This window comes from Lissotriton helveticus, chromosome 7 (assembly GCF_964261635.1).
Source record: "Lissotriton helveticus chromosome 7, aLisHel1.1, whole genome shotgun sequence".
Classification (NCBI taxonomy): domain Eukaryota; kingdom Metazoa; phylum Chordata; class Amphibia; order Caudata; family Salamandridae; genus Lissotriton; species Lissotriton helveticus.
In genome coordinates, this window is record NC_136068.1 from 1,504,072,514 (window position 1) to 1,504,216,692 (window position 144,179).

Below are 144,179 nucleotides of genomic sequence, written 5' to 3' on the forward strand. Positions count from 1 at the left end.
TTCTGTAAAGTTAAAATATGTCTTACATATTGAAGAATGAGTGGATGTAGAAGTGTCTGAACAAAGGATTTAGTAGGTGCATGACTGACTGTATGAGTGAGTGATTAAATGTGTCTCACTGAGTGCATGGGTTAGTGACTAAACTGTCTTAATTTGTGCATCATTATGTCTGTTGTTCTGTAAACTGCTGCATGTGTTGATCAGTAGCTATATGATTAACTATATGGGTTATTGATTGGTTGCCCAAGTATTTGTATGGGAGACTGAGAGTGTGTATGGGTGGCTGGGAGGTGTATGACTCTCTGCATAGATGTATGGGTTCAAAAGTGCATGTGGAAACAGCTGTATGGGCGGTTGACTGTGTGCATGACTGTATTGGTGAGTGAATAGATATCTCAGTGCTACATGTCAAAGTAAGTACATATGTAAAATACAGTACATGTGAGAGTTGACATATATAAATAACTGTGCATAAGAGCCAGTGAATGTGTGAGTGGCTGTATGGATCATTGTGAACTTGTATCCAGGATTGTATAAGTGAGTAAATATGTTTTAGTATATGTTTGAATAAGTAAGGTGTGTTTAACTGTATAGTTAAGGAAATGGAGGTGTGATTGATTGTTTGCATGACTGACTAGGTGTGTGTGTAACTTCATGGATGAGTGACAATCTGCGAGTCTGTGTTTACACTGAGTGTATCTAAGGTTATATTAGAGTCTGAAGAGGTTCATCGTATTATCACATGAATGATGTCATCAGTGATGTGATCAGTAATGTCAAATGAGATGTCATCAGTGATGTCATCAGTGATGTCATTTGAGATGTCATCAGTGATGTCATCAGTGATGTCATTTGAGATGTCATCAGTGATGTCATCAGTGATGTCATTTGAGATGTCATCAGTGATGTGATCAGTAATGTCAAATGAGATGTCATCAGTGATGTCATCAGTGATGTCATTTGAGATGTCATCAGTGATGTCATCAGTGATGTCATTTGAGATGTCATCAGTGATGTCATCAGTGATGTCATTTGAGATGTCATCAGTGATGTCATCAGTGATGTCATTTGAGATGTCATCAGTGATGTCATCAGTGATGTCACTGACCATGTCATGAATGATGTAATATGTGACATGATCAGCAGTGGATTGCGGGTGCGCGATATATAGTTAGTACAACTAACTATATATGGAATTTCAATGGTTTTGTGTGAGTAAAATAAGGTTTTTTAAATGCTAATTCCTAACTATATATGGTGTATAACCTATGGTTTTTTCAGTGAATTTTCAAGGTTTTGTAAATGCTAATTCCTAACTATATATGGTCTATAACCTATGGTTTTTTCAGTGAATTTCATTGGTTTTTTAAAAGCTAATATCTATAGCTGTAAAATGTATTCTTCTTTAAATCCAAAAATATATTTTATATGTTTATTAATAATTTTTTTTAAATATTTTTTTTGTTTCGCTCCCGGTCCGCGAACTGGGAAGCTTCCCGTTAGCTCAATTTGATGCCGCGACCCGGTCCGCGAACCGGTAAGAAATCAACATAGTGACGGTATCGCGTTGCCGCGTAATGCGTCTTATGACGTACTGCGTTAGCGCACCCGGAAGTGCCCCGGGGCGCGGACCGAGGCGCGAAACGCAGCTCCCCGGAAGCGATCCGCGGCGCGTCGCGAAAGCGCGACGTATCGCGTTGCCGCGTAATGCGTCTTGTGACGTACCGCGTTAGCGCACCCGGAAGTGTCCCGGGGCGCGGACCGAGGCGCGAAGCTCAGCGACCCGGAAGCTAACCGGGGCGCGTTCCGCAGCGCGTAACATGAGCGTGAGAGGTCATGTGACTTGTTAATAAAACTTTTCATTGGTTCATTTCACTTTTGGTTTCATAATGATGTAAGGCTAGGTCAGGTGACCTAAAAATAACACTTTTCATTGGTTGAGAAGTATTGTTTTTCCCAAATGATGAAAACCCCTCCTTCTTTCCTCACTCTGACTTTCATCATTGTGAGAGGAAGACCTTCATTACTATATCAGAAATGGCTTCAGTAGTTGCTTCAGCTGGTGGACCCCCACCACCACCTCCACCTCCTCATGGGAAGAGAGGACCACCTCCCCAGGTGATGACCAACACTGAGGAGGAAGAGGAAGAAATGGATGAAGAGGAGGGAGAAGAACCACAGTTCTTAGAAGAGGTGCCCCGGGTTTCACATAAGAAAGCCAGTTTCATCTGGCAGTTTTATTCGATCCCTCCTGGCCAAAAAAAAGTCAATGCGAGGTATGTCACCTGCCTCATCTGTAAAGAAAAATTATCCAGAGGGACGGATAAGAAATATAGTTACGGAAATCATACAATGCACAGGCACATGACAAGGAAGCATCCACTCAATTATAGCCGGGCGGAAATACGGGATTTGCAGGAAAATCCAAGATCAACTCCTGTGGCCAGATCAAGAATACCCATTTCATTGACACCAGCAGAGGCACGGGAAACTGTGCCAAATATACAAGAAAATTTTGGCCACATGATACACTCTTGTATGCACTGTCGTGCGTTGTTAGCATGTGGCAACATGAGCATAAATGCTATAAACCTGGCGTATGAACACCATAATTGCCCTAACCGCCCCCAGTAATTTTTTTTTTGCTCCTGTTGAGCCCTTTTCAATGCCTGTTTTTTGTTGTTTCCCCCCCCAAAAAAAACCAAAAAAAATATAAAATCGTTCAAAAAATACAAAAAAAACAAAAAATGTTCAAAAAATAAAAAGAAAATATAAAACAACAAAAATATTAAAAAAAAGTTCTTTTCAGAACTACCTTCCCTTTCAAAAAAAATTGCTAGAATGTTTAGCACTCTGGCAAGCTCTATTTCTTTTGGTTCGCTTCCCGGTTAGCTTCCCGGTACGCGGACCGGGAGCTAACCCAAAATTTTTTTTTTTTAAAAAAAGAGTAAGTATAAGGAAAGTAAACAGAGAGTGATGTTAAAAGAAAGACAGCTATAGGGAGTAAAGAAGAGATACTGTTTAATAGATCTATTTACCGAAGAAAAGACGGAAGAGGGTATAATTGTGAAAAACAAAATAGATAACGAAGTGAAAGAAAAAAAAAGAGAGTATAACATTAACAAAGAAGAGTTTCTTGGAGAATGTGAGTGAATGTTCAAAATAAGATTAAAACATGAGGAATAACAGAGAGAAAAAATAGAAAACAGAAAACAAAAAATAACAGAAAAAGATTAATTGAAACAGCAAAGAAATGTAAGTAACATAGAGCCATATCATCAACATAGGCAATAAAAGTTTTGCAGCTTTTATTGGCAGAAATGTGTCGCTAAAGCTGCTTTTGCGGCAGAAAACTGCCGCTAAAACCACTTTTGCACCAGTTTTCTGCCAATAAAAAGAGCAATAATTTTATTGGCTGTGTTCATAATATGCCCCTTAGTGTGCTTCAACTACACAGAGAAAGCATTATGAACAAGTAGTGATAGAGTGATCAGTCAAAGACACTAAGAGTAATAGAGACGGAGTGAGTGAACAAGAGTGAGGAACTATGAGAAGAGAGGGACTGAGAAAAAGAGTGGAAGGAGTTGAGTAAGTAGGTAATAGAGAAAGGAATGAGGAAAGTAGCAAAGGCAGGAAACTGAGGGTTAAAGAAATGAAGCAGTGGAACTAATAGAAGTTAAATGTGATAGAAATGTAATGAAAAGAGTACAAAACATTTACCTTATAATTGTCGTTAAATTACTCACTTTTTGTTTTTATACTTTCAATCTGTGAAAGAGAGAACAAACATTTGAAAAATATTAAAACATGTATTTAAAAATTACAAAAGACAAGGGAAAAGATTGAAGGACAAACAGTTTTTCAACAACTTTGACACTTACAGAAGCTTCTGCTTCTCCAGGCCCCCTACACAGTCCTAAAGATATACATTTTAAACTAACAGTATCTTGATGCAGATGAAGTGAGGCCTATCTTAAAACATGGTGCATCTTTTGCACTGCTGTTGTCTCAGAAAAGTGTCGCAAGACACTAAAATTTTAAATGATTACTTCAGGATGCCAATAAGATGTGTCCTATCCAGAGGTTTGTTTGAGGTGAGGCCTACTCAGGGTTGCAGATGAAATTTCGAGTTGTTGAAGAGAACAGAGGACATAATACATGTGAAGGTCTACCAATGAAGTGAGTCATGTCCACTGCACTCTTGAACAAAGTCCAAACCTCCTATGTTTCCCTGGACAGACCTAAACTTGATCTGCACAATGTGATTCATAATGATAGGAAACACAGGTGATGTAAATGAAATACGTGCAATTTATTTTGCTCATTTCACAATCACATCACTTGTGTTTCCTTTGCTTAGGTATCTCATTGTGCAGATGTAGTCCAGCATATGAAAGAATACGCAGAAGTGCAGCACTGCATGCAACAACTTTGACACTTACAGAAGCCTCACCTTCTCCATGCCTCCTACACAGTTCTACATATACATCATAAATGCAAACAGTACAGAATTAATTATACATGTTAAATGGTTTATTTTTGCTGTTCTCAGAATGTATCAAAATTCACTAAAAACAGTGACTTGAAGGTATTCATCATATAACAGCGGGGAAAAAAAAACACAATCAAAATGATTGTGTTTAAAAAACCCATACAACATAACAAATCAGAATTCAGAACTCCTTAAAGTTAACTTACTTTCCATGACGTCAAAGGATGTCCTATGAACAGCTTACACTCTGTTGTGCTGTTATTACTTTCAGCCCGCCACTTTCTGAAAGAAAATCTCCATCGTTTTTAAAAACATGTTACATGCAATAAATGACTTCTTGCTCTCTACCACAAGTTTCCACAAGGCCAAATCTTGTCAGACCCATTTATAACTCTTGGATTTCTTGTAAGCCAATCCCGTCATTTGGCATTTCCGCAACTTTCAGAATTAAAATGTTGAAGATCATTTTCACAATCCTGGAATAGTAATATCTTCCCCTTCTTGCTCAGTCATGTTCTACATTTCCTATGACACTGATACTGCTTACTATGAAGCAGACTTACACTACCTCTATGACTACTACAATTATTTAATTCTCTACATCACTTTTAATCACAAAGCAATGTAAAACAGTAGACAGCATTGCAGACTTACATTCCCTCTACTTTATGTTTTGATTGGCTGCTTCAATTAGCTTATAAAAAGAAATAGTTTTTCTGAACTCATTCAAAGTGCACTTATTTCTCCATGACGTCCAGTCTTATGGTTAGAAGTTATGTCTCTGAACTACACTTATCCTCAAGGCCAAATTGTGTAGGAGCCATTAGAACTTCTTGAAATTCCACAGAGCACATCCCGAGATTATTTCCCTAAAATTTTGGTTTTAAAAACACCAGGTAAGAGTTTTTAAGGTCATACGGCAATTTATTTTTGAAAATTAAAACAGAATCGTTGCAGAATAACCAGCCATTTCTAGACTTTAAATAAGCTGTGTAATGTCCTGATGTTATTGAAGGACCGTCATGATATATAATTGCTGCAGTTACAAAAGTCCTTCCTGATATTGACAACTGCGAAGCTACAAAATTTTTAATTAAAGTTGTCAATTTTGTTCCATCAGGCCTACATCGTTGGAACATTAAAATGACATACTGGCCATATGTTCGTATAAATAATGTGGACATCATTTCAGATTTACATTGGCTACACTCCATGTTGTGATCAGCTGCTTTTACTAGCTTATTAAAGGAGACTGATTTACTGTCTGGCAAAGTTAAATATATAAATCTTTCTGAGTCTACACTAGTAGTACTTGATACCATACAGTTCTCACAGTCATGCTGCCATTGATAAGAAAGCCCAAACAGCTGATCTACATCTACACCTTCAGCATGTAATACATCAAGCATATACATTAAAAACTCCTGACAATCTTGCTGAATATTTTGAGAGAATTGTGTTTGGCCTGAACATCTGTCTAACAGATTTCGAATTTCAGACACACTTTCTATGTTTGTTCTATCAGTGCTACATTTCTCTAACACAGAATTTAACAAACTGCAAAATGTTTGATCAGAATTGACCACAATCTCTTCTTTTACATTTTCTAGAGAAAACAAAACATTAACCACTACATTAGCATAGCAGTTGACACCAGAACTGTTTTCAAACTGAAAACCAACAACATCTTCAACAGAATCCTTTTTGTTTCTGCTTGTAATTTTAGGTTCATTGACTTTTTGTCTTTTTGCTACAACCTCCCCAGTATTGGTCACATTTCTTCGTTTCCGGCCTACCACACGTTTCTCAAACAAAGGATACTGAGGCAAATGTGGCGCATACTCTCTTCTTAACCTATTGTATTCCTTAACACAATCTAGATCCGCACAAATGTTTGTGACATCACACTCAATCAAGTACAATCCCGATAAAGTTCTAACTCGTGACAATGCCACATATGCCATACCCTCCTTGAACACAGAACTGCCAATATTCACCAATGCACTGTCTACACTTAAACCTTGCGATTTATGGATTGTCACCGCATATGCCAAGCAAACAGGAAACTGCTTACGGCGAACATATAAGTCTTTTACAAGCAAAAATCTAGCAGAACAACGACCAATTAGCTGTACTTCCTCAATGCCATCAATTTTAATTTTTAAAAATTCAATTCCATGTCTATTTCTGTATTTCACAAAATCAACAACATTACCCATTGATCCATTTACCAGACCTCTTTCAACATGTAAATTCCTTCTTAAAATTATACGGCAGTTCAAGCACACATTCAGAGTCTTTTCAAAACCTGCAGTTTTAGATATACTCTTCTCTAATGAATCCAATTTTGTTTTCAGATTCTCAGACAAAATAATTGTTGATCCCATATGCTCTACTCTGTCAATAGCTTCCAGTTTCACAATCTCTTGCTTTTCTAAATGCAACATTTTGTTGTTGAATTTGGCACATTCTGCAAGAGTTGGCATCAAACATATTCCAGATTTCTTCTCAGTAATTTTCTGAAAAATATTCTCAGGCACAACATCTTGTTCTGGATATAAATTTGACAGTAATCGTGCATGTAAAGCTTCTTTCCCATGCTCGGTCACTTTTCCAATTCTAACATCTTGTAGAATAGTCTTGTAAACTTCATCCTTCGCCTGACGCATATTTTCATGCAGTTCAGCATAATTGAAGTTTAACCATATATTGACGTTGCCAATGCTCCCTAGGCACTTCCTGGTATCTTCATGCGTGAGCATTTTGAACACAGGTTGCCCTTTCACTGGTGTCAGCTGCAAAAGATCTCCGAAAACAATGATGTGTTTGCCACCAAATAACACATCATACTCTGTTTTGAGAACTTTTTGCATTCTCAAATGCACAAAGGCAAGCATGACATTGGAAACCATGCTTACTTCGTCAATGATAAGAAGTTTCATTTTCCTCAAGATTCTTGAAACTTCAAAACAAGCATCTCCAGATAGCTTGTGATATTGTAATTTGTTGTCATGCTCCACTGGCAGCATCAGTAAACGATGTAAAGTAATCCCTTTAATGTTATGTGCTGCCAGTCCAGTTGGAGCGGTGACAACACAAGACAGCGATGACTCTGTCCTTTCCTGCAAATAGCATGAAATTGCTTTAATGAGGAAACTTTTTCCAGTTCCCGCTTCTCCACTCACGTACAGTCGGACAGGCTTCAACGATGTACATGAGCACTCTTTCTTGTCATGACTTAATCCATGATCAATTTGCATGGTAACTTCGTCATATATTTTCCTCTGCTCAACGTTGAGTTGTCTTTCCAACTCTTCTAAGTTAACCGCATCCTCCTGAGCATGTGCCATGGCTCTTTCCACTTCATTCATGGCAGTGGCAGCTTCATTTTCGATAACAGGTCCTCCTAGTGGATCCTGACTCAATGAACCAGAACTCTGACTGTCCTGAGAACTGTCTCTGGCAATCTCGGCTGCAATCGTTGCTTCCTGCTCAATTTCCGCATTCAACATTTCTACATATTTGGGAAAAGCAGGACATTCTATGGTCTCCTTGGCGGCATTGAAAGAGTCTTCGTAACAGAGGAAATCTCCAAGCAGTTCCTCTTCTGCACGCCAAGGCTTGAAAAGTTGCAAAAGTGCTAAATAGAAAAACTCCTTTTTTTCAGGAGATTCGCCACTCAATTTTCGATGGTTTACCAAGTGGCATTTTCTTTGCTTGACCAGACATCCCTCACTTCCTATTACAGCATGCACTCCTTTCTCAGTATCTTCTTTGATATTCCTCTTGAATATGTAATTTTGAAGAACCTCATACAGACAAACATTGTCGAGGTGACTGCTTCTATTTGGATAATATGTATCCAACATGTTGGTCTTCAAAATGTCGGTACTGTTTGGCTCCTTTTCCGCCAAATACTCAATTTCCCGCACAGGTTTGAGAACTCGATTACGCGTTGCAGCAAGACCAAGACTCGCCCAAACGATACTCCTGGACTTGGCATAGAGACTTGCTGAAGACAACCGGTCAGAGCATTCGTAAGCTCCAATTTCTCGATGCGACAACATCTTCAGACTGAAACTGTACAACTTCTTGCTGAGGCTCTTTTCATGGGAAATGTCCTCCCACATATCCTTCAATTCTGTCTTCTCTTTTTTGGTGATGTAAGACGTCACATACCGAGCCACAGCCATACAGTTATCAGCCACAAACTGTATATCCATGTTAGCATTCCACATGGACAAAATCACCGGGTTGTAGTCGTTGATGTACTTGGACTCTTCGTTCCTCTTCAAATTGTATGTGTTTTTAGGTGATTTCTTCATGACATTGTGTCGCAGCGAAGACATCAAACTGTTTACTCTTCCTTTAGAAATCACCGGTCGTGGAAAGCCGAAACGACATTTAGTGTAGAACTTGTCCTTGTTTCGGAATTTACGACGGCAGTACTTTCCACATCGATGGCTTTGGAAACGCAGAACTTTTTCTCTTAGGCTTTTCTTCTCCTCTGCGTTTGGAACAGCACACGTAGAATACTGTTGGATGAAACTCATCACTGAGTCTTCTGGATCCATTCCAAATTTAGGTGCATCCTTGATCCACAGCAACATATGTATATGAGGAGCACCTCTTGCTTGGTACTCCTTTCTCCAGAAGAAATCCAACACCTCTCCAAGAGGTGGATTCTTCTTATTCATGATGAAAGACATCATAGCTTCAAATCTATGATTGAAGTACCTACATACATTGACTGGATCCAAAGAGCACAGTTCTCCGGGTGTCTTGAATTCGATGTTATCTACGTTAGCATTTGCCTCTCGTAGAAATTCAAGTAAGTCTTCCCAGCCATACTCGGCACAGCTCAGAGTGAGGAACCATGTGGGAGTACCTAAGTTCCTCAGCATACATTTTAAATCACCATGACGACGGTACCAGTACTCATTAGTACCACGCTGACACGCCATGAGATTAATCAGGTGAGAATCCAAAATACTGTCTTGGACATTGACTTTATCCATAAAGTCACTTGCCGAGATGTTTTGCATGTGTATACCACTTTTCAAGATGTGGTTCACTGCATATGACAGTCCAGACAGATCGCTTTCAAACAGGAGATGAAACAAATAAGGAATGCATTGTCGAAACCTAGCATCTCCTGCATACAATCGCAAAGTCCGGTATTCAGAAGCAGGAATTTGATGAGGTCGCTCATCATATCTTCCTCCCTGACCTGTTGGAAAAAGCTGTGGGAAACACCGAGCTTCCAAACTTTCCTCCCAAACACTAATGGGACTCCCTTTCGCTTGTTTCATTTGAAACAACTCAATAGCATTCCCCATGACTTCCTTGGAATGCAAAGGATGAACACTATAATGTTCATATATTTCTTCACTAGTACAGGGTTCTACTTTCTCAATTTGACCAGCACACAAATCGCTGTCCTCTTCCTCACTTACTTCCTCTTCTGCAATATCTACATTTTTATAGTATTTATTATATTTTTTCAAATACAATGTTGCCCTTTTGACTTTCCTAACATCTACTAAATCTTGCCATATTTTCTTATTCTTTGTCGGAACCCCATTAACTAAGATAACAAGAGGTTCCTCTTCCACTTTTTCTACTCCAATTGTGTTAATGTTTTTCTTCAAATCTAGAGGCAAATAAACAACTCTTCCCTTTAATCCTCTCTGTAAATCTGATGGAGGCAATTTCCCTGTCTTTGGCTCCATTCTTACAATAGCCTGAAAGGGATGGATACTTTGAATCAAAATAGATTCATAAGTATTTAAATCCTTCAATTCAGAAGGAATCTCAACCAATTCCAGATTATTATGAACTGCTCTAGCAGGCATCTGGTTTTGATTTAATTTGCAACAACAATAAGTACACACACGTTGATCCAATCCCAAATCAAAACAATTTTCTACCATCAAGTATGTTGCGAAATCCTTCCATTCACTATTATTTTCCCTTTCACTTTTTGCATATAAATCCACTAACTTAGTCTGATTCTTATAATAAGTGCGTCGACAACACACACAAGTGAAATTAGGCCTCTCACTTGATTTCACCTGAAACGTCGCAATTTCCTTCTGAAAATTATCTGTACTGGAAACCTGTACACTATCTTCCACATTACCCTCTTCTTCTTGGTCAATTTCAACATTCTCCTCTTTACTTCCAAAGTAACAAAACTCAATTTCTTCACATATATTCTTCACATCTATTTCAGAACCATGCAAAAGAGCAGCGCATTATTGTTTAAGCATAATTGCTGGACTCTTAGCATAATACAACATTCTAACTAATTTCCTCACTTTATTATGATGCACTGCTAGCATCCTGAAATGATGAAAAACACTCTGGCATACTCTCCTGGAAAGACAAGCCAGTGAATGACCATGCAAACCTGTCACTTCTCTCACTCTGCAAGGATCTAATTCTTGCAACAACCTTATTTTCTGCTTCAAACTTTTCTTATTAAATGACCGTACAAAATCACAAAGCAAATTGATGGAATCCTGTCGCACACTACAAATACTACTACACTTCCAGGTGTAGACAGGACCCTTAGCACGTCTTCCTAAAACCTCATTACCTAACACCTCTTCTGTCTCTGTTGTCACAAGTTTTTCTTTTTCAACTGGACAACCATCTTTCACTTCATAAGCACGACCACTGGTGTCAACTGCATGCACCAAATCATTATCCTGGAAATAACTCTCCTCATTAAAAAATGCCTCACAGCTTGAACTATGCATCCATTCTCCAGAAAAAACTTCACAAAAATTACTACGATTAACTATTCTCTTCCATCTACTATTTCTTTTGAAATCATAAATTGCCTTGTTTAGCTTCCTAATTCTATTGATTATCAAAATAAATAACTTACGTTTAATTTCAAATGCCTGATCAATAACTTTCTCAACTTTTTTTTTTCTCTTATAAAAAACCACTTTCTGTTGACCTTTCTTAATATTTTTTAACAAATTGCCAATTATCCTGTTGCGGAACATTCGTTTACGAATGTCCCTAAACTGTTGTTTCCTTCTACTATCATGCACAGAGTTATCTCTTGCTCTAGCAGTAACATTTTTGATTGGCCTTTCCTTTCCATTTGAATTGGTTCTCTTTTTCTGGACTGAAACATTTTCTGTAGTAATATTTTTTTTACTACACATATTTCTTATGAAATATTTTGTGCTCTTACCCGGTGCTTTCTTCGTGACTTGACAAATCTTTTTGTTAGAGGACTGCTGCTTATTTTGTTTCACCTGCTGTCTTTGACGTTTTGCAGCCTTTCTCTGTCTTTCTATTGTTGGCATGGTGAAATCTTGAAATGATCTGCAGTTGAATCTGTGGTAAAATATAATAAAAAATGTTATTAACCACTATTACCAAACAGTAAATCAATAACAGTGATCAAAAACTTAACACACTACTTGACATTTTAAATAGAAGATTTTTTAGTCCTTGGCAAATTTACAATACAGAAATAGCAGAAAAGAAATGACATTTATATTTATGTTACCTGTGCTATTTTATATGTGAATCTGATCTAATTTTATGAGCATATTTTAATATTTTATTGAAGACACTACACATAACCTGTTTTTGAAGGTGTCTTTATTTTTAAATTAAACGGTTTACATTTTTACTTTTTTTTTATTATAAATTTTAAAAATAAATGTTTATAGTTCCATAGGCTCAAGCAGGTCAGCTTCCCACCCTATGTCATATAATTCGGACAAATCTGCATCCTCATCACGCTCTTCTTCATCCTCAGGATTTAAATCATCCAAGGGATCAACATCCACTGATGTTTCAATTACGAGTTCAATGATGAGGTCAAAATCAACTGATTGCAGATTGTCGCTCATGTTGATGTTGTCTTTATCTTTAAAGAAAGATAACAACAATGAGATGTTGCAGAGTAAGAGACAAATCTCAGAGATTATAATAGTAAAATTGTTTAACAAGAGTAATATTTTGCAGCTATTATTTAGCCATGTCCAGCAATGCTGAGCAGGTGAAGACTATGTCTAATTTTTCAGTGAACAGGACTCATCTCTTCTTAACCTTGGATAAGCCTCACCGACTCTGTGTCCCCTGCACATACTTAAATGTAAAGGGGCAGATTTATGTTAAATGGCACATCCCCAGGCATGCACCAGTTAATGTGCACCGCTGCTCTGCCACCCATGGTGTGCCGTATTTACAATCAGATAGGAGAAAGCTGCGTCAAAACCCTGCGCCTGCTTTAAGCAGGCATAGGTCTTGACGCAACATTGTGGAGATGGGGCACCCCTGAGCCTTGCTTGAGCTGCATCGCACTTGCGATACAACTCCAGCAATCACTACCTTTACAGCACAGATACGTCACGCATCTGTGCCATTTTTGCCCCATGATGCCCCGCATTGTAAATGCAGCACACCATGGGTGGCGGAACAGCGGCGCAGGATGACTGACACATCCCTGGTGATGCACCAGTCATCATAAATCTATCCCTAAGCTTCTTATCTTGTTACAAATGAACCGCCATATGTACCATCAAACTATTTTGCATTTCCTAAATAGCAAATTTTAAGGGATAAATAGCAATTCTTTACCATTCCTAATTTGCAATGAGCAAATTGCTAATTGCAAGTTACCCATTCATTTCCATGGGCTAGGAGGCTCATAGGAATGAAGGTTTAATTTGCGATTAGCAATTTGCTCATCACAAATTAGGAATTTTTCCAAGGGTGCAGGGGTGTCTCAAAAACACCCTGCTGCACCCCTGAAAAAGAAATTTGGGGGCATATGGCACACATACATGCCCTAAGGGCATGTGTTGGCGTCATATGGGACCTTTTGTTTTTGGGAAAAAAAGCTTTTTGAAAAGAATTCACAAATTACCACCAACTAGAAGTTGGTGGTAGTTTCCAAATCCTTAATGTCATTTTTTACATATTTTTTGTTTGATACATTGCATTTAAGTAATCGCAAAATTTGCAAATCCTTCAGTGCAATCGCAAAATAAGGAATAGCAAATTTTGCTACTCCTTATTTTGCATCAAACTTGTTTGATACATACCATTTGTCTAATTAACATTCGCAAAGGCCGAAATTCGCAGAATTTTGATCTTTGCGAATGCTAATTAGCTTGATACATATGGCCCCAAGTGAGGCCTGTCTTGCAACATGGTGCATCTTTTGCATCACTGCTGCATCGGTTTCATGTGGTACGTTTTTTTTACACCATGACATATCTGCCTAAATGCATCAATTTGTAATTTTGTCGCCTCATAGCAAATCTTTTGCACCGCCGCTGCATCATAAAAGTGACGCACAGTGGCACAAAAGAGGCATACACCTATCATAAATCTGTCCCTAGCATTTTAAATGATTAATCCAGGATGACGATAAGGTGTGGCCTATCCAAAGGTTTGTTTAAGGTGAGGCCTACTCAGGATTGCAGATTAAAGTTACGCTTGATGAAGAATACAGAGGAGATAATACATGTAAAGGCCTACCAATGAAGTAAGTAATGTGCACTTTATTTCGCCAGTCATCATAAATGTATCCCTAAGCTTCTTATCTTGTTACAGATGAACCACCATATGTACCATCAAACTATTTTGCATTTCCTAAATAGCAAATTTTAAGGAATAAATAGCAATTCTTTACCATGCCTAATTTGCAATGAGCAAATTGCTAATTGCAAATTACCCATTCATTTCCATGGGCTAGGAGGCTCATAGGAATGAAGGTGCAATTTGCGATTAGCAATTAGCTCATCACAAATTAGGAATTTTTTCAAGGGTGCAGGGGTATCTCAAGAACACCCTGCTGCACCCCTGAAAAAGAAATTTGGGGGCATATTGCGCACATACATGCCCTAAGGACATGTATTGGCGTCATATGGCACCTTTTGTTTTTTGGAAAAAAATGCTTTTTGAAAAGAATTTGCAAATTACCACAAACTAGAAGTTGGTGGTAGTTTCCAAATCCTTAATGTTATTTTTTACATATTTTTTGTTCGATACATTGCATTTAAGTAATCGCAAAATTTGCAAATCCTTCAGTGCAATCACAAAATAAAGAATAGCAAATTTTGAATTAAGGACATTTTAAGTAATTTCCACATGTGCAGTGTTTTCAAATTATGATTTGAAAATCGTTTTTGGGGAAAAGGAATGGTTTGCAAATTTATGACAAGGACATAATGGTGTATGCTTCTCTATAAGGCATTTCAGTGTCTCTGATGTCATTTTTCCCATATTACATTATAAGACCTTTCCCCATGGAGCACATTCCTTGTAAATATGCTCCCACCTGTGCATGGTGAATTTAGATTTTGAATGTTTGTGTTACATAGCCATGTTAAAAGTGATACAAACATGCTGCAAAGGCAATTAAAAAATCCTACCGAGAGACAAGATGGCGGCCGCTCCGGACTGTTTAGAATGTTGACAGACACCGGAGAACCAATCAGCTTCGCTACGCGAAGTTCCGGTACGCGCCCCGGTCCGCGAACCGGGGCGCTGCCCGGTCCGCTGTTACAGATATATATCTTTTTTTAAACGTTAATTTCTCAAAATCCACTGGAGCACATATATTGAGACCTACAAAAGGCACATCGGGCTACCAGTCCCTACAATTTTGCCAAGTTTCGTGCAAATCCATTCAGCCGTTCGGGCTAAAAGTGAGGCCAACCGCCCTATGGAAAACTCAATGTTAAAAACACGTTTTGGGACCCCCCTTTTTTCTCGGCCCCCCCTTGACGAACCCCCCCCAAATCTTCAGGGGCTGCTCAGAAACAAAATGTTCCATTTTCCAGAAAATTTCAGCCAATTCCGTCCACAAACGCCAAAGTTATTAGACATAGAATTTTCAAAAATCCCATAGAGAAAAAATCCTAACTATATATACCTACTGGCGACCGCCAGTAGGTAATTACCTACTGGCAGTCGCCAGTAGGTATATATAGTTAGGATTTTTTTTAATAGGGATTTCGGAAAATTCTATGTTGAGTAACTTTGGCGTTGATGGAGGGAATTGGCTGAAAATTTCAGGAAAATGGCACATTTTGTTTCTAAGCGTCCCCAGAGAGTTTGGGGGGGTTTCGCCAAGTGGGGGCCGAGAAAAAAAGGGGGGTCCCAAAGTGTGTTTTTAACATTGAGTTTTCCATAGGGCGGTGGACTCACTTTTAGCTCGAACGGCTGAATGGATTTCCACAAAACATGGCAAAATTGTAGGGACTGGTAGCCCGATGTGCCTTTGCTATGTCTCAAGATATATGCTCCAGTGGTTTTTACGAAAATTAACTTTGAAAAATATATATTGGGCTACATTGGGCTATATATATGTTAGAGCCCAAATGTAGCCCAATGTAGCCCAATGTAGCCCAAAGATGGCCACCAGAGACAAAAAAAACCAAATGTAGCCCAAATATCAGCCAGATGTAGCTCAACTATAGCCCAGTGACAGAATGTCCCAGAGTGTTCTAAAGAACAACTAGAGCGCTAACAGTCTTACTTATGACAAAAGTATGGCACACCTGAAGTCATCTTGATTGGAATAAAGTGTTAACACTTAAAACATTTAATTTGCAAAGGAACAAAATGAGGGGGTTCATTTTGCCATAGAAATTATGATTAGTGCTGAAGAAAGAAAAATTAGGGCACATTTTGAGTGACTTCTCAAATCCTCTTATATTTCATTAAAAAAATTCTGATATGCAGTCTCCCAAGATGGCCACCAGAGACAAAAGAGCCCAAATGTAGCCCAAATATCAGCCAGATGTAGCCCAACTATAGCCCAATGACAGAATGTCCCAGAGTGTTCTAAAGAACAACTAGAACGCTAACAGTCTTACTTATGACAAAAGTATGGCACACCTGAAGTCATCTTGATTGGAATAAAGTGGTAACACTTAATACATTTAATTTGAAAAGGAACAAAATGAGGGGTTTCATTTTGACATAGAAATGTTATATATATATATATATATATATATATATATATATATATATATTACCTACTGGCAGTCGCCAGTAGGTATATATAGTTAGGATTTTTTTGAATAGGGATTTCTGAAAATTCTATGTTGAGTAACTTTGGCGTTGATGGACGGAATTGGCTGAAATTTTCAGGAAAATGGCACATTTTGTTTCTGAGCGTCCCCTGAAAGTTTGGGGAGGGAGTTTCGCCAAGCGGGGGCCGAGAAAAAAGGGGGGTCCCAAAACGTGTTTTTAACATTGAGTTTTGCATAGGGCGGTTGGACTCACTTTTAGCTCGAACGGCTGAATGGATTTCCACAAAACTTGGCAAAATTGTAGGGACTGGTAGCCCGATGTGCCTTTGCTATGTCTCAAGATATATGCTCCAGTGGTTTTTACGAAAATTAACTTTGAAAAATATATATTGGGCTACATTGGGCTATATATATGTTACAGCCCAAATGTAGCCCAATGTAGCCCAATGTAGCCCAAAGATGGCCACCAGAGACAAAAAAAAACAAATGTAGCCCAAATATCAGCCAGATGTAGCCCAACTATAGCCCAGTGACAGAATGTCCTAGAGTGTTCTAAAGAACAACTAGAGCGCTAACAGTCTAACTTATGACAAAAGTATGGCACACCTGAAGTCATCTTGATTGTAATAAAGTGTTAACACTTAAAACATTTAATTTGCAAAGGAACAAAATGAGGGGGTTCATTTTGCCATAGAAATTATGATTAGTGCTGAAGAAAGAAAAATTAGGGCACATTTTGAGTGACTTCTCAAATCCTCTTATATTTCATTAAAAAAATTCTGATATGCAGTTTCCCAAGATGGCCACCAGAGACAAAAGAGCCCAAATGTAGCCCAAATATCAGCCAGATGTAGCCCAACTATAGCCCAATGACAGAATGTCCCAGAGTGTTCTAAAGAACAACTAGAACGCTAACAGTCTTACTTATGACAAAAGTATGGCACACCTGAAGTCATCTTGATTGGAATAAAGTGGTAACACTTAATACATTTAATTTGAAAAGGAACAAAATGAGGGGTTTCATTTCGCCATAGAAATGTTATATATATATATATTATCTACTGGCAGTCGCCAGTAGGTATATATAGTTAGGATTTTTTTGAATAGGGATTTCTGAAAATTCTATGTTGAATAACTTTGGCGTTGATGGACGGAATTGGCTGAAATTTTCAGGAAAATGGCACATTTTGTTTCTGAACGTCCCCTGAAAGTTTGGGGGGGTTTCGTCAAGCGGGGGCCGAGACAAAAAGGGGGTCCCAAAACGTGTTTTTAACATTGAGTTTTGCATAGGGCGGTTGGACTCACTTTTAGCTCGAACGGCTGAATGGATTTCCACAAAACGTGGCAAAATTGTAGGGACTGGTAGCCCGATGTGCCTTTGCTATGTCTCAAGATATATGCTCCAGTGGTTTTTACGAAAATTAACTTTGAAAAATATATATTGGGCTACATTGGGCTATATATATGTTAGAGCCCAAATGTAGCCCAATGTAGCCCAATGTAGCCCAAAGATGGCCACCAGAGACAAAAAAAAACAAATGTAGCCAAAATATCAGCCAGATGTAGCCCAACTATAGCCCAGGGTACAGAATGTCCCAGAGTGTTCTAAAGAACAACTAGAGCGCTAACAGTTTTACTTATGACAAAAGTATGGCACACCTGAAGTCATCTTGATTGGAATAAAGTGTTAACACTTAAAACATTTAATTTGCAAAGGAACAAAATGAGGGGGTTCATTTTGCCATAGAAATTATGATTAGTGCTGAAGAAAGAAAAATTAGGGCACATTTTGAGTGACTTCTCAAATCCTCTTATATTTCATTAAAAAAATTCTGATATGCAGTCTCCCAAGATGGCCACCAGAGACAAAAGAGCCCAAATGTAGCCCAAATATCAGCCAGATGTAGCCCAACTATAGCCCAATGACAGAATGTCCCAGAGTGTTCTAAAGAACAACTAGAACGCTAACAGTCTTACTTATGACAAAAGTATGGCACACCTGAAGTCATCTTGATTGGAATAAAGTGGTAACACTTAATACATTTAATTTGAAAAGGAACAAAATGAGGGGTTTCATTTTGCCATAGAAATGTTATATATATATATATATATATATATATATATATATATATATTACCTACTGGCAGTCGCCAGTAGGTATATATAGTTAGGATTTTTTTGAATAGGGATTTCTGAAAATTCTATGTTGAGTAACTTTTTTTTTTTCTTTATTTTTAAAAAAAAAAATTTTTTGTCCTCATATATGCCACCAGTTAATGACTGCTCTTTAGTAGGCGCTCTTCAAGCCACTGTCACAAACTGTCCTTTCCAGCCCTCGTGTTTGTGGATAGCTGTAGAAGATTGCCCAGAGGAATGGTCGTTACCCGTTCAACTTCCTTTCGGATTGGTACTTGCTGCTAAGGAAGGACAGGACCACTTACCTCTGGCATAATCATTGGACTATTGTTACTTTTCGATCCAGGCATTCATTGCTGACCACAACCTGACAGCTTTATCACCCCCACATAAAATATCAAATTTACTCACCGCGACGATGTATTTAAGACACTCTGCAAATTTCGGGGGGGATACAGACTTCCATGCTTTGCAGATCTCTCTTCTAGCAATGGTCATTACATAGAAAATAAACTGTGACAAATTACTGTTAAACACATAATCAGGCAATAGGCCGAAGAAAACCAATCTGGGTGTACATTGAATTGGGACCGACAGTACCTCTTCTAAGAATTTACACAATTGTTCCCAAAAATTAGCTATGTTAGGACATTCAAGAAACATATGAATGTCATTTGCGCTCATTAGGTTACACCTAGGGCAAAAATATTGCGCCCCAGAGATCCTAGAGAGTTTCGCTGGGGTCCAATATACTCTGTGCAATGTGTATAAGTGATTTCTTCTTAGATTAGAAGGTTTGATTATCTTTTGGGATAATGAGAAAGAATCAATCCATAATTTCTCTACATCCTCGGCTATCTGAACTGTAGAGGGGTCCCATGTTTTTGCAATCTCTATTTCCAAATTGTCTTTATTATTCAATAATATATTATACCATTGTGCCGTTTCCCTTTTCATTTCTCTAGGCTTACTAAATAGTTCTAGGAACGGTTCCTCATCATTTATATCCCAATTTTGACTTCCCCACCAGGCCGATAGTTGATAAAACTTAAACCTCGTTAACGTCCCTCCAGTTATGCCCTCTAGAAATTCCCACTTTAAAGCTTTCGATTCATCACATAAGTCCCCCCATTTCAGGAGACCTGCTCTTTTTAAGGGAAGAGCCAATTGGTCCATTAAACATTCAGGGGTGCCTGGTGAGTCCCAAATTGGGGAGTATTGGTGGTAATATTGAATACACAGCAACCTACACATCTGCGACAAAATAGTATAAAGCAGCCTTTCGAACTTTCAGCCTGACTTTTTTGAAAAAAATTTTGTCACCAAATTTAAACAGAAAATAATCAGTACCAAACGGGAGATCCTGCAGCATAGCCTGGAATAGTAAACTATTTGAAGTAAAATCCAATTTATTAGCTAGTATCCTAAAGTTTTTAAGCTGGAAAGCATAACAGTAAAATAATAAGTCGGGGAGAGCTAAACCACCTAATTTTAATCCTCTCCTTAGCTTCTTCCAAGCTATCCTTGGAGATTTTGTTGCCCAAATAAATGACCCTATTCTACCTTGCAAATTAAGAATATCTTTTCTACTGAAAACTAAGGGAATAGAATTAAACAAAAACGTAACCTTGGGAAGAATGATCATTTTAACAAGATTCACTCTGCCATAGATGTTTAAAGGCAGAGTGTTCCACCTAGACAGAAGTTTTTTAATCTCCTTTATCACTGTTTCCCAGCTAACCTTCGGAGTGTCATCTATATTCTGGGTTAAATAAATACCTAAATATCTCATCTTACATTTGGCTTCTGGAATGGGGAGTAAGTTATTCCAACACATTACCTCGGTTTTCTCCTTGTTAATAGTATAACCTGAGACCGAGCCAAAACTCTCCGCGAGCATAAATAACCTAGGAATTGCTACAAGGGGGTTTGAGGTATACATCAGAAGATCGTCTGCATAATGTGCTGTCCTAATTGATAATTCCCCAATTTTAAACAAAGAAATAATAGAATCATGCCTTAAAGAACAGACAAAAGGTTCAATGTAGACATCAAACAGCAGTGGAGACAAGGGGCATCCTTGCCTTGTTCCTCTACCAACACTGAACCATTCTGACAATCCTCCGTTAACCAGAATCTTGGCCCTGGGACCTCTAAATAAAGACACCACACTTTTGATATAAATTTCAGGAAAGCCAAATTTCTTCATCGTTGACCATAAATATTTCCAGCTTACTTGGTCAAAGGCTTTCGCGGCATCTATTGCGACTATGGCCAATGGTTTTTTATTTTGAACTGCATAGTCGATAGCTCCGATTGCCTGAAATGTGAGTTCATTTAATTGTCTGCCCGGGATAAATCCGCGTTGGTCCGGATGTATAATGGATTTGATCACCTTAGCGAGCCTGTTTGCCAGGATACCTGAATAAACTTTTAAGTCCGAGTTCAGAAAGGATATGGGTCGGTATGATTCTATCCTTTGTGGGTCTTTGTTCGGCTTCGCAATTAATGAAATGGTTGCGTCCAGCCAAGAAGACGGGATTTGCTGACCATGAATGAAGATTTCATTGAAAAGTTTAAGCATTGGAGCAATAAATTCATCCAAATTATCCTTATAGATTTCTGTTGGGAGCCCATCCGGACCTGCAGCTTTCTTTCTTGCCATTTTCTCGACTTGAGATCTGATTTCCCCCTCGGTAATTTCTTTTCCTAAAAAAGATATTTCTTCGTTGCTCAAACAAGTTAAATTTATCAGAATGTCTAGGTTTTCTATATCCTCCGATGAAATATTTACTTTTTCACGATAAAGATCTTCATAGAAAGATCTGGCCTCCTCTTTAATATCTTCATCCTCAGATAGGACAGCGCCAGTTCCTCGTTGTATTAGAGTTTTAATGCTGTTTCTGGACCTGTCAGATCTGGCTTTCCAGGCAAGTAATGATCCACATTTCTCCCCATATTCAAAATTACGCAACTTGCTTACCTCCCACTTATCTATTAGTATTTTTTCAGAGCATAGTCTATGTTGAATTTGTAGGTCATCTAATTCTTTTTCCAACCTCGATATTTCAGTTCGATCATTAGAGATGGCATGGAGAAGTTGCTGCTCTTTTATTTTAATTAAGTTGAGATTGTCTACTTCTTTTTCTTTAATTAGCTTTCTATTCAAGGCCATTTGAGAACCGTATATACCTCTTAAAAAAGATTTAAGAGCGTCCCATATGATCCGGTTCGGGGCTGAATCATTATTAAATAGGAAAAACTCTCCTATACTTTTCTTAGTGCTAGTGTTGAAATCTGCTTTTAGTAAAATAGTCCTGTCCAAAGTCCACCTGTATTCTGATGGGTTCCTTTTTTGCATGCTAATGCACAACTTAACCACGGAGTGGTCTGATAATCCATTCGGAATATATGCAATAGAATGTATATCTGATAACATCGCTCTATCAAGCAAAAAATAATCTATCCTGGAGAACTGGTGGTTTTTTTTGCTGTAGAACGAATACTCTCTCTGGGAGCCATGTTTGATTCTCCAGACATCGCACAGCGCATACTCCTTAATAATATTATGTAGCATACAAGTCGATTTTTTTGGGCAGTTGTATCTAGCCTTTGAAGTGCGGTCTAGATCTGCATCCAGTAACAAGTTAAAGTCTCCCCCTAGCACTATAGGGATAGAAAATTGTAATAAATAGCTTGCTAGTTTATGAAGGAAACATGGATTATCTTCATTTGGGCCATAATAAACCCCACATAAAAGTTTAACAGTGCCCACTGATACCACTACCGCCAACCACCGCCCTGACTGATCTGTAGCCCAATCATGGACAACTATTCCTTTATTGGCACAAATAATGATTGCCACCCCTCTCGTAGTACCCGATTGTTTTGAGCAAAACATTTCCTGAACCCACTTGTGTTTTGTAAAGATATCTCTACATTTATTTGCTTCCAAGTGAGTCTCCTGTAGAAGAATTAATGATGCTCCAGAATTTTCTAAGAAGTGAGAAACGTTGAATTGTTTCTTATAACTCCCTAATCCATTCACATTCCAAGAGAGGATTATAGTTTGGCTAGCTTGAGTCATACTCTGATTTTAAGTTTTGAATGTGGCTAATAGCAAAACGTAGTACCTTATAAGAATAATAATTATTAACAAAAGTAAAAAGCTTTTTTATGGTGCATGAGGACATTTTTTTTTTTTTTTTTACCCCTTCCCCTGGAACACCCACCCACCCACCCTGTGGGGAACCCTTCCCTCCTGATTGGCGAAAATACGCCCTAGGAGGCCCTGTTCCCTGATTGCCCTACTCTAAAAATAAAGAAAAGCATATGTACGGGTCTCATTCCCCTATCTTACCTGTTTATTTCGTGCAAACTCTAAAAAAAAAAAAAAAAAAATCTTAACTAAATATGTGTAGTGGAAACATTATATATATATATATTTTTTTTTTTCCTGCACTCCATTGCAAACATACTCTACCCTCCGCTAAATGGTAGATTTTGGGGAATGGAACATCTAGACCGTCTCTAATTATGCTATTCCTCTTGAGCCTTCATTCTATCAAGAACAGCATCTACTTCCTCTGGAAATTGGCACGTGTACATTTTATTGTTCCACATAATTTTGAGAAGTGCTGGAAATTTCATCTGTACATTTGCCCCCATGGAGCGTAATTCTGGCATTCTAGACCCTAACTCCCACTGCCTTTGAGCAGTTTTGCCGCCTATATCAGATCTAATATGATATGGATTAGCTCGAAAGTGTAGGGAAGTGCGTGATAAACATCTGTTCAGGATCAGTTCTTTCCCACTGTATGTTTGGAAGTATACCAAAATCTTCCTGGGGGCCTTCCTGTCTGGGTGCAGCCTATATGGTTCTCTATGTACCCTCTGAATTTCTGCTTCTAGGTCAATATCCGGACGGTCCTTGAGAATATCTTCACGTAATAATCTGCAAACAAAACCTTTTATGTCCTCCACCTCGGCCCCTTCCGGAATTTTTAGAATCCTCAAATTGTTCCGGCGAGATTGGGTTTCCAATCTCTCTAGATCCATAGACAGAGATCGATTCTGGGCCTTCAAAGCTGTTATATCTTTCGAATTGATGTTTGAGGCCTCTGAGAGTGTTGAAACCTTCCCTTCCAGCGTACTAGTTCTAATACTGATACCATCAATTTTTGCCTCTAGTAGATCAAATCTATCATGCAGACGCTGTTGATTTTTTTCGGAAGTCTCAAATCTGCTTAGTAAATCTCCTCTTAAAGACTGCAGTAGAGATCCAAGGCTTTCACTGCCTCCACAAGCCCCTTCTTCCTCGATGTGGAGAGGTTGGGATTCAGCATCCTGCGTAATACTTTCCGGCTGCTCACTTTCATGACTTAGTTCTTGATTAATGGTCCTTGGAAAACTAACTGAAGGTTGTGCAGTTTCATCGATTACCTTGGTTATGGAGACTGCTTCAACTGTTATTACTGACATGTCAGCTGACTCCAAACCCCCATATTTATTACTCAAGGGGAAAGAAGCTAAAAGCGGGGAAACTGCTACCTGAGTCAGATTATTTAAACTCTGCTCCCTTCCACCCCCTCCATCCATTCCGGTGCTGTCCGACTTGGATGACAGTGCATGCTCCATTATCTTAAAATAACTCTTGAGTGACGGGTACCTCTAGGGAGATTAAATTTGGATTGTTTTAAGTCTTTAGTCTTACCCCTCTTCGCTCCCCCTTTTCTGCTTTGTTTGCCAGGTGAAATTGGCTCTGGACCCTTACTACTAGCCTCGACCAAATCAGCAGTGTTTAGGACCCCCTTTATCTTAAGCTCCCTTCGAGAGCGAAGCTGGTATCTATTTTTGGTAGCACTCTTTTGTTCGCTAATAGTTATTCCCAACTTGGGAGGCTGTATAGGTACATTCACTGGAATGAGCCCTTTCGCTGTGTCCCTCTTCCTGGAGGGGCTTACGTTTCCCAAAGTAAATTGCGGTGTTGCAGGAGTACCCCTATCTGCATCCATACAAACTGTGGAATCCCAACAAGATACGGACACAGGGAAGTATGAGTAGTACTCTCGGCTTACAACCCCTGTTAACCGATACCATAGGGCTGCTCTCGTGCGGAGCCCGATATTATTAGAGCTTACCCTGGGTTTTACACGGACTGCAGTCTGCTCTGCCTGGGGTCGTATAATGCTACCACTGCATCCATTCTTGGTACGCTGAAGTCCTGCTCCTGATGTCGGCAGTAACGCTTCACCAGAGACCCGATACAGCTGGCCGGTAACCGGCTCCCTGGCGTACCGCCGTTCACGAGTCCAATCGTGCTGTTCTCTCATCCGACCTGCCAAGTGGTCCGCGTAGGTCCTAGAGCCCTCTCCTTTCGTCTCAATGCTCACTGCTTCACGCTCGTGGTTTCGGCGTTCTGCCTCTCCGTAATCACTCTCGGTCCATAAGCGTGGGGAAAAAGGTAAGAGGGAGAACTAAGTTGCCGTACATCCGAGAAGGAAAACAAAGTACGACTTCTCACTCACCTATACAACCAGCATGATCCACTATATGATCCACTGTAAATCCGCTTGAAAAGTAGAGGGGAAGAGACCCATAGAGACTCGAACTAGGGCTTCAGGATCAGAGCCTCGCAACAGCCGCTAGCCTGCCGCCGCCATGTTCCCCCCCTCGAATCTCCTTTATGTTGAGTAACTTTGGCGTTGATGGACGGAATTGGCTGAAATTTTCAGGAAAATGGCACATTTTGTTTCTGAGCGTCCCCTGAAAGTTTGGAGGGGGGGGGGTTTCGCCAAGCGGGGGCCGAGAAAAAAGGGGGGGTCCCAAAACATGTTTTTAACATTGAGTTTTCCATAGGGCGGTTGGACTCACTTTTAGCTCGAACGGCTGAATGGATTTCCACAAAACATGGCAAAATTGTAGGGACTGGTAGCCCGATGTGCCTTTGCTATGTCTCAAGATATATGCTTCAGGGGATTTTTACGAAAATTAACTTTGAAAAATATATATTGGGCTACATTGGGCTATATATATGTTAGAGCCCAAATGTAGCCCAATGTAGCCCAATGTAGCCCAATGTAGCCCAAAGATGGCCACCAGAGACAAAAAAAAAAACAAATGTAGCCCAAATATCAGCCAGATGTAGCCCAACTATAGCCCGGTGACAGAATGTCCCAGAGTGTTCTAAAGAACAACTAGAGCGCTAACAGTCTTACTTATGACAAAGGTATGGCACACCTGAAGTCATCTTGATTGGAATAAAGTGGTAACACTTAATACATTTAATTTGAAAAGGAACAAAATGAGGGGTTTCATTTTGCCATAGAAATGTTATATATATATATATATATATATATATATATATATATATATATTACCTACTGGCAGTCGCCAGTAGGTATATATAGTTAGGATTTTTTTTTAATAGGGATTTCTGAAAATTCTATGTTGAGTAACTTTGGCGTTGATGGACGGAATTGGCTGAAATTTTCAGGAAAATGTCACATTTTGTTTCTGAGCGTCCCCTTAAAGTTTGGGGGGGGTTTCGCCAAGCAGGGCTGAGAAAAAAGGGGGGTCCCAAAACGTGTTTTTAACATTGAGTTTTCCATAGGGCAGTTGGACTCACTTTTAGCTCGAGCGGCTGAATGGATTTCCACAAAACATGGCAAAATTGTAGGGACTGGTAGCCCGATGTGCCTTTGCTATGTCTCAAGATATATACTCCAGTGGTTTTTACGAAAATTAAGTTTGAAAAATATATATTGGGCTACATTGGGCTATATATATGTTAGAGCCCAAATGTAGCCCAATGTAGCCCAAAGATGGCCACCAGAGACAAAAGAGCCCAAATGTAGCCCAAATATCAGCCAGATGTAGCCCAACTATAGCCCAATGACAGAATGTCCCAGAGTGTTCTAAAGAACAACTAGAACGCTAACAGTCTTACTTATGACAAAAGTATGGCACACCTGAAGTCATCTTGATTGGAATAAAGTGGTAACACTTAATACATTTAATTTGAAAAGGAACAAAATGAGGGGTTTCATTTTGCCATAGAAATGTTATATATATATATATATATATATATATATATATATATTACCTACTGGCAGTCGCCAGTAGGTATATATAGTTAGGATTTTTTTGAATAGGGATTTCTGAAAATTCTATGTTGAGTAACTTTGGCGTTGATGGACGGAATTGGCTGACATTTTCAGGAAAATTGCACATTTTGTTCCTGAGCGTCCCCTGAAAGTTTGGGGGGGGGTTTCGCCAAGCGGGGGCCGAGAAAAAAGGGGGGTCCCAAAACGTGTTTTTAACATTGAGTTTTCCATAGGGCGGTTGGACTCACTTTTAGCTCGAACGGCTGAATGGATTTCCAGAAAACATGGCAAAATTGTAGGGACTGGTAGCCCGATGTGCCTTTGCTATGTCTCAAGATATATGCTCCAGTGGTTTTTTCTAAAATTAACTTTGAAAAATATATATTGGGCTACATTGGGCTATATATATGTTAGAGCCCAAATGTAGCCCAATGTAGCCCAATGTAGCCTAATGTAGCCCAAAGATGGCCACCAGAGACAAAAAAAACAAATGTAGCCCAAATATCAGCCAGATGTAGCCCAACTATAGCCCAGTGACAGAATGTCCCAGAGTGTTCTAAAGAACAACTAGAGCGCTAACAGTCTTACTTATGACAAAAGTATGGCACACCTGAAGTCATCTTGATTGGAATAAAGTGTTAACACTTAAAACATTTAATTTGCAAAAGAACAAAATGAGGGGGTTCATTTTGCCATAGAAATTGTGATTAGTGCTGAAGAAAGAAAAATTAGGGCACATTTTGAGTGATTCTCAAATCCTCTTATATTTCATTAAAAAAATTCTGATATGCAGTCTCCCAAGATGGCCACCAGAGACAAAAGAGCCCAAATGTAGCCCCAATATCAGCCAGATGTAGCCCAACTATAGCCCAATGACAGAATGTCCCAGAGTGTTCTAAAGAACAACTAGAACGCTAACAGTCTTACTTATGACAAAAGTATAGCACACCTGAAGTCATCTTGATTGGAATAAAGTGGTAACACTTAATACATTTAATTTGAAAAGGAACAAAATGAGGGGTTTCATTTTGCCATAGAAATGTTTTATATATATATATATATATATATATATATATATATATATATATATATATATATATATATATATATATATATATATATATATATATATATATATATACCTACTGGCGGTCGCCAGTAGGTATATATAGTTAGGATTTTTTTGAATAGGGATTTCTGAAAATTCTATGTTGAATAACTTTGGCGTTTATGGACGGAATTGGCTGACAGTTTCAGGAAAATGGCACATTTTGTTTTTGAGCGTCCCCTGAAAGTTTGGGGGGGTTTCATCAAGCGGGGGCCGAGAAAAAAGGGGGGTCCCAAAACGTGTTTTTAACATTGAGTTTTCCATAGGGCGGTTGGACTCACTTTTAGCTCGAACGGCTGAATGGATTTCCATGAAACTTGGCAAAATTGTAGAGACTGTTTTCCCGATGTGCCTTTGCTAGGTCTCAAGATATGTGCTCCAGTGGATTTTGAGAAATTAACGTTCAAAAAAATATATATATCTGTGACAGCGTCCCGGTTAGCGCCCCGGTTCGCGTACCAGACGCGTAACGGAACTTCGCGAGGAGAAGCGGATTGGCTCTCCGGTGACTGTCAACATTCTAAACAGTCCGGAGCGGCCGCCATCTTGTCTCTCGGTAGGATCGAGAGACAAGAGGTGGAAATAAAAGAAGGGGGAAATGAATGAAAGGGGTCAAGGTAGACCCCTCCTGACCCCCTAGGATTGATGTGGGGGCTATTAAAGGGCCCCGTGGGGCAAAAAAATATAAGATTTTTTTTTTCGATTTTTCGCGGTGGAAGCTCTACCCGGTACGCGAACTGGGTAGCTCACCGGTAGCGTAACGGGAGTCCGCCATCTTGTGTTTCGGACGAATTTAGTCACAAGATGGAGGATAAACAATGTTGGGAATAGGTATAAGGGGGCACGGGAGACATATCCTGACCCCCTAGGTTTTCTGAGGGTGGCTGAGGAGGCCCATATATGTAAAAAAAAAAGCGTAACAAGGGGAAAACCAATGGAAATATTAAAATAATATTTTAGAGTGCTTTGAGGTAGGATAGCTCTGAATAGAGCTGTTGTGTTGTGTGGGTGATGTAAGTACCAACATGTAGGTACCAATGAAGAGTCTAAAATTCAATGTACACAGTCTCCTATGTAGATATTTTGTATGTTCTAATATGGGTTATTTAAATGTAAATGTGTGGAAAAGCACTTGCTTTAAAGCAATTGTATTTTTGAACTGATTTTTCTTTCCTCTTAGTCCTCCTCTTTGGTTTTTTTTCCCCACACTCTTCTTCAGCATGATCGTTGATAAATTCGTTCCCTCAAAAAATGTATATACATAAAAAAATTATATTAAATACATATAAAATATATTTTTCCTTTAAAAGAAGAATACATTTGACAGCTTTTGATATTTGCTATTAAAAAAACATTGAAATTCACTGAAAAAAACATAGGTTATAGACCATATATAGTTAGGAATTAGCATTTACAAAACCTTGAAAATTCACTGAAAAAACCATAGGTTATAGACCATATATAGTTAGAAATTAGCATTTACAAAACCTTATTTTACTCACACAAAACCATTGAAATTCGGATATATAGTTAGTTGCACTAACTATATATCGCGCACCCGCAATCCACTGCTTATCATGTCACATATTACATCATTCATGACATGGTCAGTGACATCACTGATGACATCACTGATGACATCTCAAATGACATAAAAATAAGGTTTTGTAAATGCTAATTCCTAACTATATATGGTCTATAACCTATGGTTTTTTCAGTGAATATATATATAAATATATATATATATATATATATATATATATACATATATATATATTCACTGAAAAAACCATAGGTTATAGACCATATATAGTTAGGAATTAGCATTTAGAAAACCTTATTTTACTCACACAAAACCATTGAAATTCCATATATAGTTAGTTGCACTAACTATATATCGTGCACCCGCAATCCACTGCTGATGATGTCACATATTACATCATTCATGACATGGTCAGTGACATCACTGATGACATCACTGATGACATCTCAAATGACATCACTGATGACATCACTGATAACAACATCCAGTGATTTTTTGTTTCTATAAAGTTTAAATATGTGTGGTAAATAAATAAATAATACCCTATTTTTGACTAGACTTATAGCATAACAGATAGCTCAATAAATAAGAGTCAAGATTCGAGGTAGTAGGAGTTTCTGCAGGTTTATTACAGCATAAGGACAGGATCAGGACAACCTGCATAGGAACAGAATGACAGGGCCCAGCAGGACAACTGGGGCCCAGCAAGGGAAAAGAGGCCCAGCAGGGGAAAAGAGGCCCAGCAGGGGAAAAGAGGCCCAGCAGGGGAAAAGAGGCCCAGCAGCTGCTGGGGCTAGGTCTGGGATGAGCGCGCTAACATTCAATAACAAAACACAGGCATATATACATAGCGCAAACACATAGCATTACATTGCAGTAGGCGTAGCAGTGGGTGGAGCAGAAGGCGTGACGCGTAGCAGTCGCGAAAGATAACAGTAAAGGAGGTGTAACTGGGCGTATACATAGACATGTGGTGCAAACGTAACAGAATATGTCATGAATGGGCGGAAACATAGGAGGGGGCTACCTAAGGAGCCGGGACCTCTAACCTAATGGTGCGCGAAAACTGGCAATGACGTGTTACTAGGAGAAACTGGGGGCTACGAACTCTGTGCTAGGAGCAGAGACTAGAGTCTGGAGGGTCGGAGCGACATGTACCTAAACCCTATCTGGTATCTAATGTTTAGGGAACATGTTGATATAAACTAGAAGTCATGAGGGGAAAAACTAACTTGACTCTAAGACTGGACCATGCATTATTCTACATGAAGTGCGTGATGTAGAATACTAAATGACCATTAAATACAGTATTTCTCTAACGTGGAGACGAAAAGGCTAGACAATGACGGAAACTATTGATACAGTTCAGTAGCTTAGGAATGCAGAGAGGAGGACTGAACTGATAACTGGAACTATAACATACTTTTGGCAGACTCAGAGGCAGAGCCGGGCTGCACCGGGCACTGCGAGGCAGGAAGTAAGTGAAGGGTCGAGGATACAGGTGGGGGCTGTATCGCTCCTCAGCGAGGCTTTCAGGAGACAGAAGCTGAATCTGTGGTCCGGGCCCTGTTGAGGCCTGGAAACGGGGACTTTATAATGGAATAACGTGCACACTGGGAAACGTGGCAACATTACTTTACATAGGCCTGATATTCGTAGTATTCACGAGGACTGGAAAATGACATATCAGAGGTGGACACAACTGTAATTGCGTCTTTAATCGGACATGGGGAATAACATATGCATATTGGTCATGCACACATAACATATGATGGATGAGGCGTAGGGACACAGAACATGGCAAAATTTACTTTTCCACATTCCCTCCTTGTCACTACGTTTCCATCAGGAAACATCAATTTTCATGATACCATCTATCATTTCATACAGTACCATTTGCTCGTCTCGAATTGTCTGGGAACGGGATTTAGAACGGGGCTTGGGACTAGGAATACAAGAGGTAGCACACATGCTGCAAATCGCAGGGCCACATTGTATACAGAGGCAGCAGCTAAATATGATCGCTACTGCAATACCTAGAAAGGACAGGACTTTCCATCCCCATGCGGAAATTATATTCCAGAACCAACCGGACCATGTCCAGGTGCCTGGATCTTGATGTAACAGATGGGCAATTTTATGGAGTCTGGTTATAGCTGAATAAACGGACGGCGCGTTATTTGGAATGAAAATGCAGCAACTAGATCCGATGACTCTACAGGCCCCGCCCCTATCGGCCAGTATGACGTCAAGGACGAGACGATTTTGCAAAACGACAAATCTCATAGCAGATTGTTCTTCGGTTAGGTTACCTAGAGCAGAAGCAGTCTCATTAACTACAGCTTCAAGGGTTCTTGTTAACCTACGGATCAGTTTACTATTCTGGACAGGTCCTACAAAGAAGAAGAAACCTTTATTGAAATCTGTATACTGTTCTAGAGTAGTTTCAGTATAATCGACAATTGGGGACTCCCTTCTATGTCTAATGTGTACTAGATGTGTGTTTCTGTGATAATCAGATGGGGCTAGAAAAACAGGTGGCAGTAGGAAGGCAATGTAACAGGTTCCCTCCCAATCGAGGGGCAGACGGACATATGCGGTCTGACCACAAATAAAATAAGAATGACGTGAAGCTTTGAAAACAGATTTCCCACTGTCACTATACTGGATAACAGTAGTACATTCACTATGACCTACATGTACAGAACCATAACTACGGACACATAATTCACCTTTGACTGGTAGTACTGAAATAGCAGGTAAGTCTGGAGTAGTATCAGACTGAACATTCAGGACCATGAAATTCGACGAATAATTACCTAAATTATATACTTCGTTTTCTAGATCTAAACCTGTTCTGTGGGGGAAACCTTGCTTGTCTGAAAAACATGTACCGTTAAGAAAAGACATATCTGTTGAGGATGACGTTAACGTGGACCATGCTCCACACGAACCATTGTGTGAGAATGGATAAGGAAACAGTGGCAGAACTCCCTTCGGTGTCTGGAAAGGGGGGAGTCGACCACACACCCAACAATTAGTGGCATTGCTGGTCTGGTGTGAATAATGTAACATACGGATGAATGTGTTGTTGCGCATAGCAAGGCGGTATGAATATTCGTGAGGAGGCAGATCACTAAACGTGTGCTCTACTGTAGCATTAGTAGACATATTGGCATGAGGAACTGGAAAACACAGGAAAAGTGCGTAACTAGTGCAGGAAATCATTATGCTGAGAAATAATATGAAACTCAGAAAAACGATACATTGGAGTGAACTTCGACTGACTCTCTCACTATGGGGGTCTATTTTATACATGTCAGAAACAGTCCAACCGTTTCACCTAGGGGAGGACTTATACAATCAAACTGACTGACTTATTTTACTAGACCTTAATTTGAGCTTATACTCCTGCTGCGGAGTTTTCTCTAATAAGGGAGGGGTTGTAATAATGTCTTGTGCGGGACAGTCCTTTAAAACAATGTCTTGGCAATCTTTCGAATCCTGGAAATCCTTGGAAATGTTCTTGGAGACTGGTTTCAATCCTTTGAAAAGTTTTACATGAGAAAGGTGGACCCACCCCTTCCTGCCTTCCAACTTGACGGCAGTTCGGGTGGTCAAGAGGACCTGACGTGGATCCTTCCAACGTGGTTCCAGCGGACTTGATCTGTCAAAATTTCTGATCATCACAAGGGAGCCTGGAACGATCTCGTGCGGTGCCACCTCGGTATTGTCTGGAAATGCGGCAGCAACCTGTGAACGACATGAGTTGAGGGCAGACATCAAGGAAGCTAGGTAATCTGTCAGCATATTACATGAAACATCGGTAATACTTCGGGGTCTAGGAGTACCCCACATGTTAGGGGGGCGGCCGAATACGACCTCGTACGGGGACAGACCTGATCTGGAATGTGCGACCATGCGCATATAAAATAAAGCGACTGGCAGAGCTATTAACCAGTCCACACCTTTGTCCTTACAGACTTTTGCAATACGGATTTTCAGAGTCTGATTATGTCTCTCTACGAGACCGGCTGCTTCAGGATGGCGTACACAATGAAACTTCCACTGGTACCCTAACAAAAGGGAAACGTGTTTCATTAACTCTGAGGTGAATGGCTGACCGTTATCAGAATATACGACTCTAGGGAGTCCATATCTAGGGAAGAATTCACGAACCAACTGCTTGGCAGTGGTCGCGGCTGTGTAATCTGGGACTGGATATGCTTCTGTCCACCTGGACAAAGCGCATACAACTACAAGGACATACTTGAAACCTCGACATCGCTCCATTTGAATATAATCCATCTGGAGGACCTCAAAAGGGTGGTCAGGGGGCTGGAAACCACCTTGTTCCACCGGGACACTTTTACCTGGATTAAACTGACAACATATCATACAGGTACGGACTTTCTGCTTGGCTGCAGCTCGTAAATGCTTGTTGAACCAAATGTTCTGGATACTGTCTAACATAGCTTTTTCTCCTAAATGTGCTGGACTATGTGCGGTATTGATAATGACTTGAACCATAGAATCGGGGAGAAACCATGTGGCTCTACCCTTCGTTAACCATCCTTGATCTGTCTGGACCCCTCCTTGTTCAGACCATTTCTTGATTTCATCGGGAGTAGCATGTAACTGTATATCTATGACATCTTGTGTAGGGTCCTTAACTGTCATGCATGTAATCGGATCTGGAATATGTGTCATGTTAACTGGAATGTCTGGAGTCTGTGCTGTAAGCTTGGCTGTGCGGTCTGCTAGATCATTACCTTGGGAAATAATGTCTGTAACTTTCGTATGTGCTTTGCATTTCATGATAGCAATAGATGTCGGTAAATGTATGGCATCTAACAGGGCTTGAATAAGGAGACCATGCTGAATCTTGGTTCCATGAGAAGTCATGAAACCTCTCTCCTGCCAGAGCACTCCGAAGTCGTGTACAACTCCGAATGCGTAACGTGAATCTGTGTAAACATTAACTTTCAGGTTCTTGGCATGTATACAGGCTTGTGTCAGAGCGACTAGCTCTGCTGCTTGAGCGGACAGGGTGTCAATACGGTGTGTTTCAATAACTTCAGTGTCAGTAGTCACTGCATACGCGGCGACTAGTTCTCCTGTACTAGTTCTCATACATGAACCATCCACATAAAGTGTCAGGTCAGGATCTGGTAACGGAATATCTGTCAGGTCTTGTCTTGGTTTTGTCGTAATATTAACTACTTCCACACAGTCGTGTGGGTCTGGATTTGAATTAACTGATGGTAACAGTGTAGCGGGATTCAGAACGTTGCAGCGTCTAATTTCTATGTGTGGCTGGAACAGTGTCAATTCATAACCTGTTAAACGTGCAATTGTCAAGTGCTGTGTTTGTGTTCGGTTTAAAAGAACTTCTACTGAATGTGGGACTTGTACTGTCAGGGAATGTCCTAAAACTATGGAATCACTTTGTCTGATAGCTAGTGCTGTGGCTGCAACTGACTTGAGGCACGCAGGCAACGCCTGGGCGACTGGATCTAATGTGCTAGAAAAATAAGCACAGGGCTTGTATTGTCCTGCTTGATCTTGTGTGAGAACAGATAATGCTGTACCTTCGCGTTCTGTAACAAAAAGTGTAAAAGGCTTACTGTAGTTCGGTGTAGCTAGAACTGGAGCTTGACATAGGGCTTTCTTTAACTCGTTGAAACTAAGTGTATGGTCAGATGTCCAAGGGAGGACAGTCGATACGGCTGCCTCCTGTGTCGTTAACTGTATCAGTGGCTTGGCTAGAAATGCATACTGGGGAATCCATTGTCTACAATAAGAAGTAAGGCCGATAAAGGCACGTACCTCCTTCTGGGTTCTGGGCTGGGGAAGACTCGCTATTAACTGGATACGGTCGGGTGTCAACTGCCTACCCCTCTTGGACAGCAAGTGTCCTAAGTATACCACTTGCTGGACACAGAATTGAAGCTTCGAAGGTGACACCTTGTGCCCCATCTCGGCTAGAAAATACAGAACTGTAAGGGATGCTCGCTCGCAAGCACGTTCAGAACGGGCAGTGATCAGTAGATCATCGACATACTGGAGCAGGGCAGTGTCAGTTGGCATGTGAATATTGTCTAGTTGTCTCTTAAGTGCTTGACTATAAATACTAGGACTTTCTGTGAAACCTTGAGGAGCGCGTGTAAACATATAGCTCCTTCCATTTAAACAAAATCCGAAAAGAAACTGGCTGTCTGGATGAATTGGAACACTGAAAAATGCATTCTTGAGGTCTATGACAGTGAAAAACATGGCTTCGGAATCAATGGCTGTTAACAGGGAAGAAATATCTGGGACCACTGGGTACTGAGGAATAATACATTTATTAAGCTCTCGTAAATCAATCACTAATCGATATACTGGGGGTGCATTTGGATCAGTACGTTTCATGACTGGAATAATCGGAGAATTACATACATTGGAGTCAGTTTCTACAACTACTCCTTGAGCCATGAGCTCGTCAATAATTTTGGATAAGGCTGCTACAGCCTCGGGTGGCAATCTGTACTGTCTGATTCGTGGTAACACTACACCTGGCTTGAGAGTCACACGATGGGGTGTGATTTGCATGTAACCTACATCAGTTGGACCTTGCGCCCATAAATGCTGCGGAACATTAGACAATCTTGAATCAAAATCTCGTAATACATAGTGACCCTTAAAGTCACGTAGGAACAGACGTATTCCCTCTGGGGAACAGCAAATAACTGCACCTAATTCTTTCAGTGTCTTAATGCCTAATAGATTTTCTGGACATGACTTAGTAAGTAACAGATCAGTAGTGCGGGACAATGGACCTACTTCTAGAGTGACTGGCTTTGATATCTCGTTAACTATTGGTTTTCCTGAAAATCCAAGGGAAACATTTCTTGAGCCTGAGAGCGGAGCCCCTGGAACTTCGGCATGACTAATTGTGGTCCTACTTGCCCCTGTATCAATCAAAAACTTTCTGTCTTTCCCTAATACTTGACTATGAACATAAGGGCCTTCTTGATCTACAGGTATCTCGATGAGAGGCAAGCCTACCTCCCTCTCTAGGCTGTTTCATGAATATGACTGGTACTCTGGATACTCAGACTGTGCATACTGGTACATCTGCGATGTAACATGATGTGTTGCAGCAATAGGCTGCGGTACTGAAACTGTCTGTTGTGCATTCTGTGGCTGAGGAATCTGTGAAACTTGTTCTTGTCTAGGCGGACGTGGTCTTTCTTTAGTCTTACCAGTAGCTATGTTATGTTTCAGAACTGCACACTCGTTTATAAAATGACCTGGCTGTTTACAATAATTGCAGTTCCCTTTAACGGGAGCTGCAGGATGACTGGCTTGATTCGGACCCCTCTTCTGACTGTCTTGAGGAACAGATTGTGCAACTAGCACTTTCATTTTCGTGTCTTTCATACGTTTTCTTTCGTGTTCTTGCTCTTCTCTGATTCTATTCTGGTGGTACTGGAGCATCTGGAGCATCTGGGACGGAGTATTTGCTTGCCAGGTGCTTTCTACTTTCAAGACTCGATTTTTAATTTGCGGACTTGAATTCTCGACTAATTTGGTGACGAAAAGATGAGGGTATGACTCACTACTTGTCTTGAGACCACTATTAATACTGAAGCATTTTTCAAATCTAGAATAAAAATCACTAATATCTTCATCTTGTTTCTGTTTACAGGCTGAGATTGCATCCCAGTCTTCTTTCCTAGTTGTTAATAATCTGGGTAAAACTTGAATCAATAATTCTGGTAATTCTTTACATTTATCTCCAAGACCGGTACCTGGTACTCGTGCCTTGTCTTCAGCTTCTAGAGCTGTCCAATCGATCTTTTTCTCTCCCACCTCCCATTCTTTTTCCTTTAACTTTTCATACACCCCTGCGGGTAACAGGACCTTTAACATTTTAATGATATCTGGGTAAGTGTATTCTCCCATACGGAGCATGTCTTTTAATTCTCTATGGAACCCTGCTGGATCTTTGTCATGACAGGGGATTAATTTCTTCATTTCAAGAAGTTCCATCTTCGATATCGGAGTGTATACAAACACTCGTTGCATTACGCCACCCGCCCCTTGGACTGGGTGGACTTCTCGTAACGGATTCTGTCTGTCTATGTAGAATGGCTTATTTTCTGGGGGTGAGACATGAACAAAATGCGGGTTCAGAAACGTTCTATATTTGTGGCGCTGTTCTAGAATGACACTAATTAAATCAGTACCTAAACCTCTCCATCTATACTGGAGTAACTCGTTCAGGACATCGTGTAACGGACCTGGATCAGAGTGTTGACCCTCATACAGAGTAATGAGGTGCTGGATCATATACATTCCCACCAGTCGTTGCTCGGCTGGGGGCAGTTTCAGAAACATTTGTACCACTATTTCGTCTGGAAAAGTGGTAGAATCAGTAATCCATCGGACTGCTGATCGGGCTAGTTCTTGTTCATGCATAGTACTTAATTCACTGTAACCGATTCGTGATTTCAGAATGTAATCGGTAGCTTGAAATACTTGTTCTAGAGAACCTTGTTCTGGCGCTGAATGATGAAAAATAGACTTGGGTTCTAGGCGTAAATGGCGATCTGGAAATCTGGATTTTCCTACATACGCTATTCTGGCGGGATTCTCGTTCTCTTCCTCTTCAGGATCAGAGATACTTTCTTTCTCGCTTACTTGTGCTGCTTTACGCTGGTCGTGTAACCTTATTATTTCTTTACGAATTTTCTTGTACATACTCTCCATGGCACTGACGGTCTTGTGCTTACCCTCGGCTATATTATCACTCCACCTTGTCAGGATTCTCATTTCGGCGGGATCTTTAGACGGGTAATCTTGTTCTCTTATTAGACAATTGATCAGGAACTTTAATATCATGAGCTGAATCTCGGCTTTCCTTTGAGACATAATCTCGCCAATACTTTCTGGATCATCCCCTGTACGGATGAAACGATATATTCTGTCTAGATCTTCTTTCATATTCGGTAAGGTGACTAGATACTCGGTCACTCTCCTTACACGTAAGGAATATAAAACCATAGTATATTCGCCTGGGACTGGATCATAGACACATTCGTTAAGGGCTTGCCTGATTTCTGTGACAGACTTATTACTTTTAGGAGTACGCTGTGATGCTTGAGCATGTAATTCGAGTGCTGATAAACGCTTGTGTGGCGGCGGGGTTTGAGGAGTAGCTCCTCCTGCGGCCCCTAAACTGGAGTCATCTACTGAGGCTCTACGTCCTGGCAGAGTGGGAAATGGAACTGTAGGCTGGACCGGGGGTACCGTAACAGGTACTCCGGTGTCTGGAGGAACATGAATTACCTGGTTTACAGGGACTGGCGGAGCGCGAACAGGATTGGCATATTCGGGGACTGTGTCGTCCAAATAGGACGAAATAAAAATATCAGCTGCGGTCGGTTTATGACGTAGCTTGGTCGGAATTAATGGTGGCGGGAAATTACTGGATGCCTCTGGGGTCGCTTTTGGCACTCCTTCGGCAAGAAGAGGATACATACCCTTAATAAGGGCATGCCTCTGCCTGTCTGACTGTTCGGCTTTGACTTGTTCACCTATCTCGATTAATTCTCTTTCTTGGGCTCGTTCTTGGGATTCTCTACTTAACTCTGACTTTCTGACTTCCTTTTCCGTTCTTTTATGCGCCTCTTTACGCCATAACTCGATGGCATCTTTCTGTGACTGTCTGGCTTTCTTTTTCCATAATGCTTCTTCTACTCGCATGATACATTCGGCATCCCATGTACCCGATACGGGCCATCTGTACTTTTCTTCTAACTGTTTGGTATACTCTACCCATAAATCTAGATACAATATGGCGCTTATGCCATGTTTCTGATACATAAAGTGACCTGGACTGTCCCTAGGCGGGACAGGAACCGCTTCCTCTAACAGACCCTTTCTAGTTTTTAACTGACGTAACTTGGAAAATATAGGCATGACTGAACTGTAATCTGGACACAATACAATACACAATAAAAACACGAAATCACAGCGCACTCATACCACAACAGTAAAATACATGAGGAACATTATAAATAACAGTTCGAACAGAATATTACCTGGAATACTGAGAACAGAAATAGAACAGATTTTCTCGAGAACGGAACAGACTAGAATTACTGGATGCACTGCTGTAACAGTACGGAACATACCGGTCCCATAAAGGGACGCATCAAGACCCGTATCCACCTAGGTGAACACTTCGTTTGTGAGTCTGGGCACCACCAACCCACGGACCAGGAGTCAATTTAGATTGGTCCTGTCTAGATACTACCCCAGCAATGGTACTCACCGGGCAGCACGGAACGGAAGGCCTCGGACGGGACTGGACGACGGACGACGAACTTCGGACTTCAGACTTCAGTTACAGGTGGGCCTCCGGATACCTCGGACCTTGGACTCTCGGCTTGGGCTCTGGTCGGGACTCGCCGCGTTCCTCCACCGTCTCGTTCGGATGCTGGACCGCCTCCTCCGTCTCCTCCGTGGGCCTGAGGGATACTTGAGCAGAAATATCTGCCACTGCGCAGAAGAGTTCCGTCACGACTGCAGAGGGTCAGGGGGTCAGCGTGGCTTCACCGACGCGTGGGGAAAGGGCAAGTCCCTGTTCGGGCGCCATTATGTGGTAAATAAATAAATAATACCCTATTTTTGACTAGACTTATAGCATAACAGATAGCTCAATAAATAAGAGTCAAGATTCGAGGTAGTAGGAGTTTCTGCAGGTTTATTACAGCATAAGGACAGGATCAGGACAACCTGCATAGGAACAGAATGACAGGGCCCAGCAGGACAACTGGGGCCCAGCAAGGGAAAAGAGGCCCAGCAGGGGAAAAGAGGCCCAGCAGGGGAAAAGAGGCCCAGCAGGGGAAAAGAGGCCCAGCAGCTGCTGGGGCTAGGTCTGGGATGAGCGCGCTAACATTCAATAACAAAACACAGGCATATATACATAGCGCAAACACATAGCATTACATTGCAGTAGGCGTAGCAGTGGGTGGAGCAGAAGGCGTGACGCGTAGCAGTCGCGAAAGATAACAGTAAAGGAGGTGTAACTGGGCGTATACATAGACATGTGGTGCAAACGTAACAGAATATGTCATGAATGGGCGGAAACATAGGAGGGGGCTACCTAAGGAGCCGGGACCTCTAACCTAATGGTGCGCGAAAACTGGCAATGACGTGTTACTAGGAGAAACTGGGGGCTACGAACTCTGTGCTAGGAGCAGAGACTAGAGTCTGGAGGGTCGGAGCGACATGTACCTAAACCCTATCTGGTATCTAATGTTTAGGGAACATGTTGATATAAACTAGAAGTCATGAGGGGAAAAACTAACTTGACTCTAAGACTGGACCATGCATTATTCTACATGAAGTGCGTGATGTAGAATACTAAATGACCATTAAATACAGTATTTCTCTAACGTGGAGACGAAAAGGCTAGACAATGACGGAAACTATTGATACAGTTCAGTAGCTTAGGAATGCAGAGAGGAGGACTGAACTGATAACTGGAACTATAACATACTTTTGGCAGACTCAGAGGCAGAGCCGGGCTGCACCGGGCACTGCGAGGCAGGAAGTAAGTGAAGGGTCGAGGATACAGGTGGGGGCTGTATCGCTCCTCAGCGAGGCTTTCAGGAGACAGAAGCTGAATCTGTGGTCCGGGCCCTGTTGAGGCCTGGAAACGGGGACTTTATAATGGAATAACGTGCACACTGGGAAACGTGGCAACATTACTTTACATAGGCCTGATATTCGTAGTATTCACGAGGACTGGAAAATGACATATCAGAGGTGGACACAACTGTAATTGCGTCTTTAATCGGACATGGGGAATAACATATGCATATTGGTCATGCACACATAACATATGATGGATGAGGCGTAGGGACACAGAACATGGCAAAATTTACTTTTCCACATATGTCTTACATATTGAAGAATGAGTGGATGTGTAAGTGTCTGGACGAAGGATTTAGTAGGTGCATGACTGACTGTATGAGTGAGTGATTAAATGTGTCTCACTGACTGCATGGGTTAGTGACTAAACTGTCTTAATTTGTGCATCATTATGTCTGTTGTTCTGTAAACTGCTGCATGTGTTTATCAGTAGCTATATGAGTAACTATATGGGTTATTGATTGATTGCCCAAGTATTTGTATGGGAGACTGAGTGTGTGTGTGGCTAGCTGGGAGGTGTGTGACTCTGTGCAGATCAATCTGTACTTGTATCAATGATTGTATAAGAAGGTAAGTATGTGTTAGTATATGTTTGAAAATGTAAGGTGCTCTATGTTTAACTGTATAGACAAGAAAATGGAAGTGTCATTGATTCTTTACAGGACTGACTAGGTGTGTGAGTAACTCCATGGATGAGTGGCAGACTGTGAGTGTCTGTATAGGTGTATGAGTGCATATGATAGTGTTGTAAAGATGAGTGATTGTATGTATGAATGATTGTATGGGTGAATGAGTGAAGGTGTGTGTAGACGTAGCAATCAGTGAGTGCGTATGTAGTAACTAGTATTGGTGTGTCAATGGTTTCAAAAATTATACTCTCTTTTTAACACTGGGTGAAACAGAGGTTATATTAAAATGTGAGGAGATGCATTGTATTGTCACATGAATGATATCATCAGTGATGTGGTCATTGATGTCAAATGAGATGTCATCAGTGATGTCATCAGTGATGTCATTTGAGATGTCATCAGTGATGTCATCAGTGATGTCACTGACCATGTCATGAATGATGTAATATGTGACATCATCAGCAGTGGATTGCGGGTGCACGATATATAGTTAGTGCAACTAACTATATATGGAATTTCAATGGTTTTGTGTGAGTAAAATAAGGTTTTCTAAATGCTAATTCCTAACTATATATGGTCTATAACCTATGGTTTTTTCAGTGAATTTTCAAGGTTTTGTAAATGCTAATTCCTAACTATATATGGTCTATAACCTATGGTTTTTTCTGTGAATTTCATTGGTTTTTTAACAGCTAATATCTGTAGCTGTAAAATGTATTCTTCTTTAAATCCAAAAATATATTTTATATGTTTATGAATAATTTTTTTTTAAAATATTTTTTTTTGTTCGTTCCCGCTTCGCGAATCGGGAAGCTTCCCGTTAGCTGACCTTGATGCCGCGAAATAGACCGCGAGCCGGTAAACGTTTCTTTACCGCAAGTGCCGCGTTAGAAAACAACATCGTGACGCCTCCCGTCCGCATGACGTTTCACGTTGTCGCGTGATACGTCATATGACGTGCTACGTTAGCGAACTGGTACGCGAAGCGAGTCGCAAAGCGCAGGTTTCTGGAAGCAAACCGGGAGGCCCTGCAAAGCGCTTAACGTAAACACAGCAAGTCATGTGACTTGGTAATAACACTTTTCATTGGTTCATTTCACTTTTGGTTTCCTAATGATGTAAGACTAGGTCATATAATCTAAAATGAACACTTTTGATTGGTTGAGAACTCTTGTTTTTCCCAAATGATGAAAATCCCTCCTTCTTTCCTCACTCTGACTTTCATCATTGTGAGAGAAAGACCCTTTGTGATCACTGAGCAATGGCTTCTTTAGTAGCTTCAGCTGGTGCTTCCCCACCACCTCCACCACATCCAAGGAAGAGTGGACCACCTGCTCAAGTTATAATTCAACAAGAAGAAGAAGAAGAGGAACAGGACGACGAGCACGAAGAGAGGCAGTTTTTGCCTGAGCAGCCCAGGACGTCTCACCGGAAAGAAAACTTCATTTGGCAATTTTTTAAAATTCCCAAAGATCAGAAAAAAGTAAATGCAAGATACGTAACTTGCCTTATATGTCACGATAGACTGTCCAGAGGAACCGAGAAAAAATACAGTTTCGGAAACTACACAATGCATCGCCATATGACTAGGTGGCATCCTAACAACTACAGTGCTGCACAGTTTCGGAACGACCTAGATAATCTCCCTATTATGGCCAGAAGATCTGTTGTACCGGAAGTAACGGGACCAGAGGGCAGGGAGATGGTGCCAAATATACAAATGAAATTTGGTGAAGTAAAACACACCTGCGTATTTTGCGATGGATTCATTTCCTACGGAGAAAAAAGCATCACTCTGATCAACAGAGCTATTGACTATCATATGCAAGTTTGTACTAAACGCCCAAAATAATAAATACTTCTTTTTTTGTTTTGTTGCTCCTGTTGAGCCCTTTACAATGAATCGTTTTCATTGCCCCCTCCAAGAAAAACCCCAAAAAATATAAAACTTCAGAAAAATTCAAAAAAAGTAAAAAAATGTTCCGAAAAATAATAAAAAAAATATAAAACAACAAAAACAATTAAAAAAAAAGTTCTTTTCAGAACTACCTCCCCGTTATTAAAAAATTGGTACAATATTTGGAACTGTGCCAACCTCTATTTCTCTTAGTTCGCTTCCCAGTTCGCTCGCCGGTACGCGAACTAGAAGCGAACCAAAAACAGTAAGTATAAGGGAAGGAAACAGACACTTATGTTAAAAGAAAGACAGCTATAGGGGAGTAAACTAGAGATACTATTACCCGTAATCCACTGCTGATGATGTCACATATTACATCATTCATGACATGCTCAGTGACATCATCAGCAGAGGATTGCGGGTGTTCGCTATGTGAAGCACGAAAGTTTCACGGGCCGAACTCAAGGCCACCTCTCTCTGAGACAAAAGAGCTCTTATTCTTGCCATGCCGTTGAAATCTGTCCCAAGGTTGGTATTTGTGGCCAGATTGAAAACTCCCTATGTTCATGTGTGGGAGGAAATAGAACATTTCTGCAGCAAATAACCTGTTCACTTACTGTTACGATAAAAGGAATACTTTTAATTCAGATTTGCCTTTCAATTTCAGCAAGATGGTTCCGACTATCTTTAACGCATCCTCCACAAAGACCCTGGCGCACTTTTTTAAAGTTGTTACCAGTGGTCTCGTGACTTCATTTGAGAAAATCTTTGGAGTCATCCCTGCTTCCTTTCATTCTATTTTCTCCACTCTGGTTCGTGGATTGGCATTTTTACTTGCATTACCAGCGGACGCTCTTGTGCTTTTTTACATTTTTAAATATGGATGTCCCTCCTATGCAACCTCCCACCCTGCAGCTGCTGACACTGTTCCGCAATCGCATGCTAGAATATTATGGCACAATGCCGTTGGCGATATTAAGCACGGCATATGGATTATCTTTTCGATTCTCCTACTTCACCTGTGTCCAGCCTGTATTTCACTGCCTGACCTGTGATTTCGATTGGGCCATTGATTTGTGTCTCTGCGGACCGGTTTCTCCTGACGTCGACTTTAATCAGCTGATGACTCCTATCATTACTCACGAGTTGGTTTGTCCTGGCGAAAGGATTATGGCTGTGGCATTGATGCATGGACTACTTGGTCCCTGGAATTTACTGGCGGCAGCACAGTCTTTCTTGGAACAGAGCTTTCTTGAAAACCCACCGAGCTGTCCTCTGATGGTGATAGAGGATCCGGTGCTGGGAGAGCACGTATGTTCTTTTCCGCTTTTAAATTGGATGGCTGAACTGTTTTCGGATGAAGACGGTGACTTCCTATTGGAGGCTGTTGCAGCTTATTTTGCATACACAGTTATGTCATAGACCTTTTTCATGTTTGATATGCTGAGTACTAGCATTTCATTGACAATTCATTGACTTATTTGTCAAGTTTTTATTATTTACCTTGCCTATTGGCTTAAGACTCGATAAAGTACTTGGCTGTTTTATTTATCTTTAGCATTAAATTTTCCTAGTTTTTAATGCTTTACCTTGCGGACCGTCCACATATAAACTTGCAATCTGCTCTCATGAGATGGCACTTCTATTATCTTATTCAGTTCGTTTCCGGATCATGGGGAGGTGTCATCTAGGTCCTGGATATCTTTACACCGTGTTAAGTTAGCATGGGCTCATTACCGGTTTAAACGCCATTTTTCCTTTTTTGCAACTTCTGCACACGACACTTAGTTGTTGCTTTAGCTTTCCACCTAGTAGTTCATCGTGGTTTACATGAGAATAATATGTTATTGCTCTACTATCTGCTTTGCTTGTTAAACTATATCTGTACAGCGAGTGCTAAAGTTTCAAGAACAACACGATACAGAATTGTTATGAGGTCTGATCTCCACGACTTCATACTCATAACATAAGTGCAACTTCTGCCAATTCTGGGCATGAGGCGGGTTTTATATTGCTTTGCCGAACACACATACACAACAGTTGATGCGGTTCACATGAAGAGAGAGCTGGTGTATGCTGATGTGATTCCTTCAAATCTAAGACACTAAAGTATGGGCACGCCCTAAACCAACACAAAGAGACCTTCTTAGCAAATAATATAATATGTGTATTAGGGAGGGTGAGATATAAGCAGCCGCGGGCCGTGGAGGGAGTTACGGTGAGGCAGGGAGGCGGGGAGGGGGAGAAGCAGGGTGGAGCCCTCTCTACCTTGCCCCTCCCCCTCCCCGCCTCCCTGCCCCACCGTAACTCCCTCCACGGCCCGCGGCTGCTTATAAGTGTTGCTAACTCTTATTCATTTACAGCATGTTAACATACTGTCACCATTCGCTTTTTATGTACTAGTAACTATGCTGGTAATTTTGCTACTGATAATATGTGTACTTCTATTATCTAAGATACTACGCCTGAGAAGACGGCATTAGTAAATAAACATTTCAAATACACATGTGTTCTTCTTAACTCCATGTTCTGGTTTCTAAGAAATATATAACGACCGACTGTTCATGAGTTCCACGTATCCTGAGGTACTATAAGTTCATATTCTGGATTGTCTAAACATTGAGAGTTTGTTATATCCAATGTGACACTGTACCTAGCTTGCTAAGGAGTTTTTGATTACTAACGTGAGTTTTGGGACACCCTAATTCGCCGAGGTTCCAATCCTCTGTCCACAGTTCTGTGTGAGAACAGAAACCCTGCGACAGGGGCACCCCCGACCCTTGCTGGAGCTTCATCACACTTGCGATACAACTCCAGCAATGCGCCACCTTTACGGCACAGATACATCACGCATCTGTGCTGTTTTTGCCCCATGATGCGCCGCATTGTAAATGCAGCACACCATAGGTGACGGAACAGCGGCACAGAATGACTAACACATCCCTGGTGATGCGCCAGTCATCATAAATGTATCCCTATGCTTCTTATCTTGTTAGAGATGAACCGCCATATGTATCATCAAAGTTTTTTGCATTTCCTAAATAGCGAACTTTAAGGAATAAATAGCGATTCTTTACCATTCCTAGTTTGCGATTAGCTATTTGCTAATTACAAATTACCCATTCATTTCCTTCATTTCCATAGGACGGTTGGACTCACTTTTAGCTCGAACGGCTGAATGGATTTCCACGAAACTTTGCAAAATTGTAGGGACTGGTAGCCCGATGTGCCTTTGCTATGTCTCAAGATATATGCTCCAGTGGTTTTTACGAAAATTAACTTTGAAAAATATGTATTGGGCTACATTGGCCTATATATATGTTGGAGCCCAAATGTAGCCCAATGTAGCCCAATGTAGCCCAATGAAGCCCAATGTAGCCCAATGTAGCCCAAAGATGGCAGCCAGACACACAAAAAAACAAATGTAGCCCAAATATCAGCCAGATGTAGCCCAACTATAGCCCAGTGACAGAATGACCAATCAGCTTCGCAAACCTCCGTTACGCGAAGCGGAGCGCTGTTACAGATATATATCTTTTTTTGAACGTTAATTTCTCAAAATCCACTGGAGCACATATATTGAGACCTAGCAAAGGCACATCGGGCTACCAGTCCCTAATATTTTGCCAAGTTTCGTGCAAATCCATTCAGCCGTTCGATTATTATTATTATAATTTTTTTTTGCCCCACGGGGCCCTTTTAAAACCTCCACATCAAACCTAGGGGGTCAGCGAGGATCTACTATGCCCCCTTATAGTTATTTCCCCCTTTGTTTTGACCTCCTCTTGTCTCTCGATCCTACCGAGAGACAAGATGGCGGCCGCTACGGACTTTTTGGAATGTTGACAGACGCCGGAGAACCAATCAGCTTCGCTTCACAAAGCTCCGTTGCGCGTAAAGTACGCGTCCTGGGACGCTGCCAGGTCCGCTGTTACAGATATATATCTTTTTTTAAACGTTAATTTCTCAAAATCCACTGGAGCACATACATTGAGACCTACAAAAGGCACATCGGGCTACCAGTCCCTACAATTTTGCCAAGTTTCGTGCAAATCCATTCAGCCGTTCGGGCTAAAAGTGAGGCCAACCGCCCTATGGAAAACTCAATGTTAAAAACATGTTTTGGGACCCCCCTTTTTTCTCAGCCCCCCCTTGACGAACCCCCCCAAATTTTCAAGGGCTGCTCAGAAACAAAATGTGCCATTTTCCTGAAAATTTCAGCCGATTCCGTCCACAAACGCCAAAGTTATTAGACATAGAATTTTCAAAAATCCCATAGAGAAAAAATCCTAACTATATATACCTACTGGCGACCGCCAGTAGGTAATATATATAGGCACAAAAGGGTTCTACCGGGATCTTTGCTCCCAAGTCAGGTGGCGTCCAAGTTCGGCGAACCACAAGCCGAAAATCCAATTAGATCCACAGGTTGCTTTAAAAAGCATACAAGACGCACTCAGGAAATTGCAGAAAAGCGGATTTATTTATCCAGCAACACGCTACGCGTTTCGACAACTGATTGTCTTGATCACACGTGAAAACCCCCTGGTGGTGACAATGAGTTATACATTTCGATCATGTAAACACAGACAAAGGACATACAAGCAGTTCCACTAAAGTAATATGGAAAAACGACCGCCATATTGACCTGGTGAAAAGTAACCATAGTATCTCATACTCGGACAGTGCCTGAGAACAAGGAATTAATGCAGCACAAGTTACTGCAACAAAATTCAGCAAATTAGACATCTGAGGACAAGTGCCCTCTTAGACTTTGAAAATTATTCAAATGAAAAATACAAGTAATTATTACTAATGCATCTCGTAGTAGGACAGTACCTGCAAAACAAGTTCATATTACCATGCAAAATATTGCCATGCAACATTTTAAAGAAGAATGAGGACTAGTGCCCTTCCAACTGAAACAGCTATTCAGTCGTGGATGTGAACATAAGTCAGATTCACTAGGTACATAGGTTACGGCGGTCTGGAACAATAATCAAAACATGGACACGTCAAATGACATGTCTAGCCATGTACCAGAAAAGTCTTGCAAGCAAATCGAATATGTATACATCGGACAGCAGGGAGAGTGCAAAGAAATCAAAAAAGTGAAAATTCTACTTTCATTCTTGTGGTAGTGTCATTCATCCAAAGTTCCACATGATAGAGGACCGTGACAATAAATGTGACAGGATTGAGCACAGGAATTCTCCAGCACATCCTGAAAAATACACATAAAACATACAGTTAAAATCAAATAAAATCAATGTAAACCTGAAAAGGAAAACATGAATGATTATATTTTTTAACTTATTCATTTTACACAGCTTGTTCTGAAGCTAACAATAATATTGTTCATAGGACTGAGGGATCCTCGGGAATGGGGGGGGGGGGAGGGGGGTTGTTTACTAAGTATAAGGGGGAGAGGTGAGGGAGAATATTTATCCCTCGTGTAAATGAGTGGCAAGCTCCTCATCCCAGTTATGCCCTCCCGGAAATTTAGTCTCGAGGTCCATGATCCAGCGTGATTCCTTCTTCCTCAGCGCCAGTTCACGGTTGCCCCCTCTTCTTCCAACATTTACCTGTTCTACCACAAAGAACCTGAGCAGAGAGTTGTCTGAGTTGTGGAATTCTCTAAAGTGCCTTGCAATAGGATAGTGACTGTCAACATGGGTGATGGCCCTGAGATGTTCCATTACTCTCTTTTTGGCTGTACATGTGGTGCTACCCACATATCTTTTGTTACATGGGCATTCGAGTATATAAACAACGTACGTGGTGGAACAGGTGAGGAATTGCTGAATAGATTTATGTTCCTTCTTCCCTGGTATGTTGATATACTTCACCATAATACTGTTGGAGCACGCCTTACAATGCCCGCAGGGGTAAAACCCCCTAAGACCTTGAGTGCGTTTTTTGTTGTCAGTTATGTCACTTTTAATGAGCATATCTCTCAGATTCCTGCCTCGTCGGTAAGTAATTTGGGGTCTAACGGTGAGGAGGGGACCTACGATGTTGTCACTACGTAAGATTTTCCAGTTGTTGGCAAGTATTTTACGTACTTTATCGGATTCCTGATTAAAGGTAGTTATAACTCTCACGTTATTCTGGGTATCACTGCCTATGTCTGAGGGTGTTGGATTGAGAGCTTTCTTTCTATCCACACTCCCGACTTTTTGGACAGCTTTGTTCAGTACACCTTCGGGGTATCCTCTCTCTCTAAATCTGTTCAACATGCAATCTTTTTCAGCTAAAAAGGTGGACTCATCGCTACAATTTCTCTTTGCTCTGAGTAGCTCACCATACGGAATGCTCCATTTAAGAGGGTCCGGGTGAGCGCTGAGGGCATGGAGGAGGGTGTTCCCTGCGGTGTCCTTTCTATGCAGTTTAGACGTGAGATGCCCATTGGTGACTTCTATTTCTGTGTCAAGAAATTCCACACATTTCTCACTAATGTTATGAGTGAGATGTATATTGTAGGAATTCCGATTCAATGTATCAATAAACGTGACAGCTTCTTCACGTGTACCTTGCCAAACGACGAACAGATCGTCGATATATCGTATCCAGGTAGTGACTTTATCAAAGTATTTTTTGAGGTCATTGTCCGATCTAATTTCTTCCTCCCACTTCCCTAGAAACAGATTCGCAAAACTAGGCGAAAATGCTGAGCCCATGGCCGCCCCACGTACTTGTTTGTAAATTGCTCCATCAAACATGAAAATATTGTTCCGTAAACAAATTTTCATCATGTTTATGAGCATGTGGGTATGGTCCATGAAGCAATTATCCCTTTGTCTAAGAAAATGCAAGCTAGCTTCCATGCCCTGTACATGATCGATGATCGTGTACAGTGCATTGACGTCCATGGTAATGAGAAGAGAGCCCTCTACCCATTGTAAATTATCAATCTTTTTCAAAAAATCAGTGGTATCTTTGATATATGCCGGAAGTCTGAAAACATATTCTCTCAGGAAGTGGTCTACATACTGCGAGAGATTCTCATTGACACTACCTAGGCAGGAGATGATGGGTCTGCCCGGGGGGTTGAGAGCATTTTTATGGACCTTGGGGAGCAGGTAGAATATGGGGAGCTTAGGATAATCTTTCTTCAAAAAGCTAAATTCATGCCATGTCAATAAACCCTTGTCCCGCCACTCAGTAAGTGATTCCCAGGTTTCGAGTATACATTCATTATACTGAACCATAGAGCTTTTAACATAGAAGTCACTACTGTTGAGTTGTCTCAATGCTTCGTTTACATACATATCCCTACCCCATAGGACAATGTTTCCCCCCTTATCCGCAGGTCGCAGAACAACACTTTTGTCTTCTGCTAATGAGAGAATGAATTCCCTCTGATTTAGGTGAGATTGAAATCACCCTTTCTGCTAGATCTCTGTGCGTGTTTGAGATTCTTCAGTTCTCTAGTAACAACATCGTGGAATGTATCGATAGAATCGTGAGGCATGATGGGACAAAACACAGATTTGGGTTTAAAGGAAGAACCTGCCGCTTTATCCGTTCTATTCTCTTCCATACTGCTATTATAGGTATCCTGTTGACTTTCCCAAATAGTCAAATCCATGATATCAGCGGATATTTCCTCAGGAATAATATCCAAAGGGTCACCTCCACCTGCCGTATATACCACTCCTTGGTTATGTTTGAGATAGTGCCATTTCATAAGTTTCAATTTCCTGGTAAATTTAAAGATATCCACTCTTGTGTCAGGGTAATTGAACAATTCTGTGGGACAAAAAGTGAGACCTAAACAAAGAGTTTGTTTCTCAGAGTATGTGAGGGTTCTAGAGGAGAGATTGATTATAGTTTTGTTTACCATTTGTGCATCCATGGTTATTTTTTGTTTTTGTAACCACTTTGAATGACACTACCACAAGAATGAAAGTAGAATTTTCACTTTTTTGATTTCTTTGCACTCTCCCTGCTGTCCGATGTATACATATTCGATTTGCTTGCAAGACTTTTCTGGTACATGGCTAGACATGTCATTTGACGAGTCCATGTTTTGATTATTGTTCCAGACCGCCGTAACCTATGTACCTAGTGAATCTGACTTATGTTCACATCCACGACTGAATAGCTGTTTCAGTTGGAAGGGCACTAGTCCTCATTCTTCTTTAAAATGTTGCATGGCAATATTTTGCATGGTAATATGAACTTGTTTTGCAGGTACTGTCCTACTACGAGATGCATTAGTAATAATTACTTGTATTTTTCATTTGAATAATTTTCAAAGTCTAAGAGGGCACTTGTCCTCAGATGTCTAATTTGCTGAATTTTGTTGCAGTAACTTGTGCTGCATTAATTCCTTGTTCTCAGGCACTGTCCGAGTATGAGATACTATGGTTACTTTTCACCAGGTCAATATGGCGGTCGTTTTTCTATAATACTTTAGTGGAACTGCTTGTATGTCCTTTGTCTGTGTTTACATGATCGAAATGTATAACTCATTGTCACCACCAGGGGGTTTTCACGTGTGATCAAGACAATCAGTTGTCGAAACGCGTAGCGTGTTGCTGGATAAATAAATCCGCTTTTCTGCAATTTCCTGAGTGCGTCTTGTATGCTTTTTAAAGCAACCTGTGGATCTAATATATATATATATATATATATATATATATACATACATATATATATATATATATATATATATATTCACTGAAAAAACCATAGGTTATAGACCATATATAGTTAGGAATTAGCATTTAAAAAACCTTATTTTACTCACACAAAACCATTGAAATTCCATATATAGTTAGTTGCACTAACTATATATCGTGCACCCGCAATCCACTGCTGATCATGTCACATATTACATCATTCATGACATGGTCAGTGACATCACTGATGACATCACTGATGACATCTCAAATGACATCACTGATGACAACATCCAGTGACTGTATTTTTCTGTAAAGTTAAAATATGTCTTGAGTGGATGTATAAGTGTCTGGATGAAGGATTTAGTAGGTGCATGACTGACTGTATGAGTGAGTGATTAAATGTGTCTCACTGAATGCATGGGTTAGTGACTAAACTGTCTTAATTTGTGCATCATTATGTCTGTTGTTCTGTAAACTGCTGCATGTGTTGATCATTAGCTATACGAGAGGCTATATCTGTTATTAATTGGTTGCCCAAGTATTTCTATGGGAGATTGAGTTTGTGTGGGGGTGGCTGGAAGGTGTGAGACTCTATGCATAGATGTGTGAGCAGTTTATTCACTAGGTGTATGAGTTCAAGAGTGCATGTGGAAACAGCTACATGGGCAGTTGACTGTGTGCATGAGTGTATTGATGAGTGAATGGATATCTCAATGCTACATGTCATAGTAAGTACATATGTAAAACACAGTACATGTGAGAGTTGGCATATATAAATAACTGTGCATGAGAGCCACTGAATGAGTGAGTGGTTGTATCGATCATTGTGAACTTGTATCAGGGATTGTATAAGAGAGTAAATATGTGTTAGTATATGTTTCAATAAGTAAGGTGTGTTTAACTGTATAGTTGAAGAAATGGAGGTGAGATTGTTTCTTTGCATGACTGACTGGGTGTGTGAGTAACTCCATGGATGAGTGGCAGTGTGTGAGTGTCTGTATACACTGAGTGTATCTAAGGTTATATTAGAGTCTGAAGAGGTTTATCGTATTAGCACAAGAATGATGTCAAATGAGATGTCATCAGTGATGTCATCAGTGATGTCATTTGAGATGTCATCAGTGATGTCATCAGTGATGTCACTGACCATGTCATGAATGATGTAATATGTGACATGATCAGCAGTGGATTGCGGGTGCACGATATATAGTTAGTGCAACTAACTATATATGGAATTTCAATGGTTTTGTGTGAGTAAAATAAGGTTTTTTAAATGCTAATTCCTAACTATATATGGTCTATAACCTATGGTTTTTTCAGTGAATTTTCAAGGTTTTGTAAATGCTAATTCCTAACTATATATGGTCTATAACCTATGGTTTTTTCAGTGAATTTTCAAGGTTTTGTAAATGCTAATTCCTAACTATATATGGTCCATAACCTATGGTTTTTTCTGTGAATTTCATTGGTTTTTTAACAGCTAATATCTGTAGCTGTAAAATGTATTCTTCTTTAAATCCAAAAATATATTTTATATGTTTATGAATAATTTTTTTTTTAAATATTTTTTTTTCTTCGTTCCCGCTTCGCAAATCGGGAAGCTTCCCGTTAGCTGACCTTGATGCCGCGAAATAGACCGCGAGCCGGTAAACGTTTCTTTACCGCAAGTGCCGCGTTACAAAACAACATCGTGACGCCTCCCGTCCGCATGACGTTTCACGTTGTCGCGTGATACGTCATATGACGTACTACGTTAGCGAACTGGTACGCGAAGCGAGTCGCAAAGCGCAGGTTTCTGGAAGCAAACCGGGAGGCCCTGCAAAGCGCTTAACGTAAACACAGCAAGTCATGTGACTTGGTAATAACACTTTTCATTGGTTCATTTCACTTTTGGTTTCCTAATGATGTAAGACTAGGTCATATAATCTAAAATGAACACTTTTGATTGGTTGAGAACTCTTGTTTTTCCCAAATGATGAAAATCCCTCCTTCTTTCCTCACTCTGACTTTCATCATTGTGAGAGAAAGACCCTTTGTGATCACTGAGCAATGGCTTCTTTAGTAGCTTCAGCTGGTGCTTCCCCACCACCTCCACCACATCCAAGGAAGAGTGGACCACCTGCTCAAGTTATAATTCAACAAGAAGAAGAAGAAGAGGAACAGGAGGACGAGCACGAAGAGAGGCAGTTTTTGCCTGAGCAGCCCAGGACGTCTCACCGGAAAGAAAACTTCATTTGGCAATTTTTTAAAATTCCCAAAGGTCAGAAAAAAGTAAATGCAAGATACGTAACTTGCCTTATATGTCAAGATAGACTGTCCAGAGGGACCGACAAAAAATACAGTTTCGGAAACTACACAATGCATCGCCATATGACTAGGTGGCATCCTAACAACTACAGTGCTGCACAGTTTCGGAACGACCTAGATAATCTCCCTATTATGGCCAGAAGATCTGTTGTACCGGAAGTAACGGGACCAGAGGGCAGGGAGATGGTGCCAAATATACAAATGAGATTTGGTGAAGTAAAACACACCTGCGTATTTTGCGATGGATTCATTTCCTACGGAGAAAGAAGCATCACTCTGATCAACAGAGCTATTGACTATCATATGCAAGTTTGTCCGAAACGCCCAAAATAATAAATACTTCTTTTTTTTGTTTTGTTGCTCCTGTTGAGCCCTTTACAATGAATCGTTTTCATTGCCCCCTCCAAGAAAAACCCCCAAAAATATAAAACTGTTCCGAAAAATTCAAAAACAGTAAAAAAATGTTCAGAAAAATAAAAAAAAAAGTTCTTTTCAGAACTACCTCCCCGTTATTAAAAAATTGGTACAATATTTGGAACTGTGCCAACCTCTATTTCTCTTAGTTCGCTTCCTAGTTCGCTCGCCGGTATGCGAACTGGAAGCGAACCAAAAACAGTAAGTATAAGGGAGGGAAACACACACTTATGTTAAAATAAAGACAGCTATAGGGGAGTAAACTAGAGATACTATTACCCGTAATCCACTGCTGATGATGTCACATATTACATCATTCATGACATGCTCAGTGACATCATCAGCAGAGGATTGCGGGTTTTTTGACAACATGCCTTATCCACGGTTTAATAACGCTGCCTTTTGCTTTATATAAGTTTTCAAATTGTATGAAATATATACCAATAGGTCGTTATGAACCTTTAGGTAGTGCTTTTCTTCATGAGGTCTGGTCGCTTCCATACACATACAGATGTTTCAAAGATGATCAAGAAGTTTATCTGAATGGAGAGGAATGCACTGAGACGCCAGATCATTCACTAATGTGTAGGCACATACAGTTACACGGTTCATGCAACAAACACCGACCAAATATGGCTTGCGTGTTGCAAGGCACGCCAGTTCCTGCTATCATCCCCACGTTCAAGTTGTTGGAAAATGGTAGTTATTTGATGCTCAATAATGAAGATTGTTCTGAGTTAATTAAAAGTATTCCTTTTATCGTAACAGTAAGTGAACGGGTTATTTGCTGCAGAAATGTTCTATTTCCTCCCACACATGAACATAGGGAGTTTTCAATCTGGCCACAAATACCAACCTTGGGACACGTTTCAACGGCATGGCAAGAATAAGAGCTCTTTTGTCTCAGAGAGAGGTGGCCTTGAGTTCGGCCCGTGAAACTTTCGTACTTCACATAGCGAACACCCGTACAGAGGTGCACACCCTTTTCAATTAAGATTTGCCTTTCAATTTCAGCAACATGTTTCCGACTATCTTTAACGCATCCTCCACAAAGTCCCTGACACACTTTTTTAAAGTTGTTACCAGTGGCCTCGTGACTTCATTTGAGAAAATCTTTGGAGTCATCCCTGCTTCCTTTCATTGTATTTTCTGCACTCTGGTTCGTGGATTGGCATTTTTACTTGCATTACCAGCGGACGCTCTTGTGCTTTTTTACATTTTTAAATATGGATGTCCCTCCTATGCAACCTCCGACCCTGCAGCTGCTGACACTGTTCCGCAATCGCATGCTAGAATATTATGGCACAATGCCGTTGGCGATATTAAGCACGGCATATGGATTATCTTTTCGGTTCTCCTACTTCACCTGTATCCAGCCTGTATTTCACTGCCTGACCTGTGATTTCGATTGGGCCATTGATTTGTGTCTCTGCGGACCGGTTTCTCCTGACGTCGACTTTAATCAGCTGATGACTCCTATCATTACTCACGAGTTGGTTTGTCCTGGCGAAAGGATTATGGCTGTGGCATTGATGCATGGACTACTTGGTCCCTGGAATTTACTGGCGGCAGCACAGTCTTTCTTGGAACAGAGCTTTCTTGAAAACCCACCGAGCTGTCCTCTGATGGTGATAGAGGATCCGGTGCTGGGAGAGCACGTATGTTCTTTTCCGCTTTTAAATTGGATGGCTGAACTGTTTTCGGATGAAGACGGTGACTTCCTATTGGAGGCTGTTGCAGCTTATTTTGCATACACAGTTATGTCATAGACCTTTTTCATGTTTGATATGCTGAGTACTAGCATTTCATTGACAATTCATTAACTTATTTGTCAAGTTTTTATTATTTACCTTGCCTATTGGCTTAAGACTCGATAAAGTACTTGGCTGTTTTATTTTTCTTTAGCATTAAATTTTCCTAGTTTTTAATGCTTTACCTTGCGGACCGTCCACATATAAACTTGCAATCTGCTCTCATGAGATGGCACTTCTATTATCTTATTCAGTTCGTTTCCGGATCATGAGGAGGTGTCATCTAGGTCCTGGATATCTTTACACCGTGTTAAGTTAGCATGGGCTCATTACCGGTTTAAACGCCATTTTTCCTTTTTTGCAACTTCTGCACACGACACTTAGTTGTTGCTTTAGCTTTCCACCTAGTAGTTCATCGTGGTTTACATGAGAATAATATGTTATTGGTCTACTATCTGCTTTACTTGTTAAACTATATCTGTACAGCGAGTGCTAAAGTTTCAAGAACAACACGATACAGAATTGTTATGAGGTCTGATCTCCACGACTTCATACTCATAACATAAGTGCAACTTCTGCCAATTCTGGGCATGAGGCGGGTTTTATATTGCTTTGCCGAACACACATACACAACAGTTGATGCGGTTCACATGAAGAGAGAGCTGGTGTATGCTGATGTGATTCCTTCAAATCTAAGACACTAAAGTATGGGCACGCCCTAAACCAACACAAAGAGACCTTCTTAGCAAATAATATAATATGTGTATTAGGGAGGGTGAGATATAAGCAGCCGCGGGCCGTGGAGGGAGTTACGGTGAGGCAGGGAGGCGGGGAGGGGGAGAAGCAGGGTGGAGCCCTCTCTACCTTGCCCCTCCCCCTCCCCGCCTCCCTGCCCCACCGTAACTCCCTCCACGGCCCGCGGCTGCTTATAAGTGTTGCTAACTCTTATTCATTTACAGCATGTTAACATACTGTCACCATTCGCTTTTTATGTACTAGTAACTATGCTGGTAATTTTGCTACTGATAATATGTGTACTTGTATTCTCCACCCTGCTTCTCCCCCTCCCCGCCTCCCTGCCTCACCGTAACTCCCTCCACGGCCCGCGGCTGCTTATAAGTGTTGCTAACTCTTATTCATTTACAGCATGTTAACATACTATCACCATTCACTTTTTATGTACTAGTAACTATGCTGGTAATTTTGCTACTGATAATATGTGTACTTTTATTATCTAAGGTACTACGCCTGAGAAGACGGCATTAGTAAATAAACATTTCAAATACACATCTGTTCTTCTTAACTCCATTTTCTGGTTTCTAAGAAATCTATAACGACCGACTGTTCATGAGTTCCACGTATCCTGAGGTACTATAAGTTCATATTCTGGATTGTCTAAACATTGAGAGTTTGTTATATCCAATGTGACACTGTACCTAGCTTGCTAAGGAGTTTTTGATTACTAACGTGAGTTTTGGGACACCCTAATTCGCCGAGGTTCCAATCCTCTGTCCACAGTTCTGTGTGAGAACAGAAACCCTGCGACAGGGGCACCCCCGACCCTTGCTGGAGCTTCATCACACTTGCGATACAACTCCAGCAATGCATTCGCCAAGGTTCCAATCCTCTGTCCACAGTTCTGTGTGAGAACAGAAACCCTGCGACAGGGGCACCCCCGACCCTTGCTGGAGCTTCATCACACTTGCGATACAACTCCAGCAATGCGCCACCTTTACGGCACAGATACATCACGCATCTGTGCTGTTTTTGCCCCATGATGCGCCGCATTGTAAATGCAGCACACCATAGGTGACGGAACAGCGGCACAGAATGACTAACACATCCCTGGTGATGCGCCAGTCATCATAAATGTATCCCTATGCTTCTTATCTTGTTAGAGATGAACCGCCATATATATCATCAAAGTTTTTTGCATTTCCTAAATAGCGAACTTTAAGGAATAAATAGCGATTCTTTACCATTCCTAGTTTGCGATGAGCTATTTGCTAATTAGCCGAATGTAGCCCAATGAAGCCCAATGTAGCCCAATGTAGCCCAAAGATGGCCGCCAGACACACAAAAAAACAAATGTAGCCCAAATATCAGCCAGATGTAGCCCAACTATAGCCCAGTGACAGAATGACCAATCAGCTTCGCAAACCTCCGTTACGCGAAGCGTAGCGCTGTTACAGATATATATCTTTTTTTGAACGTTAATTTCTCAAAATCCACTGGAGCACATATATTGAGACCTAGCAAAGGCACATCGGGCTACCAGTCCCTAATATTTTGCCAAGTTTCGTGCAAATCCATTCAGCCGTTCAATTATTATTATTATTATTTTTTTTTGCCCCGCGGGGCCCTTTTAAAACCTCCACATCAAACCTAGGGGGTCAGCGAGGATCTACTATGCCCCCTTATAGTTATTTCCCCCTTTGTTTTGACCTCCTCTTGTCTCTCGATCCTACCGAGAGACAAGATGGCGGCCGCTACGGACTGTTTGGAATGTTGACAGACGCCGGAGAACCAATCAGCTTCGCTTCACAAAGCTCCGTTGCGCGAAAAGTCCGCGAACCAGTGCGCTGCCCGGTCCGCTGTTACAGATATATATCTTTTTTTAAACGTTAATTTCTCAAAATCCACTGGAGCACATAGATTGAGACCTACAAAAGGCACATCGGGCTACCAGTCCCTACAATTTTGCCAAGTTTCGTGCAAATCCATTCAGCCGTTCGGGCTAAAAGTGAGGCCAACCGCCCTATGGAAAACTCAATGTTAAAAACACGTTTTGGGACCCCCCTTTTTTCTCGGCCCCCACTGGACGAACCCCCCCCCAAATTTTCAAGGGCTGCTCAGAAACAAAATGTGCCATTTTCCTGAAAATTTCAGCCAATTCCGTCCACAAACGCCAAAGTTATTAGACATAGAATTTTCAAAAAACCCATAGAGAAAAAATCCTAACTATATATACCTACTGGCGACCGCCAGTAGGTAATATATATATATATATGTATATATATATATATATATATGTATATATATATATATATATATATATATAGATATATATATATATCCAAAACAACAGCGGGGTCCTTCCGGGATCCTTCCTCCCCAGTCAGGTGGCGTCTCAGGTTCGGCGGACCACACCGGCCGAAAAGTAAATAATACGAGCAGGTTGCTTAAAAGCAAAAGACGCACTCAGGAATACTGTAGGATAAAGGGTTTATTATCCAGTTTACACGCTACGCGTTTCGACAATAACTCTTGTCTTGATCACACGTAAGAAAACCCCTGCCGGTCACAGCATAATATACACATTCTATACAAGTTCATGGACATAGAAGAGGATTACCCCTAACAGCCATACTGAATCTAGTGGTATTAGATCGTACAATAAGCCGCCATCTTAGAGTGGTGTACCTTGTGTACACTTGCAACACGTAATGGACGGTGATTGCCTTAATGTCAACCCATATTCATATCTTAGACCATGATAATGTTAAGACAGACTGTTCGAAAATTACAGGGTCGTTTTTTTCACAATAAGCATACAAATACGTTGGTCAAGTGCCAAAACTGTTATTACTTGCTAAGTGAATGTGGGATTAACGGGTGCCAGAGACGACGTACCCGTGCATAGAGGGGGGCGTGTGTAGTGCTCCCCAGCGGCTAGTGGCGGATTTTAATGGAACGATTGTGCAGGTCTAGTGCCCCAAATCAATCATCCGTACGGGGATCCTCCATTGAGATAAAGAAATGACGTAAAAATACATGTGTCCTGCAGGGACCGGTGCAAAGAAATTATTAAGTGAAAAGTCTACTTTCATACAGGTGCTTGTGTCTTTCATCCAGGTTTCAAACAGGTCAAAGGACCGTGAGTATAGACGTGACAGGAGTGAGAAAGATCTTCCAATCCTCCGTAAAAACACATAAAACTTTCAGTTAAAATCTGCATTAAAATCAAATGAACATATTAACTTCTTCATTACACACAGTTTCTTCAGTTCTTTTCTAATTGCAGATAATCAGTCGGTACATCTTAATGGGCACATAAGTCTCATACAAATGTCTAACCCTCATGCAGATGGGTTGCAAGCTCTTCATCCCAATTATGATATTGTTCCTAAGACAAATCTTCATCATCTCAATGAGCATGTGAGTATGGTCTGAGTAGCATATGCCCTTTGTCTCAGGAAATGACGGCTAGCTTCCATGCCCTGGACATGATCAATGATCGTATACAGGGCATTAACGTCCATTGTAATGAGAAGGGAGCCCTCTACCCATTGTATACTACCAATCTTATTGAGGAAGTCGGTGGTATCCCTGATATATGCTGGTAACCCACAGACATATTCCCTCAAGAAGTGGTTGATGTATTGTGAAAGGTTCTCGTTTACACTGCCTATAGATGAAATGATAGGTCTGCCAGGAGGAACCCTGGCATCCTTATGCACCTTGGGTAAAACGTAAAATATAGGCAGTTTGGGGTAGTCCCTTTTCAGAAAGCAGAATTCTTGCCAAGTAAGCAAACCCTTATTACGCCATTCGTTCAGTAATTCCCAGGTTTCCATTATACTTTCGTCATAGTTCATCATAGTACATTTCACATAGAAATTGCTGGTGTTAAGCTGTCTAAGTGCTTCGTTGACATACATGTCCCTGCCCCAAAGTACAATATTTCCCCCTTTGTCAGCAAGTCTCAGTATAATGCTAGTGTCTTCTGCCAATGAGAGAATAAATTCCCTTTGGTTTTTAGTGAGATTAAAGTCACCTTTCCCCCATCCTCCCGAAGTGTGTTTAAGTTTGATTAGTTCTTTAGTAACCACTTCGTGGAAAGTATCTATGGCGTCATGGGGCATGATCGGGCAGAAGACTGATTTAGGCTTAAATGAGGAGCATGCTGCTCTATCAGTTCTGCTTTCTTCCAGGATCGTGTTGCTAACGTCTCCTTGACTTTCCCATATGGTCAAGTCAATAGTATCAATTGTATCTTCCTCTGGCAAAGTTTCAACCACATCTACCCCACCTTCCACATACAAGGCACCCCGATTTTGTCTCAAGAAGTGCCATTTCTTCAATTTTAATTTTCTGGTGAACTTGAAAATGTCAACCCTAGTACCTGAATAGTTGAAGAGTTCGGTGGGGCAGAAGGTAAGACCCAGACATAGAGTTTGTTTTTAAGAGTGGGTAAGGGTTCTAGAAGAAAGATTGATGATAGTTTTATTTACCATTTGTGCATCCATGGTTATTTTCTGTTTTTGTAACCACCTCTTTTGTTTCCCATTGGTTTTTGTTTCTTTTCTTCTCCTCTGCTGGAGCTTGAGTCGTCTCCTGAGTCAACTCCCCTGCCCCTTCCTCTTCCCTTTGGGCGTCCCCGTATGGGATTCTTCTGGAATGTGGGGGTTGGTTCCTGTGCCTTTTTGCGTCTTGTCCTCAGCACCCTGAATTCGTCTAAAAAATTCGATTGCTTGGTGACTGTTGGAAATGGGGGTTACCCAGATCTCCAAAGGGGGTAGCATGGCATCAAGCGGGCAGGCCAAACTTCGAGGACATGTGAAGCATTCACGCAGTACCCACAGAGGACCCACCAATCACACTACAAAAGAGTCACGACTCCACCTTTGGTTGGAAAAAGAATAAATTTAGTGATATCTCCAACCTGCAAGGTAAAAAGGGCAAATACACTGGTAAACACAACAAGGCGCCAACTGGCGCCAGAGCCAAGTACATCATGGGTAATTATTTACATGGGACAAAAGGGATGAGTCCATAAGTCCATGCTGCAAGGAAAAAGGATGGTTAACTTAACACTAGACCTGGGGCCAATCTGGCGGGGCCAACTCAGGCTCTCATCCTTAGGGGGTTGGCTGAAATTGTAAGTTGCAACATTAGCGTAAGTACACCTCATGCGTGACAACACCAACCCAACCCCTGTAAGGGAAAAACATCATATAATACCAGACAGGAACACCTGTAATGGATCAGCGCAGCTGGCTCCTTATCATGGGGCATACACATTTCATCAGGGTAAACGCAAACATCTCCTCGTGCAATTAACACTTCCCTAGAGGAGCAGTAGACCCATTCAGGTAATTGGCCAGGCAACATTCCAGCAGATGTAAAACGTGTGCTCAAATGTAACACTTTTTAGAGATCAGATAACCTTTCAGCAGGGATCAGGTAACCTTTCTTTAGGCCAGGGTACTCATTTCCCTAATCAGGAAGAACATTTCCTTGGACATTAGATGAGGGCATAACATTCCTTTCCATGGAAAACAATTTCCTTAAATGCAACCACTTTCCCAAATGGAACACCTTTTAGTAGCCGCCGCATTAAGAGGGAATTACTCTTCCCTTGTCCAGGAGCAGACCCCTTTCAGAAGTCAGGCCACATTCCCCTAGTGCCTTTGCAGTCCCACTACAAATGTCCCCCACGGGATCAGTCCGGGCCACCGCCGGGGTATCTGGGGCCAACAGGGCCCAATCCCAGTTTCCAACAGGGGGGGCGCCGAGCACCGACCTTGTGCCGCGTTGCCCTATTCACCCCCCTACACAGTTTAATAGAGGCCCCACTCACCGGCCTCTTGCAGTCCTGCAGGCGTCCCCCAGATTTCGAAGGGGAGGGGGCAGGCACCGGCAATGTGCCTCGGGACCCCCTCCGTGCTCTGGCAGCCAGTCGCAACACTTGCGGCACTCCTGGCACTGGTGGAGGCGGGGTGGCTCCCGCCCTCCGCTCTCCCTCAGCCGCGACGTTGCTCCAGCCTTCCGGGGTCTTCCTGCGGCCGGGCTTTCCTTGGCAGGCGGAGGCGGGGTAGGCTCCCGCCCTCCGCACTCTCCCCACGGCTATGCTTCTTTTTGTGCCGGCGGGGCTGGCACCGACAGTGTGCCCCGGCCCCGCCTCCTCCACAGCTTCTGTCCGCGACCGCAGACCGGCGGGGTAGGCTCCCGCTCCGGTCTTCCTACACCATCGGGGCTCCCCTCAGCTCACTGGGGGCCCGCGACACCGCCGGCCGGCTTCTTCCGGCAGCCAATCCCTGCGCGGCGGGGCTGGGGTTGTGACCGGTGACGTCACCGGCGCCACCGCCATGTGATGCCGGCCTCTCCGGCTTCAGGGCCTAGCGCGGCCCGCTCCTCCTCATCTGCGGCCCCCTCCTGGTACCGGGGGTCGCCACCACGATGCCTCCCACAGCGGGGGACGATCTCCTCACAGCGCCGGGCCGCGGCGGTGATTTCTGGCGGTGATAAGGGGGTAGGCTCCCTTTTATTTCATTATTTATTTCACGGGCCGTTCCAACCGGCGTGAGGCATCGATAAGGGGTAGGCTCCCGTGGCACTATCTCCTCAGCAAAAGGACATCACCACGTGGGGTAAGCACCCACAGCGCTATTCACAGCGCTCAGCTCCTCTCTCTCAGCCCGCCAGAATAGAGGCAGTTCAGTCAGGCCACACAGTACTTCAGCGCTTCTCCGTGGTCACAGTTCTCCTCACACAGCTGGCAAAGGGGCCACAGCTTCCTTGGGGGCACCATCCTCCCCAGGCAGCAACAGTCTTTAGACACCCAGCGCTTAGGGGGCGATACTACAGTTTACGCCAGTCAGCTGTCCACAGCTCTTCACCATAGGCACCTCACAGCCCAGCGCTTCCAAAGGGCCTCACACCACCTCAGCCAGCAACAATTCCTTTGGGGGCACAATCTTCCCCAGGGTGCTTCAGAGGGGCAGACAGTCCCACAGCAAGTCCTCAGGGGCACACTCCTCACCTCCTCGGCGCTTCTTCACACAGCGCTGGCGTGGTACCCGGTCAAATAGCGTCAGTGACCTGGATAGGGGCCCTCCCTTGTCAGGGGCCCATGGGGACAGCAGAGGGGGGGGGTTTATAGGGGTGCAGGGCCCAGCTCACAGGCCCATGTGGCGGTAGCACCTCACAGCAGGTCCCCTCTCTTCTTTGTCCCAGCGCTGACTGACTCTCTGGTGACACTTCTCCCTATTTATACCCTCCTCCCAGGCAGTGCCAGGACCTTCTAGAATGTTGGCACATCTAGCCTAAACTGGTTCTAGGGGAGGGGGTGAGCACCCTGGGTGCCAGGCTTTCCCTCCAAAAGCTAGGGGTAGCTGGGTAATATTATCTAGTCCGCTGACCTATGTCAGTCCAGTGGCAAAACCCAGGGCCATGGCATCCATTTTAAAAACAATACATTTCAATCAGGTGCAGTTTTAAAATGGGGAATTTTACAAGTGCTCACATTATTTCAGGTAATTACATTTTTCACCAGGGGTCTCACACCACACATGGCCTATACAGGTTTAATCCCATGGGGGAGACAATCTAGATAAGGGGGTCAAAAGCGAAAAATTTGGGGGGAAAAGGCCAAGTCCAACAATGACTATTTCCAGATCCGATGTAGTGCTGGTACTTTGTCCGGATGCATCGCTGTCCGATTCTGTCGGTATGTTGGACGTTCCTGCTTCAGCCACAGGTGTACTTGTGGATGTGCTCTGTTTTTGTAACCCCGTTTGATTATACATATCGTTCCATTAAAATCCACCACTAGCCGCTGGGGAGCACTATCCCTCTATGCATGTTTCGGCTTAGATAAGCCTTGATCACGTGATCAAGGCTTGTCTAAGCCAAAACATGTAGTAGGTGTAATAAACACCCTTGGACTTCGACAGTCAGCGTGGCGTTTCATTTCTGAGAGCGTTGCTATTTGGTGTTTTTTTGGATATATATATATATATATATATATATATATATATATATATATATATATATATATATATATATATATATATATTATCTACTGGCGGTCGCCAGTAGGTAGTTATAGTCAGGATTGGCTACCATAGGAAATCCACAACATTCTATTGGGAATAACTCTGGTGCCGCTTGAGGAATTTGTGTGTAATTTTCCAAACTTTTGGCCAGCTCCGCTGCTCCCCTTCCCTGAAGGTTTCGGGGGGATTTGTGAAGTGGGGGCTGAGAAAAAAGGGGGGTCCCAAACGTGTTTTCCCCATGTTAATTTCCATAGGACGGTCTGACAAGTCTACAGCCCGAATCGCTGACCGGAATTACGCCAAACTTGGCAAAATTGTAGGGACTGGTACACAGATGTGCCTTTGCTATATTTGCTAACAATTGCTCCAGTGGGTTTTTTGAAAATTAACTTCAAAAACACATATATATCTATAAGCGCTCTCCGAGCGCTCACAGGTGCGCGGGGAGCGCACCCGGCGCGCTACGGGAGTGCGCGAGCGGAAAGCTGATTGGCTGTCGGGTGTCTGTCAACATTCTAAACAGTCTGGAGAGTCCGCCATCTTGTGTCTCGGTAGAATCGAGACACAAGAGGTGAAAAAGAAAGGGGGATATAATTAAAAGGGGGCAGAGTAGACACATCCTGACCCCCTAGGTTTTCTGAGGGGGGCCTAGAAGGACCCTGAAGGGCAAAAAAACTTTTTTTTTTTTAAACTTTTTGCGGGGTAAGCTGTCGTGTATTTCTATAGGTTCTGAATCGATCCCCCTATTCCTGACCCTATTCTGGTTAAACTACCTAGCTAGTCAACTAACAGTCAGCCCATGAGGCAAGAAATCCCCCATGATGCAGATACCGTTATCTGACGCAGTCACACTACGGCACAGGAACGTGTTATCTGATTAGGTCATAACGCTTGAGATCTAATTAGACAAGCGACATTCCTCCAGCCCCTGATAAGGCATACGACGTTCTCATAACAAATCAAACCTATGACAACCTGGATAATCCGTGCGGCCATTGTTTTGATTTCACAGAGAACTTTAGTAAAGAATGTGCTAACGAGCAAGTCGTATGACATCTTTATTGACGTACCTATGTCCATCCTTACGTCAATCCCGGCACCTTTAAGGTATAAATATTGCCGACCTTGCCCTATGCAAACACACGCGTGGTGACAAGACGGAGCAGCCACCCTTGCCGAAGCCGAGAGCAGAAGCAGACCCCGCAGGCAGCAGCCCCGCCTTCCTGACGCGCTGAGAGACGCGCTGCTATCTCAAGCCGAGAGACCCAGCACCGGCGCTTCCGGGTAGCCCTCGCAGGCAGCCTGGAATATCGAGAGCAGAGAAAGAGATACCATTCCTCACTCATCCTAAATTCCAGGTACAGAACTGAATAACCCCTCCTAGAGAATTCTTTAGTTATTCACTTGGCAAAAACAAACTTAACTTAAACTGTAACTTTCTATTCCCGCCCACGTATTAGACTTAGGTCAGGTACACGGGGTAGGCGTATTTAGAAACACCAGTTGAGTACGTTTAGTCAAATGTATATGTGTATGTAAATATATTTTAATCATTTTAAACATCATATGGCTCAGAAACCATATCAATGTTTTTACAGTATTATTTTATACTATTGCTTTTAATGTATGCACTTTACTTAACTATAAGTATTGCAATAATATCGATCCATTTCTCTTGTACGAGAAAAGAGACTGATCAATAAATAACATCTTTTATTGAACACGCCCGTCTCTTCCTTTTTCTCTACATTCTGATGAGACTAAGAATGCACGTACTGACTGAGTAAAATAATTGCCTTGTGCTCACACGACTCTGGAGATTGACTCTTGATTAGGGGAGAGCAAAGTTGTCATGTTCTATGGTTGTCAGAAACTAAATCCCTTCTTGTCTAATCAGGGGAGTTAATTCCTTCCTTGAACATTCGAGAAAGTTTCTAGCGAACTCTGAGCTTAGCTGGCAAACCCAAAAATTAAGTCTAGTATCGACAGTAGTAGACCTAGTTAACGTCTGGCCTAGGCCTTTACTGCTGTAGGTACTATTCCAATGCGCAGAGCCTATTGGGAAAATAGGAGCTACACTACATGGCGCCCAACGCGTTTGGAAAGGGCGATAAAACTAACGTAAGACATTTAGAGTAACTCAGTCGTGCTTTCTCACTCAGACCCCTTTTCCCAAATACTCCAAAGACGTCTGGAGTGGGTGAAAGGTTATAATATCCTCCAAAACCTCGCAGGAGGGAACTCCTATGTATGGTTCTTGGTCTAGTCAACGTTGAAGGATAAAACAGTTCCAAAATATTGTGCATCTAATCTCTGTTTCCATAAAGAAACCTGATCTACAAATAAACATAATACCATCCTGTCAGCAAAATGGACAGCGATGAAGAACGAGAGGTTACTAGATTAGCTACTGAAATAGCAGATGCTGATGCTACCATGCAAGCAGCAGACGCGGATATAATACTCATTCCGGTCGCCAAAAGGAGATCTATAACCTTAAAACTTATAGAAAATGGACTGACACCTAGAGGTGGCACAGTCATATTCGTAATCGAGGCACACGAATATCGGCAGACAGAGGTATACTATACATGGATACATTTTCCAGCAGCTAATACTATAACAAAGTACTTCCACTATTACAAAGTAGAGGAACCTCCTAATGAGTACACTCCTTTCGAGGAGGTGGAAGTACCACTCAAATTCCAAGAGCATTTGCTCTTATTTGATGGCGCCCTAAAACATAATAATCACATTACAAGGCTCGGTCCTTTAGGAAGACCAGGAGCAACGTGGCCGGTCCTAGCCGGATACACACCATATCCAGACATCGAAAGAATGCCTGCAGCAGAGCTGCTAATACAGCTAAAACAACTACTAAAAATTCACAGACAATTAGTTCAGAATGTAATGCGGACTTCAACAATTCAGCCAGCGATCAAACTTCCACAGCTGACCCCTCACCAGGGGAACACAAATAAAATTACACCACAGAACATCCAATCCTGCCTAGGTAAAGTTCCAGCTAAACGGGAACAAATACCATTCTGGTTGGCACAGAAAATTACCCAAATAGAGGCGGTGTTTCCTGACACCACCCCATTAGAAAAACACAGAATTCTGACTATATGTCTCCCAATGGGAATCGCACCACACATTGAGGACTGTGACACTTGGGGTACAGTCTTTGCTTCCATCTACACAAAAACGCACGGTGTTCCATCCATTTCGGTAATACCAGATGTGCTAAAACAAATACAAGATGAATACGGTCCAGAACCTGCTTTAACTCTTGGTATGAAATTACTAAAAGACTTCAAGCAGGTCTCGGCTATATTACTAGCCAATATAAAGGGTGAAGCAGCAAACGTGGCGATCCGCCAGAGGTTAAAAGAGACAGATATAGCAGACCAACCAGCTGAAATTGCCAGAATCATAGAAAAATCCTATGAAGAACTAGGCAGAGATAGTCTAGGTGGAATACCAGTAAAACCGCAACTGACTACAAGTCCAGAAAAAATATTTTTTAATAATAATAATTCACCAAAAAAGAACTGGGATGGAAACAAACAATCCAATCCTAAAGAAAAGAAATTCCAGTCCAGAGGAAGGTCTCCTAGGCGAAGAGATAAATCTCCAAACCCGAGACAAAGGTCACCCCAGAGTGAACCCTCTGGGAATAGATATAACCTTAGAAATAGGGATAATATTAAAAAACCTGATAGATATCAAGACATTGATACACGTCCCTCTCAATCTTTTCAGACTTCCTCGCAGAAATCGGAAAGAAGAGGACGATCAGAAGAGCACGCCAAGTCCAAAGACAAGGAACCTGCTCAACTGAAAAAGAAATTACAATTTCCCAAAAAGAAGGTAGCCAGTATCAAGGTAGTTAACAATGCCGAGAATACTGAGGACACAGCTGAAAAACGGAGAATGGGCTCAGACAATGCTAGACAGCGCAGCAGAGGTGAGCATAGCTCGCAAAGTCCTGATGAATCATCTGGAGACAGTGGACACGAATGAATATCTTCAAGTGGAAACTGCAGATACCAGAGTTAGCAAGCCCCACAAAATATACGAGATAACATTACGTATAGAGGGAGATAAGACTAGGAAAATAAGGGGACTATTTTGGGATAACCTATCCAAAGGCTATGACATCCTTCTAGCTGAAAAAGACTGGCCACCAGAGTTTGTCAGGGAGTGCCCTCATGGCGAAGAAGTAATTATGCCTGCCTTCTCGAATCAAATACCGATTCATAAAAAATATACACTTGCTAGAAAGTGGGCAGTGGCCTTAGCACCTGCTTTATATAAAAATCATGTAGGATGGGATGAGGATTCTCCTCCTCACAAAATCCAGTTAAAATCACAACCTACTGCACAAAGGCAGTACCCAATTAAGCAAGAAGCTAAAAAACAAGTAAATGAAATACTAGATCAACTAGAATACCAGGGGGTGATTGAAACTTGCACCTCACAAATGAACAATCCTTTGTTTCCGGTCTCCAAACCAGACAATTCGTACCGTCTAGTTTTGGATTACCGACACCTTAACACATGTTGCAAAACTTTTGCAGTGCAAAACTCACACAGTGCTGCACTAATGAATAACATAGTGCGCAAAAAATACAAAACAGCCTTGGACATCTCCAACGGATTCTTTTGTCAAAACATAGCACCAGAGAGCAGATATTTAACTGCATTCTCAGTAAATGGCACTCAAAAACAATTCTGTCGGTTAGCCCAGGGGTACAAGAATAGCCCGGGGGTATTCTCAGCGAGAGTAACAGAATTACTACAACAATATGATGATGAAGCATTATCTTATGTCGATGACATTTACTTAACAGATGATGACTTGGAGACTCACTTGAAAAGAGTGAACACCATAATACTTGGTTTCGCTGCAGAGGGTTACAAATTCAACTTCAAAAAGTCCAGAATTGCCCATCTGACGGTCCTATTCTTAGGATATGAGTTATCAAGTGAAGGTAAAAGCCTGGCAGACAATTTCCTAGAGAAATGTGCCGTAATCCAAGCTCCTAAAACACTAAAAAACCTACAGTCAATTTTAGGCTTCCTAAATTTCGGAAGAACATACATTGCAAATTACGCAGAAAGGGTGAAACCCCTTTACGATCTAATTAAACCAGACTTTAAAAGATCCAGTTGGACTCAAGCACACACAGAAATTTTGAGATCCTTACAAACAGACATGCTAATTAAAACAAAATTAGAAACCCGTGATAATACACGCAACCTTGTGATCCGAGTCATCCCAGGGAGATGCGGATTCACATACCTATCTTCTAATGAGGGAGATAAGGTAACAATTGCATTTAAATCGCACTTGTACACTAAGGCTGAAATGAAATTTAGCCCAACGGAAAAAATTCTTACAGCAACACAGACAGCTATAGCAAAAGAACGAGCCCTGGCACAAGGTAAACGAATAATAATCGTGACACCAATACCAGCCTTAGAGGCGGTAACAAAGGCAAGCATTCCAAATGCGAAAGCACTCCATCCGAGATGGATACAATGGGCTAACTCTCTTGCTGCAACAGACGTGGTGTACAAATTTGATCCTTACTTAAAAACACAAGAATTTCTACAATATGAATTCGAATGTCCTCTGCCAACCGAAATTCTGCCTCTAGACCAATACGGCTGTATAATATATACAGACGGATCAGCACAACCCGCAGTAGGGGGTAAACAAGCTTACAGTGCTGCGTGCGCGATTGTTAAAGGTCGTTGGCACGAAGGGAAATTTAAACCAACCCTAACTAAGACCCAATCTCTAGGAGATTGCACAGCTCAGCGAGCTGAATTACTAGCATTCAAGATGGCGCTTGAAAATACCGATCGAGAATTCCCCACACTCATAGTGTGCGATTCGTATTATTGCGTTCAATCTTATAATGAATACTTGCAGATCTGGCTTCAAAATGGTTTCAAGGATGCGAAAGGAGGCACAATCAAGCATAAAATGCTATGGGAACAAGTAGCTCTTTTACAAAAAGAACTACCAAAGACTCACGTGATACATACACTGAGTCATCAACGTGATGGCGTTCACGTTGCAGGGAATTCATTGGCTGATGAGGCCGCGAAGGCAGCTGTGCAAACGGCTTCTGTAGCTGCCATCACCCGGTCAAAAACAAAAATAGACAGCGAAATATTACAAGCTGTCAGCGCTTCTGAAAAGGATTCGATAGAACCACTCCCTAAAGGCTTTCCATTAAAGTACTCATACATAACAGATGAAAACAATGTTCCTTTTGCTCAAATCCCTGGAGTGGGGGATAGGGCAATTCCAAACATGGAACACAGATTAGGACTAATAATAGCGGCACACGAAGGGCTTGCTTCTACCCATGCTGGCGTCTCAGCCACAGTATCATTATTAAAACAGAGATACTGGTGGCCGCAAATGAGAAGACAAACAAGGAACTATGTTCTAGCATGTGAAATATGTCAAAAAATGAAAGTATCAACTGTGAGACGTCCAGCACAGACGCCCCTTCTAATCTCGGATAAACCATTAGCCTGTGTTTATCTAGACCACTGCGGTCCCTTACAAAGGGACGGTAACTATAAATATATCTTGGTCGCAGTGGACTCATGCACGAGATTCATATGGATGTGGCCCCAGCGAACGGCTGACGCCAGAACTGTTATAAAAGATTTGCGGGTCTTTATCGGCACATACGCAATTGGCATTCTGCATTCGGACAATGGTCCTGCTTTTAGCTCTCGGGCTTATAAGGAGGCCATGGTCAGCATGGGCGTGCAATTGCGGTACTCTTGTCCATTTCACCCTGAGGGGAACGGAATTGTTGAAAGAAAAAACCGTGACATAAAGCAATCTATAACGGCAAAGGTATTAGGTTCGGGAGCTGGGTGGGTCAAACATCTAATAAGTGTCCAACGTAGTCTAAATAACTTGCCAAGAAATTCTCTGAAGGGATTCAGTCCGTACGAATTATTATTCGGAACTAGGATGTTGATCTCTGACCTTGATAGTCAGACTTCAGTGGTAACAGAAAAAAGCTTTGATGTCAAAGACCGTTTGGCTATTTTGCAGGACTTAAACAAAACAAGAAAAGACCTGAGCAACATACAGTTGAAACAACAGCCAACGACCACTGAAGATTCACCACCTGTCCCAGCAAGACCTGTCTGGATTCCAAAAGTCGGGGATCTAGTCAGGGAGAAGATCGCGGTAAAGAAGGAATTTGGGCCTTCTTACAGAAAAGCAGTTCCTGTCTTGTCTGTCAACGGTACAAGATCAGTTGTACTACCGCCACTTGCTGGAAAAAAGGAGAACCGAGTTGTATCCATCGACCTGGTAAAACCACAACATGTGGCCGATAACAAACAGTAGGTCAAGTGGACTCCCAATAAGTAGCAGAACACCAAGGTTTGCTACCAGTACAGAGGTTCTATCAAAAAGGCTCATCACATTCGAAACGCCTACAGAAGAACAACAAGGACTATGCAACAATGCAATAGAACTAAGACCTCTGAAAACCCAAATAAAAACATTTAGCAGAGACACACCAATCTATACTGAAGTACCAAGTGAAAATGCAAAAAACAAAAATCCTGAACCAATTGGAACAATTGATAGAACTGCATCTGGTTACTTCATCAACTTCGATGATTCCTCTGACGGCTTCAGTGAACAAAAGACACAGCCATCACCAAAATCCTTTAAAGACAAAGCAAAGGAACTTTTGAAACAACTAAAAGAAACATATCTGATTTCTCCATGGATTGAATTTTGGGTGGGTTTTGGTGCATTTATCCTCATACTTTGGCTCATCATGGTATTTACCTTGGGACGCTTCATTGAGGGAAAATATGCTAAAATGGACACAGCAAGTCAGAACATCAACTTGGTCCTCAAACCACACACATCTTCACACGTCAAGAAACGAGAACTTTCTTCAGAACTTTCTTCAGCCAACTTCACAGCAATTCCAATACCTGGTGGGGTAGCCTGGGACAACACTGACTATGAAATTTATGGTCCGGTCGAGATCCTGAAATATCCACACCAAATCAAGATCTCCTTGAGTGACTTTGCAAAACCAAACTCATTTGCTGATGATTGGGACTTTGAAAGTATTAACAATATGATGTCTGACTTAGTAATGTCTGCTAAATTTACAAAACATGATTATTTGCAGGGTTCTACAAATTATGACAGCATGTACTGCTATAACCATTATGGTAACCATTTCTTGCATAAATCTGCACAACCTAGAAATGTTTTAAATTTTAATCAATGGGAACATTGTGCTACACCTCCAAAAGGGAGCTCAAGAACCGTGTATGGCAAATATTCATATTTTTCAGGTTTTAACACAAGTAATGCGGAAACATTTTATTTTAAATTGTCAAACAAGACAGGGACCAAAACCATGATAACCAACACAAAATTGATTTATTCTGACTCATTCTTTGAAAAAATGAATACTTTTGGATTCGATTATTGGGACAAAAATGTTGATTTAAAAAGTGTTTGGGGGACGAAAGAATGGCAAGTACAGGGTTTAGAAGCTTTGTTTAGAGCCTGCATGATCCCAGAACAAATGATATTTTTAAATGACACTGTTCAACAAACTACCTGTCTTGGCTTAGCCAAAATCAAAGATTTAAATAACCTGTCTATTCCAAAGCCAACAATGTTTAGCAATAACTCTGATACAGATGAAGAAATAGACATAAACCATATACTTAACCAAAACAGAACACATCCTGATTGGAAACAATGGTTGATCTGGCCCACAGATACAAATAACTGTCAAGATAGATTCCTGAATAAAACACAGGGTTTCACAATGACCAGGCCAGACCCTAGATATCCCCAAAGACATCACCCAGGGATAATAACAACCTACAGTGTGGGCAAATTATGCCTTCAATGGCTACAAACTTCCACACTGCCTGAAATTAAGCAACACCTAACTTTACTTACTGATGGTGCTGACTTGCGTGATTTCATACTGGGACCACGCAAACAGTGTCAAAAGCGTTTCATAGCAGCCTCTGTATATGCAGCATACAATGAGGCCTGGAAGGTTACTCAAATTGAGACAGCAGAAAGAATACGGGAAATTGACCGTATTAATTTGGAAAAATCACTTTCTGTAGTGGACAATGGGTTAATGACTCTGTCCTCCAGAATTTTTTCATTGGACAGCATTGTGTCTTCAGCAATCGATATATTATCGCAAGACTTACTGTTATTACAACATGGTCAGTCACAATTGCGTTCTATTGTACAGCTTGGCTGGACGTTACAAAATCTGCGTTCAGGCTACGTGCCTTGGCGTTTAATCAACACAACGTCACTATTCCAAATCTTTAACCTTACTGATAGACAAATCGGTATGGCGCAGAAGGGTGCTGATTATACAATCTTGAGCATTGAAAAACTAGAAAGATTACCAATGACAATGTCAGAACGACCTGTCAGTGAATGGATAATCCACGGAATCATAAATATTCCAATCTCAACCTTCAGGTTTCAATACTGCCAAAAATATATACAGGCTGGCATGTACGAGAAATTGGGAAAGGGGTACCTTAAAACAACATGGAACCTGCCCTATTCACATGCATGTATCAGTAATAAAGGACAGAAAGTGTTTCTTAGTGGCAACAATTGTGCTATGTCACTAAGCGGCACGCTTCTATGTAACAGTATTAGTTTGCACGGAGCCTGTGAAGGGAATTCATACAACCTTTCATGTCACCAGCAAGGCGCACCTGCAACTGAAATAGAACCATTCTTTCAAAGACTCTATAATGGGAGTTACATTCTTATTGTAGACCGCAGATGTTGCAGTCTTATGCCCGGGACTCCTTATCTCGTCACTACGACAGCGAAGGTCAAGTGCTGTGGACGTTCTTTGTTCCCCAGCTCCTTTCCAGACAGGGAGGCGAGGGCATGGCCCAGTTTGAAAATTACTTCTATTCGAATAGACACTTTAAGCAGAATGAAAACAGTGCTTCTTCAGACGCCTACAAGGCTCACGTCATCTAAAGAAACGTATGATCTACAAGTCGCAAGGACGACTGCAGAGATACATACATTATTATCAACTAATTCCCCCGTACATTTCGCGGAAATCCTGAGCGAAATCTTAAATATTTCTGATACCACTGGGGTCTCAAAGGTATTTAAGACAGTATTTTCGATGGCATTAACACCATTCAAAGCCATACTGGGTATTTTTCCAGATTTCGTCCATTCGATTTTTGGCGGACTTCCCCTGATCCTGGGACTAATTGCAGGAATCCTATTCCTAGTCCTTATTTTTCGTTATGGCAACCCATGTCACAGATCAAACTCTCGCGACAATGGAAGATACGATCCTAGCCATTGGATACCGGGACCGGATATCAAAAATCCTGGGACTCTCCCGGCTTAGAGACCTAAACATGACTTGGTTTCTATCATTTCGACCAATGTGGCAAAGGTGTGTTTTACCTGTACTAAGGTGTCTGCTATGCGGAGAAGAATGCGTGTTAGACACCTGTCTGACGCTACAATCGGATGCGCCGGTGGATGCAGATACACTGCTGGTTCCTACCAAGGTTCACACACTGTGCTGCCCTCAAAGGCTGCCAATTCTGATGACGGCATTCCTGGAATCTTCACCACTGCGATTGAAGAGTAGTGAAGTTCAAGATGAAAGCAGCATCGAACAGGTACGACCTTCTGTCAGCAATGCAAATCAGAATGTCAATGGAGACAATCATGCGCACGAATGCATGGTTACCCCTATTTCCGACTTAGAGGAACTTTCCCATGAAGCTGTTGACAGTTTTTTCGAAAGCCTGAATGATATGATGTTCTCTCCGGAACAGAAATAGAGACTTTTGAGTAAACTCGCACACGGCGTTCCCTGAATTCGGCCTTCAACTTTAAAAATAAAGTCACATGAACAATTACAATCCAGTTCACGGACAGCAACTTTTTTCAGCAAGCCCCTAAAATATTTTTCTATATATTTTTTCCCGGGACACTGATCTTCTGCTTAAAGTAAGAAACTATTCCTAGAGAACTAAGATTTCTATTTTTTTAGATACTTTATAGACTTTATATAGACTTTAGCTGCCCGCTGGTATGTTCACAATATATTTTATGTGATGAAATGGTTTCGACTTTTTTTCTGTATAGCCATATTAGGAGCCATTTCATGTGTATTTCTCATATACCAACAAGCAATAATGCATAAAATGCGTGTTTACTTTTGCATTTAATTCATAGCTTAAGTGCATACAATATATATGACTGCAATTTTTCAGTATACTTGAAAATTTCGAAATGCATTTATGTATTTTGGGGTGGTAAGGTATACACTATACTCTATAGTATGTTGTACTATGTTATACTATGCATAGATTAGTAGATATGACCATAGTTAGCGTGGAGTGGGTGTCGTGTATTTCTATAGGTTCTGAATCGATCCCCCTATTCCTGACCCTATTCTGGTTAAACTACCTAGCTAGTCAACTAACAGTCAGCCCATGAGGCAAGAAATCCCCCATGATGCAGATACCGTTATCTGACGCAGTCACACTACGGCACAGGAACGTGTTATCTGATTAGGTCATAACGCTTGAGATCTAATTAGACAAGCGACATTCCTCCAGCCCCTGATAAGGCATACGACGTTCTCATAACAAATCAAACCTATGACAACCTGGATAATCCGTGCGGCCATTGTTTTGATTTCACAGAGAACTTTAGTAAAGAATGTGCTAACGAGCAAGTCGTATGACATCTTTATTGACGTACCTATGTCCATCCTTACGTCAATCCCGGCACCTTTAAGGTATAAATATTGCCGACCTTGCCCTATGCAAACACACGCGTGGTGACAAGACGGAGCAGCCACCCTTGCCGAAGCCGAGAGCAGAAGCAGACCCCGCAGGCAGCAGCCCCGCCTTCCTGACGCGCTGAGAGACGCGCTGCTATCTCAAGCCGAGAGACCCAGCACCGGCGCTTCCGGGTAGCCCTCGCAGGCAGCCTGGAATATCGAGAGCAGAGAAAGAGATACCATTCCTCACTCATCCTAAATTCCAGGTACAGAACTGAATAACCCCTCCTAGAGAATTCTTTAGTTATTCACTTGGCAAAAACAAACTTAACTTAAACTGTAACTTTCTATTCCCGCCCACGTATTAGACTTAGGTCAGGTACACGGGGTAGGCGTATTTAGAAACACCAGTTGAGTACGTTTAGTCAAATGTATATGTGTATGTAAATATATTTTAATCATTTTAAACATCATATGGCTCAGAAACCATATCAATGTTTTTACAGTATTATTTTATACTATTGCTTTTAATGTATGCACTTTACTTAACTATAAGTATTGCAATAATATCGATCCATTTCTCTTGTACGAGAAAAGAGACTGATCAATAAATAACATCTTTTATTGAACACGCCCGTCTCTTCCTTTTTCTCTACATTCTGATGAGACTAAGAATGCACGTACTGACTGAGTAAAATAATTGCCTTGTGCTCACACGACTCTGGAGATTGACTCTTGATTAGGGGAGAGCAAAGTTGTCATGTTCTATGGTTGTCAGAAACTAAATCCCTTCTTGTCTAATCAGGGGAGTTAATTCCTTCCTTGAACATTCGAGAAAGTTTCTAGCGAACTCTGAGCTTAGCTGGCAAACCCAAAAATTAAGTCTAGTATCGACAGTAGTAGACCTAGTTAACGTCTGGCCTAGGCCTTTACTGCTGTAGGTACTATTCCAATGCGCAGAGCCTATTGGGAAAATAGGAGCTACACTACAAAGCGCTGGGTGCGTTCCCGGGTACGCTCTCCGGTACGCGCACCCTGAGTGCACCACGGGGAAAAACAGTTGAGTGTTTAGAGGTAAGTTAGCTCTGAAAAGAGCTGTTGTGTTAAGTGAGTGTTTTTTGTACCTACAATTAGGTACCAATGCAGAGTCTTATATTCAAGAGGAAAACTCTATTCCCCTCATCTGTAAAATGCACACCATCTCTCCTATACATGCCTTGCATGTTGTAACGCAAGTTGTTGTGGTAAATGGAACCCATACCATAGTCTCTGAGGAAAGCAGAAACAGTTTTATTTACATGTTTCCTTGCTTTCTCAATCTGTGGACAAAATTGGTTGGACCAGTTCCATTTTTGCCTTTGGCAAATATTAGAAAATACCAAGGCAGTTTTTGGAAAAAGTGACATCAATTGCCCAAAGATGTCCTTTAAAAGCATTTCCAGACCTACCCCAGTCAAAGTGCCTAAGTCATTTCCCCCACAGTGCACAATTATAAGGTCAGGGTGTGGTAAATGCATAAAGGATTTTACCAATGGTGTCAATTGGTGACTCCTCAATCCTCTCTGTCCAATCCATACAATGTCCACATTTGGTAAATCAAGATTGTAAATACCTCTGTTAGCTGCGTATTTTTGACTCCAGTGGACATAGCTATGACCCACAAACCAGACTTTTTGCATTTTGAAGGTAGATGTGCTTCTAGTCAGATGAGTTGTGGAAATGAAATGGCAGTTTGATTATGAAAAAAAGTGGTTGAGAATCAGTGCAGATGAATAAACAGAAATGATTGGAGCTTTGTTAAAAATGACAAAACTGTGAGTGTAGCTTGATATAATGAGCAACTAGAATGCTAACATTCAGAATTTATGGCAAATGTGTGACATATCTGAAAGCCTTCTTGATGGAACCAAAGAAATCAAGCATTCCTCACTCTTAGCTGTGCTGAGTATGCTTGGGAAGACTTACTTGACTTTCTACGAGAGGCAAATAAAAACATTGAAAATATTGAATACAAGACACCTGGAGAACTATGCTCTTTGGATCCAGTTAATGTATGCAGGTATTTCAATCATAGGTTTGAACCTATGATGTCTTTTATTACAAACAAAAAAAATCCTCCGCTTGGAGAGGTGTTGGATTTCTTTTGGAGAAAGGAGTATCAAGCAAGAGGTGCTCCTCATATACATATGCTGCTATGGATTAAAGATGCACCTAAATTTGGAACAGATTCAGATGAGAAAGTGATGAGTTTCATTGAGCAGTATTCTACATGTGCTGTTCCGAAAAGTACAGACAATTTAAGACACCAAGTTTTACGCTTTCAAAGTCATCGTTGTGGGAAATACTGTTGTCGAAAATACAAATCCAAGGACAAATTCTACACGAAATGTCGTTTTGCACTTCCACGTCCAGTAACATTGAAAGGAAGAGTCAACAATTTTATGTCTTCTCTGCGACATACTGTGACAAGGAAATCACCCAAAAATACATACAACCTAAGAAGAAATGAGGAATCCAAATTTATAAGTGACTACAACCCAGTCATTTTGTCCATGTGGAATGCTAACATGGATATTCAATATGTGGCTGACAACTCTATTGCTGTGGCTCGATATGTGACGTCTTACATCACAAAATCAGAAAAAACAGAACTGAAGGAAATGTGGGAGGAAATTTCACATGAAAAGAGTCTAAGCAAGAAATTATACAGTTACAGTCTGAAGATGTTGTCGCATCAAGAAATTGGAGCATATGAATGTTCTGATCGGTTGTCATCAGCAAGTCTATATGCCAAATCTAGAACCATCATTTGGGTGAGTCTAGGTCTTGCTGCAACACGAAACCGAGTTTTGACATCTGTACAAGAAATAGAGTATTTGGCGGAGAAAGAACCAGAAAGTACAGATATTTTGAAGACAAACATGTTGGATACATACTATCCAAACAGAAGTACTCACCTTGAGAACGCGTGTCTCTATAAAGTTCTGCAAACCTACATTTTTAAAAAGAACGTCACAGAAGTCATCAATAAAGGTGTATATGCTGTAATTGGATGTGAAGGCTGTCTAGTAAAACAAAGAAAAGGCCATTTGATTAATCATCGAAAATTGAGTTGTGATTCTCCAGACAAAAGGGAATTTTATTACTTAGCTCTTTTGCAACTCTTTAAGCCTTGGCGTAGAGAAGAGGAACTACTTGGAGATTTTCTTCCTTATGAAGATTCGTTCAATGCAACCAAGGATACGATAGAATGTCCTGTTTATTCAAATAATCTGCAAATGTTGAACGAGGAAATACAGCAAGAAGCTACAATTGCAGCAGAGATTGCTAGAGACAGTTCTCAAGATAGTCAGAGTTCTGCTTTATTGAGTCAGGATCCACTAGGAGGACCAATTATACAAAATGAAGCTGCCACTGCCATGGATGAAGTTGAAAGAGCCATGGAACAAGCTCAGGAGGATGGAGTTGACTTAGAAGATTTGGAAAAAGAACTAAACGTTGAGCAGAGACAAATATATGACCAAGTCACAGAACAAATTGAGCATGGTTTATCTCATGAGAAAAAAGAGTGCTCATGTACATCATTTGTACCTATCCGACTGTATGTGAGTGGAGAAGCAGGAACTGGGAAAAGTTTCCTGATTAAAGCGATTGCAACATATTTGCAGAAAACAACGGAGTCATCGCTCTCTTGTGTTGTTACTGCTCCAACTGGGTTGGCAGGACACAACCTTAAAGGGATTACTTTACATCGCTTATTGATGCTGCCAGTGGAGCATGATAACAAATTACAATACCACAAGCTATCTGTAGAAGCTTGTTGTGAAGTTTCAAGAGTCCTAAAGAAAATGAAACTTCTTATCATTGATGAAGTAAGCATGGTATCAAATGTAATGCTTGCTTTTGTGCATTTAAGAATGCAAGAAACTCTTAAAACAGACTATGATGTGTTATTTGGAGGAAAACACATCATTGTTTTTGGAGATCTACTGCAACTAACTCCAGTGAAAGGACAGCCAGTGTTTAAAATGCTTACGCATGAAGATACCAGGAAATGCTTAGGAAGCATTGGAAATGTTAACATATGGCTAAATTTCAAATATGCAGAACTACTTCAAAATATGCGACAGGCAAAGGATGAAGATTATAAAAATATTCTACAAAATGTAAGAATTGGGAAACTAACTGAGCATGGCAAAGAAGCTTTACATGGCCGATTCATTTCAAATTTGTTTCCAAAGGAAAATATTCTCCCAGAGAATATTTTTAAGAAAATTCCTGAAAACAAATCTGTCATATGCTTGATGCCAACTCTGCAAGAATGTTCAATCTTCAACACCAAAATGTTAAAGTTGGAAAATCAAGAGATTGTGAAACTGGAAGCTATTGATAAAATAGAACATGAAGGAGCAACTATTATTTTGTCAGAAAAGTTGAAATCAAAATTAGATTCTTTAGAGAAGACAATATCTAAAACTGCTGGTATGGAAAAGACTCTGTATGCATCTTTATATTGTCGTATAATTTTACGACGTAATTTACATGTGGGAAAAGGTTTAGTAAATGGAGCAATGGGTCATGTTGTGGATTTTGTGAATTACCGAAATGGAGATGGAATTGAAATTATAAAAATTAAATTTGATGGTATTGAAGAAGTACAACAAATCAGTCGTTGTTCTGCTCGTTTTTTGCTAGTGAAAGATTTATATGTCCGTAGAAAACAGTTTCCTGTTTCTTTGGCATATGCAGTAACTATTCATAAATCTCAAGGTTTAAGTGTTGATAGTGCTTTGGTGAATATTGGAAATTCTGTGTTCAAGGAGGGTATGGCATATGTTGCTTTATCTCGAGTCAGAACTTTATCTGGATTGTACTTGATTGATTTTGATGAGACAAAGATTAATGCAGATCTAAATTGTGTAAAAGAATATAATAGGTTAAGAAGAGAGTATGCTCCAAATTTACCTCAATATCCTCTGTTTGAAAAGCGTGTGGTAGGCCGAAAAAGAAGAAATGAGAAAAATTGTAGTGAAGTTGTAGCAAAAAGAAAAAAAGTAGATGAAACAGTAATTATAAGCAGAAACGATATGGATTCAGTTAAAGATGTTGTTGGTTTTCAGTTTGAAAATAGTTCTGGTGTCAACTGCTATGCTGGTGTAGTGGTTAATGTTGTTTTTTTTCTCCAAACTGTAAAAGAACAGATTGCTGAAAATCGTGATCAAACACTTTGTTGTTTATTAAATTCTGTATTAGAGAAATGTAGCAGTGATAGAACAAAAATACAAAGTGTTTCTGAAATTCGAAAGGTTTTAGACATATGTTCTGGTCTAAATCAATTTACACAGAATATTCAGCAAGATTGTCAGAAATTTCTAATGTATATGCTTGTTGTTTTGCAAGATGAAGGTGTAGATGTAGAAAATCTTTTTGGCCTTTCTTATAAATGGCAACATGACTGTGACAATTGCTCCTTTTGAAGTAGTACTACAGTAGACACTGAAAGATTTATATATTTGACTTTACCATACTGCAAATCAGTGTCTTTTAATAATGTAGTTAGAGCAGCAAATCAAAACATGGTCTGTAGTCAATGTAAATCTGCAATGCTATCAACTTTATTTTTAAGAAGATATGGACAGTATGTTATTTTAATGTTCCAACGATGTAGACCTGATGGAACTAAATTGTCAACATTAATTAAAAATGTTGTGGCTTCTCAATTATCAATTTCAGGAAGAACCTTTACAACTGCAGCAATTATTTACCATGATGGTCCTTCAACAACATCAGGACATTACACATGTTATTTAAAATGTCAAAAAGGCTGGAAGCTCTGTAATGATACTCAATTGACTTTCAAACAACGTTTGCCTTCTGACTTACTAAATTCTTACCTAGTGTTCTTACAACCGAAATTTTAGGGAAGGTAATTGGCCTATGAAGATTGCAGCAGTTAATATAACTTAGTTTGCTCTTCAAAATTACTTTCTGAATGAGAGTGATGAAGATAATAAAAACATGTAGTTCTCATAGAGATAGTATATGTTTATAATATAGTGTGTGCTGTGAGTATTATACAAATTATTTATAAAAAGTAAGCTAGAGGTGGAAGTAAAACTCTTGTTTCATAATGTAAAAGATGTTGGAGCTTTTCTTTCAGAAAGTCGGGTAAATGAGACATTAAGAATACTCTGGACTAATTTCCATAGAAAAGGACTTTTCATATACTATTTGGCCTCGTGGAAAAGTGGATGGATCAAAAGTGAGTTTAGATATGGTTTTTAAAATTTTACATTATTTAAGAAATTATTCAATGGGTTTTTTAAACACAATCATTTTGATTGTGTGTTTTTTTGCCCGCTGTTATATGATGAGTACTATTGAAGTCATTGAAATTCAATATATTCTGAGAACAGCACAAAAATAAACCATTTAACATGATGTTGAAATTATTTTGTATTTTCAATTATTATTAAATATATATTATTTTCCCATTCTCTTATGCTCACTCACCTATTTCCACCCTCTATCACTCCTCTTAACTCACCCTCACTGGCCTTTTTCACTCTCCCTCACCTCCCTTCCCATATTCTACTTTCCTCACTTATTCTCATTAACCACTCCTTCACTGCCCTTTCCCTCTCTCCCATTCACTACTTTCCAGCTGTCAGTCACTCTACTTCAATCCCCTTCCCCTTGTTTTCTTTCTTTGTTTCCTCAATAATTCCCCTTCTCTCACTCACCTTATTACACTTCACTCACTCCTTCTCTCACTTCCTCCGTCCTCTCACATCCTCACTCCCTTTCCCTCACTCCCTGTCTCTTAGCTTCAGTCTTTCTATCCTGTTACTCTCTCACTCCTCTTCCGTCATCCTTACTCCCTAAAACTCACCCACACTCCCTTACTTATCTTTCTTTGGTCTCTTACTCAGTTTCTTTCTGCCAGTGTTTCCTTCACTACCTCAATGTTCTCACTCTTTCACTTCCTTTGTCTCAAGCTCATTTGCTTTTATCCTCTTTTTATTTTCCTTTTTTATCTACCTCACTCTCCTGAACTCACCCTCCCTCATCCTTGTTCCCTTACTTCAGTTCATTCAGTTATCCTCAATCTTCATCTTTAACTACCCTTCTTCTTTATTTCGTCATGTACTCACCTTTTCCTAGTCCCTTTGCTTCACTTTTCTTCCCTTTCTTCCCTTCCTTTGCTCTCTCAGTCATTCTCCTTCCCTTACTCACCTTACTGCCCTTTACTCACTGTTTGTCCTTACTCCCTCTATTCTCTCATATCATTACTTGTCTTCCCTCACTCCCTCTCTGTTACCTTCACTCCCATTGTGTCCTCACTGTCTTACAAGCCTACATTCACCCTCACTGAAATTCCATGCCTCATTGGCATTAATTCACTGTTATTCACTCCTGCTTTTCTGTCACTCACTCCCCTTTCTTTTCTCCCCTTTCTGCTTTTAGTTTTCGTAATGCATATTTCTTTAGGATCTTACTCACCTTCAGTTTATTTCTCTCTCTTGCTCTTGTTCACTGTCACTGAATGTATCTATGTCATTATCCTTTTAGTAATTTGCTCTCTCTCTATTTCTTTTTAACTCTCTCTGACCTTCACCATTCCTTTGTTTTTCGTTCTGACTACTTCACTTCTATTTTATCTCTTACTGACCTTTTATGACTTTTAATGTCGTACTTTGTCTCTTGTATTGTAAAATATATATTATAAATATTCTTTTTTTTTTGTCTTTCACAGATATACATTTTAATGGAAATATGATATTAAATTTAGATTACTTATAAGGTAAGTTTGATGTACAATATTCATTTTCTCTATACTGTTTTCCATAACCTCCCTACTCTTCTTTGATACTCCCACACCTCCGTTCCCTTATTGCGCTTGCCTCACTTATTCTGAATCCCCACGTTTACTCTCTTTTTTCACACTCTTCTCCTACACTCACCTTCTTTCAGGCCTTCTCCTTTACTTTCTTTCCTCTCTCTTCTCTTACTTCATTGTTTTATTTTTTCCCTTCCTTTACTCTCCTTACTCCACTTCACTTACTCCTTCACTTTCTTTCTCTGTCCTCTTACTTCTACATTCCCCTTCCCTCAATCTCTTTCTGTTAGCCTCATTCTCTCCATCCCCTTAGTCTCTCACTTCTCTTCTGTCACGCTCACTGCCTATAACTCAGCCATACTCCCACACTCACCTTCTTTCAGACCTTCTTCTTTAGTTTGCTTCCTCTCTCTTTCCTTCCTTTGCTCCTTCACTCTTTTCTCTTCCCTTACTTTCTCATTCCACTGTACTAACTCCTTCTCTTACTCCTTCTGTCCTCTTACTTGTACACTCCACTCCCCTACCCTCATTCTCTCTCTGTTAGCCTCATTCTCTCTGTCCTCTTAGTCTTTCACTTCTTTTCTATCACACTCACTCTCTATAACTCATACTCCTACACTCACCTTCTTTCAGACCTTCTCCTTTACTTTCCTTCCTCTCTTTTCCCATCCTTCACTCCTTCACTCTTTTCCCTTCCCTTACTCCCCTTACTGCACTTCAGTAACTGCTTCTGTCAATCCCTCTGTCCTCTAACTTACACACTCCCCTTTTCTCTCTCTCTCTCTCTGTTACCCCATTCTCTCCGTCCTCTTAGTCTCTCACTCCTCTTCTATCACGCTCACTCCCTATTACTGAGCCATACTCTCACACTCATCTTCTTTCAGACCTTCTCCTTTACTTTCCTTCCTCTCTCTTCCCATCCTTCGCTCTTTCACTGTTTTCCCTTCCCTTACTCTCCTTACTCCACTTCACTAATTCCTTGTCTTACTCCCTCTGTCCTCTTACTTCTACACTCCCCTTACCTCATTCTCTCTCTGTTAGCCTCATTCTCTCCGTCTCTTTAGTCTCTCACTCCTCTTCTGTCACGCTCACTCCCTATAACTCAGTTATACTCCCACACTCACCTTCTTTGAAACCTTCTCCTTTACTTCCCTTCCTCTCTCTTCTCAACCTTTGCTCCTTCACTCTTTTCCCTTCCTTTATTCCCCTTACTCCACTTCAGTAACTCCTTCTCTCAATCCCTCTATCCTCTAACTTACTCACTCCCCTTTCCTCACTCTCTCTCTGTTAGTCTCACTCTCTATGTCCTCTTAGTCTCTCACTCCTCTTCTATCACGCTCACTCCCTATAACTGAGCTATACTCCCACACTCACCTTCTTTCAGACCTTCTCCTTTACTTTCTTTCCTCTCTCTACCCTTCCTTCACTCCTTCACTATTTTCCCTTCCCTTACTCTCCTTACTCCACTTCACTAACTCCTTCTCTTACTCCCTCTGTCCTCTTAGTTCTACACTCCCCTTCTCTCTTTCTCGCTCTGTTAGCCTCATTCTCTCTGACCCCTTAGTCTGTCACTCCTCTTCTATCACGCTCACTCCCTATAACACAGCCACACTCCCTCACTTATGTTTCTTTCCTTCCTCACTCAGGGCCTCATTTATGAGAAATGACGCATCGCTGCGTGAAAGCAGCAATGCGTCACTTCTCAGTGCGCTCTCCTTGCGACATTCCTGATGCGTCATATTTAATGTATGACGCATCATGTCGCAAGGAGTTACAGATACGTCAGTATTTCTGACGTATCTGTAAGCGCAAAAGTGACGCATTGCTGGAGTGTGTCACAAAAGTGACGCAACTCCAGCAATGCATCCTTTCACATGGGGCAAGCCCCATGTGAAAGGGCCTGCATCAGTCTTACGCCTGCTGTGAGGCAGGCGCAAGATTTTGACGCAACGGCGTCCTAAAAGTGACGCAGTGAAATCTCATAGATTTCACTGCGTCACTTCTACGACCCTTCCTTGCGTCAATACGCCCCCTTTGCATACATTATACCTGGCGCAGGTATAATGTGGCGCAGGGGTTTACAAAGTGACGCATCTACCTATATGCGTCACTTTGTAACTATGACTCAACAAGGCGCATTTTTTACACCACTGGTGCCGGCGGTGTAAAAGTGACACATGGCCTCATAAATGAGGCCAGTCTTCTACTCTCACTTTTTCTTTCACTTTCTCTGTCTCTTCACTCCCTTACTCACCTTGTCTCACACTCACTTGTCTTTATCCAGTCTGTATCCCCACTCTTTCCTAAACATTACTGCTCTTTTCTTACCCTTCCACACCCCGTTCCTTTACTACATTTTCTTCACTTATCCTCATTCCGCATGTTCACTCTCCTTCTCCTCACTCTCCTTCCCCACACTCACCTTCTTTCAGTCCCCCTACTTTACTTCCCTTCCCCTCTCGTCCCTTTCTTTGCTTTCTCACTCATTTTCCTCTCCTCTCTCACTGCACTCCACTTCAGTTACTCTTTTTCATTTTTTTTAAGAATACAGCTCTTTTTTGAGAATTGGAGGTAGTTCTAAAAATAACTTTTTTTTTCTTCTTTTTTCGTTTTTTCTCAACAAAAACAAAAACAGGGAATGGCAAACTGCTCAACAGGAGCAAAAAAAAAATTAAAATTAGGGCTGGGGATGGAAGCGGTGGTTCTCTATTGCTCGAGCAATGATCATAATGCTTTGTTCCCCGTAACAAAGTAGTGCATCACAATGTTTGCATTTGATTGAGGCCTCATTAAAAACAATTCAGAAAAGGGGGTGGTGATGGACAGAGCATCTAAATTAAGCAGAACACTCATACCCAGTCAAAAGATCAGGGCTTGATCCATCACCGTTTTTTAGCTCACTGCACCATCCCAGTTAAGAACCTGGCTACATGCAAATTAGTCTGTCCCTGGCTCAGTGCATCATGGGAACAGGGCAGACCAAACTACCAAGCCAATTCTTTACTGGAAAGGAAACAAGCTTCCGGGGACCGGTTTCTGGCATTACAGCCATCTTCGGCCCGGCTTGCTTGAATCCTGATGGTGCAGTGAGCAAGGGACTCACATCTGAGCATACCCTTCCACGCTTGTGGTGGCCAAAACGATTCAGAAAAGGGGGTGGTGATGGACAGAGCATCTGAATTAAGCAGAACACTCATACCCAGTCAAAAGATCAGGGCTTGATCCATCACCGTTTTTTAGATCACTGCACCATCCCAGTTCAGAACCTGGCTACATGCAAATTAGTCTGTCCCTGGCCCAGTGCATCATGGGAACAGGGCCAGACTAATTTATGGATCAAGCCCTGATCTTTTGACTGGGTATGAGTGTTCTGCTTAATTCAGATGCTCTCTCCATCACCACCCCCTTTTCTGAATCGTTTTGGCCACTATAGGAGTGGAAGGGTATGCTCAGACATGAGTCTCTTGCTCACTGCACCATCAGGATTCAAGCAAGCCGGGCCGAAGACGGCTGCAATGCCAGAAACCGGTCCCCGGAAGCTTGTTTCCTTTCCAGTAAAGAATTGGCTTGGTAGTTTGGTCTGCCCTGTTCCCATGATGCACTGGGCCAGGGACATTCTAATTTGCATGTAGCCAGGTTCTGAACTGGGATGGTGCAGTGAGCTAAAAAACGGTGATGGATCAAGCCCTGATCTTTTGACTGGGTATGAGTGTTCTGCTTAATTCAGATGCTCTGTCCATCACCACCCCCTTTTCTGAATCGTTTTGGCCACTATAGGAGTGGAAGGGTATGCTCAGACATGAGTCCCTTGCTCACTGCACCATCAGGATTCAAGCAAGCCGGGCCGAAGACGGCTGCAATGCCAGAAACCGGTCCCCGGAAGCTTGTTTCCTTTCCAGTAAAGAATTGGCTTGGTAGTTTGGTCTGCCCTGTTCCCATGATGCACTGGGCCAGGGACAGTCTAATTTGCATGTAGCCAGGTTCTGAACTGGGATGGTGCAGTGAGCTAAAAAACGGTGATGGATCAAGCCCTGATCTTTTGACTGGGTATGAGTGTTCTGCTTAATTCAGATGCTCTGTCCATCACCACCCCCTTTTCTGAATCGTTTTGGCCACTATAGGAGTGGAAGGGTATGCTCAGACATGAGTCCCTTGCTCACTGCACCATCAGGATTCAAGCAAGCCGGGCCGAAGACACCTGCAATGCCAGAAACCGGTCCCCGGAAGCTTGTTTCCTTTCCAGTAAAGAATTGGCTTGGTAGTTTGGTCTGCCATGTTCCCATGATGCACTGGGCCAGGGACAGTCTAATTTGCATGTAGGCAGGTTCTGAACTGGAATGGTGCAGTGAGCTAAAAAACGGTGATGGATCAAGCCCTGATCTTTTGACTGGGTATGAGTGTTCTGCTTAATTCAGATGCTCTGTCCATCACCACCCCCTTTTCTGACTCATTAAAAACAGGCTGAATATTTGGGATCAGCTGTTCTGGTCGCCCCCTCACCGATACAGTTGCTCCTCCTGTTGAAGTAGAAGCACCATCCCTTGGAGCCTCTCGTGCCAGAGCCCTGACACTCTCCCGGGCATAGTTCTGGGGGTGCCTCCTCTGGACGTGCCGAATCATAGTTGAGTTACCAAAACTGTACTTCCTTCTGGGGTCTCCTCGGGAGAGTACAGTATGGCAGATCTTACACTCCACCTTTGGAGCATTTACTTTTTTAAGTCCCTCAGGTATGTCAAAGAACTTCCAAATAAAATGTTCTTTCACCTTCGGCTGAGGAGGCTCTTCATCTATAAAACCATCTGACTCCTCACTGCTGCTGGATGCTCTGGCAGCCATTCTGTCCACAAATTCTTAGCACCGAAAAAAAAGAGGTCTTGCTCTCACCAAAGTGAAAGAAGAAGTGAAGGAAAAGGGTGGGGTTTTCATTAGTTGTAAAAAAAAAACTGTTAACAACCAATGAAAAGAGTTAGTTTAAGGTCACATGACTTGACACGCTTACGCTGCGCGCTCCGGAGCGCTTCCGGGGGCGCTTACGCGGCGCGAACGTAGGCGCTTCCGGGGGCGCTTACGCGGCGCGCCTTAGTGACGTTTTGGTTGCTTTACGGAAATGCAAAATCATTTTCATTCGGAAAATCAAAAATACTACTTTTATAAGTATGGTACTGAATGTCTTGCATTAATATTTAGTTTTCGTACATATTTTTTTTTACGAACGCAGAAATAGCGCTCTCGCTGCGCTCTCGGGAGAGCTTACCGGTGCGCGCACCCTGAGCGCTCCAAGTCAAAATGATACGGGTAAGCTAACCGGTGCGCGCACCCTGAGCGCACCAGGAAAAAATGATAAAAAAAATAATATATACATTGAACAAATAATATATATTTTTTTTAAATATAATTAATAGTAAAAAACAGCTAATAAAAAAAAATCGTAGGTTACAAAGTCGATATACAAAGGAATTCGCTTTTTAAAAAAACTATGAAATTCACTGAAAAAATCATAGGTATCACAGACGTTATAGTTAGGAATTAGCATTTAAAAAACCTTTGAAATTCACTGAAAAAACCATAGGTTTCACACTTGTTATAGTTAGGAATTAGCATTTAAAAAACCTTTGAAATTCACTGAAAAAACCATAGGTTTCACACCAGTTATTGTTAGCTGAACATTTTACTCATACAAAACCATTGAAATTCCCACGTTATAGTTAGTTGAACTCACTATAACTCGCGCGCCCGCAATCCACTGCTGATGATGTCACATATTACATCATTGATGACATGGTGTAACGGTGTCACTGATGACATCTCATATTACATCACTGATGACATCTCAAATTACATCACTGATGACATCACTGATGACATCATCCATGTGATAATACGATGCACCTCCTCACACTCTAATCTAACCTTTGATACACCCAGTGTTAAATACAAACTACCATTCCTGAAATTATTGACACACCAATACCAGTAACTACATACGCACTCACTGATTTCTAGGTCTACACACACATCCACTCATTCACCCATACAATCACTCATACATACAGTCACTCATCAATAGAACACTATCGTATCCACTCATACACCTATACAGACACTCATACGCTGAAACTCATCCACAGAGTTACTCACACACCTAGTCAGTTATGCAAAGAATCAATCACACTCCCATTTCCTCAACTACACAGTTTTACACACTAAACCTTACTTATTCAAACATAGACTAACACAGACTTACTCTCTTTTACAATCACTGATACAAGTACACATTGATCCATACAGTCACTTACGCAATCACAGGCTCTCATGTATAGTCATTTATATATGCCAACTCTCACATGCACTGTGTTTTACATATGTACTTACTTGGACACACATGGAGCACTGAGATAGCCATTCACTCACCAACACACCCATGCACACAGTCAACCACCCATACAGCTCTTTCCACATGCACTCTTGAACCCATATACCAAGTGAATCAACTGCTCACACATATATGCACAGAGTCACACACCTCCCAGCCACCCACACACACACTCACCCTCACATACAAATATTTGGGCAACCAATCAATAACCCATATAACCACTCATATAGCTACTGATCAACAATTGCAGCAGCTTACACAACAACAGACATACTGATGCACACATTCAGACAGTTTAGTTACTAACCAATGCATTCAGTAAGACACATGTAATCACTCACTCATACAGTCAGTCACGCACCTACTAAATCCTTCATCCAGACACTCATACATACACTCATTCTTCAATATATAAAACATATTTTTACTTTACAGAAACACACAGACACTGGATGATGTCATCAGTGATGTCATCAGTGATGTCATTTGAGATGGCATCAATGATGTCATCAGTGATGTCATTTGAGATGTCATCAGTGATGTCATCAGTGATGTCACTGACCATGTCATGAATGATGTAATATGTGACATCATCAGCAGTGGATTGCGGGCGCGCGAGTTATAGTGAGTCCAACTAACTATAACGTGGGAATTTCAATGGTTTTGTATGAGTAAAATGTTCAGCTAACTATAACTGGTGTAAAACCTATGGTTTTTTCAGTGAATTTCAAAGGTTTTTTAAATGCTAATTCCTAACTATAACGAGTGTGAAACCTATGGTTTTTTCAGTGAATTTCAAAGGTTTTTTAAATGCTAATTCCTAACTATAACGTTTGTGAAACCTATGGTTTTTTCAGTGAATATATATATATATATATATATTTATATATATATATATATATACACATTTTGTTAAAAAATCAAATTCAAAACATTAAATAAATGAATTAAGTAAAAAAACAAGAAAGGTGCTTGCTAACAATATTTTACAACAATATGTTTAAGCAAATAATCTACAAGAGGTGTGGCGCCGCGGCCAGGGCGACTGACGCTGGAATCTGGGGACCACGGTTCGATCCCCGGCTCCGGCGGCAGGTCAGCCCAGCACCATGTGACTCTGGGCAATAGCTCGCTTAATCTTCCCGACGGCCCCCCAGCGCCCAGAGACCCTTACGGGTGATTGTGCGCTTTACAAATGTGGACTTTACTTTACTTACAATTAAAGAAACAAAAATGTAAGATATATTAAACACTCGTAGCCGTGCGTGCGTGGAGAGCACTTTTCTACTTGATTAACTTTTGACGCTTTTGAAGAGGAGAGGCCCTGACACCGACCACAGAGGTCTCCTGCTGCTCTTGGGGAATTCTTGACACTGCGGAGAGTGTTTCCAGCGGGCGCGGGACTGCGAGTCCCAGCAGGCGCAGCGCCGCTGACATCAGGCGCAACTGCGACTCTTCCCGCCCCTCCCCCCGTGGACACCTGAAAACGGCTCACGGCCCCCGCTTTGCGGGCGCCGCTCGTAGCCGTGCGTGCGTGGAGAGCACTTTTCTACTTGATTAACTTTTGACGCTTTTGAAGAGGAGAGGCCCTGACACCGACCACAGAGGTCTCCTGCTGCTCTTGGGGAATTCTTGACACTGCGGAGAGTGTTTCCAGCGGGCGCGGGACTGCGAGTCCCAGCAGGCGCAGCGCCGCTGACATCAGGCGCACCTGCGACTCTTCCCGCCCCTCCCCCCATGGACACCTGAAAACGGCTCCCGGCCCCCGCTTTGCGGGTGCCGCTCGTAGCCGTGCGTGCGTGGAGAGCACTTTTCTACTTGATTAACTTTTGACGCTTTTGAAAAGGAGAGGCCCTGACACCGACCACAGAGGTCTCCTGCTGCTCTTGGGGAATTCTTGACACTGCGGAGAGTGTTTCCAGCGGGCGCAGGACTGCGAGTCCCAGCAGGCACAGCGCCGCTGACATCAGGCGCACCCGCGACTCTTCCCGCCCCTTCCCCCTTTAGTATATAGGCAAGCACGAAACCGCGCACGCGGGACGTGCGCGGGCATGCGCCGGGCTAAGCCCGGGCAAAGGGCAGGCCGTTTGAGGCCGTTCGAGGACTGGCGAGACTGGACTGGGCTATTCCCTTTTTATTTACATTCTATCTTGTGTTTTTCTCTGCTACTGTCGGGGTATAATGGTGGTGACCAGAGGGAAAAAAACCAAGGCCCCGGGCAGCGTGGGTAAACTGCTTGGTCCTATGGATGATTTTATAACGAAGGCGAATACATTCACAGACCAAAGCATATCACTGATAGAAGAAAGAGTATCCTTAGACCTCGCTTTCGCCAAGAGATCCTCCCTGGGTATCCTGGCTGACGCTAGAACACCAGTTGTAGGGAACATCAACGAGAGGGAGGGGGAGAGTCGTGGGAGACGAAGTTTGCCAAATAACGTGGATCTATCTGTGTCTCAGCTTGCAGATTCACAGTTAAGCACAGATTTAGAAAGAACCCCTGAATTACTACCTCAAACCCCCATACAAATGACCTCTCTGGAGAGAATACATGAAAGGAGAAGGAGGGAGGGTGCGATAAGCAAGAGAACGAGTGATATAGAAAACTCTAGCTCTAAAATGCTGGATTGCATTCCAAGCGCCCCACAGAATCCACAACCCAGGGTAGAACATCTAGTGGTTACTGCACTAATTCACAATAAGGACCATGAAACCCCCACCCTTATTGATCCGGAATCCCCTACCTTATTATCTAACAATGGAGGACTAGGAGATGGCGTAAATACACAGCTGTTAAAGAAGATCGCTGACCTATTTAAATTATCTTTGCAACCATTAGAAAATAGGTTAACACAGCTGGAGATTCAGATATGCAAGCTCGTTAAATCTCAACAACAAAAACAATTAGTAGGGGCTCAAACAATAGGGGGAAATAATCATATAAATCAACCTCCCACAAAGCCTCTAAACGCCCCTTGGAAACCTGCATTCGTTCAAAAGAACGTAACCCAAGCTGTAACATCCGCGTTGTTGACTACCAAGAGCACATCGAATACATCGACTAAGGCACTTACTACCTTGCCACAGGGAAACCTCCAGCCACCAACTACACCAGCTCCAAACTTAGTGGCTACTAATAAGGCTATAAACAAAGTAACATCTAAAACACCTGCACCTCAACTATTGGCCCCTAATCCCCCGGCCCCCAAAGCTTATAAGAATATTCCCAGAGGTTCCGGGGAGGGCAGACTTCCAGTTGATTTGCCACCTGAGGCCTCACCGTATGTAGCGGTCATGACAGGTGTCCCAAAAATAGCGGACCACAATGCGGAACCTGGCTGGTCCCTGAAAAACAAGACACAACATTGGTTACAGAACAATCGTCCCTTCCCTCCAACTTGGAATGGAAGGATTTTGTCAGTTCGTAGGACTCCATGGGTGGGTAAAGCTAGAAAAACGATTCCTGGGGATTGTATTGTGATCACCTTTGAGGACCTTCGTATAGCAGATTATATCTGCTCCTGGGAAGATACGAACGTAAATGGAGGCATCAGTGTTAAACCACTTTCTTTTTTCTATCCTTTAAGACAACTGAAGGGTTTCTTCCAGGATTATGATCCCCCATGGCCTGTTCCAGCTCCCCGACATATTGATTTTTACAATAACGGATATCAAGGGGCCCCCAGATACCGTGACCAAGACAACTCATGGCAAGTAGTGGGACCACGCCACCAGGGTGGAGGTTGGGAAGAATGGAGGCCTCCTATGCAAAGGATGGCATATAGAGAACCGCCCCGGTGGGAACCGTGGTATAACATCCCGCTGACAAATAGATTCAGCGGGCTTGAAATGGTCGACTGACCATCAACCGATACAGAATCTGTTAATTCTTGCTCACCCTACTCCAGTTCTAAAATAATTTCCCCACTGGCATCTATAGAACCAATTGTACCAGAGGTTGACACACCTCCCATACCCATCCTCTTTTGGAATGTAGCAGGGCTGCGCTCCAAGATCGAGGATGGGACGGCCCAAAACTTCTTATAACCCTATAAAATAATTTGTTTGCAGGAATCATGGTCTACTACTGAGCTTCATTTACTAGGATTTAAAACATTTTTCATCCCAGCGGTCCGTAGTACAATAGGTAGGCCTAAAGGAGGGTTAATAACGTATATCGCGAATACCCTGAACCACCTAAAAGTGACCACTATCCATTCTGATCCTAATTGCCAAATTCTTTCACTTTCCTTTGTGAACAAGGAGACCATTCTTCTGACCAACTTCTATAATAACTTAGAGGAAGATCAATGTACGACTCTTCTTAGAGACGTTTATGAAAGACTAAGTCAACTCTATCAGTGGAAAGGCAGCCATGGGGCAATTCACTTACTATGGGGAGGGGATTTTAACCTTCACCCGTGCCCACTGGCGAATTCACACTGCTGTGGGATCGTGGATGAATTCGAGCTCCCATTAGTGCATCTTGCTCACAGCAAGGCGGGGAATGCCTTAAACAATGTGCTCTCCGAACTGGACCTGCAAATTGCTAACCGTCCTAGTTCAGACTCCAACTCCCTAATTCCAACTTACGTGGGCAGAGGTTACCAAACAACAGTGGATTATATCTTCTTGTCCCCTGGATTGCTAGATATAGCCAAAGATTTCCAGGTTATTGATAACTCTCTGAGTGACCACTCCGCGCTGCGGATGCATCTTCATCTACCTAAATATAAACATCAAAACATAGAAATAGTAAATACTCTTGCCCAGAATAACTTAGAACTTGGCAAAGAGAATGGCTTCACAATAAAATGGAAAAAATTAACCCAACCGAAATCACCAAAAAACTGGTTAAGCTGGCCTATCCCAATATAATTAAATGCTTGGATCTCTCGGTAAATTACGAGGAAGTCCTAGTTAATTTCAAGCAGATTCTAGAGAAAATCAAGGGATTACTTTCGTCCAAGCTAACGTCCAAGCACTCCGGCAAGAATGGGTGGTTCAATCATAACTGTACTATAGCCCTCACTAAACTAAAACTTGCCCTACATAATAAACCCAGAGATATGGGACAGATCCAACTTCTTAGACGCCAATATATCGGGGAACGCAAGCTAAGAACCAAAGAATTGAAGCAGAAACTTTGGGAAGATCTGCATAAGAGTGCTGTCTCAAAAAATAGTGAGGCCTTTTGGCGCACGGTTAGAGCTCCTTATCTTGCCGACAACAATATCCCCAAGATCGAAGTAGCTATTGATGAAGAAACCTGGGTGGCCCATTTCACTAAGATTTTAAAAAATGACTCAATTATAGATTGTCCTGATAACATGCTTCCAAAAGTACATTGCTCTTTGACATACCCGACCTCTTAGTGGCCTTGGAAACAAGTAAAACGGGGAAAGCCCCAGGCCCGGATGGGGTCCCAGTGGATTTTTTTAAACACAACTTGGACCTCTGGGCACCCATTCTCACAAGAATATGCACAGCCGCAGTCAACGAGGGAGTTTTGAACTCTTGGACTAGGTCCATCATGGTCCCCATATTTAAAAAAGGGGACCGCCAAGACGTGAAATGCTATCGCCCCATCTCATTGCTGGACTCGCTCGGCAAGGTTGTGGGGAGAGTAATTTTAGAGCGACTTCAGCAATGGGCTGAGGAGAGAGGCATTATTTCCGACCTCCAATTCGGTTTTCGGGAGGGGTTTGGAACAGTAGAGCAGGCCCTGAATCTTATCCTTATAGTGGGTAAATATACACAGGCTAAGGAGAATATGATCTACATGGTCTATGTAGACCTATCCGCAGCATTTGATTGCGTTTCGCACTCAAAACTGTGGATGGTCTTAAGCCAGATGGGAGTGGAACCCCCCCTCCTAGATTTTCTGAGGGAGCTCTATTCAGGAGCCTCGGCCAGAGTACGTTTTGGTCAGAATGGCGAGTTGACGGCACCGTTTAGAGTGGAGCATGGAGTCAGGCAAGGATGTGTCCTGGCCCCCTTCCTCTTCTCACTCTACACCAACGGTTTGGAGAGGGGGATGCTGAGGGGGGCCCAGGACCTCCCACGTATAAAACAGCGCATGATTCCCACTCTGCTCTACGCGGACGATGCCGTCATTCTCGCGCGTACCCCGCGCGAGCTACAGAGCTCCCTGAATAGATACACGACATTCATGGGAGGTCTGGACCTACGGGTAAACGTCAAGAAAACGTTTGTCATGATAGCAGGTACTAAGAAAAAAGGAGTAAAAGAGATCTATCTCGACAACCAAAAACTCGAGGTTACTCCCCAGTATCCGTACCTTGGTATCATGATAGACGAACGATTGACATGGAAGCCAGCAGTAGAGACAAGATGCCATCTATTTAAAAGATCAATAGCGGCCCTGATGAGTTTCTCTCAGAGATTGGGGACAAGGGCCCCAGTTGAGTTATTGAAAATTTACAGTGCCAAATGTCAGGCCATTGCTCTCTATGGAGCCGGGGTCTGGGGACACACGGACACTAATTCCATTCAAGTAGCAGAAAATGCCTTTCTAAGATTTCTTTTAGTTACTCCAAGAGGCACCTCAACCTATGCCTCACATTTGGAACTAGGAATTCCTTACCTGGAAGACTTGATTAAGATTCAACCACTGATGCTGTGGCGGCGCATTTGGACATCTGTGAAAAATGCCTTGTCCCAGTCCATTGTAGCTGATACAATGGCCCTTGACAAGTTTTCTAAGGTAAGATGGCTTTCCTATATTAGAAACTTTTTTAAAGATCTTGGCCTTGAAAAATACTATCTTCATCCAGAGACCATAGTTGACTTTCCGAAGAGAGCATTAAAACAACAAGCCCTCTGTCATCTAGAGACTCTGAGATTGGCTTCGGAATCCTTAAAACATGCGGTTATCCATGCGAATATGGTCCAAATAACGCATAGTATCCAGCCTTATCTAACATTACAGGTGATAACATATGATAGAATGCTGTTGACCAGATTTAGGTTGGATACATTGTTTAGACTGGTCGCGTTCCCGATGAAAAATGGATGGGTCTCAAGTTTTCCCCCTTGTCCTTGCGACGAGAAATCAATTCCAGTCTAATTTACACGTTATCATGTTCTGCAAATTCCATCACGCACATAGGAAAATTTGGCTACTGCCTACATTGAGGAGTTGGGGCCTTAGACAATGTAGGCCGGCATTTCTTAGACTCCAAATGCTTGAATCTGAGTCTGTCTGCTATTTTGTTCTCAACTTTTTAAAATGTATCACGAAACACAGGAAAAGTCTATAAAAAGTCTTATATAACTTTATCTTGAGGAAATGAAATGGATTGAAAATTCTTTTTTAAATATTGTCTTATTATGAATTTCCTTGAATCTACCTTTTTAAGAAAAAAAAACCTGTATATTTGTGTAGAAAATGTAAACTGTTCTTTTTTATGTCTCTTTTATGGTTTTTCTATATGAAAATGCCGAATAAAGAAGTTTATATATAAAAAAATATTAAAAATGTTTTGAAGTCTGGAAATATATTATTCCCACTCCAGTCTGTGCAACAGTAGAGAAAGCATTGGAGTTTGGAGGGGTAAAATGTACTATTACCACTCCAGTCTGTGCAACGGTAGGGAAAGTACTTCACTTCAAACACATAACATATATGAAAAACAACTCTATTCATATATAACAAATATAAAATTCTTATTATAAACTTCATAAATTAAATACAAAATACATATATATATATATATATATATATGAAATCCAAACCTTCGTTATTACAACGAAATAGGCGCTGACACCGTGGGATTCAGCAAAGAGGAATTTATTCACCTCGACGACAACTGCTTACGCGTTTTGGCGGGACTTGCTCACCTTCAGACAGACACCTTTATTCTTCCATCAACTTTTACATATACATATATAACACATATTTATTTTTTAAAAAGACACACATTCACTGGATAGTGTCATCAGTGATGTCATGACTGATGTCACTGACCATGTCATGAGTGATGTATTATGTGACGTCATCAGCAGTGCATTGCACACGCAAGTTATAGTGAGTCCAACTAACTATAACGTGGGAATTTCATTGGTTTTATGTGAGTAAAATTTCCAGCTAACTATAACTGGTGTCAAGCCTATGGTTTTTTCAGTGAATTTCATAGGTTTTGTAAATGCTATTTCCTAACTATAACGTGTGTAAAACCTATGGTTTTTTCAGTGAATTTCATAGGTTTTTTAAATGCTACTTCCTAACTATAATGTGTTTAAAGCCTATGGTTTTTTCAGTATATATATATATATATATATATATATATATATATATATATATATATATATATATTACCTACTGGCGGTCGCCAGTAGGTATATATAGTTAGGATTTTTTCTCTATGGGTTTTTTGAAAATTCTATGTCTAATAACTTTGGCGTTTGTGGACGGAATTGGTTGCAATTTTCAGCAAAATGGCACATGCTGTTTCTGAGCAGCCCCTGAAAATTTTGGGGGGGTTCGTCAAGGGGGGGCCGAGAAAAAAGGGGGGTCCCAAAACGTGTTTTTAACATTGAGTTTTCCATAGGGCGGTTGGCCTCACTTTTAGCCCGAACGGCTGAATGGATTTGCACGAAACTTGGCAAAATTGTAGGGACTGGTAGCCCGATGTGCCTTTTGTAGGTCTCAATATATGTGCTCCAGTGGATTTTGAGAAATTAACGTTTAAAAAAATATATATATCTGTAACAGCGCTCCGCTTCTCGTACTTTTCGCGTTACGGAGGTTTGCGAAGCTGATTGGTTTTTCGGCGTCTGTAAACATTCCAAACAGTCCGTAGCGGCCGCCATCTTGTCTCTCGGTAGGATCGAGAGACAAGAGGAGGCCAAAGCGAAGGGGCAAATGACCATAAGGGGGCATAGTAGATCCTCCCTGACCCCCTAGGTTTGATGTGGAGGCTTTGAAAGGGTCTCGCAGGGCAAAAAAAAATATACCGTTTTTTTAGTTTTTTTGCGTGGAGTGCGCCCGGTTCGCGAACCGGGAAGCGGTCTGGGGAGCGTACTTTCTTGAAAATTAGTGAAAAAAGTTAGAGTAAAATAATAATTGTGAGTGATCAGATGTAGGGTAGCTCTGAGAAGAGCTTTTGGGTTTATGGTACATTTAGGTACTTATAAGTAGGTACCAATGCACAGTCTTAAATTCAGAGTGAAAACTCTGTTGCCCTCATCTGAGAAGTGAACTCCATCTGCTCTGTAGATATCTTGCATGTAGTAACGCAAGTTATTGTTGTACAGGGAGCCCATTCCATGGTCTCTCATGTAAGCTGAAACAGATTTGTTTACATGCTTCCTCGATTTCTCAATTTGTGGACAAAATTGGTTCGACCACCTCCATTTCTGTCTTTGGCATATATTTGAATATACCAAGGCAGTCTGAGGAAAAAGTGCCATCAATTGCTCAAAGGTGTCCTTTAAAAGCATTTCCAGACCTACCCCAATCAAAGTGCCCAAATCATTACCTCCACAGTGCACAATTAACAGGTCAGGTTTTGGCAAATGCATAAAGGTTTTCACCAATGGTATCAATTGGTGACATTTTAATCCTCTGTGGCCAAACCACTTAATTTCCACATCTTGTAAATTGAGGTTAGGTAAATTCCTGTTTTCAGCGTACCTTTGAGCCCAATAGATGTAGCTATGTCCAACAATCCAGACAGAAAACATGGCGAGAGAAGGTTCTCCTGCAGTCAGATGAAGTGTGGCAATGAAATGGCAGTTGAAAAAATGAGAGTGTAAAATGAAAAAAACTGAGGAGTTTCTGTGTTAATGAAGCAGTAAGAGTGATTGGTGGATTTTGTTTGCTGAAAACAGAAAGTTAGTGTGCATGGATGAGTTCGTTGAAAGATGTATTTTGAGTGGCGAAGAAAAAATCATTAAATGAAAGAATGCTTTGGATATGCAGGTGCACTGAGAGTTCAGAGTTCAATTGCAACATTGTTGTGTGAGAGGTCTTGCAAGAGGTGGTTGCTATGCAGAAAAAGCAGAGAGGGGGCAGAGGGGGGAAGGGTTTTGCTTTGAAAAAAAGTGAGGGAAGAGTTTTGATTGGGTGACATGAGAGATCTGTGTGAGGAATTACAGCATTTCTGTGCTTTTGATAGCTGCAGACTCTGGAGTGCATACCTTTTGCTCTGCTGAAGACAAATTGGTGTGTTTCTGAGACTGTTTTGAAGCTCAAAGTATTTGCTAAGGTGAGAAAAAATTTCTTTAATTTAGATAGAAAATAGTGTGCTTTAAGGAGAAAATTATGAAGAAAGTTGTGTTTTTCAAATGTTGCTTTGTCTCAAGTGTTTCAGAAATAGATTTTGTTTCTTTGAGAAATTGTAATTGGAGAACATGTGAAGTATTAGTACTGACAGGGCTTTTATGTGCATAGGAGCTGTGGAGTGTTTTCAAATTATGACTTGTAAATCGTTTTTGAGAAAAAGCAATGGTTTTAATATTGATGAGAAGGACATAATGGTGTCTGCTTCTTTATAAGGTAATTGAGAGTCTCTGATGTTATTTTTCCCATTTCAATGTAAGAAGTTTGTCTGTGGAGCAAATTGCTTGTAAATATGCTCCCACCTGTGCATGGCAAATTTAGATTTTGAATGTTTCCGTTACATAGGCATGTTAAAGGTGACTGAAACATGCTGCAAAGGCAATCAAAAAATGCTTTTATGTGTCTTAAGGACATTTTAAGTCATTTCCCCATGTGCAGTGTTTTCAAATTATGAGTTGAAAATCGTTTTTGAGGTAAAGGAATGTGTTCAAAATTTATGTGCGCCATATGACCCCAAATTTTTTTTTCAGGGGTGCAGCAGGGTGTTCTTGAGACACCCCTGCACCGTCGGAAAAATTCGTAATTTGCGATGAGGTAATTGCTAATCGCAAATTGCACCTTTATTTGATGTGGCGGAGGTAGCAGGAGACCCGATGGCAGTTATGCTTTTGGATGCGGAAAAGGCATTCGATCGGGTCTCCTGGCAATATTTGTGGCAGATCTTGGGAAGAGCTGGGATTAGGGAAGGGTATCTGAAAGCAATCCAGACTTTGTATGCTGATCCAGTTGCGGTATTAAGGATAAATGGGGGGAAAACAGGTCAATTTAGAATTAAGAGAGGAACTCGTCAGGGCTGTCCGTTTTCTCCCTTGTTATTTGCTATGTATATGGACCCTTTCATACGCAAGATTGAATCAGCACCAGAAATTACACCATTTTGTACAGTTCTTGGGCCAAGTAAGATATTAGCCTATGCTGACGATGTCGCAGTGATTACACCCTGCCCTTCAGAAGCAACTATGTTTGTAGAGGCTGAGGCTTTAAGATTTGGTCAAGTATCAGGGTATTTATTAAATGCGTCAAAAACGCAGATTATTAAAAATCCATTGACGCCCTGTGACGACAGTAGAGTAGTGTCGGCAGGGAAATATTTGGGAATTAATATTATGTCTGATTTGGATAGCCTGGTAGATAGTAATATTGCTCCAGTAATTGAAAAAGCGAGAAGAGATCTGGATCGCTATGAGAATCTACATTTATCATTAGTAGGAAGAGTTAATATTATTAAAATGCTAATTCTGCCCAAATTACTATATCTCTTTAGGGCAATACCACTTTTAATTGAAAATAAGTGGTTCAAAACTTGCGAAAGAATGGTGAATCGGTTTATTTGGGCGAGAGGTAAGACTCGGAGAGCACTGAGGTATATGTCCCTACCTAGGGAGAAAGGGGGATGGTCGCTGCCGGATTTCAAAGTATATTATTGGGCAGCTGCAATGCAAGGAATGGTTGGATTAATGGGGGGCGCTGAAATGGATGGATGGGATAAGATAGGATCGCTTGCTATATATGGCTTAGCTTTGGGTATGAATGCTGAAAATATTTTTTTGCGATTTACTGATGGAAGTTACTATAAAAGAACTCGTTTTAAGACAATTATGGCAGCCTACAATATATGGAAAGGATTTTCTAAAAAAATCGGAATAGGGAAATATAGTGCATATACCAGATTCAAAAATAATCCTTTATTACCTAGGGCAGTGTTTTCAGGGGTGATATATCAAGAATGGGAGAGCCGAGGTATTGGTATGATTGGAGATGTGATGGATGATAAGGGTATGTTACAATTTATTGACTTAAAAAATAAGTATATGTTAAACACAAATCATTTCTTTAAATATCTACAAATACGGAGTTGTATACTAAATAAAAGAGGTGGGGCTTTAGGATTCGGGAGGAGCATTATGATGGATCTTATACAAAAAGGTAGTGATTGTACTATAAAAAGATTTTATTTGGAAATGACAAAGTTAAAAAAAGATGATCTTGAGAAATGGATAGTTAAATGGTCCTTAGACCTAGATATACCTAGAGAAAGAGATGTTTTTTCGGAGTCACTCGAGATGGGATGTAAAGTATTATGTTCATCGTCTCTTCAGGCCCAGCACTACAAGAGTTTATATCATTTGTACTATACGCCATGGAAAATTGCTCAATGGGGGGCTGTTTCGGGCACCACGTGTTTTAGATGTGGCAGTATGGAGGCTAACTTACTGCATATTTTCTCTACTTGTCCGCATTTAGATGAGATAAAACATAATATTGGGAATTTTTTTCGAAATGCCTTGGATACAACAATAGAGTTGGATTCAGCAACAATTTTGTTGGGTGTCTCCCCCGATGGTCAAATAATTTGTAAATATTTTTTGTTTGTAGCAATGGCGATTTTTAGACTGCTTGTGGCCTCAACCTGGCTAGATCCAAATCCTCCCACGTATCATCAATGGCTTGGGAAAACTTTGTCAATACAAAAATTGGAGACAGCTATTTATTCTAGGAAAGGGAGAAAGGGTAAAAAGCTGGGTATGCAAATTTGGGGCCCTCTAATTCAGTGGAATTTGGGAATTGAATAACCAAGTGTGTAATATTCATATATGTATAGGTGAAGGTGAATATATATGATTTTGCATGTATATATAATAGGATAGGATCGGTATGTAGTATGTATATTGTAGTATTATTTCCCTTTTTGTTTCGAATATGTGGCTGCCTTATGAATTGTATTGTGCCTTGTCCATGTAATGGGGGAGGGGGGAAAGAAAATGAGGGGGAAAAAACTTCAATAAAAACATTTAAAAAAATAAAAAAAAAAGAGGTAATTGCTAATCGCAAATTGCACCTTCATTCCTATGGGCCTCCTGCTGCATGGAAATGAATGGGTAATCTTGCTGAAATGCAAAGTCGAATCTGTATTTAAAAGGGTCTGCACCTCTGTACGGGTGTTCGCTATGTGAAGCACGAAAGTTTCACGGGCCGAACTCAAGGCCACCTCTCTCTGAGACAAAAGAGCTCTTATTCTTGCCATGCTGTTGAAATGTGCTCCCAAGGTTGGTATTTGTGGCCAGATTGAAAACTCCCTATGTTCATGTGTGGGAGGAAATAGAACATTTCTGCAGTAAATAACCCGTTCATTTACTGTTACGATAAAATGAATACTTTTAATTAACCCAGAACAATCTTCATTATTGAGCATCAAATAACTACCATTTTCCAAGAACTTGAACGTGGGGATGATAGCAGGAACTGGCGTGCCTTGCAACACGCAAGTCATATTTGGTCGGTGTTTGTTGCATGAACCGTGTAACTGTATGTGCCTACACATTAGTGAATGATCTGGCGTCTCAGTGCATTCCTCTCCATTCAGATAAAGGTCTTGATCATCTTTGAAAATCTGTATGTGTATGGAAGCGACCAGACCTCATGAAGAAAACCACTACCTAAAGGTTAATAACGACCTATTGGTATATATTTCATACAATTTGAAAACTTATATAAAGCAAAAGGCAGCGTTATTAAACCGTGGATATGGCACGTTGCCAAAGCAGTGAACCTTTTGGATTTATACTGGAAATGTTAAAGGAAGAATTACGGAGTAGGGCCTGTATATCTTTAATGGACAACGAGTAAAATTACTCCAACCATCATATTCCTCTAACTCCGGGATAGTAGGGGTGTTTAATTTTTTAGAAGTAGCCAATCCAAAGCATTTGGTCTGGGAAATTGTTTCATTCACAAACAACATATGATTTGGGATGAGACATGCACGGTGGAAAGCCTCAGTGCCTTGTACCTGCCAGGTTCGTGAACCCCAAACTGATGTAGATCCTGGATATTTTTACACTGTGTTACGTTAGCATGGGCTCATTACTGGTTTAAACGCCATTTTTCCTTTTTTGTAACTTCTGCACACGATACTTAGTTGTTGCTTTAGCTTTCAGCCTACCTGCGTCAAGATCTATGCCTGCTTCAAGCAGGCGCAGGGTTTTGATGTAGCTTTGGCCTATCTGATTGTAAATGCGGCACACCGTGGGTGGCAGAGCAGCGGTGCACGTTAACTGGTGCATCCCTGGGGATGTGCTAGTTAATATAAATCTGCCCCTTTACATTTAATTATGTGCAGGGGACACAGAGTAGGTGAGGTTTATCCAAGGTTAAGAAGAGATGAGTCCTGTTCAGTGAAAAATTGGAGATAGGCTTCAGTATATTATATACTTAAGTAGTGTGTTAAGTTTTTGATGACTGTTATTAATTTACTGTTGGGTAATAGTGGTTAATAACATTTTTTATTATATTTTACCACAGATTCAACTGCAGATTATTTCAAGATTTTAGGATGCCTAGCAAAGAAAGAGTAAGAAAGGCTGCAAAACGTCAAAGACAGCAGGACCATGGAAGAATGCAGCAGTCCTCTAACAAAAAGATTTGTCAAGTCACCAAGAAAGCACCGGGTAAGAGTCGAAAAACAGTCATAAGAAATATGTGTAGTAAAAAAAATATTACTACAGAAAATGTTTCAGTCCAGAAAAGGAGACAGAAATCAAATGGTAAGGAAAGGCCAATGAGAAATGTTACTGCTAGAGTAAGAGATAACTCTATGCATGAAAGTAGAAGGAAACAAGAGTTTAGGGATATTCGTAAACGAATGTTCCGCAACAGGATAATTGGGAATTTGTTAAAAAATATTAAGAAAGGTCAGCAGAAAGTGGTTTTTTATAAGAGAAAAAAAATTGTTGAGAAAGTTATTGATCAGGCATTTGAAATTAAACGTAAGTTATTTATTTTGACAATCAATAGAATTCGGAAGCTAAACAAGGTAATTTATGATTTCAAAAGAAATAGTAGATGGAAGAGAATAGTTAATCGTAGTAATTTTTGTGAAGTTTTTTCTGGAGAATGGATGCATAGTTCAAGCTCTGAGGCATTTTTTAATGAGGAGAGTTATTTCCAGGATAATGATTTGGTGCATGCAGTTGACACCAGTGGTCGAGCTTATGAAGTGAAAGATGGTTGTCCAGTTGAAAAAGAAAAACTTGTGACAACAGAGATAGAAGAGGTGTTAGGTAATGAGGTTTTAGGGAGACGTCCTAAGGGTCCTGTGTACACCTGGAAGTGTAGTAGTATTTGCAGTGTACGACAGGATTCCATCAATTTGCTTTGTGATTTTATACGGTCATTTAGTAAGAACAGTTTGAAGCAGAAAATGAAGTTGTTGCAAGAATTAGATCCTTGCAGAGTGAGAGAAGTGATAGGTTTGCATGGTCATTCACTGGCTTGTCTTTCCAGGAGAGTATGCCAGAGTGTTTTTCATCATTTCAGGATGCTAGCAGTGCATCATAATAAAGTGAGGAAATTAGTTAGAATGTTGTATTATGCTAAGAGTCCAGCAATTATGCTTAAACAATTATGCGCTGCTCTTTTGCATGGTTCTGAAATAGATGTGAAGAATATATGTGAAGAAATTGAGTTTTGTTACTTTGGAAGTAAAGAGGAGAATGTTGAAATTGACCAAGAAGAAGAGAGTAATGTGGAAGATAGTGTACAGGTTTCCAGTACAGATAATTTCCAGAGGGAAATTGCGACGTTTGAGGTGAAATCAAGTGAGAGGCCAAATTTCACTTGTGTGTGTTGTCGACGCACTTATTATAAGAATCAGACTAAGTTAGTGGATTTATATGGAAAAAGTGAAAGGGAAAATAATAGTGAATGGAAGGATTTTACAACATACTTGATGGTAGAAAATTGTTTTGATTTGGGATTGGATCAACGTGTGTGTACTTATTGTTGTAACAAATTAAATCAAAACCAGATGCCTGCTAGAGCAGTTCATAATAATCTGGAATTGGTTGAGATTCCTTCTGAATTGAAGGATTTAAATACTTATGAATCTATTTTGATTCAAAGTATCCATCCCTTTCAGGCTATTGTAAGAATGGAGCCAAAGACAGGGAAATTGCCTCCATCAGATTTACAGAGAGGATTAAAGGGAAGAGTTGTTTATTTGCCTCTAGATTTGAAGAAAAACATTAACACAATTGGAGTAGAAAAAGTGGAAGAGGAACCTCTTGTTATCTTAGTTAATGGGGTTCCGACAAAGAATAAGAAAATATGGCAAGATTTAGTAGATGTTAGGAAAGTCAAAAGGGCAACATTGTATTTGAAAAAATATAATAAGTACTATAAAAATGTATATGTTGCAGAAGAGGAAGTAAGTGAGGAAGAGGATAACGATTTGTGTGCTGGTCAAATTGAGAAAGTAGAACCCTGTACTAGTGAAGAAATATATGAACATTATAGTGTTCATCCTTTGCATTCCAAGGAAGTCATGGGGAATGCTATTGAGTTGTTTCAAATGAAACAAGCGAAAGGGAGTCCCATTAGTGTTTGGGAGGAAAGTTTGGAAGCTCGGTGTTTCCCACAGCTTTTTCCAACAGGTCTGGGAGGAAGATATGATGAGCGACCTCATCAAATTCCTGCTTCTGAATACCGGACTTTGCGATTGTATGCAGGAGATCCTAGGTTTCGACAATGCATTCCTTATTTGTTTCATCTCCTGTTTGAAAGCGATCTGTCTGGACTGTCATATGCAGTGAACCACATCTTGAAAAGTGGTATACACATGCAAAACATCTCGGCAAGTGACTTTATGGATAAAGTCAATGTCCAAGACAGTATTTTGGATTCTCACCTGATTAATCTCATGGCGTGTCAGCGTGGTACTAATGAGTACTGGTACCGTCGTCATGGTGATTTAAAATGTATGCTAAGGAACTTAGGAACTCCCACATGGTTCCTCACTTTGAGCTGTGCTGAGTATGGCTGGGAAGACTTACTTGAATTTCTACGAGAGGCAAATGCTAACGTAGAAAACATCGAATTCAAGACACCCGGAGAACTGTGCTCTTTGGATCCAGTCAATGTATGTAGGTACTTCAATCATAGATTTGAAGGTATGATGTCTTTCATCATGAATAAGAAGAATCCACCTCTTGGAGAGGTGTTGGATTTCTTCTGGAGGAAGGAGTACCAAGCAAGAGGTGCTCCTCATATACATATGTTGCTGTGGATCAAGGATGCACCTAAATTTGGAACGGATGCAGAAGACTCAGTGATGAGTTTCATAGAACAGTATTCTACGTGTGCTGTTCCAAACGCAAAGGAGAAAAAAAGCCTACGAGAAAAAGTTCTACGTTTCCAAAGCCATCGATGTGGAAAGTACTGTCGTCGTAAATTCCGGAACAAAGACAAGTTCTACACCAAATGTCGTTTCGGCTTTCCACGACCGGTGATTTCTAAAGGAAGAGTGAACAGTTTGATGTCTTCGCTGCGACATAATGTGATGAAGAAATCACCTAAAAACACATACAATTTGAAGAGGAACGAAGAGTCTAAGTACATTAACGACTACAACCCGGTGATTTTGTCCATGTGGAATGCTAACATGGATATACAGTTTGTGGCTGATAACTGTATGGCTGTGGCTCGGTATGTGACATCTTACATCACCAAAAAAGAGAAGACAGAATTGAAGGATATGTGGGAGGACATTTCCCATGAAAAGAGCCTCAGCAAGAAGTTGTACAGTTTCAGTCTGAAGATGTTGTCGCATCGAGAAATCGGAGCTTACGAATGTTCTGACCGGTTGTCTTCAGCAAGTCTCTATGCCAAGTCCAGGAGTATCGTTTGGGCGAGTGTTGGTCTTGCTGCAACGCGTAATCGAGTTCTGAAACCTGTGCGGGAAATTGAGTATTTGGCGGAAAAGGAGCCAAACAGTACCGACATTTTGAAGAGCAACATGTTGGATACATATTATCCAAATCGAAGCAGTCACCTCGAGAATGTTTGTCTGTATGAGGTTCTGCAAAATTACATATTCAAGAGGAACATCAAAGAAGATACTGAGAAAGGAGTGTATGCTGTAATAGGAAGTGAGGGATGTCTGGTCAAGCAAAGAAAATGCCACTTGATAAACCATCGAAAATTGAGTGGCGAATCTCCTGAAAAAAAGGAGTTTTTCTATTTAGCACTTTTGCAACTTTTTAAGCCTTGGCGTGCAGAAGAGGAACTGCTTGGAGATTTCCTTTGTTACGAAGACTCATTCAATGCTGCCAAGGAGACCATAGAATGTCCTGCTTTTCCCAAATATGTAGAAATGTTGAATGTGGAAATTGAGCAGGAAGCAACGATTGCAGCCGAGATTGCCAGAGACAGTTCTCAGGACAGTCAGAGTTCTGCTTCATTGAGTCAGGATCCACTAGGAGGACCTCTTATCGAAAATGAAGCTGCCACTGCTATGAATGAAGTGGAAAGAGCCATGGCACATGCTCAGGAGGATGCGGTTAACTTAGAAGAGTTGGAAAGACAACTCAACGTTGAGCAGAGGAAAATATATGACGAACTTACCATGCAAATTGATCATGGATTAAGTCATGACAAGAAAGAGTGCTCATGTACGTCGTTGAAGCCTGTCCGACTGTACGTGAGTGGAGAAGCGGGAACTGGAAAAAGTTTCCTTATTAAAGCAATTTCATGTTATTTGCAGGAAAGGACAGAGTCATCGCTGTCTTGTGTTGTCACCGCTCCAACTAAACTGGCAGCACATAACATTAAAGGGATTACTTTACATCGTTTACTGATGCTGCCAGTGGAGCATGACAACAAATTAGAATATCACAAGCTATCTGGAGATGCTTGTTTTGAAGTTTCAAGAGTCTTGAGGAAAATGAAACTTCTTATCATTGACGAAGTAAGCATGGTTTCCAATGTCATGCTTGCCTTTGTGCATTTGAGAATGCAAGAAGTTCTCAAAACAGAGTATGATGTGTTATTTGGTGGCAAACACATCATTGTTTTCGGAGATCTTCTGCAGCTGACACCAGTGAAAGGGCAACCTGTGTTCAAAATGCTCACGCATGAAGATACCAGGAAGTGCTTAGGGAGTATTGGCAACGTCAATATATGGTTAAACTTCAATTATGCTGAACTGCATGAAAATATGCGTCAGGCAAAGGATGAAGTTTACAAGACTATTCTACAAGATGTTAGAATTGGAAAAGTGACCGAGCATGGGAAAGAAGCTTTACATGCACGATTACTGACAAATTTATATCCAGACGAAGATGTTGTGCCTGAGAATATTTTTCAGAAAGTTACTGAGAAAAAATCTGGAATATGTTTGATGCCAACTCTTGCAGAATGTGCCAAATTCAACAACAAAATGTTGCATTTAGAAAAGCAAGAGATTGTAAAATTGGAAGCTATTGACAGAGTAGAGCATATGGGATCAACAATTATTTTGTCTGAGAATCTGAAAACAAAATTGGATTCATTAGAGAAGAGTATATCTAAAACTGCGGGTTTTGAAAAGACTCTGAATGTGTGCTTGAACTGCCGTATAATTTTAAGAAGGAATTTACATGTTGAAAGAGGTCTGGTAAATGGATCAATGGGTAATGTTGTTGATTTTGTGAAATACAGAAATAGAGATGGAATTGAATTTTTAAAAATTAAATTTGATGGCATTGAGGAAGTACAGCTAATTGCTCGTTGTTCTGCTAGATTTTTGCTTGTAAAAGACTTATATGTTCGTCGAAAGCAGTTTCCTGTTTGCTTGGCATATGCGGTGACAATTCATAAATCGCAAGGTTTAAGTGTAGACTGTGCATTGGTGAATATTGGCAGTTCTGTGTTCAAGGAGGGTATGGCATATGTGGCATTGTCACGAGTTAGGACTTTATCGGGATTGTACTTGATTGAGTGTGATGTCACAAACATTTGTGCGGATCTAGATTGTGTTAAGGAATACAATAGGTTGAGAAGAGAGTATGCGCCACATTTGCCTCAGTATCCTTTGTTTGAGAAACGTGTGGTAGGCCGGAAACGAAGAAATGTGACCAATACTGGGGAGGTTGTAGCAAAAAGACGAAAAGTCGATGAACCTGAAATTACAAGCAGAAACAAAAAGGATTCTGTTGAAGATGTTGTTGGTTTTCAATTTGAAAACAGTTCTGGTGTCAACTGCTATGCTAATGTAGTAGTTAATGTTTTGTTTTCTCTAGAAAATGTAAAAGAAGAGATTGTGGTCAATTCTGATCAAAGATTTTGCAGTTTGTTAAATTCTGTGTTAGAGAAATGTAGCACTGATAGAACAAACATAGAAAGTGTGTCTGAAATTCGAAATCTGTTAGACAGATGTTCAGGCCAAACACAATTCTCTCAAAATAGTCAGCAAGATTGTCAGGAGTTTTTAATGTACATGCTTGATGTATTGCATGATGAAGGTGTAGATGTAGATCACCTGTTTGGGCTTTCTTATCAATGGCAGCATGACTGCGAGAACTGTAGGGTATCAAGTACTACTAGTGTAGACTCAGAAAGATTTATATATTTAACTTTGCCAGACAGTAAATCAGTCTCTTTTAATAAGCTAGTAAAAGCAGCTGATCACAACATGGAGTGTAGCCAATGTAAATCTGAAATGATGTCCACATTATTTATACGAACATATGGCCAGTATGTCATTTTAATGTTCCAACGATGTAGGCCTGATGGAACAAAATTGACAACTTTAATTAAAAATTTTGTGGCTTCACAGTTGTCAATATCAGGAAGGACTTTTGTAACTGTAGCAATTATATATCATGATGGTCCTTCAATAACATCAGGACATTATACAGCTTATTTAAAGTGTAGAAATGGCTGGTCATTCTGCAATGATTCTGTTTTAATTTTCAAAAAAAAATTGCCGTTTGACCTTAAAAACTCTTACCTGGTGTTTTTAAAACCAAAATTTTAGGGAAAGAATCTCGGGATGTGCTCTGAGGAATTTCAAGAAGTTCTCATGGCTCCTACACGATTTGGCCTTGAGGATAAGTGTAGTACAGAGACATAACTTCTTACCATAACACTGGACTTTATGGAGAAATACGTGCACTTTGAATGAGTTCAGAAAAACTGTTTCTTTTTATAAGCTAATTGAAGCAGCCAATCAAAACATGGAGTAGAGGGAATGTAAGTCTGCAATGCTGTCTACTGTTTTACATTGCTTTGTGATTAAAAGTGATGTAGAGAATTAAATAATTGTACTAGTCATAAAGGTAGTGTAAGTCTGCTTCATAGTAAGCAGTATCAGTGTGATAGGAAATGTAGAATATGATTGAGGAAGAAGGGGAAGATATTACTAGTCCAGGATTGTGTAAATGATCTTCAACATTTTAATTCTGAAAGTTGTGGAAATGCGAAAAGACGGGATTGGCTAACAAGAAATCCAAGAGTTATACATGGCTCTGACAAGATTTGGCCTTGTGGAATCTTGTGGTAGAGAGCAAGAAGTCATTTATTGTATGTAACATGTTTTTGAAAACGATGGAGGTTTTCTTTCAGAAAGTGGCGGGTTGAAAGTAATAACAGCACAACAGAGTGTAAGCTGTTCATAGGACATCCTTGGCCGTCATGGAAAGTAAGTTAACTTTAAGGAGTTCTGAATTCTGATTTTTAATGTTGTATGGGTTTTTTAAACACAATCATTTTGATTGTGTTTTTTTTCCCCCGCTGTTATATGATGAATACCTTCAAGTCACTGTTTTAGTGAAATTTGATACATTCTGAGAACAGCAAAAATAAACCATTTAACATGTATAATTAATTCTGTTCTGTTTGCATTTATGATGTACATGTAGAACTGTGTAGGAGGCATGGAGAAGGTGAGGCTTCTGTAAGTGTCAAAGTTGTTGCATACAGTCCTCATATTCTACGTAGTCTCTTATATTTCATTACTTTCACTGTTTCTGACTGATCTAAAAAATTTTTTTTAAAAAGAACAGTAAGTATAAGGGAAGGAAACAGACAGTTATGTTAAAAGAAACACAGCTATAGGGAATAAACTAGGGATACTGTTACCCGCAATCCTCTGCTGATGATGTCACTGAGCATGTCATGAATGATGTAATATGTGACATCATCAGCAGTGGATTACGGGTAATAGTATCTCTAGTTTACTCCCTTATAGCTGTCTTTCTTTTAACATAAGTGTCTGTTTCCTTCCCTTATACTTACTGTTCTTTTTTTAAAAAAAAAATTTTGGGTTCGCTTCCGGTTCGCGTACCGGGGAGCGAACTGGGAAGCGAACTAAGAGAAATAGAGGTTGGCACAGTTGCAAATATTGTACCAATTTTTTAATAACGGGGAGGTAGTTCTGAAAAGAACTTTTTTTAAATTGTTTTTGTTGTTTTATATTTTTTTTATTATTTTTCTGAACATTTTTTTACTTTTTTTGAATTTTTCTGAACAGTTTTATAATTTTTTTGTTTTTTTTTCGGAGGGGGCAACGAAAACGATTCATTGTAAAGGGCTCAACAGGAGCAAGAAAACAAAAAAAAAGAATTTATTGTTTGGGGAGTTTCGGACAAACATGAGCATGATTGTCAATAGCTCTGTTGATCAGAGTGATGCTACTTTCTGCGTAGCAAATGAATCCACTGCAATGTAGGCAGACTTGTTTTACTTCACGAAATCTCGTTTGTATATTTGGCACCATCTCCCTGCCCTCTGGTCCCGTTACTTCCGGTACAACAGATCTTCTGGCCATAATAGGGAGATTATCTAGGTCGTCCTGTTCCTCTTCTTCGTCTTCTTGCTGAATTATAACTTTAGCAGGTGGTCCACTCTTCCTTGGATGTGGTGGAGGTGGTGGGGAAGCACCAGCTGAAGCTAGTAAAGAAGCCATTGCTCACTGGTAACAAAGGGTCTTTCTCTCACAATGATGAAAGTCAGAGTGAGGAAAGAAGGAGGGATTTTCACCATTTGGGAAAAAAAATAGTTCTCAACCAATGAAAAGTGTTCATTTTAGATCATATGACCTAGTCTTACATCATTAGGAAACCGAAAGTGAAATGAACCAATGAAAAGTGTTATTACCAAGTCACATGACCTGCTGTGTGTATGTTACGCGCTTTGCAGGGCCTCCCGGTTTGCTTCCAGAAACCTGTGCTTTGCGACTCGGTAAGCGTACGAGTTCGCTAACGTAGCACGTCATATGACGTATCACGCGACAACGCGAAACGTCATGCGGACGGGAGGCGTCACGATGTTGTTTTCTAACGCGGCAGTTGCGGTAAAGAAACGTTTACCGGCTCGTGGTCTATTTCGCGGCATCAAGGTCAGCTAACGGGAAGCTTCCCGATTCGCGAAGCGGGAACGAAGAAAAAAAAATATATTAAAAAAAAGTTATTAATAAACATATAAAATATATTTTTGGATTTAAAGAAGAATACATTTTACAGCTACAGATATTAGCTGTTAAAAAACTAATGAAATTCACTGAAAAAACCATAGGTTATAGACCATATATAGTTAGGAATTAGCATTTACAAAACCTTGAAAATTCACTGAAAAAACCATAGGTTATAGACCATATATAGTTAGGAATTAGCATTTAAAAAACCTTATTTTACTCACACAAAACCATTGAAATTCCATATATAGTTAGTTGCACTAACTATATATCGCGCACCCGCAATCCACTGCTGATCATGTCACATATTACATCATTCATGACATGGTCAGTGACATCACTGATGACATCACTGATGACATCTCAAATGACATCACTGATGACATCACTGATGACAACATCCAGTGACTGTATGTTTCTGTAAAGTTAAAATATGTCTTACATATTGAAGAATGAGTGGATGTATAAGTGTCTGGATGAAGGATTTAGTAGGTGCGTGACTGACTGTATGAGTGAGTGATTAAATGTGTCTCACTGAATGCATGGGTTAGTGACTAAACTGTCTTAATTTGTGCATCATTATGTCTGTTGTTCTGTAAACTGCTGCATGTGTTGATCATTAGCTATACGAGAGGCTATATGTGTTATTAATTGGTTGCCCAAGTATTTCTATGGGAGATTGAGTTTGTGTGGGGGTGGCTGGAAGGTGTGTGACTCTATGCATAGATGTGTGAGCAGTTTATTCACTAGGTGTATGAGTTCAAGAGTGCATGTGGAAACAGCTACATGGGCAGTTGACTGTGTGCATGAGTGTATTGATGAGTGAATGGATATCTCAATGCTACATGTCATAGTAAGTACATATGTAAAACACAGTACATGTGAGAGTTGGCATATATAAATAACTGTGCATGAGAGCCACTGAATGAGTGAGTGGTTGTATCGATCATTGTGAACTTGTATCAGGGATTGTATAAGAGAGTAAATATGTGTTAGTATATGTTTCAATAAGTAAGGTGTGTTTAACTGTATAGTTGAAGAAATGGAGGTGAGATTGTTTCTTTGCATGACTGACTGGGTGTGTGAGTAACTCCATGGATGAGTGGCAGTGTGTGAGTGTCTGTATACACTGAGTGTATCTAAGGTTATATTAGAGTCTGAAGAGGTTTATCGTATTAGCACAAGAATGATGTCAAATGAGATGTCATCAGTGATGTCATCAGTGATGTCATTTGAGATGTCATCAGTGATGTCATCAGTGATGTCACTGACCATGTCATGAATGATGTAATATGTGACATGATCAGCAGTGGATTGCGGGTGCGCGATATATAGTTAGTGCAACTAACTATATATGGAATTTCAATGGTTTTGTGTGAGTAAAATAAGGTTTTTTAAATGCTAATTCCTAACTATATATGGTCTATAACCTATGGTTTTTTCAGTGAATATATATATATATATATATATATAAAATTTCTATGGCAAAATGAAACCCCTCATGTTGTTCCTTTTCAAATTAAGTGTATTAAGTGTTACCACTTTATTCCAATCAAGATGACTTCAGGTATGCCATACTTTTGTCATAAGTAAGACTGTTAGCGTTCTAGTTGTTCTTTAGAACACTCTGGGACATTCTGTCATTGGGCTATAGTTGGGCTACATCTGGCTGATATTTGAGCTACATTTGGGCTCTTTTGTCTCTGGTGGCCATCTTGGGAGACTGCATATGAGAATTTTTTTAATGAAATATAAGAGGATTTGAGAAGTCACTCAAAATGTGCCCTAATTTTTCTTTCTTCAGCACTAATCATAATTTCTATGGCAAAATGAACCCCCTCATTTTGTTCCTTTGCAAAATGAATGTTTTAAGTGTTAACACTTTATTCCAATCAAGATGACTTCAGGTGTGCCATACTTTTGTCATAAGTAAGACTGTTAGCGCTCTAGTTGTTCTTTAGAACACTCTGGGACATTCTGTCATTGGGCTATAGTTGGGCTACATCTGGCTGATATTTGGGCTACATTTGTTTTTTTTGTCTCTGGTGGCCATCTTTGGGCTACATTGGGCTACATTGGGCTACATTGGGCTACATTGGGCTACATTTGGGCTCTAACATATATATAGCCCAATGTAGTCCAATATATATTTTTTCAAAGTTAATTTTCTCAGCAACTACTGAACAGATTTACACCATTCAAAGAAAAGCGTAATCTGCGAGCCGGACTCTACCTTTCTACCAAATTTCTTATAAATCCATTCAGCCGTTCGAGCTGTAGCCGTGTCTAAACGTCCTATGGAAAATAACACGGGGAAAACACGTTTTGGGACCCCCCTTTTATCTCAGCCCCCACTTGACGAATCCCTCCCCAAACTTTCAGGGAAGGAGCGGAGCGGAGCATGCCATCTTCTTTGAGAAATTCACAAAGATTCGTCCACCGGCGCCAAAGTTATTCCCAATAGAATGTTGCGGATTTCCTATGGAAACTAGGTCCTAACTATAACTACCTACTGGCGACCGCCAGTAGGTAATATATATATATATATATAAATAAAAAAATGAAACAGTTTCCATGATTATTAAACAATGTCATCAATATCAATTTTAAAAAAATGGCCATCATTTATTACGTCATTAACTTACCACACTACACCCCTACAAACCCAGCAACCCGCACTTAAAATATAACTAAAATAAATTAACATGCCAATTAGGTTTTGAGCACCTGTTTTCAATCCTAAAAAAGCTTTGTAAGATCTTCAAAGTTTTCTTCACCTGGAGTGTCTTACACCTCCCTTGTCTTAAAGATTAAGCTCTTCTAGTGCTCTGAAGTACTCAAAAGGTTGCACATTGCATTGTAAAAAATTCACAATAATTACATTAATAAGCAAGCATTATCAGCTCCACCAGTTGTTGAACCATTCAGGAAGTAAACTCTTATATCAGTGCATGCTAAAAATTGATGCGTCCGTCCCTAATTTGTTTAGCTATTTGAGTATATGCTACAGTTATATTTATTATTGTGGTGTTACCATTGGAAACTGAGTGGGTTTAAGTCAGGCAAATCTGTGATCTGTGCCGGCCTCTTGGTCCTGTGCTTGCACGAGTATGCACACAGTAACACAAATGTGTCACTACTGAGGGATGGCTGGGGTGGCAGGCTGTGCATATTTAGACGCATAAATAGCCCTAGTGTGGCGCTCATAAAAGCAATAAACATTGGAAGTTGAGTAATGACTGGAGAGGATTAATGGGGCATTATTCTGTAAGTGTTGTGTGATGTATCAACCTGGTACTAGGAGAGATGTACTACTGGCAATATGGAGGTTGTTCGAAGGCAGTAGCTTTATTGTTCTTTCAAGGATTTTAAATCTGTGGTCTTGATTTAAGGATAGGCTACTGGGAGAGAGACAGGATGAATATATTCTGTCACGGAACAGCCACCGAAACCCTGCTCAGCATTAGATACACGTCCTCACACACCATGTCTCTCAGCACAGCATTTTGTAATTGTATGTGTTTACCAATGATATGCTAAACTACAGTCACAGTTCCTTTTTTATTTGGATTTAATGAGGTGAAAAAATAAATGCACCTTTTTTGGGGTTTTGTAGTTGAAGTGTGTTAGAAATGGGGTCTCTAGTTGGCAGTGGTTTGCACCTTGTCTCCCTCTAGTCAGGGTAAGTGAGCCACAGAGCTACGACAAACCCTGCTCGCCCCCTTGTTAGCTTAGAATGAGCAGTCAGGCTTATCTCAGAGGCAATGTGTAAAGCATTTCTACATACACACACAGTAATACAGTGAAAACGCTACAGAAAGAGTCCATGCCAGTTTAGAAAACTAACCAATATTTATCTGTTTAAAACAAGACCAACATGACAAACATTCAACATATGCATGTAAAGATATCACTTTTGAAAGGTAAAACAAGTTCAGTTCATAGAAATCAATAGAGGTTTCGCTTTTAGCATAAAGTACCTTAGATGCGTCAAAATAAAGAGATGAAACAGGCACAGAGGAGGTGAAGCACCCGAAAAGCAAAGCGATACTTCGGTTCTTTGCTCCCAGGAGAGGTGATGCATCGATTCTTTTCTGCCAAGGGAGGTAATATGTTGGTACCTTACTGCGGCGTGGGAGAGGTGATGTGTCAGTTCCTTATTGTCAGGGGAGGAGATGCATGAAGAAATCGGAGCCCAGGGACGATGCGTTGAAAATCCAAATGCGCTGTGTCGATTCTACATCGATGAAGCAGGCGCTGCGTCGGAGTTGGAATTATGCGTCACTGATGTTGGTACTGCATTGCTCGAAACTCAGGGTGCGGCGATTCTTCTGAGACACTGTGACAGAAACTGGTGCCTGCGGTGAAAGCAGTGGTTGATCCACCTATCGAGACCATGCCCTAGTGCTGGCAGTGGGGTTGTGTAAGATCTTGCAGTAATGGGTCGATGAAAACTGACGCTGGAAGTTGATGCACAGATATTTTCCTTTAGTTCACCAGATTCTACTTCCTAGGGCCCAGGAACTGGATTTGGCATCGCCTGGCAAGTCAAGACCCTCAGCAGAGGAACCCAGGCACTGGTAGGGGAAGTCTTTGATGACCCTGAGACTTCTTAACAGGAGGCAGGCACACACAAGCCCTTGGAGAACCTTGGAAACAGGACGCAGAAAGCAAAGCCCAGTCCTTTTTCATTCCCAGTACAGAAGCAGCAAGCTGCAGGCCAGCACAAAAAAAGCAACAAGCAGAGTGTCAGTCCTTCCTACAGTATCCAGCTCTTCTTACTGGCAGTATGTCCTTTAGTCCAGCAGTGTTCTGATTTTGGGGTGTCAGAGATCCAATACCTAAACCCCTTTCTGCATTTGAAGTAGGCAGACAATAAAGGAAAGTCTCTGTAGGGCACAAGACCCTGCCATTCCCCGACCTGGCTCTAGACACACTACAGGGGAGTGGAGACAGCTTTTTGTGTGGACAGGCACAACCCTATTCAGGTGTCAGCGACAACTACTCCCACCACTCTAGCTCAGGGAGGCCCATCAGCCTGGTGATGGTCCATCAGGATATGTAAAGCACACCTCAGCTCCCTTTGTGCGACTGTCTAGAGTGATTGCACAAACAGCCTAACTGTCAGCCTAAACCAAATCTGGATGCTACAGACAGGTATAGGCACAGAATGGTAAAGCAAAAAAATAAATGACTACCAAAAGTGCCATTTTCAAACATGCAATTCAAAAACCAACTTCACCCAAAGATGTATTTTTAAATGGTGAGTTCAAAGCCCCCAAGCTCCAAATCTCTATCTGTTCCCAATTGGAAGTTACACTTGTAAGATGTTACAAGGCAGCTCCAATGATAACCCATAGCAGAGATAGTCCTTACAATAGTGAAAAATGAAAACAGCAGTATTTCACTATTAGGAAATGCAAAACACATAAGTACGTGCCCTACCTTTTAAATACACTGCACCTTGCCCATGGGGCTACCTTGGGTCTACCATAGGAGTGCCTTTAATGTAGTAAAAGGGAATGTGTGGGCCTGGCAAGCGGTTGCACTTGCAAGGTCGACATGGTAGTTCAAATAGCCCACACAGACACTGCAGTGACAGGTCTGGGACATATTTTCAGGGCTACTCATGTGGATGGCACAATCAGTCCTGCAGGCCCACTAGTAGCATTTGAGTTACAGGCCCTGGGCACACCTGGTGCACGTTACTAGAGACTTACTAGTAAATAAAAATATGCCAATCAAGGATAAATCAATTACAGATACATTTGATACAGGGAGCTCTTGCACTGAAGCACTGGTCAGCAGTGGTAAAGTGCCCAGAGTCCTAAAACCAGCAAAAACAAAATTCGGCACACAGTCAAAACAAGAGGTCAGGAGCAAAAAAGATAGGAGAAAAATATATAGCAAAGAGGCCAGGTCCAACAGAGTGCTTCAAATTACTAAATGTAATATACTTATTGCAACCATTACAATAAATCTACTGGCTCCATGTGGGTAAATTGCTCCTGGGATCTGCTGCATGTAAATGCGTTATAATTAATAAATGTAAATATAGGGATGGCCTCATTGCTTCTGGGGAGACAAATTTACACAATTCCAGTCATGGTGACATAAAGTGGAACGTTATGTCTTGAACGAGAATAATAATTAGCACTCCTCCCATAAGCTCAAGTGAGGTTTTGTAAATACAGTCATTCATTCATTTTTATTAGGTCTCGCCTAGCTATCGCGTAAGCGATGCTATGCGAAATATTAAGTAAGGGGCTTTTAAATGTGCCCCCAAAGGCTGCAGGCGGATCGGGTAAGGTGCATGTGCGCCAAGCGCGCGCACCATTTTTTAGCCTGCGTAATCACTTTAGCGGCCGCTGTGATGTTCTCAGTGAGCCGCGCGGCCATTGAGAACATCAAAGGGGCCCAAAAGTGATCACACACACCCTGTACTGCTTCCTTCCCACGTGTGGCTTCCCACTACTACACTAAACTAGCATAGCCTTCATTGCCAATGAATACTATCCCATTGTCGTATAATTATTGTAAACCTTGTATGGGACGAGCCTCCACCCCCACTAGTCTCATGACGCAGATTTACTCCATAGCACATCTAAGCCTCAGTGTAACCATAATTCTGAACTTCCCAAATGTCACACTTTTCTGCTGTAGTCCCACCAAACACATATAAATCTCCTTTCGCGTCTTTCCTCCCAAGAAACCCCATTTGATCCTGATCCCTACGCCAAATTCACCAAATGTATAATTCGAGTTACGTTTTCTAGTAAACTTCAGCGATACGTGTCGTGAGAACACAAAACCAGATTACAATGTCTCGCCCTGCCACACTCCGGTGCCTCAGAACAGCACTTGCTACTTATAACCGATGCGGTGCGGGCTCTCTGACCACAGCTCAAACGATTCCGGGGGACGATAGGGGTGTGGGGTTCTTCTGGAATCAATACAGTGCAATGAAGGGGATTCTTACAGATGCATTGACTTTAACAATCCAAGATGCATTGTTTGCCAAGGCTTTCTGCAGGCACATTTAATCCTTTCAGTACCACAGCAGACCGAGAGAGGTTTTGTATTTACTTTCCTCGCTGACAGTTTACGTTTCCCTATTATTTTTTAAACTTTACGTTTTGTTTTGTCGAAATAACTATAACGAAGACCCTTTGCCACACTGGAATGGTGATGTTCTTCTAAGAAGTTATGTTTGTGTTACTATATTTTTATTAACCATTTCCACTCGAATGATTAGGGTGCGTTGGCAAATCCGAGACCAGAAGCAATATCGTGACATCACGCTCTAATCCCATCTTCTGTGAGGATGAAATTGTGTTCATTAAGTGATCTCTAGCTGGTTTTTGCTTGTTGTTTTGGTCAAGAGATGCAATGAAATCTCGTCGAAATGCCAGCAATGTGACCCCTCCCCCCGCTCCACGAACGGACTGCAAGTAACTCACACTGCCCCAGCTGCTGGAGTGATCTTTGACCCCTCTGTAGACATACTTGGTGTGATAATGGCCCCTCGACTCCCTCCCCCCTTGAGCTCAGCCATTAATCACATCCCAGACACAAAGCATCACTCACTACTTCCTGTTTAAGTCCCCGCAGAGCCTTGCGGGGAATGGGCCTATACTGACCCCCGTCACCCCCAGCCTACACAGAGCCCTCTACCTGCCTGTGGCCGGTGAAACAGCAACACCGCCTTCCAAGCGGTCAATACGACAGCAATACGACCATTGCCACAGGTCCACATTAACATACCAAATAATATTCACCGGGTTGCTCCGGTTAGGGCAAGATGATTTTCGGTCTTTATTTTAAATAACAAAAATTCTCAACAAATACTTTAAACAGCTTTGGATAGGTCGATAGATTACTACCCCAGCTGCAAGGGCTATTGTGCACAGTGCAGGCCACTAAATATTCCAATACGATCTGTATTACCACAACCAACCAAAAAGTCAGTATTAAAGTTTGGGTTACAGAAACCGGCTAACAAATAATACTAATTTTGCAGTTTTCTTTTCAACGGGCACAACTCGGCCGTTTATCCTGCGGAGGTCAATACGATGAATAGCGTTAAGACAGACAAGGATGATAGAGCTCGTCAGCATTTTGAGACATGCCAACACTTGACATAGATAGCTTACACCAATAAAGCTCACATGTAACTCCTACTAATTTACTTCATCACAAAGACCCTGGAGTAAATGCATAGAATGCTCTTCAATAAGTCTTGCATTATTAAAGTTTGAGCTATTGGTGTTGCATTATTATTAGCAATGGCAGTAACTCAAACTTTAATAATGCGAGACCTATTGCATTGCAAATGCTTGTTTACTTAGGTATGGGTGACCAATGATCTTCTGGCACCAAAATTATGAAGTTCCCTCCATAGATATTCTTTCACCTCATACAGTGACAACCAGTGGCGGCTGGTATCTACGGGGGATCTGCACGTAAATATTATTAATACAAATGAAACTTTCCTGAACCACGTCCTCCACTCCAGACCTCTTCAAAGGAACTGGATGCTGCAGTGTTGCGGTGCCTAAGCAACCCGGTGGAGCTGTCCTATGCAACTATAGAGGAGTTTGGCTCTGGTTCACCCCTCAGCCGGCACCTACCCAGCCAGAAATCGGACATTGTTTTCCTCACCTTCCCGTTGTGTTTCCACCTGCATTCCTTACCTCTTATCCTGTTTACCATTCCCCCTCTACCTTTTCACAAACCCATAAGACGTGTGAACGCGCTAATCACTCACATTATTGTGTAATCTCATGTTTTTTTCTCCTATGTCTATACTTGGCTATGTAATTATATATTTAAACAGTTAGTGCCTCACCTACATGTAACTACATCCATATAGAAGGTCAACAGGGTAGGGATACTGATTATTAGTACTACCTGGAATATGTCCAATAACATGAAACCTTGGGTCTGGATGTGTACTTCAACAATATAAAATCACACAGGACCACAACAATTCACCCCAAAAAATGTTGGAGGACCGGAGGGACACGGCAACAGTGACTGTGACTATTTCCGGTCACGTTTGTGGACACGTGAACACTTGGCACGGTGTCCTAATGAGTGACGCTGGTATGTGCTGACATAGCGCACTCAAGGTCCATAATGTTCTGAAAAGACTGAGAATAGAAAACCCCTCATATGCCCTGATGAAATCGCTAAAAATAGGAGCGATGAAACATGTCGGCTTGAGGACATAAATCTTGATGGTATATAAGTAACCATTTTTAATTAGTAGGGTTTTGCTGCATCAGAATAAAACGGTAAAGCAAGCAAAGCCCTACCACACAATCCATATATTTTCTTTGTGGTTGGTTAGGGGTCTTTTCATGTGTCCCTGTACACTATAAGTGGGTGTCAGTGTTGATACGTTGGTCACTATTTGTGTTTTCCTTCACTATTCTCACGTCTGCACTATTCTTCGTTTGAGTGCACGTTTGTCTTTTCACATAGAGAGAGCTGCCAATGATGAGAAGTGGGTATACCGGTAATTGTTAACCGGGAACCCCCTCGGGTTGTTCTACCGTGAGGTACTCTCTCTATTTTTCACAATTTTTTGGGGTGAATTGTTGTGGTCCTGTGTGATTTTATATTGTTGAAGTACACATCCAGACCCAAGGATTCATGTTATTGGACATATTCCAGGTAGTACTAATAATCAGTATCCCTACCCTGTTGGTCTTCTATATGGATGTAGTTACATGTAGGTGAGACACTAACTGTTTGAATACTGTGTGAGTGGGGGGCTGCCTCTCCTATTCCCCTCCCCCTCTACCCCTTGAGAGTATGTAATTATATAACCTGCAACTCGCTGATTCTCATGTAAAGGGCTCTGATACCTTCGGGTCTAGCCAGCGCTATATAAAACTTTGCAAAAAAAAAAAATAAAGTGTTAGCACCAATCCTGGCGCTGCTCTCATGCTGGGAGAGCAGCGCCCTGATTGGAGGAAGTAGCCTCACTCAGCACTCCCCAGCACAATGGACACCTGCACTTACTCTAACCCAGCTGTCCTAAGACAGCTGGGTTAGAGGTTTCAAATTGTGCATGTCAGGATGGCCATCACAAGACGGCTGGCGAAAGAGACATGCACACTTTGAAAAGTGCACTAACAGCCCACCATCCCCCCTGCTGCTGTTATTCAGCTGTGGCCCCGCCTCCATCCAGATGCCTGGTTCAGGACTGGAAGATGAAAAATAAAATGGTAATGAAGCACCATTTTATTTTTCATCTTTGGGGGTAAAGGACGATGCTCTTCCGCTCCACCGCAGTAGCCGCCCCTGGCTGACCACATTAAAAAAGATGCATGCCAAGTTTAAATCCACTGTTCTTCCTCTCTAAAGTCCTACCATTTTCATTATGTTCACTGTAACAGAATGCACTCATCTGTATTGATTTATTGGATATACTATTATACTGTTTGTTTTGTATTAAATACATGTTTGATTAGGAGCAAAAGCCCCTTTTAACATATAAATAAATTAACTAAACATTCTTCGACTACCCAGTGTCTGGCTCTCATTTTGGTACAGCTTTTGACATTTTACGTCATGAGCTACAAAGCTGCTTAGACACTTGTGAGAACCAGTTAGAAGAAACTGCTATGGTTGTGCTTCCCTCAGCTGTGGGTCTGTCAATGGGGAGAACTAACGCTTGTTCTGTAGACTCAGTGTATCTTCAAAGAAACGAGATCCCTCGTTGCTTTATATGCCTTAGTGTGCGAGTCTGTCCTTGTTTCCTTGCACCTTTGTTTTTCTTTCCGTCTTTTTATATGGTTTGTCTGTGCTGCGTGTGCCCAGCAGGTGTCCTCTCCTCGGCAACCGTAACAACTATAACAATAAAAATTCCGCCATCTTCGACTAGCAAAAGTCTTTTTTCTGTCCAATTCAGTCTTAAAATGGCTGCAGAAGTATAGAGCGGTGTGGATATTGCTGCAGCAAAAGAGGTTCCTTCCTTTAACCCCTTCGGGGCTGATGACGAGCTCGGCTCGTCTTGGGCGTAACCTGCGTTACGCTGATGACGAGCTGAGCTCGTCACGTAATGCGGGATTTTTAAAATCGCAGCGCGCAGCGGGAAAACCGCTAGCGCACATGCGGTTAAGACATGGCTGACTGTGGTATGATCTGTTTAAAAATGAAAATGGCTTTCCTAGTAGCCAGAACTTCTGATTAGGAAAGTCAATAAACCTTACTCCTCTTCTGATTGCTTTGGGTGTCAAAAGCAAGGCAGAGCTATGCATTCATTTGCCTTTCCTGATTAATTATATCTGCAGATGTAACAGTTCGTTGTACACAATGTGACACCCCCAATTTATCTTCCTATTCCTAGGATATCTACAGAAACTACAGGCCTACCACTCATCTCCAATTATGAACTTTCCGGACTACACCCATTTAGTACAACAACGAGGCAGGCCCTATGATAAGGTCAAACACCATCTTAAATCTCAGGGCATTTGTTATATGCGTCTTTTCTTCGCAAGGCTTAAAGTATTTATGATTCTAAGTCCTGATTTTTCAAGACACCTGAGGCAGCCTTGTCCTGGATAGATGAGAGAACAACTGCCCCTTAAGAGTAACCTACCTCTTCCATGGGATCCAACGACACATGGTGGGTTAGTAGGGCCCTAACCTGGAGGTCACATCAGGTCAGCAAGACGAGGACGCAGAGGTCCTAATTGCGGTCACCCTCAGACTCCGAGGATGGGCACACCGGCGTGCCCTCTTCTTCCATGGATCTGCTGCTGCACATGCTGTAGTCTTCATGTTTTGGCTCTACGATTGACTGAGGCATCCTGACCGCTGAGTAACCAAGTTATGCACCTACTTAAAGTTCCCACGCCAGCACCACTATATCCTTTCCTTGAGATCCGGCTCGGTTGGGACCCAGTTATTGACTTCTCCATCTAGTTCATTGTTATGGAAGGGCAACAGATGCTTCTGGGGTGGAAGTTTAGAGTGGGTGGTGTTATTTTCTTGGCAACTGGGGTATTCTCCTGTTTAAGTTGCTCTCCACATTGTACTTTTTCTTTCTCTTCTTTGCTGCACTGTTTGCCTGCCTCCTGTGCATGTCCATTAAGAGCTAACTCCACATGATGACTTTGATGGATCCATTCACTGCTCTCTCCTGGAATATTAATGGTCTTAGCAATAAAATTAAGAGGGGTGCAGTGTTCCAATACCTTAAGCGCAACGCTCCACTCGTGGTACTACTTCAGGAGACCCATCTACTAGATAACAATTGTCCGTTTTTGCAATGGGGGGACTACACCAAGGTGTACCAAGCTGGCTACACTGCCACCACCTGTAGATTTGCCGTTTTTCTGCACAAGCACCGCCCCTGCTGGTCTCAAAATCATTATGCCTTGGGTTGCTTTGCCATCATTGACGGCAACATGAGGACGATTTCTAGATGATTCGGTCTACGCTGCCAAATGCTTGTGTGGTCAACCACACTACGTCTACAGGCACTCTCACCCCTGCTACTGCAATCCCTCCCTGGCTCAACATTATTGGGGGGGGGGCGGGTGCCTTCAACTCGGTGATGGATTTCCACCTGTGTTATGTTTTATGTTATATTGATATGTATAGTGTACTAATCACCCGAGAGGGCATGCCGGTGCTTGGGCAGGTGTGTAGGTTTGTGATCCCCAAGGTGCTTATATGAACAACCAGATCTTCAGCTTTTTGGAGAACTCAAGAACTAAGGAGGCGGCTCTGATGTGTTGAGGGAGGTAGTTCCATGTCCTGGGTGCGATGCAGGAGAATGAGCGACCTTAAGTTTTGCAAATTAATGTGTGTGAGTGAGAGTGAGGCAGAGCATAGGTGTCTGTTGATTTGGTGAAAATGTATTCAGCTGTTCAGGTATACTGTCCTGTGTTGTGTGGGGCTTTGTATGTTTGTGTGAGAATTTTGTATTGGCTGTGCTTGTAAATGGGGAGCCAGTGCAGCTTCCTGAGGTACAGAATTATGTGGGTGCAGCATGGGAGTTTGAGTATGAGACTTAGAGAGGTGGTTTTGAGTCTGTGTAGGAGTTGTTTGTAGATTCTGGTGTAGAGAGTGTTGCCGTAGTGAAGCCTGCTGGTGATGAGTGCCTGTGTGATGGTCCGTCTGATGCTCTGAGGCAACCATTTGAAGATTTTTTACAGCGTGCGAAGGATGTGAAAGCAGGAGGTGCACACTGCTTTGACTTGAGCCATCATATTGAACTTCTTCTTCGTCTAGGATTATCCCTAGATTTTTTAGCTCCAATGGCCACCAGGTGGAGTCCCAAAGGGAAGTCTTGTTGCCAAAGACCAGTACATCTGTCTTGTCGGAGTTGAGATGCAAGAATTCGATTGGCATCTAGTCTGCGACCATGGTCATGCAGTTGGTGAAGTTGGTTCTGGCAATGGTTGTGTTTTCCACCAGGGAAAGGATGAGTTGGGTGCCATCGGCGTAGGAAATTACGGTGATGTCTTGTGGTCGAATTATGTAATGTATATGATGAAAAGGGTAGGGTTGAGGGACGATCCCGGTGGGACTCCACATATCAATTCCTTGGTGTCTGATGTGAAGGGTAGCAGCTTGACTCTTTGGGTTCTCGCCAAAAAGGAAAGATTAGGACTATTTGAGAGTGGATTGTTGTATGCTAATTTTGTAGAGTGTTCTGATGAGAGTGTTATTTGAGACAGAGTTCAAGGCTGCAGAGTGGTTGTGCAGGATGAGGGCCGGTGTTTATTTTCAGTCCAGGATGATTCGAATGTCATCGGTGGCTGCGATAAGGGCTTTTTCGGTACTGTGGTTCTTTCTGAATCATGACTTAGTGTTGTCTAAAAGACTATGTGTGTGACATAACTAAACTCTAGTAACCCCCTAGCACGTAAATCATTTGACCTGGCAGCATGGGCTCCCTCTATGGCTTTGACAAATGCTTAGCTCCTGCTTCACCCACATACCAGAGAATACTTATTCTGCTCCAACCCTCACAAATCTTTAGCCTGTATTGATTACCCTCTTCTACCCCCACAGACCGGGTTGATAGACTCCTGAATCCTAACCTGCACGCTGACTGATAATGCCCGATCACTCTTACCCTCAAATCTTCCAAGAGACAGCAGCTGGGACAATGGCAGCTGAGCGCCTGGTGTTTCTCGGGCATAGCTTTTGATGATTTTCTTCGGCAACAAATCTCTGATTATTTGACTACGAATAAGGAAATTGTAGACTCACCCACGGTACTCTGGGAGGCCATGAAGGTGGTTCTGTGGGGACAAATGGTGTCCTATCAGGCCCCTACTCAGCCCAGAGACACAGGGGGATAACTACATTACAACACAAAATGCACTTCGAGGAGGAGACTCTTTTGGTCATACCTAACGACCAAGCAAGGCACGATTTAGAGATGAAGAGGTTAACACAGAGGCAGATATGACTTGATAAGGCATCACTAGCACACCTCACAATGCATGATGTATGAGGTGGGGGACAATGCAGGCAAACTCCAATACTGGCTGGCAGGAACCTTGCCCTGCGCCTGGTGACCAGTTTATCCTCAGATGCAGGATGTGCAGTAACAACCGCCCTTCTCATTGCCCAGGAATTTGCTCAATACTTTTCATGTCTCTGTGCCAGACGCCTTGTAGCCGAGGCTGAATGAGCCAAGCTGATTGTCGAGGACCTGTTTGTCCCCAGACTCTCAGCCACAGAGACTGGACATTGAAGAGCCTGTTACAACCTCAAAGAAACCGGAAGCTATCCGGGTGCTCCCTACAGGGAAAATATCAGGACTGACCAGCTTCCCTCTAGAAATATGCAAGGAATATGCATTATTAATGACCCCACCCTTGCTTGTAATGTATGTAGACGCATTGAGAGTAGGCGAGCACCCATATAACCTGTGGGGGGGCATGATCTCTGTATTCTTAAAGCCACAGAAGCCTCTGGAAGCATGCGGCTCCTATAGACCTATCTCCATACTTGATATGGTCACCAAGATCTTTGTTAAAGTGCTGGCGAACCAGCTGCTGAAAACAATCACATCCCTGATAAACCCCGACCAGAATGGGTTAATGCCAGGTCACAGCACTAGTTACTGTATTCAATGACAATGTTAGTGCCTTAACCCCCAATGACATAGATCATAGGGATCATTCCATTTTTAGAAGGCTTTTGAATCTGTATACTGGCAGTTAATGCTCCACTTAGTGGAACGCATGAACTTCGGTCCTGTCTTCGGTCGCTATATCCGGGGGCTCTAATCTCAGCCTTGGGTACTAGTCCTTGTCAATGGTGAAACCTCCCAGGCCATTCACGTTGAGTGGGATACGAGACAGAGTTTCCCCCTGTCGCCTCTCCTTTTTGTGCTTGTTATAGAACCATTGACAGAATGGATTGGGTGAGATGCACAACGTAGTGGATTCCGATGGTCATGAGGATAGGGTTTCATTATATGCTGACGATCTTTTAATTTATAAACTGAGACTTCTGTCCCTCGACTCCTATTTATGCTGCAGATGTATGCCAAGGCATCTGGCCTCACAGTAAACTGGCCAAAATCCACCTACTCTCCCCATCAGGCGTGTAGGAGGATATCAGAACCTCAATTCTGCTTGACCGGATGTCTGAACACTTCAAATATTTGGGGATAGAGCTCGCTCTCACCCAGCGTTGGGCATGGGACCTTAATACAGCGACTGTGATTGCCTGGACCCAAATGGACAAGTCTTGCTAGGCAATGCTCCCATTCCACATAGTGGGCAGGGGCACACTGTTTAAGATGGTTGTGCTGCCTCGGTTCCTTTACACCTTTGCAGAACTATCCTTATTCTATCCCACCCTCCTTCTTCTGCACTTTACAGTGAGAAGTCGTGAGATTCATATGGACGCAAGGTCTCCCATGGATATCTTTCCAAAAATGAGTACTCAGCCTTATGACGGAAAACTGGGGTTTTCTGACTTGCAGCTATACTACTGGGCCAGTCACCTCCTCCCTATTAATGAGTGTTTAATCGCTGGTAGAGACAAGCCCTCCATAGTGGTAGAACTCTGCACCCTAGAATGTCACTGCATGCTCAATCTTCTCTACGGTTCTGGCCCACCCGCAACCCTCCTACTAATGGCTTAAAAAACTCTCCTCAGATGGCTCCAGGCATTGTGGGGGATCGGTTGGCATGAAGTGCCGACTACAGAGATACTACTCTGGTCTGGGACCTGGCTTTGATACACATCCACAGAAGATGGATTCCCAGCATGGGACCGATTGGTATTTAAAAAATAGAGGATGTCTGCGTGGACACTGCTATGTGCACATTTCAGCAGCTTATAGACACTTACACCATGCATAGGACACAATTCCACCTCTACCTTCAACTGCACCATGCAGTGGAGGCCTCCCTTGACCCCACGCAGTCCCATCTCACAATATAACCCCTGAGAAGCACACATCATGGAATCATGGCTGGAAAGGCAGTGTATTTCGTACCTTTACATATCCCTTGTGGATAACACCCTGGACCAAATGACGACACTGAGGGAAAAATGGGAGGGGGATGTGGGGTCCTTAGACATGGACGACTGACTGGGTGGAAACAAGAATGGCCTCTAGTACACTGGCAATCTACTTGAAATTTCACCCATTCAGTTGAAATACATGCACCGCATTTACTACAGCCCTAAATGGTTACATAGGATGAAGGCAGACTTAACTCCATGTTGTTGGCGCAGTTGGTACCCCTTGTGTGCCTTTATCCATATGGTTTGGGACTGACTGCCTTATTAAATGCAGCTACTGGTGAAATATTGGCAGCATTCTTTTCCAAGTTATGGGCAGGGCGATAACACTGAAGCCAAAATTGGTTCTATCAGGACGGATGGACTAATGGGGGTAGGGGAGATATTGCACAACCTCTGGGAGATCTCGAACATAGGGATCCTGGGAGTGGCTTCAGGATCCCTACGTTCGAGATCTCCCAGTTACCATGCCGGGGACCGCTACATAAGATCCAGTTAATGCTGTTTCAGAGGGGCCACACAGGTGCTTCTCTTTTCTTCTTTTTTCATATGTCCTTGGAGATACGTTTCTGCAAGTTTGCAATTTATTTCTTGCATCAATCTCCCATACGATGTCGTTTATAAAAGTCCGAACTGACCGGGAGCAAGTGTTAAAGTCTTTTTTGACATATTTCCAACAGGAGTACCAATTTATAGTGTGATGACGATTCAATATCTCCGAATGGTGTTCTTTTCTATTAATTTGAACTGATCCGTATCAGGTTGCTACGCCGATTTGACATATACCTATCAGAGCCATGACGAAGTTCCCACAAGGAACGAAACGCGTTGACTGTGTGAAGTTCTTGGTAAAAATTACCGAAATAAAGAATGTAAATATTATTGGACTAAAAGAATTTGTGTTGGATTTCAATGAGTGCGCCTTCCGCCTTTTTTTGAACCAATTGACCGGAATTGTACCCTGGGACGACGGGGACAGGAAGTGTGTCGCACCAGAGTTAGATTTATTGATGATACTTGTGTTTTGGTTGTGCTAGACCTTGGTCGGTCGTCCTGTTCTTTATTGCATCTCCCAGAATGGAGAAGTGTGGCTCACTGGTTAGAGGAGGCAGACCCGGACGGTGAGATCAGACCTGGGACCAGGGTTCAATTCCCGACGTGGCAGGGTCTTGAACCCAAAATGTCCACGGACTCGATAATTCTCGCTTCGGTGCCTACTCGAATCACAGGTTCACACTCTGCAACTCTGGGCAATAGCTTGCTTAATCTCCACTACGGCCCCCCCGTGGCGGGATGCCTGGCTTTCACCTTGGGGATACCCAGTAGGGGCTATCTCACAGGGAAAAACCAGGACGGGTTCCCAATGCAAAGCGCTTTGAGACCTGGCGGTGATATTGCGGTATATAAAAACCCATCCATCCATCCATCCATCCAGAATGCACTGGTGCAGTGACGCGAAGCTTTCCGTGGAAGCCGGTGTTCTGGTGACGTCCGCTTCAACTCGAGGCAGAGGAACTGCTGGAGAGCCAGTACTTGAAAATAAACACTTGAAGGTAGGCATTATTAGCGATTTAAAATGATGCAGGCAAACAGTCAAATAAGTCTTTCACGCTTCTGAGCCTGAGGAAATGTCACTACATTGAATCAACAGAGTCCCAGAAGCCAATCGCTCAAATAGGCATGAAAAAAAAACGAAAGGCACAGGCAAATAGAGGTTAAAATATGTGCAGTCCAGATTGCCCAGATCAAACGAACAACGCTGATCCTTGATGTGATTTCCACGTATCTGAAGAGCAAATATTATCTTGTGACAATAATAGTTCTAAAAAAAACTCTTTTTAAAAAATATATATATATACCATGGAAAATAAATATGATTGCTGCTTAACCTTATCTTTTGATTTAGATAATGTCTTTGATAAAAAGTAGACTCTTCCCTTCACTTTAAAATATATATATATATATATATATTCACTGAAAAAACCATAGGTTATAGACAATATATAGTTAGGAATTAGCATTTACAAAACCTTGAAAATTCACTGAAAAAACCATAGGTTATAGACCATATATAGTTAGGAATTAGCATTTACAAAACCTTATTTTACTCACACAAAACCATTGAAATTCCATATATAGTTAGTTGCACTAACTATATATCGCGCACCCGCAATCCACTGCTGATGATGTCACATATTACATCATTCATGACATGGTCAGTGACATCACTGATGACATCACTGATGACATCTCAAATGACATCACTGATGACATCACTGATGACATCACTGATGACAACATCCAGTGACTGTATGTTTCTGTAAAGTTAAAATGTGTCTTACATATTGAAGAATGAGTGGAAGTATAAGTGTCTGGACAAAGGATTTAGTAGGTTGTGGAAAAGTAAATTTTGCCATGTTCTGTGTCCCTACGTGTTCCCCATCTTATGTTGTATGTGCATGATTAATATGCATATGTATTCCCCATGATCGATTAAAGACGCAATTACAGTTGTGTCCATCTCTAGTATGCCAGTTTCCAGTTCTCGTGAAAGCTACGAGTATTAGGCCTATGTAAAGCTACGTTGCCACGTTTCTCAGTGTGCACGTTATTTCATTGTAAAGTCCCCGTTTCTAGGCCTCAAAAGGGCCCGGACTCAGATTCAGCTCCTGTCTCCAGAACCCTCGTTGAGGAGCGATACAGCCCCCACCTGTATCCCTGACCCTTCACTTACTTCCTGCCTCACAGTGCCCGGCTCGGCCTGGCTCTGCCTGCCAGTCTGCCAAGAGTATGTTATGATTCTAGTTATCAGTCCAGCCCTCCTTCTCTGCATTCCTAAGCTACTGAATCGCATCAATAGTTTCAGTCATCGTCTAGCCTTTACGTCTCCATGTAAGAGAAATACTGTATTAATGGTCATTTAATATTCCTCAACACACACTACATGTAGAATAATGCATGTACCAGTCTTAGTGTCTGCTAGCCTTTGCCCTGATAACTTTTGGATTCTATCAACATGTTCTCTAAACATCAGATACTAGATAGTGTTTAGGTACATGTCGCTCTGACTCTCCAGACTTTCGTCTCTCCTTCTAGCTCAGAAGTCATAGCCCCCAGCTTCTCCCTAGTAACACGTCATTGCCAGCTTGCGCGCACCACTAGGTTAGAGGTCCCGGCTCCTTAGGTAGCCCCCTCCATGTTTCCGCCCCATTTATGACATATTCTGTTACGTTTGCATCACATGTCTATGTATACGCCTCTTGTTACACCTTCTTTCTGCCTTATCTTTCGCGACTGCTACAGGCCCTGCCCACTGCTACGCCTATTGTATTGAATACCATGTATTTTGTTTAAGTATATATACTTGTGCACTGTTATTAAAAGTTGCCATTCCTTTGTCCCTGCCCCGTGCAGCGCTGCCATCCTATTCCCGTGCAGGTTGTCCTGTTCCTGTCCTTTATGCTGTATTAAACCTGCATACTCCTACTACCTCGAATCTTGACTCTTATTTATTGAGCTATCTGTTATGGTATATCTAGTCAAAAATAGAGGTATTATTTATTTATTTACCACATAATGGCGCCCGAATAGGGACTTGCCCTTTCCCCACGCGCCGGTGAAGCCACGCAAGCCCCCTGATCCTCTGCAGCCGTGACGGAACCATACCGTGCACGTGCAGATATTTCTGCTTCAAGTATCCCTCAGGCCCACGGAGGAGACGGAGGTTGCGGTCCAGCATCCAGACGAGGCGGTGGAGGAACGCGGCGAGTCCCGACCAGAGCCCAAGCCGAGAGTCCAAGGTCCGAGGTATCCGGAGGCCCACCCGTAACAGAAGTCCGAAGTTCGTCCGTCCGGCGTCGTAGCAGTCCAGTCCAGTCCGAGGCCTTCCGTTCTTGCTGCCCGGTGAGTACCGTTGCTGGGGTAGTATCTAGACAGGGTCAATTGTATTGTCTCTGGTCCGTGGGTTTGGGGTACACAGATCCAACACGAAGTGTCCACTTAGGTGGATGCGGGTCCTGACGTGTCTCTTTATGAGACCGGTAAGTTTCGTACTGTTTTAGCAGTGCATCTAGTTTCTGTTCTAGCCCGTTCTGTTCTCGAGAAATTCATGTATTCTGTTTTCAGTATTCCAGGTAGTATTATGTCCGAACTGTTATTTTAAATGTCATTCATGTATTTCAATGTCGTGGTATGAAAGTGGTGTATTGTATTGTGTCTAGACTCCAGCCCAGTCATGCCGTTGTTTTCCAAGTTACGTCAGTTAAGAACTAGAAAAGGTCTGTTAGAAGAAGCAGTTCCTGTCCCGCCTTGGGACAGTCCAGGTCATTTTATGTATCAAAAGCATGGCATAAGTGCCATATTGTATCTAGATTTATGGGTGGAGTACACCAAACAGTTAGAAGAAAAGTACAGATGGCCCGTATCGGGTACATGGGATGCCGAGTGCATCATGCGAGTAGAAGAAGTATTATGGAAAAAGAAAGCCAGACAGTCACAGAAAGATGCCATCGTGTTATGGCGCAAAGAATCTCATAAAAGAACTGAAAAAGAAATCAGAAAGTCAGAATTAAGTAGAGAATCCTTAGAAAAAGCCCAAGAAAGGGAACTAATCGAAATAGGTGAACGAGTTAAAACCGAACAGTCAGACAGACAGAGGAATGCCCTCATTAAGGGTATGTATCCTCTTCTTGCCGAGGGCTTGCCAAAAGCAACCCCGGAGGCATCCAGTAATTTTCCGCCACCCTTAGTTCCGACCAAGCTACGTCACAAACCGACCGCAGCTGATATTTTTCTCTCGTCCTATTTGGACGACACAGTCCCAGAATATGCAAATCCTGTTCCACCAGCTCCTGTAAATAATGTAATTCATGGTCCTCCAGCCACCGGGGCACCTGTTGCAGTACCTGTTACGGTACCCCCGGTCCAGCCCGTAGTACAAATTCCCGCCACATCAGTCACTCTGCCAGCACGAAGAGTATCAGTCGATGATTCCAGTTTAGGGGCCGCGGGAGGAGGTCCTCCTGGTACCCCGCCGCCAAGTAGACGTTTAGGAGCAGTCGAGTTACATGAACGTGCGCTACAGCGTACGCCCAAATATCAGTCCATTGCAGAAATCAGACGAGTTCTTACTGAATGCTGTTATGATCCAGTCCCAGGCGAGGATAGTATGGTTCTATACTCCGTGCGTATAAGACAGGTGTCCGAGTATTTGGTCACCCTACCGAATATGAAAGAAGATCTAGACAGAATGTATCGTTTCATTCGTACAGGACAAGATCCAGAAAGTATTGCTGAAGTCATGTCTCTCAGAAAAGCTGAGATCCAGTTTATGCTATTAAAGTTTCTGATCAATTGTTTAATACGGGAACAAGATTCCCCGACTAAAGATCCGGTCGAAATGAAAGTTCTGACAAGGTGGAGTGATAATATAGCCGAGGGTAAGCACAAGACACTCAATAGCATAGAGAGTATGTACAAGAAAATTCGTAAAGAAATAATAAGGTTACACGAACAACGCAAAGAAGCTCTAGGACGCGAGAAAGAAAATGACTCTTCTACTGAAGAGGTAGAGGACGAGAATACCGCCAGAATAGCGTATGTAGGTAAATCTAGATTTCCAGACCGACACTTACGCCTAGAACACAAGAAAGTGTTTCATCCTCCAGCACCAGAACAAGGCTCCCTAGAACAAGTATTTCAAGCTACCGATCACATTCTGAAATCACGAATCGGTTATAGTGAGTTAAGTACCATGCATGAACAAGAACTAGCCCGATCAGCAGTCCGATGGATTACTGATTCTACCACTTTTCCAGACGAAATAGTGGCACAAATGTTTCTGAAACTGCCCCCAGCCGAGCAGCGACTGGTGGGTATGTATATGATCCAACACCTCATTACTCTGTATGAGGGTCAACATTCTGATCCAGGTCCGTTACATGATATCCTGAACGAGTTCCAGTATAGATGGAAAGGTTTAGGTACCGATTTAATTAGTGTCATTCTAGAACAGCGCCACAAATATAGAACGTTTTTGAACCCGCATTTTGTTCATGTCTCCCCCCCAGAAAGTAAACCGTTTTATATAGACAGACAGCATCCGTTACGAGAAGTACACCCAGTTAGGACAGCGGGTGGTGAAATGCAACGAGTATTTGTTTACACCCCAGTTACCAAGATGGAACTCTTAGAAATGAAGAAATTAATTCCATGTCACGACAAAGATCCAGCAGGGTTCCACCGAGAATTAAAAGACATGCTCCGTATGGGAGAATACACGTATCCAGATATTATTAAAATGTTAAAAGTCCTGTTGCCCGCGGGCATATACGAAAAACTCAAGGAAAAAGATTGGGAGGTGGGAGAGAAAAAGATCGATTGGACAGCTCTAGAAGCTGAAGATAAGATACGAGTACCAGGTACCGGTCTTGGAGACAAATGTAAAGAATTACCAGAACTGTTAATACAAGTTTTGCCTAGATTATTAGCCACTAAAAAGGAAGACTGGGATGCAATCTCAGCCTGTAAACAGAAACAAGACGAAGACACTAGTGATTTTTATTCCAGATTTGAGAAATGTTTTATAATAAACAGTGGTTTGAAGACGAGTAGCGAGTCATACCCTCATCTTTTTGTTACTAAACTAGTCGAGAATTCAAGCCCACAAGTTAAAAATCGAGTTTTGAAAGTCGAAAGTACATGGCAAGCTAGTACCCCGTCACAGATGTTACAGATGCTCCAGTATCACCAGAATAGAATCAGAGAAGAGCAAGAGCACGAGAGAAGACGTATGAAAGACACGAAAATGAAAGTACTAGTTGCACAATCTGTTCCCCAAGACAGTCAGAAGAGGGGTCCGAATCAACCGAATCAAGCCAGTCATCCTGCAGCTCCCGTTAAAGGGACCTGCAATTATTGTAAACAGCCAGGTCATTTTATAAACGAGTGTGCAGTTCTGAAACACAATATAGCCACTGGTAAAACTAAAGAAAGACCACGTCCGCCTAGACAAGAACAAGTTTCACAGACTTCTCAGTCACCACAGAATGCACAACAGACAGTTCCAGCACTGCAGCCTATAGCTGCAACACAGCATGTTACACAGCAGATGTACCAGTATGCACAATCCGAGTATCCAGAGTATCAAGCGTATTCATGAAACAGCCTAGAGAGGGAGGTAGGCTTGCCTCTCATCGAGATTCCTGTAGATCAAGAAGGTCCCTATGTTCACAGTCAAGTATTAGGGAAAGACAGAAAGTTTCTGATTGATACAGGGGCAAGTAGGACTACCATTAGTCACGACGAGGTTCCAGGGGCTCCGCTCTCAGGCTCTAGAAATGTTTCCCTTGGATTTTCAGGAAAGCCTATTGTAAACGAGATATCAAAGCCAGTTACTCTTGAAGTAGGTCCATTGTCCCGAACTACTGATCTACTGCTTACGAAGTCATGTCCAGAAAATTTGTTAGGTATTAAGACACTGAAAGAATTAGGTGCAGTTATTTGCTGTTCCCCAGAGGGAATACGTTTGTTCTTACGTGACTTCAAGGGTCACTATGTATTACGAGATTTTGATCCGAGATTGTCTAATGTCCCGCAGCATCTATGGGCGCAAGGTCCAACTGATGTTGGTTTTATGCAAATCACACCTCATCGTGTGACTCTCAAACAAGGTATAGTCCTGCCACGAATCAGACAATACAGATTGCCACCTGAGGCTGTAGCAGCCTTATCCAAAATTATTGACGAGCTTATGGCATACCAGTTAACAAGACACCGACATCCATTCTAGAACAGACTACTTGTATGACAGTTAAGGACCCTACTCAAGATGTCATAGATATCCAGTCACATGCTACTCCCGAGGAAATCAAGAAATGGTCCGAACAAGGAGGGGTCCAGACAGATCAGGGATGGTTGACGAGGGGAAAAGCCACATGGTTTCTCCCCGACTCAATGGTTCAAGTCATTATCAATACCGCACATAGTCCAGCACACTTAGGAGAAAAAGCCATGATAGACAGTATCCAGAACATTTGGTTCAACAAGCATTTACGAGCTGCAGCCAAGCAGAAAGTCCGTACCTGTATGATATGTTGCCAGTTCAATCCAGGTAAAAGTGTCCCGGTGGAACAAGGTGGATTCCAGCCCCCTGACCACCCTTTTGAAGTCCTCCAGATGGATTATATTCAGATGGAGCGATGTCGAGGTTTCAAGTATGTCCTTGTAGTTGTATGCGCTTTGTCCAGGTGGACAGAAGCATATCCAGTCCCAGATTACACAGCCGCGACCACTGCCAAGCAGCTGGTTCGTGAATTCTTCCCCCGTTATGGACTCCCTAGGGTCGTGTATTCTGATAACGGCCAGCCATTCTCATCTGAACTAATGAAGCACGTTTCCCTTTTGTTAGGGTACCAGTGGAAGTTCCATTGTGTACGCCATCCAGAAGCAGCCGGTCTCGTAGAGAGACATAATCAAACCTTGAAAATCCGCATTGCCAAAATCTGTCAAGAAAAAGGTGTAGACTGGTTAGTTGCCCTGCCAGTCGCTTTGTTTTATATGCGCATGGTCGCACACTCCAGATCAGGTCTGTCCCCTTATGAGGTCGTATTCGGCCGCCCCCCGAACGTGTGGGGTACACCCAGACCCCGAAGTATTACAGATGTTTCCAGTAATATGCTGACAGATTACCTAGCTTCCTTGATGTCTGCCCTACACTCTTGTCGTTCACAGGTTGCCGCTGCATTTCCCGACAATACTGAAGTCAAGCCACACGAGATCCTTCCCGGCACCCTGGTCCTCGTCCGCAATTTTGATCGTTCAAGTCCGCTGGAGCCTCGCTGGAAGGAGCCGAAGTTAGTCCTTCTAACCACCCGTACTGCCGTCAAGTTGGAAGGCAGGAAGGGGTGGGTGCACCTGTCACACGTCAAGAAATTTCACGGACTAAAAACTGTTTCCAAGAACATTTCCAAGGATTGTCAAGATTTTAAAGACTGCCAAGATACTATTCTTAAGGACTGTCCCGCAAATGACATTGATATCAAGCCCTCCCTGTTAGAGAAAACTCCGCAGCAGGAGTATAAAAGTAAGCTACGGTCTAGTAAAATAAGTCAGCCAGTTTAATTGTCTAAGTCCTCCCCTAGGTGAAACGGTTAGACAGGTATCTGACATGTATGAGATAGACCCCCATAGTGAGAGAGTTAGTCAAAACTCTATCCGATGTATCGTTTTTCTAAGTTTTATATTGTTTTTAAGCTTAATGGTTACCTGCACGGGTTATGCATTTCATTTATGTTTTCCAATTTCTCATGTGAATATGTTTTCTAATGCTACAGTAGAACACACGTTTAGTGATCTGCCTCCTCATGAACTATCTTATCGTCTTGCTATGCGCAATAACACATTTATCCGTATGTTACACTATTCACACCAGACCAGCAATGCCACTAATTGTTGGGTGTGTGGTCGACTCCCCCCTTTCCAGACACCGAAGGGAGTTCTGCCACTCTTTCCTTATCCGTTTTCACATAATGGTTCGTGTGGAGCATGGTCCACGTTAACGTCATCCTCAACTGATATGTCCTTTCTGAACAGTACATGTTTTCCAGACAAGCAAGGCCTTCCCCACAGAACAGGGTTAGATCTAGAAAATGAAGTTTATAATTTAGGTAATTATTCTTCGAATTTTATGGTCCTGAATGTTCAGTCTGATCCTACTCCAGACTTACCTGCTATTTCAGTACTACCAGTCAAAGGCGAATTATGTGTCAGAAATAATGGTTCCGTACATGTAGGACATAGTGATTGTACTACTATTGTCAAGTATAGTGACAGTGGGAAATCTATTTTCAAAGCTTCACGTCATTCTTATTTTGTTTGTGGTCAGACCGCATATGTTCGTCTGCCCCTCGATTGGGAGGGAACCTGTTACATTGCCTTCCTACTGCCACCAGTTTTCCTAGCCCCGTCCGATTATCACAGAAACACACATCTAGTACACATTAGACATAGAAGGGAGATCGAGTCCCCGATTGTCGATCAAACTGAAACTGCTCTAGAACAGTATACAGATTTCAATAAAGGTTTCTTCTTCTTTATAGGACCTATCCAGAATAGTAAGTTAATCCGTAGGTTAACAAGAACTCTTGAAGCAGTAGTGAATGAGACTGCCTCTGCTCTAGGTAACTTAACCGAAGAGCAATCTGCTATGAGATTTGTCGTGCTCCAAAATCGTCTCGTTCTTGACGTCATACTGGCCGATAGAGGAGGAGCATGTAGAGTCATCGGATCTAGTTGCTGCATTTTCATTCCTAATAACGCGCCGTCTGTTTATTCAGCTATAACCAGACTTCATAAAATTGCCCATCAGTTACACCAGAATCCAGGCACCTGGACATGGTCCGGTTGGTTTTGGAGTATAATTTCTGCCTGGGGATGGAAAGTATTGTCATTTCTAGGTATTGCAGTAGCGATCATATTCAGTTGCTGCCTCTGTATACAATGTGGCCCTGCGATTTGCGGCATTTGTGCTACCTCTTGTATTCCTAATCCCAAGTCCCGTCCTAGATCCCGTTCCAAGAAAATTCGAGACGAACAAATGATACTGTATGAAATGATAGATGGTATCATGAATATCGATGTTTCCTGATGGAAACGTAGTGACAAGGAGGGAATGTGGAAAAGTAAATTTTGCCATGTTCTGTGTCCCTACGTGTTCCCCATCTTATGTTGTATGTGCATGATTAATATGCATATGTATTCCCCATGATCGATTAAAGACGCAATTACAGTTGTGTCCATCTCTAGTATGCCAGTTTCCAGTTCTCGTGAAAGCTACGAGTATTAGGCCTATGTAAAGCTACGTTGCCACGTTTCTCAGTGTGCACGTTATTTCATTGTAAAGTCCCCGTTTCTAGGCCTCAAAAGGGCCCGGACTCAGATTCAGCTCCTGTCTCCAGAACCCTCGTTGAGGAGCAATACAGCCCCCACCTGTATCCCTGACCCTTCACTTACTTCCTGCCTCACAGTGCCCGGCTCGGCCTGGCTCTGCCTGCCAGTCTGCCAAGAGTATGTTATGATTCTAGTTATCAGTCCAGCCCTCCTTCTCTGCATTCCTAAGCTACTGAATCACATCAATAGTTTCAGTCATCGTCTAGCCTTTACGTCTCCATGTAAGAGAAATACTGTATTAATGGTCATTTAATATTCCTCAACACACACTACATGTAGAATAATGCATGTACCAGTCTTAGTGTCTGCTAGCCTTTGCCCTGATAACTTTTGGATTCTATCAACATGTTCTCTAAACATCAGATACTAGATAGTGTTTAGGTACATGTCGCTCTGACTCTCCAGACTTTCGTCTCTCCTTCTAGCTCAGAAGTCATAGCCCCCAGCTTCTCCCTAGTAACACGTCATTGCCAGCTTGCGCGCACCACTAGGTTAGAGGTCCCGGCTCCTTAGGTAGCCCCCTCCATGTTTCCGCCCCATTTATGACATATTCTGTTACGTTTGCATCACATGTCTATGTATACGCCTCTTGTTACACCTTCTTTCTGCCTTATCTTTCGCGACTGCTACAGGCCCTGCCCACTGCTACGCCTATTGTATTGAATACCATGTATTTTGTTTAAGTATATATACTTGTGCACTGTTATTAAAAGTTGCCATTCCTTTGTCCCTGCCCCGTGCAGCGCTGCCATCCTATTCCCGTGCAGGTTGTCCTGTTCCTGTCCTTTATGCTGTATTAAACCTGCATACTCCTACTACCTCGAATCTTGACTCTTATTTATTGAGCTATCTGTTATGGTATATCTAGTCAAAAATAGAGGTATTATTTATTTATTTACCACAAGGTGCATGACTGAATGTATGAGTGAGTGATTAAATGTGTCTCACTGAGTGCATGGGTTAGTGACTAAACTGTCTTAATTTGTGCATCATTATGTCTGTTGTTCTGTAAACTGCTGCATGTGTTGATCAGTAGCTATATGATTAACTATATGGGTTACTGATTGATTGTCCAAGTATTTGTATGGGAGACTGAGTGTGTGTGTGGCTGGCTGGGAGGTGTGTGACTCTGTGCAGATCAATGTGTACTTGTATCAATGATTGTATAAGAAGGTAAGTATGTGTTAGTATATGTTTGAAAATGTAAGGTGCTCTATGTTTAACTGTATAGACAAGAAAATGGAAGTGTCATTGATTCTTTACAGGACTGACTAGGTGTGTGAGTAACTCCATGGATGAGTGGCAGACTGTGAGTGTCTGTATAGGTGTATGAGTGCATATGATAGTGTTGTAAAGATGAGTGATTGTATGTATGAATGATTGTATGGGTGAATGAGTGAATGTGTGTGTAGACATAGGAATCAGTGAGTGCGTATGTAATAACTAGTATTGGTGTGTCAATGGTTTCAAAAATTATACTCTGTATTTAACACTGGGTGAAACAGAGATTATATTAAAATGTGAGGAG